Source organism: Hippopotamus amphibius, chromosome 6 (assembly GCF_030028045.1).
Source record: "Hippopotamus amphibius kiboko isolate mHipAmp2 chromosome 6, mHipAmp2.hap2, whole genome shotgun sequence".
NCBI classification, from domain to species: domain Eukaryota; kingdom Metazoa; phylum Chordata; class Mammalia; order Artiodactyla; family Hippopotamidae; genus Hippopotamus; species Hippopotamus amphibius.
The window spans coordinates 2,328,141-2,450,036 of record NC_080191.1 but is presented as its reverse complement, the minus strand read 5'-3'; the positions used below and the strand labels follow the sequence as shown (position 1 = coordinate 2,450,036).

General features: G+C 47.6%; 3 protein-coding genes and 1 long non-coding RNA gene across 6 annotated transcripts; 2 read left to right on the top strand and 2 right to left on the bottom strand.

Annotated features, from left to right (window-relative positions):
• Positions 1-6,224: 6,224 nt before the first annotated feature.
• Positions 6,225-25,021, bottom strand: RNASET2 (ribonuclease T2). Of its 2 annotated transcripts, none has more exons than XM_057738778.1 (9): positions 24,663-25,021; positions 21,806-21,866; positions 18,871-18,926; positions 18,103-18,160; positions 15,108-15,181; positions 11,622-11,735; positions 8,577-8,619; positions 7,375-7,446; positions 6,225-6,649 (listed from the first exon to the last, which is right to left on the bottom strand). In XM_057738778.1, the coding sequence occupies exons 1-9, from the start codon at positions 24,737-24,739 to the stop codon at positions 6,494-6,496; spliced, it is 711 nt and encodes a 236-aa protein (XP_057594761.1). In that variant the 5' UTR covers positions 24,740-25,021; the 3' UTR covers positions 6,225-6,493. The 2 variants fall into 2 exon arrangements, with proteins under 2 accessions (XP_057594761.1, XP_057594762.1); XM_057738779.1 differs by lacking the exon at positions 24,663-25,021 and adding an exon at positions 22,715-24,450.
• On the top strand, positions 24,903-27,770 carry LOC130855591 (basic proline-rich protein-like). Its single transcript, XM_057739414.1, has 3 exons — positions 24,903-24,941; positions 25,027-25,290; positions 26,402-27,770. The coding sequence occupies exons 1-3, from the start codon at positions 24,903-24,905 to the stop codon at positions 26,543-26,545; spliced, it is 447 nt and encodes a 148-aa protein (XP_057595397.1). The 3' UTR covers positions 26,546-27,770.
• Positions 27,771-48,331: 20,561 nt separating this feature from the next.
• Positions 48,332-57,720, bottom strand: LOC130856137 (uncharacterized). The gene is made up of 3 exons (XR_009054446.1): positions 57,495-57,720; positions 56,530-56,683; positions 48,332-53,541 (listed from the first exon to the last, which is right to left on the bottom strand). It is a non-coding gene; the product is annotated as an uncharacterized LOC130856137 (long non-coding RNA).
• A 284-nt stretch (positions 57,721-58,004) lies between these two features.
• On the top strand, positions 58,005-83,284 carry CEP43 (centrosomal protein 43). Of its 2 annotated transcripts, XM_057738872.1 has the most exons (13): positions 58,005-58,155; positions 59,049-59,102; positions 61,163-61,217; positions 61,692-61,780; positions 62,228-62,365; positions 64,066-64,146; positions 66,508-66,567; positions 72,161-72,384; positions 74,361-74,473; positions 75,871-75,939; positions 78,945-78,984; positions 79,827-79,923; positions 81,142-83,284. In XM_057738872.1, exons 1-13 carry the CDS (start codon positions 58,054-58,056, stop codon positions 81,214-81,216), a joined length of 1,197 nt encoding a protein of 398 aa, XP_057594855.1. In that variant the 5' UTR covers positions 58,005-58,053; the 3' UTR covers positions 81,217-83,284. The 2 variants fall into 2 exon arrangements, with proteins under 2 accessions (XP_057594855.1, XP_057594856.1); XM_057738873.1 differs by lacking the exon at positions 66,508-66,567.
• Positions 83,285-121,896: the final 38,612 nt, after the last annotated feature.

The following is a 121,896-nucleotide window of genomic DNA, read 5'->3' as shown; positions in this document are numbered from 1 at the left end:
TAGCAACGTTAATTTACGTTCATCCTTTTAAATGGCGCCTCCCACCCAGGGTTGGGGGGCGGAGACGCCCCGCACCCTGGACGGGGCCACTGTGGCTGTTTCTAGTCTGCGCTAAAACAGAGGAAAACAATTCAGGTGACATTCAAGTCTGAATAATGGGGTACCATGTACCTCAATATGGGGAACATGTTGATTGGCTGAATTTTCCGTTTTCAGCCGCTAAGTGGCCACCGATGAACACGGTCATCTTTGATCCATTACTGACTGTCTTTCTCCACTTCTGGGTAAACATTTACTAAGTACCCACCACGTCCAAGCAGCTGTCAGGGCACCGTGGCATCAGGAGGCGCGTACATCTCGTGGCGGGGCCCAAACGTACCCCAGTAACCCAGAGAGCAGAGCAAGTGGAGACTGGGCCACCGAACCTGTACAAGCTGGGTCAGTGTCTGTGCTGGTACAGACGGGCCTGTTACTCTGCAGACTCTTCAACATCGAAAATGAATAGAAACAGTTATTGTATAATTCTTCACCATAGAAAGGGGATTGTGCATGTATGACGGCTGCACGGGTGTGAAGTGTTTGAGGCAAGTGCATGTAGGGTCAATGCAGAATTTTACAGCTTCTAACCCATCGCCAACTTTCTAACATCCTCCTGTCATCTGAGCCTTGGATGCTAAACCTGTCCTTTCTGTCTATAGTAAACCCAAGGCTCATTATCGTCACTCAGAAAACCAGAATTCCCATCACAAAAATTATATAAGATTGCAGCATTTCTCACTGTCTGTCAAAGGTTTTACTCAGGACAAGGAAATCCTAGTTCCTGCCCCCTGCCGTCTATGGGAAGCTGAGCTCATCCCATAAGCAATGCAAGAGGTTTATCTTCTTACAGAAGCACGAATATTGATTTACAGCCTGGGACTGTGTCCTGCTCATGTCATTTCCTGAGCCAGATCTTGTGAGGAAATGGAGTGTCTTCTCTTCCCCCAAGGGTTTTTCAGCGCTCTGCAGTGATGAACGTAGCCAACAGAGTTGGCTTTTGGAAAAACATGTACAGTACAATTTCAATTGCCTTAGGACCTGGATTAAATTCTTTTTATTCCCGATCGAAAGTTCACGAGACAGCACAGAAAGATGAAGCAACTGGAGGATTTGCGTGTCTTTCTTCTCTGGGCACCGTGTGAGCAAACGCGCTTCACAGACGTCTGCGCCACACCCATCTCTTCCCTCGTTAGCCACTCATTTATTCCCACAGTGACTAGAGAACACTGGTTTAGAGCTGATGTCCCTCCGCATACTTTGCTGATTCCAGAAGCCCGGAAATACCTCCCTGCCTTTAAAGGCTGAGATGACCTTCAAGGCCCTACAAGACCGCAGCTGCTCACTGCCCAGCGGCCAGTCACACCGGCCTCCCTGCTTTTCTCAAACACGCCAGGTGTGCTGCTGCCCCAGGGACTTTGCACATGCCGTTTTCATCACCTGAAAGATTCTTCCTCCATGGTGCGCTGTGTCACTTCCTTCAGGTTCTTGTTCAAAATTATATGAAGTGAAGCCGCCCCTGTTGACCCCTCTTTAAACCATAACCCCTCCCTGGCTTTCTTCCTGAAACGCGTCACCATTAAATAAACCACCCACTTTCCTCGCCCACTCATCGTCTGTCACTCCCCTCTCTAGAACATAAGGTACGAAGCAAGGATGAGTGTCTGTCCACTGCTGTAGCCTGAGAGAGTGCCTGGCTCACAGAGGTGCTGGGATGCTTGTTGAGTAAATGAAAAAAGAAGCCCGGAGTCCAATGGCAGGAGATGCGCGGCGTGTGCCAACACTCAACACAGCAAGAGCCAGAACAGAGGGAAGACCCCGATCCCGGAGCACAGAGGCGGGCTGGCTGAGTGATCTGGAGGAATTCTGAAGGGTCAGCTGACAATGGAGCTGGGTGTGAAAGTATAACTGGGAATTTGCTGAACTAGGGGAGTGCATTCCAGGCATCAAAGAACATGGGAGATTCGGGCAGTGGAGAAGTGTTGGCCAGAGCCCTCCCGAGGCCCTGGCGTGGCCACGTGCAGGGGAGAGGAGGGTCTCTAAGGACCGGAGGCCTGACGCTACAGCTGTGACTAGGAGAGCGACGTCAACATGGCACTGACATGCGGTTATGACAAAAGATTGGTCTGGGGTCCATACATGGTCCACATAAGGAATTGTGAGGCTCTGAACTAAGTCAGTCATGGAAGGAGAAAATGAATACAATTAAGAAATACTTTTCATGATGGAGAAGAAATAGAACAAAGAGAAAATTCCAACTCGGAGGCTTCTGCCTGAAATAAGAGGGGATGGTGTGTCATTGGCCGAGACGGGAGGGAGGAGGTTTTGACGGGAGGATAAAATACCCAGTTCTGAATGTCCCACAACCAGCCCAACTCAGGCTCTGTTCACCTGTGAGGCCTCTCAACCACCACAGTCCGTGTTTACAGCAAGGCTGGCGCGGTCCGAGGTAATGGCGTGGTCCGAGGTACGTGTCAGGACACCGGACCCAGAAACGCCTGTGACCCGCGGGGTTAATGATGCAGAAACTCCTGTGTCCGCCCGCCCCCTTCCCTGGGCTGCGGGCTTTGAACATAGACTTCTGCGTCTTCTCCCGTCCCCCACAGCCCATCACCTGGTTCTCACTGGATTTGATCCAGGTTATCAGACACGTCTGTGCTCTAGGCCACACAGAAAGGTTAATAAAAAGCCACAAGCATTTACCGGGCGATGATTGTGTTACGAACTGCTAAGCTGCTCCTGTATTTTATGTCATTTGGTCCACGTAACAGCTCTGAAATCCCAGGACCGTCAACGTTTTACACTGTGCGGCGTTTCACTCCTCAGACCACCCCTCTGACCATTACATCATCATACTTCAGTCTCAGTCTACCCTCAAGAAATGATCAGGATACCAATAAAAAACACTTTATTTTTAAAAATAATAGCCTATTTTAAAAGCACACTGGCAGACTTTAGAAAGACTGGTGTGCAAGGAACATCACTAGAGCTCTGCTTTCCTTGATTCTCCAAGGCTATAAAATAAATTCAATTCAAATATGAAGTTTGTTTAAATTCACCGGCTCATCTGGAAAGAATGAAGTGGAAACTAGCCTTGAGCCATGGATTTGCAAAATGACTCAAAAGAAACAATAGTAATCTTTGAAATGACTCTCTAGGGGACAAAGGTTCACCAGAGTGAGGACCCTGCCAGAGGCCACCGAGGTAAGCAGAAGCATCGTGCCAGCCTTGACACGGAGAGTCCCTCATTTATGTTTTCTCCTTTCCTCTTTGCTGAACAGGCAAACGCAAATGAGCAGAGAAGAGAGAAGCAAATGCAGTCAGCCGGCTGGGCGACAGGAAAACAAGAGACCGAGATGGGCAGGAGTGAGCCCGGGGCAAGCGGGGAGGCCTGAGGCCACGCAGGCTGAACGCGGCCCCCTGCCCCAGAGGTGGAGAGCAGGGCTGGGCTCCTCCATTAGGGAAAAGAAAAAGGTCAAAATTTGGCTCAAATTCCTGACACCACTTTGCTCCCTCTGGAGGAAGCTGTCGCTCGTCACTGAGCATCTCTCTCCCTCCCTCCCTCCCTCCCTCCCTCCCTCCCTCCCCCTCCCTCCCTCCCTCCCTCCCTCCCTCCCTCCCTCCCTCCCTCCCTCCCTCCCTCCCTCCCTCTCTCTCTCTCTCTCTCTCTCTCTCTCTCTCTCTCTCTCTCTCTCTCTCTCGGGAGCTGACCGTGTGCTTGTTTCTAGGCGTCCTCCAGCCCCTCCTCTTCCTCCCGGGCGCAGCAGGCACCTAAATTGAGGACTGCAGCTCCTGCTCCGCTGGTAGATCCCTGTCCCTCTCTCTCTTGCCTGTTTGAATCACTGAGTTCCAGGTGTGTCTTTTTTACACCATGGAGCTAGGTTTTGCTTTTGAGCCAATTTGAAAATCCCTTTTGAAACCCACAAGTGAAGTCTGTTCGCATGTATTTACATGGCTCTGTTTGGTTGCAATCACTGTGTGCGTTATGTTACATTTACTGTTTCCCTGTGTGGTGTGTCGCTTTTGTTTTGTTCCTTTATCTTGGTACTTAAGGTTTGTGTTTTCACGCTAGTGGTAATCTTTAAATGAAGACTTTTTACAGGGTAAGTGGTGTCCTTGAAGAATAAAATTAAAACATTACAGAACTCACATTTAAAACTACAACGCTTGAAAACATTCCAGAGATAAAAGATGTGAGTCTACACATTTGAAAGGACCCACTAGGTACCAGGAGAGACTGACCCAGAACGATCGCTGAGACACACGCCAGCCCACCCGCCCCACGGAGCCCACCCCCCACCCCGGAGCCCACCCTCACAGCCCTTCTCAACCGTCCCGCCCCCGCTCACCTCCCGGCCCCGGGGTTCAGCTGTTTGCTGCCTCCCCTGCCTCCAGAAGTGCACGCATCTGCAGCGCTCACCTCAGGCCCTGCCCGGCTGTGCCTAAGCTACTCGCACCTCGCATGTGCACATCGTGCGAAAGCACACAGCTCAGGCACTCATGACCCCGTCCTCGCGCATTATGACGAAGGCACGGGTGACAAAGGATAACCTTGAACTTGTCTAAGACACCCCTTCAGCCCTCACCAAGTCAAGCCACTCTGTTGCTTGGGTTTTCCCTGTGTTGAGATCCTTCAAAGATTTCCCTCTTTGTTTTGTTATGAGGCCAACAGGCCAGTGGAGAAACTAGACACAGCACCGAGCAAGGCCTGCTGGAACGGGCACAGGGGTGCACAGCCAGACGGGCCTCGCCTGTTGCAGGTGTCGTGGGTGAGTGCGTCCCCAGAAGATACGCCTGCATTCGAATCCTGTGACTGTGACCTTATTTGGAAATAGGGTCTCTGCAGATATAGTCAAGTTAAAAAGAGGCGGTTAGGGTGGGCCCGAATCTGTATGATTGTGTCCTGAGAGAGAGGAGGGAGATTCAGATGCAGGGAAAACACAAGACAGACTGGAGTGATGTGTCTACAAGCCGAAGGGTGCTGGAAGCCGCAAGAGACGGGGAAGAACCCTCCCCCGGAGCCTTCGGTGTGAGGCCGACCCTTGGGCCCTGACGTCTGGCATCCAGAACCGTGAGAGAAGACACTTCTGTTGTTTCAAGCTGCCCGTTTGTGGCAATTCCTTACAGCAGCCCTAGGAACACACAGAAAGCCTTGGAGATTCACCCAGAAAGGAAATAAAATTAGGATTTCCTCTGATGAGAAATTCCCTATTAAAAAAAAATCTTTACGCTATTAGAATCACTCACACTTGCTTGTTCACTAATAATAACCCCGCAACATGAAAAAGGAGACGTTCTTCCTAACAGCGTCACCTTCCACAGTGACTACATTTAACAGGCTATTTTTTAAAGATAGGATTATTTTGAAAATATGGTTGTTCTTAGGATTAAATAAGTTAATATTTTTAAGTGCTTAACACAATGCCTGGCACATAGTAAGTACTGATTTAAGTGTTTGTTAAATAAAAGAAACTGGGCCATACCGACCTGATTAAGACAGAGGGTTGGGGGTCATATTTTAACCCACACAGCTAAAAACATTTTAAAAAAGGACAAAGACTGGGGAGAAATGATGTCAAAAGGTAGTTTTAACAAAGTACAGGAAGTCCATTTCACAGACCTTTAGGTAGCCTCCTTTTACAGGGGAAATGCCATTCAGCAGGTAAGCACAGTGCCTGCAGCAGCCCACCTGCGCCTGCGACGGGCAGCAGCTCCGAGAGAAGCCCCGTCACAGGCATCACTATCCAAGGATACAGCCCTGCCCCAGGGCCACGTCAGTCCCAGGGGTCTAAGGATGGATACTGCCTTCTGGAGAAAGGAAGGGGAAGCTGATCCAAACCGACCTGCAGGATTTCTGGTCTGCAGGGAGGAGCACCCACTGACTGGAGCTGCTGGCTGGCACGCAGTCACACAGCCGGACTGCCCTCTGGGGAGAGGACAGAAGTCTGCACCGCCCCCTGCCCCCCCAAACCGCCACAGATACAGAGCTCCTTGCCTGCCAGCACAAGGGCCCTAGAGGACACGCCAAGCCCACCCACGCCAGGTCACCGAGGGTGACGCTGGCGGGGGAACATGGAACAGGAGCAGACAGCCCTGAGGTGTGAGGCAGGGAGGGACATGGGAGAGTTCTCCAGAATCTGCACCATCTGCCCAGGCTCCAAGGGTGCCACAGAGATTGACAAAGGAGAAACAAAGAAAACCGTAAGCTTTACTCCAACCAGAAAGCAGCCAAGAGGCGGGGAGCGTTCCTCCCTTTCGGGGTACCCAGTATTCACCCCATCTTTACATGTACCACAAAAATCCACTCCCAGACACGAAGTGCACAGCAAGACAAGCAAAACAGGCTTAGGTAAAGCAGGCTGTAAACAGATTTCACTTCGGGGCTGCTTTTTAAAAAGCAGTGGTTTGCTGATTCCTCTTGCTTTTCAAAATAAAGACCATTTACAAAACGTGGGCATCAGTGACGGGTCTGGTTAAGGGGTGGGTAGAAGACGACGTCCTTGCAGATCTCCAGCCCCAGGCCAGCCGGCTGCCCAGGCTCCACGCAGTTCTGCAGCTGCAGGTCCCTGGAGAAGCACACCTCGATCTGCCCGAGAAGCTGCGGCTCCTCGCCCTGCAGGGAAGCACAGAAGACGCTGTGGAATTCAGGTCGGGTATGACGGTTCTGTGATCAGCGAGCTTTAGAACTTGAGAAAAGACACGCGAGGTGGCTTGGGACCTGGGATCCGTGATCCCCCGCTCGGACACTGCCCTGGCCCAGGGCCCAACGCGGCAGCCGAGCTCCCCACCCAGCCACTCTCTGGTGCCCGCGTGGCCCCACTTTCAGCTTAGAAGTGTACATGTGGACAAAGGTACGTGCAGACACGGCCGCACACGCCCACCTGCATCACAATCCCAGGAGAAGACATGGCTTTTGGTACATAAATAGGGACACAGCACCCTTTCACTAAGTGAATTTAAGACTTTTATCAGCTGACAAAAGACACTGCACTTCACCTCTCAGCTGGACAGGGGACGACAGCTGAAATGACTAAGACTCACAAGGCAAACACTGCGAAAGGCCGCACTGCATGACGTGCCCCCACTGCCCGCCCCGCAGAACAGGGGCCTTTGTGTTAGGGGGACGCTGCCTGAAAACTGCCCCAGCCCAGCACTGTGTCAAAGCGCATGCACACACACCCCCATGCCCACACACACAGCACAAGCCCACCTGCACACCCCGACGCCCACACACACACAACTCTGTCCTGGGGACTCCACGGTGAGCACAATGCTCTCAAAAAATTGACCTTGTCTTCTCGGTAGAGACAAAGGATGACAGAACACCACACGTCTGACCTGTTTTGGAAGACACTGGACTTTGGGCACGACTCCATACACACTGACAAGGGCGTCTTTAATATCTGAAATCTGGAATAGATGAAGTGCATTAGAAACGAAACTTGGACAGAGAAGATGAACAATCCTCTTTTATTCAGAAGCGACACTGGCTTACACACTCACGAACGCGAACCACCGCAACAGCGACGTCTCCCCGGAGCTCCCCTGCTCACAGACAGAAGCGGAAGATGCTGGAGAATGAACCGCCCCCGCCCCGGAGGAGACTAGGCCACGCCCGCAGGCTCCCCACGCCAGGCCAGACTCCACACAAGCTGCTCCACACGGCCCTCTTCTCCTCCCTGTCCTGATCCAGGGCCTGGATGCCAGGTGCAAAGGCACAGACTCTCCTGCTCGCAGATCAGAGGTCAGGACCCTGCCTGTGCCGCACATCACGCCACTTCGGACACCAAACCTCGTGCCCCCAGCCGAGAAGGAGCTCAGAAAACATGTGCCGTCACTGCTGCTTTTGCTGGAATTGAAATCAGTTCTCTGAACGTCAGGTTCAGCAAGAACATGAAAAACTCCCCTTATGTACTTAAACATGAGTCCAGAGGAAACCAAAGAGGCCTCCTGGCAGGACGGCCAAAGGGCAGCTGACACTCTCTCCCAAAGGGCACTGTTCCCTCCCGTCCCTCCTCTCCACAGAGGGAGGAAAACAGCAGATACCCAGAGCAAGACTCGGGTGCTGATTTAGCTCACAAGCTGTCAAGAGACCAGAGTGACGGTTCCGTATCCAGCCGTGATACCAGAATGCAAAACTGCTAAAACCAGTGACCACTTTTTTATATCCACGCCTATGATAATGTAAAAACTTTCTCAAGAACCCGCTGTGCTCGTCTACAGGGAGCACTGGCAAACTCACTCTGTAAAGGCCAGAGCGCAGAGCCTTCCAGCCCGCGGCGCTTCAGACCCGGAGCGCACGTCTCACTGTGCAGCCACGGATCTACCTCAAAATCGGCCTAAGTAGCCTTTACTTTATACTCAAAATAGAGAGGAAAACAAAATGTAAATAAAATCTATTTAGAAACATAACAGTCAAGTGGGAGGGGCTGGTTTGGGTCGCTTTAAAACCCGAGTGTAGCTCACAGGCTGTTGTGGCATGGCCGGGTGTCCGCACTTAGCAGATACACACGTCATAAGAAACTGAAAGCAAGACTTACCTGGTAGTAAGTAGATGGTTTTATCCCCAATTTCTGGAGCGTGCTAAATTAAAAAAAAAAAACAAAAAAAAGGCTGTATAATGAAGGCCCATTTTCCTTTCTTGTTCTTACCATATTTCATAGTAAAAATGAGAACACTCTTAAAGGAAAGTGTGTACTTTCTATTACCTGGGGCAATATATCTGTTGACAAGGGCAGCACATAATTGGTGCTCAGGCCGCCCTGACCACCCCGTGCCCTGGGCGCACGCGTGTCTGACCTGAGCCCCATTCCAGCACCAGAGCCTCTCGGCAGCGGGCCGGATGGCCGCGACCAAGTGGACTTAGCACCACGTGACACCCATCCGCCTGACCTGGCCTAAGAGACAGTTAGCAGTTGATTCTGGATTCTAAGCTTATCCTAACAACCCTGCATTTGGTCAGATCTTTAAAATACGTTCAATACCTACAGCCTTGAATCACCTCCTAGAACACGTGGTTTTAACCAGCTCCAGCAAATCCTATTCACAGCATGATACGGTTAACTTACTAAATGATAGAGGACAATGTAAAAATATTCTCAGATTAATAATTCCAAAAATGCTCTACAGCCCCCATCAAGCCTCTGGACCATCCCAGTTGGGACCACGCGGAGCAGGTGCAGGGGTCCCCAGCGCTGACGACGTCAGACGGGGGTCTGCCTGAGGGAGACAGGACTCCAGCCAGGCCTGGCCTCTGTCAGCCATGGTCTCCAGCAAAAGCATTAACGAGAGTTTCTCTAGAGACTGCACCCTGGTGATCTCTGGATATTTGCTGCCATGGTCCTAGAATAAGCAGGAAGAGGTCCTTGAAGACACACGTCCACTGCCTGTCCATGTGCCGTCAGTGTAGGATAAATGCCAGATTTCAAACACTTTATGCCCCCCAGATGCAAACCTTCTCAATGATTTTTAAGTATTTATTACAAGTTGCAGTGATATTTTGGATATATTGGGTTAAACAAATATATTATAAAATCAGTGTTTCTTTTTTGCTCTTCTTAATGAGGCCACTAGAAAATTTAAAACTATGCACATGGCCTGAGTTCTATTTCTCTGGGGTAACACTGCTCTAGAGCCCTCCTGGGTTAGGGCATCAAGGAAATAGAGCAGAGAGAGAGAGAGAGAGATTAGCGGAAACTTGGCATCTAGCCCAGAATAGAGTATAATTTTTCCTACCGAGTTAAGGTAAGTTTGGCATTAATACCCTGGTCCATATCTGTGGGTAACTAGAGAACTTCAGTTCAAGACATTTTGCATTTTTCCAGGTTTGCTACCTTCACATTATAAATTTAAAACTGCTACTTTATGATAATGTGACAAGCTTACCTCTGAGAAAAAGACAAAATCTGTAGTCATGGTTTATAATACAGAGAAAAATAGAAGGGATGTTTAAGTTTTGACTCAATTTTAATCTTGTGAATGCTAAGATTTTAGATTTTCCTTGGAGAAACTGGGAAAGAATAGGACTTCTCTATGGTTGTTTTATACAGTTTTCAACAGACGTGCTATTCCCAGGAGTGCCTTTCACTCTGCAGGCCCGAGCGAACACACTCCAGCGATTCCAGGATTCAGCAACGTTGCCCCGTGTGTATACACACAAAGCCACCGAGATTCAAAACGTGTAACCAGGGGGGACTAAATAAATACTTGGTGGACGAAAGGGTGAATTAGTCAGATGTTTGACTTTAAAACGTCCAGCATGTCTGTTTATTCTCCTTTTCCTGGTGATTCGATAAAACCTGGGCTGCTGGGTCGGCCAGGGCTCGCGCCGCTTGTGAGTCAGGACCCGAGGTCCGCAGTGGGACACAGGGCCCCTTCCTCCCTCAGGGGTGTGAGTGGGCAGCACCCCTGGGCCGGGGCTCCTGCGCGGGGCGGCGCCCTCGGACGCGTCTCCCAGGAGGGACCGGGCAGCAGGAAGTGTGCACACTGGGCCTTGCTCTCCCTGCTATGGGCCGGGGCTCCTGCATGGGGCGGTGCCCTCGGACGCGTCTCCCAGGAGGGACCCGGCAGCAGGAAGTGTGCACTGGGTCTTGCTCTCCCTGCTCCCAGCACGAAGCCCCCGCAGGACACGTGTCCTCGGTGCGGGCACCCGGCCCTGCAGATCCAAGGCTGGAAGCGACCTCGGGCGCCGCAGACACTGTCACCTCACAGTAGAGAGCAGAGCCGAGGGGGGAGGAAGGGTACAGGCTGCACGACTGGCCCCGTGGGGAGCCGGGAGCTGAGAGCCTGATGTCGGGCATTCCTCGTGGGTCTCCCCGAAGGCTCTCCCCTCCCGCTGCGGCCCGGGATCCCCGTCACCCGATCCCAGCGGTGTGATCACAGCGAGGGGGCCGCGTGTGGGGCGGGGACACGTCCTGTGGAGGCTCCAAGGCCAGGGGCTGGGCAGGTGCAGGGAACCCAGGGGGGCGTCTTGGTCGAAAGCAGACACGAAGGTTCTCGGCATGGGTGTGCTCTGCTCGGCCTACGTGAGCTGTGTCACCTCCCGCCACGGCTTTTACACTAGTTCCTGGTTAATTCTGAGCCCTGAGGGAAGGACAGGAAGAACTGCTCACCTACGAGGCAGGCCGGCCTGGCTCTCAGCAGGGCCCTCGCTGGGTTCCCGAGTCCCTGGAGCTGAGCGAGGGCTGGCGAGGTGGGCTCACCGCGGCCTGGTCAGCGCTAAGGCCTCCAGGACCTTGCCCCGCACCCCCTCCTGCCTGTCCCATTAGAGCAAAGACCTAAGGATTCCGCGGGTCTTGCTAAAGCAACAGGCTTCCACCAGCATCCGCGGCTAAGAGGCGCGCCCGGCCAGTCTCACCCGCCTCAGACGGACGCAGCGTCTGATGCGCCCGCGTCCCTCGTCTGCTCTGCGAGCTCAGGGCCCCCAGGGCTCTGGAAGGGCGCGGGGGAGGTGTGGGTGTTTCTCAGGGACGACTCCGCTGGCCAGTTCCTGGGTCCCCGGGTAGAGGCCGGGATGCAGCTCCGGGCTCGGGGCGACTTGGGAGAGTGGGGTGTGGAAGGCGAGGCTGCGGGACCGAGCCACCCACCTGTTCAAGGCAAGCTCCTTGTACAGATCCAGACTCTTGCCGAAGTACTTCCTCTGGGAACTGAGGGCGTCCAGCTGGGCAGCACAGGTCCCGTGCTTCTCCCATTCGTGCCTCCTGTAAGGATGGTTTTTAAACATCTCTGATTAAAAAGTAAGGAAACCACCTCCCAATAAACCGTCTGCATGGGCTCCTCCTTGTTCAGGGCATGCCCGGGCAGGAGGCACGCCGCTGGGATAAAACTCCTCATCTCAACTAGGGCAGCCACCCCCCCCCCCAACCCAGGACCGAGGCCCCCTGAACCCAGCACGAGCTCCCCGAGCTCCGTCACGGCTCCTCAGGCCTTCGTCCCTCTGCCCGGCAGCTCCAGTCCGCATCTACAAGTAACAACAAACCCACGCCGAGCAAGAAGAGAGCACTGCCGTCCGGGCAGCGGCAGAAGCACACGTTACTGGGTGTCCTCCCGGAGAGCCGGGCTTGACAGCCAGGGGCTCTCAGAGGAGAAAAGCGGGTCCCTAACCGCCGAGACTGCCTGGGGCCGGGGCCCCACGCGCTCACAGCGCGGACGTCTGTCTACACGGACGGCCGTGCTCAAGCGCCAGCCCTGCCACACGCCTGCAAGCGGCAGAGCCTGTATTCAAGGAAAACACTGGTACGGATAACAACTTCTCACATTTTACCAAAGACTAAAGTTTTACAAGTGTCTGCACATCTTTCATTCGATTCTCAAGACTCTGCAGAGTGAAGACACGATTGCTGGTTTAGAAACGGGGACCCCGAGGCTCAGAGGGGCCGGCGAGGGGCCCGGCTTAAGCGCCACCCGGCCAGGCGGCCCTGACCGGCACCTGGCCCCACGCCCAGGGCCTTCTGCTGCCAACCAGTCACCTGCTAAACATAACTTATCCCCACGTCAGAGTGACGGACGACATGTCCGTTCAGATGTCAACCACGGTTGGCATGGAAAAACAAGACGGGCGTCAGCTTTCCTCAGCTCTACCAGTGATTAACTCATGAAGATTTAATAAAGAACATTCATGCAGGCATTTAAACGGCACCTGCACACAGTCTCCCAGAAATACAATCTAAATGCACGCTAATTCTTTGGTAACATCACCCAGAGTGCTAGTGCTAAGTGACTGCAGTGGCTGTAAGTTACAAGTCTCCTGGACCTGAAAAAACCATGAGGAAAGATAAAAACAGAGGAGTCTTCACCTAGAATAGCTTCCAGGGTGAATTATTTGATAACGTTCTAAATTCTATGGAGTAGAAAAAGGAGACTCCTTCCACCTAACTGAACATGTAACTGAATTATGGGCCTCAGTTTCTTAGAACAGGGACAGTAATGCCAGAACCTCCTGGAGAGGGTGCTGGAGAAGTCGGTGCTGAAGCACCCGAAGCAGGTCTCACGCGCCCAAACGGTTCCTAGCTCCCAACAGTCAAGAAATGTCCACTGTTGTTCTCCTTGGAGCAAGCTTAACTCCACAGGTGTTAGAGATAAGGGTGTGCTGGAGTTCTGACACGACTGCAGCTCAAAACTTGGAATCACACGCCTTCTGGAACGGACCCTTCTGTCTAACACTCCACTGTCCGCCACCAACCAGACGTGGCTACGGCGTCGCCCCTCACCCCTGGCGGGCACGGGAGGGTGTCACGTTGCCCTCCTGCACCACGGCCAGCCGGACCGTCTCAGGGAAGAGAGGCAACGATGCCCCACGGGCTGCTGAGGCCCAGGGACACCGTCCACAGAGGGGCTGCCCTGCCGATCCGGGAATAACCAAACGCTTGTTCTTCTTCTTACAAGAATCAAAGAAACACACAACAGAAATCCTACTTTGCAGAGGGCCATGTATACAGTATTTTTCAAGATGGCTGACTCTGTTAACGGAGTCCATCTTAGCGAATTATCTCGAGCACCAAGTGATGCCAAGACCCTCTCCTCTGCATACGTGATTCTTATCTGAGATGAAAGAGAAAACGTCTCTGACGGGAGCCTCCCCATTAAGGACAGGAGGAGTGGGGATGCCTCCGTGGACACTTTGTCACTTGCACACCAAGGTGACCTGGAGATAGCCACCCAAGTGCAATAACCAGGCAGCCGGTAACAGCAGGGCCACGTGAGCCAAGGCCACATCCAAAGGCGTAAATAGTAGCCAGACTGTGATAGTACCTTTCTCATTTAGAACAAGTTTTTAAGTGTGTGACTTAACCACCCAACCTGAAAAGGTAAATCATCTTGCCTTTATTAGAACACAAAGTCGAACATGTATTCTGCCCACACCATTTGATCAAATGTTGAAGGACTCAGCTCACAGAGGGCCGTCTTTGGGTACGTTTAGTGACTCATTTTTAAGCCACTTGGCAAAAATCCAATTAACTCTATCACGGAACGTTGTAACAACCAAAATTAGTCTCTTGATTACTCAGTCGCCAAAGACTCTTTGTTTTGAAGTATACTGTGAAGTGCGGTCTACAAGTTTTTTTCACTGTTTTTCACTATTTCAACTCATTAAGGCCATAATCTATTTTGAAGCCACTTTCTAGAGCACAGGGCACTGGAGACCTGGACCGTTCGTCTCCCAAACTTTCACGGGGGGCAGGGCTTCCCTCTTCTAACGAAGGGGTGACTGCAGCCTCCAGACCCAGGCTCACACATCCTAAACCACCTCCCTGCCACGCACCCTCCAGCGAACTCTCAAACCAAACACCAGTGAACCGGGGGACATGTGTTACTGTCACTTCATTTTGTTTCAAAAAGCTTTTCTCCAAATTTAACTCTTCCTGAAGAGTCTACACAAAAATATCTCCAAGTTAAATTAATCACTTTGGACAAAATCTGACTCACTGTCACATGAATTATAAATTGCCATTCTGCAGTGAGGGAGAAAAAGAAGAATTATCTTTGGTTAATGTGAAGTAAATAAAAGGAATGTCAACTTTACACCACAAGCAACGATTTACAAAGGTCTCTTGAATTAAACACAGCACTTTTCTCCTGGGCTCAGCTCCCGCTGCACTGAAGATGCTTCCCTGGGACAGACAGGGCTGAGCCTCCGTGAAGACCTCACCTCCCGTCCACCCCGAGTCACGGGAGCGAGATCACTGTCTCGTGAGGACGTCTTCTTTTCTCTTGATCTATTTCAAGACAACAGCTCTGAAACAGATTTCTCTAAGAAACATCCTCTCCTGTCCAACTTGGAGTGATGGCTTCTTAGATCGCAAGTATTTGGCTCAGGGAAGCCTCCGTAGAGGAAGCTTTTAAAACGAAGCCATGAACGACATAACGGGTTAAAAAACAAGTTTATAAAGCAACTTCTCCCTGCCCTCATTTTTCATCCATTGGAGGACGGCTCCAAACACAGCACGGCCGCTGAAAGGCCTCCGGAGGCAGGTCCCCCGCCACCTGTGCTCCCGCAGTTCCCCGCGGAGCAGCCCCGAAGCGCTCCCACCCGCACCTCACGGCTGGCGGCGGCCCCCCGCGCTCAGACTCACCACAGGTGCGCGCTGCGGTTAGGAGCCGGGTGCAGCAGATCGGGCCAGTATAACCTCATGTCTGGCAACAGGTCCTGCACACGGCGACAGCAACAGTAATAAATCAATGGAGGGCCTAACAGCTCAGAACCTAGACGGCAACGCTGACAGACGAATGCACTGAAAGAACGGAGCCCCGTGAGTTAATAACACTCGGGTGTGGAACGTGAATCTCGGTCTGTGTTTCTTAAGGCACATCTACACGTGAAACCTGGGTAACCACGAAAGTGTACCTGCGAATACAAGCTCTGACAGGCGAAGGGATAAACAAACTGCATCCATCCAGACAATGGAATACTGCTCGGCACTAAGACAAGGCGCTTTCGGGCCGCGGAAGGGCACGGAGGAACCTTCACACATATGACTGAGGGACAGAAGCCCGTCTGAAAAGGCTACGTACGGTGTGATTCTAACTGCATGACATTCTGGAAAAGGCAAAACAGCGGAGATAGTGAAAGGTCAGAGGTTGCCGGGGGTGGGAGGCGGGGAGGGATGAACGGGGGAGCACAGAGGATTTTCAGGGCAGGGAAAGCGCTGTGGATGATGCCGTGATGGTGGACACGTGTCACTACACCTTCCTCCAAACCCATAAAAGCTACACAACACGAGGAGTGAACCTACGTAAACGATCAGCTTTAGTGGGTGATGAAGTATTAACACTGGCTCACGACTTGTACCACGTGCCCCTCACTAAAGCGAGATGTTTGTAACGGGGACGCTGTACAGGGTGGAGGCTGTGCGGGGTATATGGGAGCTCTACTTTTCACTTAAGTATTTTGTTTCAGGTTTCCAAAACTGCTCTAAAAAATAACATCTGCTAATTAAAGCAAACACAAAATACAAGTTCTCTCTCCCCAGAGGAGCGCTCGCTTGGGCTGGGCAGTCTCTGCCCCGTAGCTTCAGTCACCTAAACTGAGCGGTGTTCAAATTTACGTCCCAATTCCCACACACCCGCTAGGCCAGACGGTCCATCTCAAGGTTTATAAACAGACCAGGATGACCTCATCTTCTCAGTCTTGCCCCCTCGCCCGTCAACCCAGCAGCTATGAGCCAATGCCACCCTCCCCACGGCCAGACATCTCCCAGGATGCTGCCCACGCCCCACTGTCTCTATTCCCACCTGCCTTCCACCTGCCACAAGCCGGCCTCAGCCCCCACAGCCCACAGGGGAGCAGGCTGACAATGTAATTTATTGTCCAAACTAGGCTGCTTTTGTTTGGGACCAATGCTGGATTGGACACTGCTACAAAGCAAGTGAAGCAGCACCGTTCTGAACAAAGGGCAGCTGCCAGTCACCTCCCTGCCTCAGCCCGCAAGCCCTCCATCCAAAGGGCTTCCGACAACGTTCCCCCGGGTCTTCACTCAGACAAACAGTCCTTAACCAGCACACAAGGCTCTGCAGGACCTGGCCCTCAACACTGACCATGCCCACCTGCTCATGCCCCAGCCACACTGGCTTCCTCCCAGTTTCTCAGAAGCTCCATCCTACCCCAGGGCCTTTGCACACATTCCTGTCCCAGCCTTCCTCTCCTGTTTCCTGGATAAGTCAGATTCCAGCCCGCTATCACCTCCTCAGGGGAGCCTGACCCAAGTCCACCATCCTAAGCCCTAAGTACTCTCCTCTTCAGGCACCCCGCGTGTGATGTGTGTGCCGGCTCCCGGCTGCAGGCACGGCGGGCCAGAGACCTCGCCTGGTTCTGCTCCCCGTGTCCCCAGCCCCCAGCACGGCGGCCAACACACTGCTGGCAGGTAAAACATTGTCATGAGTAAATTAACCTCGATTCCACTGCAGGATCACAGGCGTCTAACCAGGAACGTTGGGGGAGTCAAAGTCAGTCCGGGAAGAGAAAAGTATGTCTGAGGAAGGAGACCTTGCCGGGCTCTGGGGCCCCAGCCTCTCAGGCCTCCTGGTCACACCACTGAAAGTTCTCATGAGGAAAAAGGAGGCGATCATTCTATTTGGATGAGAACCTGTGATGGGTCTGGAATTACCCTGTCCTTCTGGGGGCCATATATTCCTGGAAAGGGTCCGTAATTCTAGCAAATCCTAAGTCTACCCCGTGTTTCCAGGGAGGCCTCAGTAACCTCACAGACCCTGCCCTGGAAATCCAGGTACTAGTTACCCTGACAGATGACTAGTCACATACCAGGGGTTGTCAGCACCCTATGGAGAGGTGAACACACACACGTGTGTGTGTGTGTGTGTGTGTGTGTGTGTGTGTGTGTGTGTGTGTGTGTGTGTGTGTGTGTGTGTGTGTGTGTGCAGGTAAGGAAGGAGTGTCTGCTACCACTCTCGTAAACCCCAGTGCCAGAAGTTACTCTGTAATACAAACCCTTGTCCTGGAAAGGTCCAGACCTTCCTCGCTGCTCACGGGCCCCACTGAGAAACCCACCCACCCACAGCCAGAAAGGACAGCCTGGGGGCCACGGCACCTCTGCAAGTCAGGGCCGCGTACACATGCCTGAGCACACGCCGGGCGGCTGGGGGTCCCAGGCCAGGGATGACAGGGGGCCGTGGGTGGGGCCAGGGCCAGCTTGCTCACACCCGCCATCACCTTGCACAGTCGCTGTAGAGCCTCGGGCCCAGGGCAGAGGAGGACTGAATTAAGCACCAACTGCATTTAACTTGTGGGACTGTTTCACATGTCAATAAATGCTGGTGAATACATCTTAAAACACGACTTTGAGGGCACACGTAGAGGAGGAGTGAATCTACTAGGACACTGATTGACATGTACGTGCTGCTATATTTAAAATAGATAACAAACAAGGACCTTCTGTACAGCACAGGGAACTCTGCTCAATATTATGTAACAACTTAAATGGGAAAAGAATTTGAAAAAGAAAAGATACATGTAGATGTATAACTGAAACACTTTGTTGTACACCTGAAACTAATGCAACATAATCAATTATACTCCAGTATACAATAAAAAGTTTAAAAAAAAGTTAATACCTTGATCTCCTCTAGATTAAAAGGCCAGGATCGGTTACATGCTTCACTTCTATCAGGCCTTGAAATTAAAATTGAAAACAAAAAGAGAGATTAGTCTTGGTTGGGCAGGTTCCAGAGAACACACTCGCGTTAAATTTGTAGAGAACTGGAACTTCTCCCGCCAGGTGAGTCAGGCTTGAGCACAAGCCATCACTATTGGAGTTTCAAAGTGGAAAGTTGTTCAAAACTTTCAGGCACAATACAAACAGACTGGACTTCCCTGGCGGTGCAATGGTTAAGAATCTGCCTGCCAATGCAGGAGATATGGGTTTGAGCCCTTGTCCGCGAAGATCCCACATGCCGCGGAGCAACTAAGTCCACGAACCACAACTACTGAGCCCCCATGCTGCAACTATTGAAGGCCGAGTGCCTAGAGCCCGTGCTCCGCAAAAAGAGAAGCCACCGCACTGAGAAGTCAGAGCACCGCAACGAGTAGCCCCCGCTCATCTCAACTAGAGAAAACCCGCACAGGGCCACAAAGAACCAACACAGCCAAAAATAAATAAAATAAAAATTTAAAAAATTAAAAATTAAAAAACATAAACCAGACCATTACTGTTCTATCAAAATGGAACCCAAGAACAGCCAAAGTAGGGTTATGTTTTTCAACAAAGATCTGGCCTCAAGTAAACTGCTAACAGCACAAGGAGCCATCAGGATGAGACTCAGCTGGAGCGCCAGCAGCCAGTGCCCGCGACTGCGGAGGCTGTACACGCACGAAGTACTTGCCACAACCCGTGTATCGTCCAGTACGCTGGGGGGTCTCTGCAGTGGTCCTTAACTTCCTACGGAGAAAAGACAGAGAACACAACCGGTTTGTTGTTATCAAATACACTTAGCAACCTTCCTTTCTTTTGATAAACATCACTGAGATCCAGTACAAGACTAACACAAACTAAATTCTGCACTAACCGGCAATAAGCAGCAGTCAGGAGAGTACCACGTCGGGGGTGGGGTGTGGCTGCACGTTTCCTTTGAAACGAGTGAACCAACGATTTGGAAAAGAGAATTTAATAGCTACTCTTGTTCTTTTTATGTGCTTGAAAATTAAGTCCATCTGCTGGATACACTCATACTTACCCGTGAATAATTCTCTTATACAATCAAAAAAGAGAACACGAGGCTGACAGTATTCTGCTAAACTCAAGTTTGTTCAGGCACCATGGCCAAATATGACAGCGGAGTTACAAGTACTGAAAATCTGGAGCCAAAAGAAACGCCAAAGTGACAACAGGAGCGTATTCTTAACATTAAAGATAAACTCAGAGAGAGAAAAATCTCCGTATAACACTTTTTAGGGAGCTCCAAACCGTTTAGCTAAAATGCAGTTTTTCTGAAACAAAGAGCCATTAGGAAGTACACCTGGGCTACCACGTGGTGGGCTGGAACTCAGGCCCAGCGCCCCGCAGAGACGGGGAACGCACCGTGCGTGCGGGGCGGGTCTGGGGAGGAGCCCTAAGGCGTCCTGCTCCCGTGCAAGCCCCTCCTGTTTCAATCACCTTTTGATGTTGGGAGCCTGCTGCTTTTTACGCTTGGTCTGGAAATGAGGGCACGCCTGGTTTAGGTGCCTGAAACGTCGGATGTGAGGAGGCGACAGAACAGCGGGGCAGGCGGCAGGAGGACAAAGTGTGGGGTCAGAGCGAGAGGTCGTGGACTTCATCTCGTCCCCAAGGAAAACCACAGTCTGAAGTGGGTGGGCCCTCTCCCACCGTGCAAGGCTGGGGAGGGGCAAAGCCAGGCCCCGGCGGGGGGTGTTCCACCCCAGCTCTACACCCAGCGTCTCAGGTGAGCCTGTATGGGGGCCACTGGGGTCGAGGTGCAGCGTTCCTCCCCGCGTCAGCACGTGCCCGAGGGGCTGCGCGGGGCGCGGAGCACAGACCTGCCCCTGCAGCTCTGAAGCCTGCCTCACTCACGGGGGTAGGAGCCCAGGGACGGCTCTGTCCCCAGAGGGACGGCTCTGTCCCCAGGATGACGCCTTGACTGCAACAGCAGGACCCCTGTCACAGCCGCCCTGGATCAAAACGAATCCCCTAACAATGATATTTTGCGAGAAATTGACTTTTTTCATCTCATTTCTAACGCCTCAAGGCAGGAATGCACTTCCATGCCTATTTAGTCAACACACAGGAACACGCCCATATTTCGTCCCAGGCCCTGAAGGCAAACCTCCCAGTGTCACCCAAGGTAGGAGCTCTCCACACACAGGTCCTTCCAGAAGGAACCAACGGCTCCCACAGTGCCTCACTGCACAGGAGAGCTGGATTCCCAGCAAAACTGAAAACTGCTCGCAGGCAACAAACTCCATTCCACCCCATCCAACTGTCCTCCCTACCCTGGAGCAAAGAACCAGCATCAGAGGGAGGAAGAGATAGGAAGGTGTAAAGTTTGGGAAACTGAAACCAGAGACGTCTAACACAGCAAGAGATCCCGTGAGAAAGGCGTCTCCAGGGGCGGCGTGGTGGCTGCCGGGGGCTGGGGAAACGGGCAGAGAGCAGCTGCTCAAAGGGCACCACCTCCAGTTACAAGATCAAGCCTGGGGCTCCAGCAAACAGCACGGTGATGACCGTGCATGATGCCGTACCACATGCTCGGGTGCTGCGGACAGCAGCCCGCAGGCCTTCTCACCGCGAGAAACGTGGCAACGGTGTGATGGGAGGGCTGGTAGCCGACGCTACGGTGGTGACGCTTTGCCGTTTATCAACGTCTCCACCTCCCAGGACGTGAAAGAAAAAGCCTCAGAACTGAGAATTTTCAAGTCAAAATTTCAGAAACACTGTCAATAAAATGCGGGCTAGCTCAGCAATAGGAGGAAACACCTCAGAGCGTGGCACTCACACCAGGACTGATGTCACAACTGCCCCCCAGACGGACGAGGGGGCCGTGGCCCGCAGGGATCAGGAGGGGCGCAGCTGCCTGTGCGCAGGGGAGAGCCTGTGTACCACGCCCTGCAAGGACGAGGGCACCGGGCGAGACGGGGCCAGGTGGAGGCCGAAGGGGGAAGGCATCGCCCATGCCACGCGGAGCAGAAGGGCCAGGAAGGCTCCGGGGCAGACATCTCAGTGGGACGTGTGATAACGGACGGAGGGAGGGGACCCGTCAAGGCCCGTCCCCAGAGGACATGCTGACGTCCTAACCCCAGACCCTTGTTAATGTGACTTCATCTGGAACAGGGTCTTCACAGGAGTCATCAGGTTAAGATGAGGTCAGACTGGATGAGGGTGGGCCCTAAATGCACCCCCTGGGGTTCCTGTAAGAACAGAGCCACGGATGGAGGCCACTACGCGACGACAGGGCAGAGGCTGTGTCTACAAGCCCACAAGCGCCGGCACCCCCAGAAGCCAGGACAAGGCGTGCAGCACATTCTCCCTCGAAACATCCAGGAGGGGCCTGCCACATCTTGCTTTCAGACGTGTGGCCCCCAGAACTGGGAGAATACATCTGTGATGCCGAGTCACCCCGTCTGTGGGCCCGTGTCATGGGCTCCCGGAACCTCGCACACGGCCCTCCCGGAGGCACAGTCTCCAGCCAGGAAGGCATGGCCTGGCGGGGCAGGCACAGGCCGGGAGGCTCCGTCAGCAAGAGGCACGTGGGGGGGAGACCTGCTCAGAAACCTCCTCTCCACGGGGCGTCACGGGTCAAGGGGGCCGGCCGAGGCAGCACTCACCTTGCACACTGTGGCCGGCCAGTGGTGAACCATGATTAGTTTATGCCACGCGTGGCTGTCACTGTGGAAAGACAAGGAACTTATTTTTCAAGAACTTTTCACAAAGGTACAGAAACATTAACCCATCCATCCACACACGCCCTCGTTCATTCAGGGAACACGGAGCGCCCGCTACAGGCCAGGTGCGGCTGCCGGGGGCGGGGAGGGGCTGCGATGGCTGGGGGCCCGAGGGAGTCCCCGCCCTCCTGCGGCGCACCTGCCAGCGAGGGAGACCACAGTGACGGAGCACACACAGTGTCGCGCGCTGATCGGAGCAAAGGCTGTAACTGAGGAGGAGGACGGGCTGCCAGGTGGGAGGGGTTGCCATGTGGGATCAGGCAGCCGGGAAGGCCCCGCTGAAGAGGAGCAGAGACCTGCAGCCAGGAAACAAGCCCAACAGCGCCGTGCTCCTCCGAGGGTCACACGGTGCAGACGTGGACCTGTTACCCCTTGGCAGCCCTTGTGAAACCCATAAGCCTGAAGATGGAATGGTTTCTGTAGCTCTTGTGGCTGCGACACGCCACCTAGAGTAGCATGAGGCGGCCGTCACCCCCCCACGCACCGGGCACCTTCACGTGTTCTCTGCAGGATGGGTGACGCTTGTTCCCAGGGGCTCCTTCCCACGTCCCCGTGAAACCCACCCGTCCCTGGGACTTTCCGTAAGAGGTCGTGCAGCAGCATTCACAGGGGGACCCTCCCTCCCACCAGGCTCGCAAGGCGCAGAGACGGAGGCAGAGGGCCGGCTCACGAAAACCGCTCCCTTTACAGATGAAAACAGCAGCCACAGGGGACAGAACTCAAGCAGACACGTGACTCAGGACACACGAATTTTAGGAGAGATTCAAAAGCAAAACAATATTAAGTTCTTACACATTAGTTTTGAAAACAGTTGAGTATCGCTGAACAGGTAGAGAATTCATCGTACTTGAAAACGTTTTTCAGGCTGAACTAACGAGCGAGGGCTCAGTACCAGAGGAAAGAGATGAACTGCTGCCTAAGCATCAGAGCTGGAGAAGCATTAGAAGCTTTTTTTTTTCCTAAGTACGAAAACCTTATTTCACATAGGTGGAAACTGAGGCTGGAAGGTTAGGTAGAGGCCAGGAAAACTAGACCACCAGTATGCAGCTTACAATAAAACCACAAGACTCATAACGTCTGTAACACAATAACCACCTACCACCCAGGCAAGAGAGCGCTGCGAGTGTGAGGGAGACATCCTCCCTAAGCAGTGGAGATGCGCCTGTGCTGTGAAGAGAAAGGGCCCCAAGCAGAGGAAGATGGCCTGGGAAAACAGCCGCAGACCTGTGAGGCCCCCGCGGTCTGAATCGCCCTCACGTCCTGGACACCATGCCCTGCTCGCCCATTGTGTCAGTTGCATGGAGTGCGAGACCACGTACTACACGCGCTACACGTGCTGCACACGCTACAGCCAGGCGTCTTTGCTGACGGGTGCTGATGACTGTGGGCCGGGCATGGCTCTAAGCACATTCTCTGCTTTAACTGCTGTCTCCCGGCATCAACGCTGGCAGGCTGGCGCTCTTACTCTCCCAACTGGAGGGTGAACGACCTTGGTGGAGCGCTCCGAAGTCATGCATCTGGATCTGCGCTGGCAGTTCACACTCAACCCGCACACCGCACCACCTCTCCGGTGGTACACCCTTAACTTGATGGCAACAAGCAATTAATGTAGCTCTTTTTCAGAAAATACACTTTCTGAGAAAACTGAAATCTAATGTTACTTTTTCAAATAAATGATAAAACAGCAATGGTCGTTCATTAAAAAAGAAAACCAATTTACATCCCCACCAACAGTGCAAGAGAGTTCCCTTTTCTCCACACAGCCACTATGGAGACCAGTATGGAGGTTCCTTAAAAAACTAACAATAGTTACCATATGACCCAGTCATCCCACTGCTGGGCATATACCCAGAGAACACCATCATCCAAAAAGACACATGCACTCCGATGTTCATGGCAGCACTGTTTACAAGAGCCAGGACATGGAAGCAACCTAAATGTCCATCAACAGATGAATGGATAAAGAAGACGTGGTACATATATATAATGGGATACTACTCAGCCATAAAAAGGAACGAAATTGGGTCGTTTGTAGAGATGTAGTATACGATACATGGTAATTGGTATAGACGATCTTATTTACAAAGCAGAAACAGAGACACAGCTGTAGAGAACAAGTGTATGGACACCAAGGGGGGGAGGCGGTCGGGATACATTGGGAGGTCGGGATTGACACATATACAAGACTGCATAAAAGAGATAACTAATGAGAACCTGCTGCACAGCACAGGGAACTGTACTCAGCGCTCTGTGGTGACCTAGATGGGTGGGATGAGGCAGAGTGGAAGGACGTCCAAGAGGGAGGGGATATACCGATACATACAGCTGCTTCACTTCCTTGTACAGAGAAACAAACACAACACAAAGCAGCTATATCCCAACTTAAAAAAAAAAAAGAAAACCGACCTTTTCCCACTCCTATGAAGTATGAAATCCTTCTACTAACATGATCATTACCCAAATAAAACAGAAGAAAACTAACATATGGTACTCCAATCTCGGTTTCCTCTACAGAAGGAAAATGAGAATCCTCTGGCGGACAGCCTGTGCGCCCCTTACGTGGTCAGCCGCAGCCGGGACTGGAAACAGGGAGCGGGGGAGGGGAGCGGGGGGGGGAGGGAGCGGGGGGAGGGGAGCGGGGGGGGAGGGAGCGGGGGGAGGGGAGGCGAGAGGAAGGAAGCCGGGAAGAGGAGCCACGACGGCCTCCCAGGACGGTGCCGCCCTGCCCCCCGCCGCTCACCTGCTCCCGAGCCCGCGCGCGCCGCCCAGGCAGCACAGCGCCAGGCACAGCGCGCCCAGCCGGGCCGCGGGCTCCATCGGCCGCCCCCGGGGGAGGGCCCGCAGGGCCGCCGAGGCTCCGCCGCCGCCGGCGCGGGGCCGGCTCCAGCACCAGCCCGGCGCCGCCCTGGAGACGGGCGGGTTCCGTTCGGCCGAGCGCGCACCGGCCGGCGGTCCCGAGAGGCCCCAGGCCCCCGCCCCGATGCGCCCGGACCCCGCCGCCGCCCCGGGCCCGCCGGGCGCACGCCAGTCCCGGCCCGCGCGCGCCGCGACCCCCGCCGGCACCCCCGCGCCGCGGCCGACGCCTGCCGTTTCCGCCCCGGGAGCCCGACGTCCCGCCCCCGGCCCGGGACACGCCCCCTGAGGCCCGGCGCCACGCCCCTTCCGGAGGACACGCCCCCGCCGCAGGTCCGGCCGGCCTCTGCTTCGACCCGGCTTCCGGTTCCCGGCTCCTACCCCGCCTTCGGCCCAGCCCCGGGACGTGGACTCCAAAGCCGCCTTCTCTGCTGTCCCCGGTGCCCGCGCCCCTCCCCGCCGCGCTGTGCTGCCCGGGCGCCGGGGCGGCGGGGCGGAGGAGCCAGCCCGTCCAGGTGTGTGGCAGGTGTCCAGGTGTGTGGCAGGTGTCCAGGTGTGTGGCAGGTGTCGGGAGACGGCGCCTGGGGGCCGCAGCAAAGTGCGGGGAGAAGGCCGCTCCTGGGGCCCGGCCGTCTTCGAGGAGCTGCGGCCCTGGGGACCGGGCAGGCGGAGAGGAGGGTGTGCCGTGTCCTCCCCGCCACAGGGCCTGTCACGGGCAGGCCGTGGTCCCCAGGGTCGTCGTGTCTGTCCAGCTCCGAGGCCGCTGGGCGCGCCCCTGCCGTAACCCCACGCGAGTCCACTAGTCTCTGCTCCGTCACGGGCGCGGCTGCGACTTAGAGCAGCAGGACCTCGGGGCTGAGCCTGCCCCCAGGACCCCCCGGCGCCCTTGAGGACAGACAGATGGAACGGCAGGCCTGTGGCCGCGCGCCCACCGCCAGCCGCACAGTGAATGTCCTTGGGTCTAGGAACCAGGGAGGTGCGGTTCCAGCAAAGCAAGGCTCTGCTCGCCCGGCGCGGGCGGCAGGAAGGCAGGGGCTGCGGGATGCCGGCCTGCCCCCTCTGCCGCCTACTGCTCAGGCCTGGAGTCCTCACTCCTCTTCCTGTGTCCTCACAAAAGACACCCTCAGAGACGGCCAGTGGCCTCCTACCTGCAAAGACTGCTTGGTCCCCTGGGTCCTCTGTGGCTTTGTCAACCCTCCCTCTCCACTCGGCTGCCGGGGGTGGGCAAACCAACTGGGGCTGTAGGTGCCTTCCCAGGTGCAAAAGCATCTCTGTGTCCCCACTTCTTGCTGGTAGCTAAAGACTTCAGCCTCCTGGACCTTCCCTGAGCTCCAAAGGGCAGATTCAAGCAGTTCCTCATGAGGGAAGTGAAGGAACGCAGAAACAAAGCAACTGCAGTGAGGAAACAGTAGCGCCGTGAGGAAACAGGGTCCTGGTTCCTCCTCAAGGGATGTGTAAAGCAGCACATCTTCCACAGGAACGGTGCCCTGCCTCCCCAGGTGGAGGATGGTAACTCCAGGCTGAGCACAAGACTCCTGGAGCCCCACCCTTTACCCCACCACCAATCAGAAGCTACACACCCTGCAGCCCACACCCCAGCTTTTGCCTATAACATGTCTTCCCCAGAAACCGTTGGAGCGTTCGGGCTGTCTGAGCATGAGCGGCCTGTTCTCCTTGCTTGGTCCTGCAACCAACCTTCCTCTGCCCCAGACTCCCGTGTTTGGGTTTGTTCGGCCTCGCTGCGTCGGACAACAGTGGCTCTATAGTTAGCTGGGGATCTAATCAGGTCGCTGCCCTCGGAAAACTCCCTATGGATCTTTGGGGGTTTGTTTGTTGGCTGCACAGCCTACAGGATGATAGCTCCCTGACCGGGGTGGAAGCTGCGCCCCTACAGTGGAATCACCGAGTCTTAACGGCTGGACTCCAGGGAAGTCCCTGGAAATGGATGGGAAATGACTCACCCTCCTGCTCTCATGCACGTGGCAGCAGCATTTTGCAGGACCGTCTCTCTTCCTGATTTTTCTTTAGGCCGCGGCCCGTGGCAGGCGGAACTTCCCCGACCGTGGATGGAACCTGCGGCCCCTGTGTTGAGAGCGAGGGGTCTTAACCACTGCACCAGCAGGGAAGACCTCCCCACTGATCTTTGGGTGAGCGTCACAGTTCTTTGCCGGCTCGGGCCTCACCAGCTCTGTGGACCAACTCACTGTGCAGGACAGGAAGTGCACAGCCATCGCAGAGGCTCTGGCCCCACCGCTCAGACACTGGCCTCGTCATTCCTCAGCCACGGGCTCTGCTGAGATGCTCCACTCCCACCATCCCCATCCCTGCATCCCACCCGAGTTAATGCCCATTTGTATTTACCTTCTGAGTGAGCCTGTGGCTTCCTCGGGGTCCTCTGCCGTCCAGGACTGTCCCCGTGTTCAGGTCACGTGCCCTCCTGCTTCTTACTCACCCACATAGCGCGCCCCACTGTTCAGAATGAAACGTGTGTGTGATTATTCCTCTCATGTCTGTCTTTCCCTGTAGACTGCACGTAAACACCCCTATCTGGTGTACTCCCCACTGAGCCACCCTGCCTGGCAGAGTGGGTGGCAAACAGTAGGTGCTCAGTAATGTGGCACCTGCGGAAGGGAGGCGTGAGCTCCTCTGCGGTCCTCTGCAGTGTTGTGCCATCCTTGCCTTCCCTGTGGCTCCAACTGCTCGTCCCTTTCTGTCTCCTTTAACCACGTCCTCCAAACAACCTAGGCACACCCTGCAATTCTTACCTTGGCTCCAACTGCTTGTCCCTTTCTGTCTCCTTTAACCACGTCCTCCAAACAACCTAGGCACACCCTGCAATTCTGACCTCTTTCCTCTCTTTTTCTTTAGGATAAAAATATCTATTTCTTAAAAGAAAACCCCCTCCCGTAATCGTACTTCTCCCTCAAACCAGAGTCCATCTGTATAAATCTCTCCTCTTCAGGGAGGCCCTCCCTGACCACAGCCAAATAAAAACAGCACCTGATTTAGAAAAAATTTTATTCTCCAGGATACTGCAGGGGGAGAGGACTCTAGCAATAGGAGAAAGCTCTGACTTGAAGCTCTGCAAGCTTCTCAAGGGTTAGGCAAAAAGAGGCTTCTTTATAGAGAGGAGCAGATGCAGCTAAAAAGAACCGGGTGTGAGAGACCGGCTGAGATGGTGGCTTCCTGGGAGGAGAGGTCAGAGGATGCTCTTCCCTGAGGCCACCGGTGCTCAGGAGGGGCCGCCTGCTGACTCTGGGTGATGCTGGGCCAAAGGTCTAGGCCTGGAGGAAGGAGAGAAGTTGAACGTAAGTTTGGTTAATGAGCGTCGTGTTCCGAATGACCACTGGGGACTGAAGTGAGGTGAGGGATGGGAATTCAGAGGGTCCGTGTCTAGCCTTGTCCCAGGTAGACAGGGGCACCCGCAGTCGTATCTGAGTCCTTGCAGTGAACTGTCTTCTGGAACACAAAGGGCAGGGGTCTTTTAGCCTTTGCTGGGGGCCAGGACCACAGGCTCAGGTAAAATCCAGCATCGTCACCACCTGCTGCTTCCTGCTGCAGCACACTGTTTATTTTTAGCAAGGCTTCCTTCATCACCTTTGAGTTTCCTGTTATCTCTGTGTTCATTGTTCTCCACCTCTTCCCCACCCCACCCCCTGGTGTGCGTTGACCATGAAGCCGATGTGGGTTCAGCTCAGACCCCACACTTGCATGGGCCTCCCAGGCCCTGTCCCTCATTTTGTATTCATGGGTTTTTATTCCGGGTCTTAGTGAGGAACCTCCAAACGGTACAAGTTTTCAACCCTCAAATCTGGATATGGACCTGGGACATCATCTAGTTCAATGCTGTGCATCTAGCTAGATCCTAAACAGAGCAGAGGGAGAGGCCACCAAACATTCAGGAAAGAAGTACAGCACAGGGAGCTGTAGTCAATGTCCTGGGATACCCATAACGGGAAAGAACGTGAAAAAAGAGTGTGTATGTGTGTGTGGCTGAGTCACTGCTGTACAGCGGAAATTGACACAATATCGTAAGTCAACTATACTTCAATTCAAAAAAAAAAGTAAAAAAAAAAAATAAGGTGGGAGGGGCAGCCTGAGGTCAAGGCCAAATTGAGGCTGTGGAAGTTGCAGAGCTGTCACAGGGACGGGTGGAGACAGCTGTAGCCTCAGGAGGTGGGGAGGAGCCCGAGTGTAAGCTTATGGGCTCCCGCAATGCAGTGTGAAAGAGCACCAATGATGCGGTTGAAGAGCTGGAGTTAGCTTGTGAAGAAGCGTGTCTGCAGGAGGCAGGGGACAAGATGCCAGCAGTCTTTTCAATGAGCAGGTCGACCTTAAATCAAGGCTTAAGCCTCAGACACGAAGGACCTTTTATTTCACAACTTATTGGTTTAACACCCTTTGCTTTCCTGTCCCCAGTCAGGAAACACTGCAGGTTATACTGCACAGCAAACAGCTCCAAATCTCAGGGCTTCTCTAACTACACCAGCAAAGGTCCGTCTTTGCCCGTGTTCCATGCTGGCTGTGGCTCGGGTGACTTTCACTCGGGAACCCAGGCTGAAGGAAGAGCCGGAGCTGGAACCCGCCCTTCTAATGGCCCGGCGGCAGCAGAACCACACCTGGGCTCTGATCCCTCAGCGTCTCACGTCTGGTCTGCTATTCAGATTCTTTTGGCCAAGACAAGTCACAAGCCTGGCAACACTGAGGAAGAAAATATCCACCTCCCGCAGAGGAGGGCACTGCGGTCGCAGCGCACATGTTGAGAACATACGGGCAGGTCAGCAAAGAGCTGGGGGGAGGCCCGTGGTCCACCGTCAAGGAGGAGGCAGGAAGAAGGCCTTGAAATGCCAAGGGGGAGGTGGGTGCAGGCTGCACGTCCGTGCGGGGTGGGGGTGCCTTGCGTCTCCCCCCGAGAGACACCCGCGCACGGAGCAGCACAGACGTGAGTGGAAAGCGCCGCGTGGGCGCGAGGCATCTGCTGGCGGGGGGTTTGTCCGATGAAACCGATCAACGCGGACACTCAGCTGCGGAGCAGGCGACGGAGCCGCACGTCGCCGCGCCAAGCCTGCCAGCCGCGCCGCCCGTGTGCGCACCGGCCGTGGGGGAGCAGACCCGGGGCTGGGGCGCGGGGCCGGTGGGCGCCCCGGGACGGCGCGCGCTCGTGGGGTCGGAGCTCACCTTTACTGGGGTGGTCCAGTCACGCCGCCCAGCCCAGGCCAGGGGAGGCCCAGGTGAACACGGCCACTGGGTCAGGTGTCTCCAGCGGTTGGGAGCGGGCCTGTCTGGGGGGGAGTCGAGACTCTCCACTTGGACCCGTGTGACCTTGGTGAGCTAACTGGCTTCCAGAAGCCTGAGCTTCCTCATTTGTAAAATAAGAAGGCAACACGCTCTAACAACCTTCATGATGATTAAAAGAGTGTCCTTAGGGGCTTAGCGCGAGCCCACTGTGCCTGGTGCCTGTCAGGATGCCAGGGCTGCTTTGTTTCTTGTGATGGAGCCTGGGGACCCTCACCTGGGAGGGAAGAAACTCAAAGGGCTCCTGGGGGGCTCAGCGATGCTGCCTTAGCCTGAGCCTGGCGCCGGTGGGCACTGGCCTTACACCTTGTGTGTTAAGAGCCATGACAGGAGAGGTTATGCCCCGTCCCTGGTGCACACTTTTAGGGTTCTCAAGCTCTGAATAGCTTTGTCACGCCTTGGGGACGCTTCCCTTAAAAACTCCTTTGCATTCTAAATTATTTCCCTATTGAGAAAGGTAGGACACCTCCTGGGTGTTTTCTCTCTGATACGTCTCTGATTCTCGTGGGCCCAGTACACAAGGCCTCCCCACACCAGCCTGGCTACCGTGGTTGCTCTTGTGTGGAACTGCTTTATTCTGGGCTGTGGCTGTAACCAAACAGGAAAAGGAAAGGAACTGAAAAAGAGTAGCCAAGCGTTTTTCATGGTGTCATTTTTCTTGAAGATTCACTTGAACAGTCAGAAATACAGGGAAGAAACTTTTTGGAAGTGAGAATAAGACTAAATCAAGTCAAACAGCATAATGTTCTAAATGTGAAGTACAGGAATGGATCACTTCCTGAAAAAAGAAAGAAGAAAATGAACTCACGCACACGCGCACACATGCCTGTGCACAGATCCCACACACATTCCTGCGTGGATATTAGAAGAGACTCTCCACCCAGATGTTTTTTTAAAATTATTTATCTTAAAAAAAAAAAAACTAAGGGGGGGGCGGTGATAGTTGGGAGGAAGGTTGCCTAAAGGTACACACTTCCGGCTGTAAGATACGTAAGTTCCTGGGATATACGGCACATCATGACACATGCAGTGAACACTGTTGTACGCTGCGCCCTCCTGGGTGAAAGTTGCTACCAGAGGAATCCGGAGTTCTCATGACAAGAAAAACTATTTTTTCTCTTTCTTTAATTCTGTATCTATATGAAATTATAGATGTTCACCAAACTTCTCATGTCATCATTTCAGGATGTACGGAGGTCAAATCATTATGCTGTACACCTTCACGTATTCAGTGCTGGATGTCAGTTATATCTCAATAAAACTGGAAGAACACCAAAAATCAAGCAGAGTTAGACTTCTGACATTTTACGACATAACAGCTGTTTTCCTTTAGATAAGCATTTCTGCCTTACAAATGACAGTTGAGTATTCATTAACAGTTCATGCAGTGGATATTCTATTAATATTTAGTCTCGATCAATAGTGTCTAGTAGCTGATATAAATACACAAAACTAGTGCTCAGACATATTGGAAAGAGCTCTAAGGTCAGCCGAGTGGCCCTAAAACTACTGTGTGACCTTGGACAAGGGCAGCTGAGGGTTCGAGCTGTCCCATAAGTGCCCGGGAGAGGGCCTGGCACCCTGCATTCATTCTACCCACCCTACTTCCCTACAAAGACTTCCTCTGAGTGAGATGGGCAGTGGGAGCCCATCGGCATTATACAGGAGGCTGCCGTACAGAAAAAAGCTTGTGCCAGCTTGTACTTGCTCTGACTATAAATCCCAAACAATAACTATCCCTTATGTAGAAGCATCAACAAGTCCCTTTCAAAGAAAAAATTCCCCACTCATTCAAACGGGACCCCTCCTTCCCCAAAGTAAACAAGAAGCACGGGCCTCCTGCTGGCCTGGCGGCCCAGCTCTGGCTCCCCGCCTGCCCCCACTTCCCCTATCTTGGGGCCCCTGTTCTTGTCACTACCAGACTGTCCATCCTTCCACGTGCCCTCCCGGAGCCGCTGCCCTGTGGAATGCCGTTGCAGAACTGTCCCCGTTCTTCTCCTGTCTTCAAGCATTTAAAACAGACGGACAAACCCAACCTCGCTCCAATGCCGTGGCGTTTTGAGTTTTTCCAGCGTGGCCATGACCTTCTTTCCAGCCCAAAGACTCTTCCAGAAACTCGTCCTGCTCCATGGAGGCATGGAGGTCCCTGCTCCCGTGAACCTGGGTGGGACTGCTGACCCCTCGGCTGGGAGGGCGTCGCAGAGGGGGGGCTGTGCGGCTTCTAAGGGCTTCCAGCCTCCTCGGGCTCCCTCTCTGGGATGCCCCCCTGAGGAGCCGGCCAGGCACTGAGAAGTGCATATTCAGCCCTGTGGGGAGGCACATGGGATGGCCCTCCTAGGAGGGACCAGAGCCAGCAGCACCGCCCCAGGGGACCCAGCACCCAACCTGACCCTTCCAACTGAGACCTGACATTATCGAGCGGGGTCGTCACCCTGCGGGGCCTGTCTGAGCCGCAGCCCCGGGTGGCAAGTGTGATGGACGGTCGTGCACGCCACTGGGTTTGGGGCATTTTGTCCTGCAGCTTCAGCCACTGGGACAGTTGGTGACCCATGGAGGAAAGTAACGGGGGGACAGGACAGAAGCCAGAATTCCTTGATTGTAACTGTTTGGTAGATTTAACTTTAGGACAGTGGAGAATAAATGTTTTCCATAAAAATTCTCAAAAGGTCACCCCTCAAAATTAAAAGCAAAGTGAAAGAAATGTCTGTAGGTATTGAATGGATTTCGAGTATTTCGAGTATTTTTTAAACACAGTGATTTTACTTCCTAGTACTTCCTAGTGGGACCTAACCTAAGGCCAAATTATAGCAAAGGAAACACACTGTTTTTGGTTTCCATTTTGTTACTAAGTACACAGTATCATTATCGTGAAGCTAAATAAATAAAATAAACATAGTAAATAAGTCATATTTATTATGCCCCTGGGGGATGTTTTAAGTCTGGGAGATGCTGATGCAAAAATGGAAATTAAAGAAATTAAGAAATGTGTGAAAACTTAAATAAAGGTTGTGTCATGCTAAATTTGAATTGTAAATGTCAGTATGAACTCACGATTTATTTTCTTTTAAAAGAAAAAAGAAAAAACAACTGACAAAGAGCCTTACTACCTAGCTCTATCCACTGAAAAGTCCTGATACCAAGGACCAGCTCAGTACCAAGGAGCACTAGGACTGTGGTCTCTCAACCACATCTTCACTGAAAGGAACCAGGGCTCCCTGAAGCACGGCTGCTCCCGGGTCTGCAGAAGGGAAGGCTGGAGTACACAGTCTGGAGTACACTGTCACATCAGAAAGCAAAGGAGCTGCTGGGGCCCTGTCCAGAGCACTCGGAGGCGGACTTGAGGGAGGTGGACTTGAGGGGCTCCCGCTGGCAACAGGGATGATTTAGGGGCACAGAAAAGAATACTAGCTGCAATGGGTTGAAACATATGAAGTCTGTTAAAATCCATGAATGCATAATGATACCCACTCCCCAAATCTTCCTGGTCACCCGTGGGGACTGAGTTGCAGGGAAGTAACTCATTATTCTGAAACTTTGTAAATAAAAAGTAAGAATCACTCATTCATTCTCTCCTTCCTGTAGGAAGCGCACCTCAGATGAATCAGATAATTGAGGAGGAAGAGTTCTGTATGGAATTCCAGATGAGAGATGAAGAAGGAATAATAATAGTACAATATTACCATTTTGCAACCCCAAATACAATAACAAATCTGGGCAATGATGATCGATGGAAACTAAAGCAATAGAGGGAAAGCTGAGAGGGAAATTGACAATGGACGGATCAGTCCAAGGTCACCAAGAGCCACGATCAATACTAACATCACACAAAGACAAGCACACGTGACGTCCTGGTTTTATGTGACAGGGAACCCACCTCACCGCTTGTGCGACAGCCATGCCACAGTCTCACATTGCTGTGTGTTTTGCTTTTAGGGTGTTTGGTGTGATAGCCTCGGGTTTTCTTTATAAAATTTCCCTTTTATCATTAAAAGTGTCCCTTTTGTATCATATGTTTGCCTTAAATTCCACATCAGCAATATACATACTGCTACTCCTGCCTTATTTTATTAAAAGGAACCCTGCTTCCTTTCCCTGGAAATTTGTATTTAGAGACATTGTCCTGATGCTTATTGCTACTGGGTTAGTCGCTGGTCCTAGTGCTTTTCAGTGGACAGAGCTAGGAAATACCTTTCATTTGTCCTTTGGTTTTTGTTTGTTTTAAAGAAAATAAACCCGGGTTCATTCTGACGTTTATGAATCAAATTTAGGATGAAAGAGATTTATTTTGTTACATTTTCTTATTTTGATATATCTTTGTGTCTCCTTTAATCTCTTTCAAGCATTTATTTGGACACATTAAAAAGGGGACTCAGTCTAAATGCTATCTTGCTTTCTCAAAATAGCTAGTCGTTAACGTAATTGACCTTTCGCTTGGGACTGGTTTTCACCTGGGAAGCTGATTAAACCACAGAGTAGTTTACCTGGACCAAATTAAGATGATGACTCATAACGTGCCTTCACTAGCTTAAAGTAAACAAGATTTCATCCTCAGTTGGCTTTCACCAAGATCTTAAGAAGTGGGGAGTCATCTGACACACCATCACTATTAACTCTTCTTACAGGCCCCTTAACACAACATCAAACACAGCAGGGGAAGAAGAGTTAAAAGTGGGTCCCGGTATTTGTTTTTCTCTTTCTGGCTTACTTTGCTCTGTATGACAGACTCTAGGTCCATCCACCTCATTATAGATAACTCAATTTCATTCCTTTCTATGGCTGAGTAATATCCCATTGTATATATATGCCACATCTTCTTTATGCATTCATCTGTTGATGGACATTTAGGTTGCTTCCATGTCCTGGCTATTGTAAATAGTGCTGCAATGAACATTGTGGTGCATGTTTCTTTTTGGATTATGGTTTTCTCTGGGTATATGCCCAGTAGTGGGATTACTGAGTCATATGGTAGTTCCATTTCTAGTTTTTTAAGGAACCTCCAAACTGTTTTCCATAGTGGCTGCACCAACTTACATTCCCACCAACAGTGCAGGAGAGTTCCCTTTTCTCCACAACCTCTCCAACATTTGTTGTTTCTAGATTTTTTAATGATAGCCATTCTGACCAGTGTGAGGTGATACCTCATTGTGGCTTTGACTTGAATTTCTCTGATGATTAGTGATGTTGAGCATGTTTTTATGTGTTTGTTGGCCATCTGTATGTCTTCTTTGGAGAAATGTCTATTTAGGTCTTCTGCCCATTTGTGGACTGGGTTATTTGCTTTTTTGGTATTAAGCTGCATGAGCTGCTTGTATATTTTGGAGATTAATCCTTTGTCCATTGCTTTGTTGGCAAGTATTTTCTCCCATTCTGAGGGTTGCCTTCTTGTCTTGTTTGTGGTTTCTTTCGCTGTGCAAAGCTTTTAAGTTTCATTAGGTCCCAATTGTTTATTCTTGATTTTATTTCCATTATTCTAGGAGGTGGATCAAAAAGGATCTTGCTTTGATGTATGTCATAGAGTGTTCTGCCTGTTTTCCTCTAGGAGTTTTATAGTGTCTGGCCTTACATTTAGGTCTTTAATCCATTTTGAATTTATTCTTGTGTATGGTGTTAGGAAATGTTCTAATTTCATTCTTTTACATATAGCTGTCCAAGTTTCCCAGCACCACTTATTGAAGAGGCTGTCTTTTTTCCATTGTATATTCTTGCCTTCTCTGTCAAAGATAAGGTGCCCATATGTGTGTGGGCTCTCTATGGTGTTCCATTGATCTATATTTCTGTTTTTGTGCCAGAACCATACTGTCTTGATCACTGTAGCTTTGTAGTATAGTTTGAAGTCAGGAAGCCTGATTCCTCCAGCTCCATTTTTCCTTCTCAAGATTGCTTTGGCTATTTGGGGTCTTTGGGGTTTCCATAAAAATCGTAAAATTTCTTGTTCTAGTTCTGTGAAAAATGCCATTGGTAATTTGATTGGGATTACATTGTATGCTAACTCATATATATGGAATCTAAAAAAATGGTACTGATGAACCCAGTGACAGGGCAAGAATAAAGATGCAGTTGTAGAGAACGGACTTGAGGACATGGGGTGGGGAGGGGAAGATGGGACGAAGTGAGAGAGTAGCACTGACATATATACACTACCAAATGTAAAATAGATAGCTAGTGAGAAACTGCTGCATAAAACGGGGAGGTCAACTAGATGATGGGCGATGACTTAGACAGATGGGATAGGGAGGGTGGGAAGGAGTCACTGGAGGGAGGGGATATGGGGATATATGCATAAATACAGCTGATTCACTATTGTACAGCAAAAACTGGCACAACAATGTAAAGCAATTATCTTCCAATAAAGAGCTTTAAAATGAAAAAAAAATTTCCACATTTTTTATTTATAAGTATAAAAAAAAAGTGGGTCCCACTGCTAGACCAGCAGTAGGATTAGAGCCTGGAAGTGCCCCAAAAGTAAAGGCTGCTGTGGTACGTGGGCTCAGAGCACTAGAAATTGTGTTTTAACCCAGTCATCTTCCTCCTGCAGTGCTAAAATTTCATTTTAGCACCTCTGCAGGGAGCTGCAGCTCCCCCTGCTCTTCAGATCCTCTCCATTCCTCAAAACATGACTCAGGTTTCATCCTTTCCCTGAAAGTTGACCTCCTTCATCTAATTTCTCTAGTTCCTGAATTCTAATTTCTCTTGTAGTCTAAAGCCTTTGAAAATATACTCTGGTATATTGACTTATCTCTCTTTTCCACAAAACTATAAGCTCCCCGGGACAGAGCTGGGTCTTGCAATCCTCGCAGGTCCCCACTGTGCTGGGACAGGGCAGGCATTTCACAGACACTGGCTAATTTATTGATTTAGTCCCATTCAGCCAAAATCACTTTGTCACAGATATGCCCCTACATGTGCTAAGAAATGAAACAAGCAAATAAACAAACAAAAAAGCCCCACTAAACCCAACTTATATAGCCCTTTCTGGATTAGAAATCATTTTACTTCCACTATTTTACTTAGTTTTCTAACAACCCTGATGGTAGACAGAGCCCGTGTTTATGCCCTTTTCCTGAAGGAGGAAAGTGAGGCCTTGAGACGCTCAGCAAGTGATGAAGGAGACACAGCTCCTCGTGGGTGAGCCAAGGGCAGAGTCAGTGTAAGTCCTGAGACTCTTCTTCCTCCCGTACCCCAGTAGTTCTAGAAAATGTGTAAGAGATGTTACCTAAAACTTGGCGATAATGCAAAGAGATGATTCCAAGTCTTTCCAATGTCATCCTGGACCATCACCTTACAGCCACCCCCCTCCCCAGGATGCTTTTTTCTCTGCAAAAGAAGTGCTCAAACCTTTTGGTTTCAGAATCCCTAATACCCTTAAAATTATTGAGGACTCCAAAGAACTTTTGTAAATATGTGTTATATTTAACAATATCTACCTTATTTGAAATTAAAACTGAGGACATTCAAACATTTATTAATTAATTTTAAAATAATGGCAAGACCACTATGCATTAATATAAATATTTTTTAATAAAAATTACCATATTTTCCAAAACAAAACCAATTTAGTGAGAAGAGTGGTGTTGTTTTCACATTTTTGCAAATCTCCTTAATGTCTGGCTTAATGGAAGAAAATGGGATTCTCACACTTGCTTCTGTGTTCAGTCTGTTGCAAGAGGTTGCTTGGATAAAGAAACTCCAGGTGCAACACAGATATGTAGTTGGAAAGGGGAGGGGGCATTTTAATAGCCTTTTAGAAACTGAACAAAAACTCTAAAATTATAAAAGATTAGCTGCAATGTGGCATCTGAAGCTCTATCAGTGAACTCTGCTCTGCTATCTTGGAATCCACAGCTTTCTGGAACATTGAAGGCATCTTTTGTCCACGTGTGGGAGGCAGAATAATGGCCCCCAAAGACATCCCTGTCCCACTTCCCTGAACCTGGGAAACGTGGCAAAAGGGACATTTGCTGATGTGATTGTGAGGGACATTGAGAGAGAGACAGAGGACAGAAGAGAGTGACAGAGGTGCGACAGGAAAAGAACTCAACCCAACTGTGCTGGCTTCAAAGACAAGGGAGCAGATTCTCCCGTGGAGCCTCCAGAAAGGAACGCAGGGAGACCTGTGTCTGACTGAGACCCGCAGAACTGCAAGGTCACAGAGCTGCATTGTGTAAGCTCCTAAGTGTGTAGTGGTCTGTTGCAGCAGCAACAGGAAACCCCGACACCATGTAGACTTTGTCCCGTCGTGCACTGGTCATTTGGAAAATAATGACTCACTGGGCGACATGCAGATCTTCCCAATGTCGACAGGCTTCCTTACACAGTATCAAAGAGCCCTCATCATAAACATCACACTGACGTGGTCAGAAAACTCCTTACATATTAGGAAGCTTTCAAGTGCTCACAGCAGCTATCCAAAATTTTCACTTGAAAACTCTTATTTTATCATTGGCAACAAATAGTGTCAGCTGTCTTCCTTGAAGCGACAGACTAGCTTCAGGCACTTCTGAAAAGTGTCTTGTAGATACTGAAGCCTGAGCAGCCAACCTATCTCTCAGTGGTTCTCGCAGATAAAAATCAGGCTCCAGCAGGATTAACTGGAGTGAAGGAAGGAAATACCAAAGGGCTCCTGAAGCCTCAGGCTCTTCTTCGGCTTCTGCGTCTCGGGCTCCAACTCCAGTGCCATCTTTCCCCTTTCCTCCCAAGCCACCTATGCCCCTCTACACCCTCCACTCCCTCATACGAATTTTCCCACCATACTCCCTCTTTTCTCTCTCCCTTTTCCTCTGAACTTGTCAGAACCCGTCCCTTTAAAATTAAGCCTTCTGAGCATCCAGGGGCCAAACACTTAATTTTTCATAATCCCTGGACTAAAGCTGAATTGCGAGTAGCAGTCAAATATCTTCCCCAAGTAACTGAAGATCCTCACAGATTTGCCGAGAAGTTTAATATAGTCATTCAAACTTATCCACATGGTTCCTCTGTTACATCAGCTAGTTCAGATGTTTACCAGTGAAGGCCAGGCCCAGCATTTGATGAAAGCTGCCCATTGGGAGGATCCTGAAAGGTGTCTAAGATTACAAGTGGAGATACAGTAAGCCCCCCAACTTCTATGATCAGGCTCAGGCAACACTAGGCGTTTTCACTGAGTAATTCCTAGGGCTTTTCCTAGAAGCTTGTTGATTGGAAAAAAAATTCAAATTTGCACACAGAAATTTGATGAACTGTTCACAATTAATGTAATTGACTTCAAAATGTTTTTTAAAGAAAATTCTGGTCTTTCTTCAGATGTTGATTCCACCCGGGGAAGCTTTTAATTCTGTTTATGAATAGGCTGAACCGGACCTTTCCCTTCTAGTAAGAAGGACCAAAGTGGAACAGGAGACTGGGTCACTCCAGATCTAGTTACCCTGGCAAGCCAGCTCTCCCACACTCTAGAGGAGTCACCCGCGAGGAAGAGCGCCAAGATTCTTAATCTTCAACTCCAGCGCATGAAGGCGCCTAAACAAAACCCAGACTCTCCTAGTTTCTGCTATTGTTGCCAAGAGCCAGGACATTGGGAAAGAGAGGCTTACAAACTTGAGCATGTTAGGTGCCTTCAGCTCTCTAACCAGGGCCCAGGTCCTCCCAGTTCCCAGTGAAGCAGGGGCTCTTCCTGACGCTCCCTCTCTACTGGCTTGGAGAAACCTCTCCAGACGGGGATGAGCCTTTTCCAGTCCGGACGGATGCTGCAGCCACATACTCAGTGCTCAGTCCCAGCGCTATTCAACAGTCCCTGCCTCGGAGCACTAACACAGTTCAAACAGTGGGCATCTCTGATGAACCTCAAAAGCTTCCTGTCTCTGCACCTATTCCCTTTTGTTTAGGCCCTTTGAGACATACCGAGCTTTTTCTCCTTAGTTCTCCCGCCCCAGCCATTTATCAGGCTGAGACTCCTTAGAGAAGTGTCATGCCACAGTTTCTTTCTCCCCAAAGGGGGAAACAACTCTAGAATTTGACAGCAGTCATCAAAGTAACCCACCAAATTAAATGACCCTTTGACATCTTTTATTTCCTCTGTCTCTCATGGCACTGGAGCTGATTCTGGAAACACTGCTCATTTGTCCCTATTGAATCAGCAACATTGCCTTATGGGCAAAATCTCCAGCTGGCGAAGTTAACAACACACCTCCCACCGAGGTTCTAACAGACCCCTGGAGAACTCTCCCGAGGATTCATCAATATCCTAAAAGCAAAGAAGCCCTTCAAGGCATACAGCCCACAATAGAAGATTACAAGGCTCTAGGTCTCATTCCCCCCTTGCACTAGCTCCTGGGATACTCCCATTTCACTGTGAGGAAACCTAGAGGCAGGGGTGGAGGTTCATCCAGGACCTCCGAGTGATAAACAACATTATTACCTCTTGACACCCTGCTATTTCTAACGTCCATTCCCAATGGAAGCTACTTCTTTACCGTAATGGATCATGCAGTGTGCTCTTTGGTATCCCAGTCCATGAAGCCAGGCAATACCTTTTTGCCTTCAGTTGGGAAGAAAAACAATTCACCAGGACGATAATGCCTGAGGATTTTGCTGAGCGTCCTTCTTCTTTCTCACAAATTCTGAAGGATGATCTGGATGATGTAAAGTCCCCAGGGGTTATACTGTGTTGCAATATGTGGATGATTTGCTTCTTTGATTTCTTTCTAAAGCCTCCTCACAAAAAGACAGCATCCAACTGCTAAAGCTTTTAGCCTGAATCACATTTGTATTCTAGCTGTGTGTTAGAGTCACTTCCTATCTCTCTGCAAAAGGAAGATGCCTTGAATTTTGAACTAGAAGAAACTAAAATTAATAGAAATACAGCAACGTTGAAAATATTTTATGAATTTCCAACTATATCCAGCAACTTTATCACATTTAAAACAAGAACAGCATGTGAAGCAATATATACTGAATCAGCCTCACATATTGAACATTTACTGTACGGAGCAACGAGCTATGTAAGAGCTAAATGGCCAAGGGTCCTAAAAATGGTAATTGACCAAATTTTTAAATATTAAATTGAGGGTGAAAAGGCTCAATCCTTTCCATAAGAATGTTCTCCCATAACTGACTTATGAATAAGTACAATCTTGCCTTAGACTATTTTAATTTTATTCAGTGAAATTAACTATAGAGGTCAATCACTAAATAGAATGCATCTATCCTTATATGTTTTTATGATATTCTTTTTGGTTAAATTTCAAGAAGCTACAGTCGTGTAATTTAGTTTGGAAGTAATGTCAGTCTTCGTGAGAGGCTTATGCACACACACACACGTACACACACGCAATAATGTCTTTTGACAGCATCTAAATGCTCCTGTCCACATCTGTTTCTAAATCTAAGAAGTAATTCTCTTTGAAAGAGCAGGCTTATATAAGCTTTTAAAACCCTAATTAAGAGCTGAGAAATTCAGCTTTGAATTACTTAAATTACATAAAACTGATACAAATCATAAGATGCAGAGGACTCAACTTTCCTGTCTGCCTGTTGGTCACAGCAACTATCCTAAAAGCCACTCAAATGTCTAAGGAAACTGAAATAGAAATAGAAAAGAAGGCTATAAAAATGACTAAGAATAGAAAATTCACAGATCTTTCTATTTGTTATCTGGTTTTCCTGTGAGATGTACACACGTACATACTCACATGCACGTACATGTATGTTCGTGCACCATGTGTGTGGATTGACAAACATTTTTTCTAAACATTATGACACTGCAGCACTTCACTTACCTACCCACTCAACAAATTTATTTCGTACTCTGCCAGGCATCCATTTTGGGGAAAAAAATACAAAAATAAAATGTTCTCTTTCCTAAAAGGGTACATGACCTACCAAGAGACAAACATTTGTCAATTATTTATGAGTAATACGTAATTGTAGAAATGCAGTAAATGTTATAACAAAAGTATGGATTAAGTGCTATGTGGATGCAGAAAAAGAAATGGCTGAGCTGCCTATGAGACATAGAAGGCTTCTCAGAGTAGACAGCATTTGAGCTGAATCTGAGAGGATGAAGAGTTTTTAGGTAGGCAGCACAAGGAAGCATGTAGAGAGAATGGAGAATACAGAAAGGTCATGCTGTGATCAGGGCATGTGAATACTAGCTCAGCTTGACTGGGAAAAGAATTCATACAGGGAGTGAGGAGAAATTAGGTTGAATGCGGCTGTTGACCTGAAACAAATAGACTGCCAGATATTTCTCCAGCAAAGATGGGTTTATTCAGAACCAGCAGAGATTTGCAGTTCGGGGTCTGCAACCATGGTGTGAGCCACATGCAAATCCTCACACAGCAAAGGAAGACAAATGCTTTTATAGAGAGGAAAAGGAAGTTGGGGGGCGGAGTACTACAGTAACAAAGAGTCCATAGCTTTTCATTGGCTGAGTCCTTGCCAGGAAGAAGTCTTTCTCTTTCTGTTGGGCTCTGCCATCAGTCATCACAGGGGGTGAGAGCGCCTCCTTCTGGTCTCCCAACTCTATTTAACTGAGGTTTCTGTGTATTAATTTTTTACATTTCCCCCTTTTGATCAAGACCTTTCTCTGAAAGCATCACTGATCAAGAGTCAGGTTTTCCAGTTTCAGTGGATTTTTGTCTCTCAATGCCAGGAAGGACCTTTCAGGGTGTAGTGTCCCAGGTCAGAGGGAAAGTGCACAGATTGGAAACCTGTTGAGGTTACATTCGAGTAACAGGGAGGGCTAGGAAGGAGGGAGAACTCTCAGACACTTTTTATCAAAGTCTATATGTTATCAAAAGCATAGACACTGGAGACATCTAAAGCATTATGTCATCATCAAGGGTTTGGAGACAAACTTCCAACAGGCCTAGTCTAGATATATTGGGAAAGCTGTCTCATCAGACGTTGTCTGCATCAATGCTGGGAAACCTTTACTTACAGGTCACCAGATGATGTGCAAGTCCAGTCGGGTTCAGTGCTTTTTTTTTTTTTTTTTAAGGTGTGTCACATGAATCCAAGAGTCAGTGCTTTGGAGTTTGGTATGGCACAAGTGTTGGTTAGCAGTACCTGATAAGGACCTTTCCAGTGAGGTGGAAGAGAGTTCTTCTGGAAGCGTGCTTTCCAATAGACAAAAGCTCCAGTTGGCAAGGTGTGATTCTTAAAGTCTCTGTCTCCTGGGGGCACACTGTAAAGTTTGCTTTACCAAAACATGGTTATTTTTGATGGACGCAATTAAGCCTTTCCGATATTGGAGTATCTCTCCTTTTATCAACTGTGGGTCAAAAGAAGCAGGAGCCAAGTGCGTTGGGTTCCTGTGACTATCTCAAAGGGTGAGAGAGTATGAATCCCAAAAAAGCACGCATCTGAGATTTAGAAGGAGCCGTGTCAAACTTTTGACCAAGGTATTTTGCCAACTGAGTCTTAGTAATGCCATTAGTACATTCTATTAAACCAGAGGATCGAGGGTGGTAAGCACAGTGACAGTGCTGTAAAACAGGCCGAACAGCACAGACTCCTCAAAGCACCTGACTGGTAAGATGGGCTCCTCCCTCACTGTAGAGTTAAAGGAGTTCCCCAGGTAGGGACAGTCTTTTCTGAAAGGACTTTAGCCATAGAAGAGGCAGTAGCCTGTCTGCAAGGGAAGACTTCAGTCCGGTGTGAAAGCATACAGACCATGACTAAAACATATTTATATCCAAGAGAGAAAAGAAGTTGTGTGAAATCCATTTGCCAGACCTCGAATGATCCATTAGGCAGTTTTAAAGGTCCAGGGGCAGTATGTACGGGCTTCCCTGGGTTGTACTTTGGACGAGTGGGACAAGCGAGGTATGCAGTTTTTGCAACCTTTTACAATGTTTCCCCACCAATATTGATTCATAACAGCTATCATTTTGCCAGTAGAACAATAGTTTGATGCATGCACAGCAGTGGGGATGGGGTTTTCAGAGTCTCCCATAGGACTGGGTTATTTGCTCCCAACCAGAGCTTTCTCGTTCTACCAAATCAACAAGCGTTGAATTTCCAATTTTGATTTTCCTTTTCTGAAGCCAGTTGTTGGGCTTCTCTAGCCAGTTTTTCTAAGTTATTATTTGGAGAAATATCCCTCTGGACCATGACAGAGGTTTGGCTTCTGTTTGTCCTTTTAAGGGTGACACTCCTTGCAAAAATATTAACTTGATCCCTAGAGGGTCAAGTTTAGAATGCCCTGGAATCGTAATAATATCTAAAGTGGTAGGTTAGAGTATTGCATTTAATAATTCCTGAACATAGGGGCCATTTTTTAAAAAGAATTATTTGTTTATTTTATTGGCTGTGTTGGGTCTTTTTTGCTGTGTGTGGGCTTTCTTATAGTTGCGGTGAGTGGGGGCTACTTTTTCTTGTGGTGTGCGGGCTCCCCATTGCCATGGCTTCCCCAGTTGTGAAGCACGGGCTCTAGGCTCGTGGGCTTCAGTAGTTGCAGCACATGGGCTCTAAAGTGCAGGCTCAATAGTTGTGGGGCACAGGCTTAGTTGCTCCGTGGCACGTGGGATCCTCCTGGAGAAGGGATCGAACTCGTGTCCCCTGCATTGGCAGGCGGACTCCCAACCACTGCGCCACCTAGGAAGCCAGGGGCCATTTTTAATTTTACTTCCACTGGAAGTAAGGACTCCACATTGCTTCCACAAGATTCCAAAATCATGATCTACTCCAAAAGTATATCTACTATTAGTATAAATATTGGAAGTTTCGTCCTTGGCTAAAGTAAAAGAGCATACGATTCAGCCTGCTGGGCTGAAGCAGCCATAGGTACTTGTTCTTGCCTCATATAACATCAAAAGGGGTTGTAACAGCACACCCGGCACCATACCTGCCATTGTCATCTTTTGACTAGAACCCTCTGTGAACCACGAGACATCAAGCAGCGTTCTAGTGGAAGTTCCTGTAGGTCGTCACAAGGAGCCAGGAGGTGGCCCATCAGCCTTCAACAGTCACGAGGGACTCTGTCAGTGTTGGAAGGAAGAGCAGTAGCCAGGGTAAGGTCATTACTACATAGAGTCATGTGAGCGGCAGTTAACAAAAGGACTTCCTAACAGGTGAGGCGGCTGGTTGAGAAACGTTGGGTGTGGTGAGAATTCAGGGGGGCTTCTGTTGCACAGGGTACAAAAATGGTCAAAGGGAATCCGCCGGGATCTTCTCAGCAGCCAAAACCAAGAGAGCAAAGGCAGTAATGGCTCTAATGGAAGGGGGTATTTCTGTGCCAGGGGGTCTAGGTTTGGGCTATAATAACCTTATGGGTCAGTGGTGGTCCCTGTGTTTTGGGGTGAGTACCCCCAGGGCATTCCCTTCCTTTTCATGTATAAAAAGGAATGTGATAACTGAGATGCCCAAGGGCAGTGGGTTCATCAAACTTTCTTTTAAGGCCTTGAAAGCCATGTCAGCCAGTTATTCCCATAAAACTGGGTGGGGGTTGTTACTGTTGAGTAAAACATACAGTGGTTTGGCTCTAAGAGATAAATTTGGAATCCAATTTTGGCAATAACCAACTAGCCCAAGAAAACCTCATAGTTGGCAATTGTTTTGGGTTTGGGGGAACTTAGGCCCCATGAAGTCCATCTGGATCTAGGTGTAGCCCTTGTTCTGATATCAGAAGCCCTAAAAATCAAACCCAGTTTTGGGCAAACTAATTTTTTCCTTTGCAAACTTATGTCCCTTTATAGTGGGGTTGACCAAATGTAAATGATAGTCTAGAGGTTCTCTCATTAAGAATGTTTTGTCTTAGCACTCCCTCTTGCAAGAGCACCAGAATTACATCTAAATGCTGAACAATCATCGACAGAAAGGCACTGGAACTCACCAAAAAAGACACCCCACATCAGAGACAAAGGAGAAGCCGCAATGAGACGGTAGGAGGGGCACAATCGCGTTAAAATCACATCCCATAAATGCTGGGTGGGTGACCCATAAACTGGAGAACAGTTATACTGCAGAAGTCCACCCACTAAAGTGAGGGTTCTGAGTCCCACATCAGGCTTCCCAATCTGGGAGTCCAACAATGGGAGGAGGAATCCCCAGAGAATCAGACTTTGAAAGCCAGTGGGATTTGATTGCAGGACCTCCACAGGACTGGGGGAAACAGAGACTCCACTCTTGGAGGGCACACAAAAAAGTGTGCTCACCAGGACCCAGGGGGAAGGAGCAGTGACGCCATAGGAGACGGAACCAGACCTACCTGCTGGTGTTGGGGGGTTGCCTGCAGAGTTGGGGGGTGGCTGTGGCTCACGGAGAAGAAGGGGGCACTGGCGGCAGGGGTTCTGGGAAGTGATCATTGGCGTGAGCCCTCCCAGAGTCCACCATTAGCTCTACCAAAGAGCCTGTGGGCTCCAGTGCTGCGTCGCCTCAGGCCAAACATCCAACAAGGTGTGAACACAGCCTCACCCATTGGCAGACAAGCAGATTAAAGTTTTACTGAGCTCTGCCCACCAAATTGGATTAAAGTCTTACTGAGCTCTGCCCACCCAGCCCTACCCACCATCAGTTCCTCCCATCAGGAAGCACCCACGAGCCTCCTAGATAGCTTCCTCCACAAGAGGGCAGACAGCAGGATCAAGCAGTATCAGCAGTATTTCATCTTGTGGAACTGAAAACCACAGCCACAGAAAGAGAGAGAAAATGAAAAAGCAGAGGACTTTGTACCAGATGAAGGGACAGGATAAAGCCCCAGAAAAACAACTCAATGAAGAGGAGATAGGCACCCTTCCAGAAAAAGAATTCAGAATAATGATGGTGAAGATGATCCAGGACTTTGAAAAAAGACTGGATGCAAAGATTGAAAAGTTTACCAAAGATCTAGAGAATTAAAGAGCAAACAAACAGAGATATGCAACACAATAACTGAAATGAACAATACATTAGACAGAACCAATAGCAGATTAACTGAGGCAGAGGGGCGAATAAATGACCCAGAAGACAGAATGGTGAAAATCACTGATGCAGAAAAGAATATAGAAAAAAGAATGAAAAGAACTGAAGACAGCCTAAGAGACCTCTGGGACAATGTTAAATGCACCAACATTCGCATTATAGGGGTCCCAGAAGGAGAAGAGAGAGAGAAAGGACCTGAGAAAATACTGGAAGAGATTATAGTTGAAAACTTCCCTAACATGGGAAAGGAAATAGCTACCCAAGTCCAGGAAGTGCAGAGAGTCCCAGGCAGGATAAACCCAAGGAGAAACATGCCAAGACATATAGTAGTCAAATTGACAAAAATTAAAGACAGAGAAAAGTTATTAAAAGCAACAAGGGAAAAGTGACAAATAACCATAAGGTTAACAGCTGATTTCTCAGCAGAAACTCTGCAAGCCAGAAGGGAGTGGCACGATATATTTAAAGTGATGACCGAGAAGAACCTACAACCAAGAATACTCTACCTAGCAAGGATCTCATTCAGATTCGACAGAGAAATCAAAAGCTTTACAGACAAGCAGCAGCTAAGAGAATTGAGCACCACCAAACCAGCCCTACAACAAATGCTGAAGGAACTTCTCTAAGCGGGAAAAATAAGAGAAGAAAAGGACCTACAAAAACACAAACAAAACAATTAAGGTAATGGTAATAGGAACATACATATCAATAATTACCTTGAATGTAAATAGACTAAATGCACCAACCAAAAGATACAGACTGGCTGAATGGATACAAAAACAAGACCCATATATATGCTGTCTATAAGAGACCCACTTCAGACCTAGGGACACATACAGACTGAAAGTGAGGGGATGGAAAAAGGTATTCCATGCAAATGGAAATCAAAAGAAAGCTGGAGTAGCAATACTCATATCAGATAAAACAGACTTTAAAATAAAAAATGTTACAAGATACAAGAAAGGACATTACATAAAGATCAAGGGATCCATCCAAGAAGAGGAGATAACAATTATAAATATATATGCACCCAATATAGGAGCACCTCAATATATAAGGCAAATGCTAACAACTGTGAAAGAGGAAATGCAAGGCAGAAAGAGAGACACAGATGTAGAGAACAAACACATGGACACCAAGTGGGGAATGCGGGAAGGGTTGGGGGGGCAATGAACTGGGAGATTGGGATACCAAATTGTACACTCTAAAAATATGCTGTTTATTGTCTGTTAACTATATGTCAATAAAAGTTCTTAAAACAAATGTTTTGTCTTAAATAATGATGTTTTAAATATAGATGTAAACATATATGTATATATAAAATGTATATGTATTGAGAAAAAGCCTAGAGAAAAACTCTGAAAAAATTTTATTTATTGTTCAGTGTTTTATAATGACCATATGCTACTTTTATAAACAGAAATACAATTAAAGAAATTAAAATCTAGAAATACAAAACTTCATCTTCTGGTTTCTTGTCAATCTAACTAAATTCACACATCTTAGCTGTTCTAGAATACTGGGCACAATACTGAAAATCAGGCATAGAACTCTTAGCTAAAGTAGAACAGAAGTATATAGAAAAATGTTAAACCCCCAAATTAAAATCTTTCAAGCTGCATCAAATGACTGATTATCAGTCAGAATAATACTTTGTTTCTTTAAATAACATTTGGAGGTGTCTGCCACATGAAATTTACTATAAAATATATACTAAACAAGAAGTTAGCAAATTAAAAAAGTATAGCATTTATTGCATGTGTTACAATAGTTTCACTTAATGAAGAAATATTTTTAAAGTAAAATGAAAACCTTAAAGTAGAGCATATTTTGTGTCTAATAAAAAATTTCACTTCTTTTATTATCCTTTTAAAGTTATTTTAAATTATTTCCCAAGTGATTCACGAATAGTTCCCAGCCATATCTTACTGTTCCCAGAAGCAGCCTCTTTCAACTCTTTTTGCTGTTTCTACAGATACTTATTTCCCTCATTCTAACTGTGTTTATACTTCCATCTCTCTATCACTTTGAGATATTCTCGGTGATCATCAAGTAATGGAGGATAAAGACAATGGCTTATCTAATCATCTTCCCAAATTTTCCTCTCTCCCGCCATGCAATAAGAACTCAAACAATATCAATTTACCATGTATGAAAATATGAGTACTTTCTCCTGCGAGGTGAGTTGTATACCACAATTCTATTTCTTATTTCTTTCTTGTACAGTGTTTGCTTTTCCTAAAGTTAAGAATTTAGGTGTCTTCTATCATTTCTTCTTAGGCTCACCAAAAGAATTATGTTAAAAAAGCAAAACAAAACTAATTGCTATTTCCAAATGGCCAAGCATATCAGCATATCGGGTAGGTATTATTTTAGACTCTCTCTAGCACCATCCTATCACTCTGTTCTAGTAGGAACAGGTTTCCTCCTAGCCCTTCTGTACACCTGTCCTCCCAGGGCTTCTGTTTACTTTTCGCTTCTGCTGTATTTGCATCTCTTTCTCACCACAGCCAGGAAAAATTCTCCACTTCTAAGGACCTGTGTGATTAGATTAAACTCATCCACATGGTCCAGGATGTCTTGAGAGCCTTAATTTAATCACACCTGCAATGTCTGTTTTGCTAGATGAGAAAACACACAGAAGTGCTGGGGATTCGCATGTGGATATCTCCCAGAGCCCATTATTCTGGCCACTCTACATGCCTTTTACTATCTTCCTAATTTTTTTTTTGCTTATTTCTCTTAATGAACTATCAGTTCCGTTGGTTTGCTCTTGGGTTATTTTTAACACTACAAATTTTAATTCTTTCCTGAGTTTGCCACTTCCTTTCTGAGTTTTTCTAAATGTGACATGTCACTTCCCATATCTTATGGCATTATGTCTGCTATAAACCTAAAACCATAAAACAGCCAGTTCTTTTATCAGCAAAATAGGTTTATTCAGGAGCAGCAAAGAATTGCTATTTGGGACAGGCCACTATGGTGAACCACATGCAAGCCCAGTAAAGCAAAGGAGAGAAAACTCTTTTCTAGAGGAGAAGGGGAAGTTGGAGGCTGTAATAAACAAAAAGTCCCTTGGAGGAAATTAAAGTATAGTGGCTGTTCACTGGCTGAGATGTGACAGTCTCTCATTGGCTGAGCTGTTGCCAGGCAAGGATAAAAATCTTTCTCCCTCCTGCTGGTGATAGTAAAGTAGCATCAATTCCTGAGGGAGAGGAAAGATACATCTCTTCTTGTTGGAGTCTGTATTGACCTTGAGTGGTACCCACATGAGAGCTCCCCCTTCTGGCTACCCCACTCTATTTTTGTGAGTTTCCCTTTATTAATTTTCACATTAATTTATTTTGAAATATCAGATTATGGTTCTCACCTATTGGGAAGGCATGACTGCCTGACTTCTCTAGAGCCAGTGATCCCAGAGAGCAAGTCAGGAGATTGCGGTCTCCTTCAGAACCTAACCTTCTGCGTCAAACCTCACCACTTCCCCAGCATCCCACTGGTTGCACACCTATGTCCTCCCCATTCAGTGTAGGAGGACATACGTGCCAGCGGTGGGATCCCTGGGGCCATTTTGGAGGCTGGCTACCAGATGCTAAAATTAGTCAGGAAGGGTTTAATGAAGGAGAAGATATTTGCACCACGTCACCTCATAAAATGCTTATTAGTTACAAGGGAAAAACAATAATTTGATAATGGAGAAACCTCACAGACACCACTTAGCCAAGAGTCTTGGTCAGTTCAGGCTGCTGTAACAAAGCCCCACAGACTGGGTGGCTTATGAATGACAGACTTTTACTTTCTTACTGTTCTGGGGGCTGGACGTCCGTCCAAGAAGAGGGTGACATCGTGGCTGGGATCTGGGGAGGCCCCTCTTCCACGTGTGGCAGACTGCCAACTTCTCCTCATGCCCTCACAGGGCGAGAAGAGAGCTAGAAGCTCTCTTAGCTCTCCTATAAGGCCCACTTCCCAACACCATCACGTTGCAGGTTAGGATTGCAATGTTTGAATCTGGGGGGAAGACACACACATTCAGACCACTGCACCAAGTGACCAAAATCTGCATCACCGGTAGTGGGACAAACTGACACCACGTACTTCTAATCTGACGAACTGAGGACACATCACTCATATGGTATTCCTGCCCAAAATGCATAATCTAAGTCTAATCACGAGAAGACGGCAGATGGACCCTGGTCAAATGACATCCTACAGAAGACCTAACCTGTGCTCTTTAAAGACGGCAATGCCATGACAGACAAGAAAGGCCGGAGCCACTCCAGATTACAGGAGATTAGGAAGACTGGACCAGTGATGACTGTGGACTGACTCCTGAACTCGGAACGATGTCTGCTACTAGGGATATGCTTGGAGAAGCTGAAAGTTTGACTATGAACGGGAGATTAGGTACCAGTGGTGGTGGACCCAGCTGGCTGAGCTCACTGCTAACTACTCAGGAATTTTGCAAACTGGGTGTTAAACTGTCGGTAACTTGAAATCAGCCATGGTGAACCATTTACCATGGAAATAGCAAGTGTTAGGAATTAGGCCCCCCCTTCACCCCCAGTACACCAGTATGCCACGTGACAGTCATATTGTAACAATGTTTAATTTCCTGATTTTGATCACTCTACTGTGTAGGGCAACTGTCTTTTTCTCAGGGAGACCACAGTGAATTATTTGAGGGTAAATGGGCCTAATGTCTGCTACTTACTCTCAAACGGTTCAAGATAGATTAACTGATGGATATACAGATATACACTGATAGGTGATAGGCAATGATACAGCTAATACAATAAAATGGTGACCATTGTAAATTTATGTAAATAGTTCTTTGAACTATTCTTGTCACTTTCTGTACATTAAAAAAAACAACAAAAAACAGAAACAGAGACATCCAACACTTAATATGCTGTAAGCTATTAAGTCCTGGAAATGGACTTGCCAAAGTCACAGAGGATGTAGATCTTTGGGCTAAGGCTTTCATAGCACCTTCACGTGGCCTTTCTTAAAGAACTAAAACTTTCTTTAAAATTTCCTATGATAAAATGAATGCACGAATACTTTTCTATTTTAGAAATAATTTGTTACACATACATTTTTGCTGTTAAAAAAGAACTGTTTTTTTCCTTTTAGCTTCAGGGTTGCAAAGTTTCAGTAGGTTCTGAATGCAAAGCTACTAAGAACAGCTGGCAGTTGCTTCAGCAGGCAAGAACGAGGCCTTGTGTTAGGAGGCAAAGGAATTTAAACTGGACCAAAACACTTACTAAAAGTGGGCCACAAAGTTGGTAACTTGCACCTACATCACATTGATAATAATTAGGGTGTTGTCCTACAGCATGATTTCTCAACATCGGTTTGACCGACATTCGGAGCCTGACAATTCTTTGCTGTGGGGTGTCCTAGGCACTGAAGGATGTTAGCAGCTTCCCTGGCCTCCACCCACTGGGTGCCAGTAGCAGGGAGCCCTCTCCCCCAACAACCCAAATGTCCCCAGATGTCCTGGGGTGAGCAGAATCGCCAGGGGAGAACCACTGTTTCAGAGTCGGTGGTACAGGAAAAGTCAAAAGCAAAAAGAGGTTGGTATATGCATAAAGGCACATATAAGTGAAAGACATTCTAAGAGGTTAGGGTTTCTTTCAAAGGACATATCCTCCTGATCTTTGTGTGTTGTGTGCATTTTATTCTTCTTGTGTATTTTTTTAGATTTACCAATTAAACCAGCCTAATTTTCTATTTCACCCACATTATACAGAATGAATTCACATCCATCTTGGACTTATAATAGTATTAATTTCTATAATAGTATTAAATTCTGTTTAATTAAGTTACATCTAATGGTTTTCATTAGTTTATCCTACCCCTAATATATGGGTCAAATTCTGAACTTCGGCGTCAAAGGTATTAACTAATGGGTTAAAATAATGGATCGCAGTAGTAACAATTCCAAGTGATTTTCAAAAACCCCAGTTCTTCAAGAATAAGGGGTACCCAGCTTCTGAAACAGAGAACGTACCTTCCCAAGGTCTGAATGTACCATATGCTGATACGGCGATGGCTTTTCATACCAACCGCTTACGTGTAGACAGGCACTTAGCAACAAGATCATTACATTCATAAAGGGGGCTAAGCACTGCAAAGCTAAGTAAATAAATAAAACCTCAGAAGTCGTGGGGCAGAAGAAAACCACTTTCATATTGTTCTCAGCGTTGAAGGATCTCTAATTCAAAGGCATCCGCTCCGTGGGGAGTCCATTAACTGACAGTATGAGCTGTCAGACCTTGGAGCAGTTAATGAAAATTAAGGAAAAAGGTGATCCTTGCCGGTTGTCCTGGTGCACGCCGCCCCCTGGTGGCTTTGAACGTGTCTCTGTGAAGGCAGACTCACCTTTCCTGTCTCTGGCATGCCATACGGTCTTCATCCAATCATTTTTTCTATTTCTTTAAGTCCATTTGATTTAATCAAGTTACTTTACATAAACATTGGGAGGAGTGTTTCCATAAAACGTCATGCGAACCAAGCAGGCTTGGACGGCTCATCTCAGCTGCTATGTGACTGCGGGTGAGCTGCCTAACTTTTCTGAGCACTAGTCGTCTCCTCTGTAAAACAGAGTTTAAAGAAAAACCCGCAAAAATTAGCTCAGAGGATCATGGAAAAAATGCAATGAGGCTGTATATGAACACAACTAATAACAGTTAATATTCTTATTGTGCTCTCTGTTTCAGACATTCATGACTACCCAGCAATCTTTCCAACTATACATATTCCCACACACGGAGACTTTTACCCATTTTACAGATTGGAAACCAAGGCACAGAGAGATTAAGGACACTGCTACAGTCAACACAACTAGTAAGAGGGTTTCGACTCATGCCACGTGGCTCCAAAGTCCATACTTTTAACCATGCACAAAACCTGCCATCAGTAAGTCCTCGTTGAAATAATGAACTAAGTAATTTCAGAAATGTGCGATGAATATGCCAAGAGGGGAAGTACAGACTTCTTCTCTTTCCCAGCATGTGAGTGTCTTTCGCACGATCTATGCAACATTTATGAGAACTCATAGGTCACGAGCACGTGAGTCACTTTCCACAGCTGTCCACACCATCCTGACCTTTCAAGCACAGGATGGCTGACCTTGAGAGACAAAGCATTAGTACTCCTGAGTGCAGACAGAAAGACTACCCCCATGAGCCAATATGTATTTTCAATTTTTCAATATTAAGGAAATAGGGACTTTCTATGCCAAGAATATACAGGTAGGAAGTCAGAAGGCATTTCCCCTGTGCCAGCCTCCTGAACTTATTATCAGAGTCAAGTGAAACAGTCTGTTTCTATAACATCATCACATCTCTTGAATCCAACCTCTCTGCACCTCACTTCTGCAGCATGAGTCCAGGCCCTTCTTTGTTTTCTTTAAAGCAAATTGTCTTTATTTTTAGGTGTCAATAAGAAATACATGGAATAATGGAATAGATATATGTTTACACAAAAACCTGTACATGAGTGTTCATAGCAGTGTTTTTCATAATAGCCCAAACTAGGAAGCAATCCAAACGTCTATTGACTCGTGAATAGATAGTAAAATGTGTTATAACCATGCAATGCAATATTACCCCTTCTTAATAGTAAACGAGTCCAGATTCACGCCACAACATGGATCAACCTTGAAAACATAATGCTAAGTGCAATAAGCCAGTCACAAAAGAGATTCCATTTGTAGAAATTGCCCAGAATAGGCTAAATTCAGAGACCTAAAGTAGATGAGCGGTTGCTTGGGGCTGTGGGGTTGGGTGGGGAGTGACTGCTAATGGGTATGGGATTTCTTTTGGGGAGGACAAAAATATTCTAAAATTAGAACGTGGTGACGTTGCACAACTCTGCAAGTGTACTAAAATCATTGACTTGAATACTTTAAGTGGATGAATTATGACATATGAGTTATTTCTCAATAAAGCTGTGAAAAACAGCGATGTACTGAATAACTCCCATCAGGAGGTGAGTTAAATAATGCAAAATCATCAACTGTGCAGTGTTTCTCTTAAATAAAACACGGAGGCTAAATTAGTAAATACAAGAACAAGCTAAATGTGAGCACATAAATTGGTACCACATCTAAGGGCACCTTTTCTATCATTTCATTTTAAGTATTTTTTAACCTTTAACCCATCAATGTTGGTGAGATGTGGAAATTAATAAATGAATAGCTCTCTTACCTCCCAAGTCAAACAATAATGCATTTCCCATTTCTTCTTCCTTAATTTGAGGCTTATTTGGGACATTTAAAAAATTTAATAGCATGTTTCCTTCAATTATTAAAATAAACTTTAAACAGTAGTATTAAAAATCCCACGTTTACAAATGATAAAGAGTGACATCTTCCGCCTTAAAGTGCTCAAGGAAGTGAATGTTTTTGAACAGAGCTTCTACTTTATTGACTTTATGATAGGAAAAAAATGCATGCGTTTGAAGGCAAACTCTCCCACTGCATAAAAGACTCTGTGGGAGTAAGTGAGGAGTTTTATTAACTTTTTGGTAGAGTAGTAATTGAAATAGTACCCTAGTGACTTTGAAACTTATCTTCCAAAGCTGCTAAAAGAAACGGAATGGAGAACCGTAGCTTGACTGAAAGAGGAACTCTAGTTGCAGACCTTGAAAACGCCAAATGAAGATCAAGTGCACCCTGGCCTTGCTGCCTGCGAGTTTCCTCTGCCGGCGTCCACCTCCCCTTACCCCTCATCGCGAGCAAATCAGATCCACGTTTATGGTATTTTTCACTACAAAACTGTGAGGGAGGTTAACACTTCACAGCTGAGCAAACTGAGGCTTCGGTCAAGAGGCCTTGAGGATTAACAAACGTATAAATCCTCAGACTCAGGAAACCCAGTGAAGGCAAACGTGCTAGAGAACGTTTAACAACTGGCTCTCTCTTTTTTTTTTTTTTTTTTTAAAGCCCTCATTTATAGTACTTGCCAATCTCCTTCGTGTTTCCTGCCATAGTGGGTTTCGAGCTACCAATGTGGTATCATGGGAACATGCCCTGGGGTGATAGTTCAGTATTTTTCCATCATTAAAAAAAAAACTTGACTCTACAATCTTTAAAATTACCCTTGCCCCCACTTTCCCAAATGTGGAGAGAGAGCACAAGTCAGAGCCCTCTCCCCCGCCCCCCAAGTGCATCCCTTCCTGCCTGTCACAACTGCAAAGCTGTGGCACGATTCCGGGGTTACAACCACCCCACTTGCCACCAAGGGTGGGTCCTCATTGCCATCTGGCTGATGAGTAATTCCAGAACCCCATTCCCAGGCCTGCTTCACATGACCCAGTCTGGGGCGACGATCTTGGTCTGAGTGCCCCAGAAGCAGAGCCTAGGATAAGGCTTTGGTGCAGTTTATTTGGGAAGGATGCCAGCAAACACCAGTGGAGCAATAGGGAAATGGGACCAGGCAGGGGAGGGAACTAATAAAGGCTATGTTTTCAAGCATGTTTCTATTTAAGTAGAGCTCAAACCCCAAACACTGGAAGCCGGTGGACACACCTGAGATGTACCTCCTGCCCCCAGGGGGGAGGCGGTTGGGGGTCCTTACCTACTCATTGCCTGCAGTTTGCAGGCACTCTTATGAGGTACAAATTTCCTGGCACTTTAGATCTTCCCCAAATGCAGGCAGAGCAGGTTCTGGTGGCCAATAAAAGCGAAAAATGGCAGGCAAATCATCTCAGTGCTGACAGCTGGAGGCTGGCCTAGGTGCAGAAAAGATTCAGCTGAAGGGCATATGGGCTCTGCCTGCAGACCTGTTACACTCAATGCTGTTCACTGTTTTCAATCAATTATGGACAAGGCTTGAAAGAGGTAATCATAGTTACAGAGGGGAATGCAAATTCTTAATAGTATAAAAATAAAACTCAAACTTACAACATGGGGGGGTAAAAGAGCATATAAATATATTAATTTCCTCATGCAGGGAGTCAATAGGTAATATGTAAGTTTATAAATAATGACTTAGGTGAACAGTTTAAAGTCACAAAATCTTCCCCCATTAGATCTAAAAGTAATTTTTAAAACTAGGAGTTGAAGGTAAGTTTTCATGCTTTGAAAAGATGCTGTTTATGGCTGATGTGTCAGGACGTACACTATGTAGAGTTACAATGAGAAGAATTAAAAAGACTTAATTGTAGCTGGGTGTAGGGTATGCACCAGGGGGCACGCAGGGGGACAGGGAGGACTTGGAGACCTTCACTTTTCTTTCAGTATTTTCCCCTTTTGTGTGGATTTTTAGCCACCGGTATGAGTAACTTTCACAACAAACATAACAAATGCAAGTGAACCGTAGTTTAGTTACAAAGAATAACTGTGAAACACCCTTAAATAGGATGCGGGAGTTAAAAAGAATGAGGCAGAATCTACCTACCTACCTACCCACCCACCCATCCATCTCTCCAATCTCTCCATCTATCAAAAGACGACGGGGAAAAGTGAAGGTCGTAAATTAAGAGACAGTAAGCACGGGGTCCCACGGAGGAAATGGAAGAGCTGCTTGTGTCTGCAACACACCTACGCAGGACGCCGTCCGGGAAGACACGCCAGGCTGAGGCGGCGCGGCCTGGAAGCCTCGAGCTCCCCTCCTCGCTCCTGCGCCGCCCGGGCGGTGACCGGCGGGCCAGCCGCACGAGGCCCGCGAGTCCCCCGAGAGAACCAGCCCTCAGAGCCGCCGCGGCCCCGCCGAGGAGGGCCCCGCGGGGCTCCGGAAGCCGCGACTCCGCCCTCACGCTTCCCCGGCGCGCCGCCGCGGCACCGCGCGCGCACGCAGGGCGCGAGGACCAGCGCAGCGGCGCAGACCCTCCCGCGCAGCCCTCGGGAGCGCGCACGCACGCACACCTGCGCGGCCGCACGTCCGGCCCGCGCCTCGGAGAGCGCGCACCCGAAAGCCTCCCGGCGCCTCCGCGCTCCGCCCCGCCCCGCGGCCCCGCCCACCCCGCGCCCAAGGCCCCGCCCCTACGTGACGGTAGGCTGCGCGCCGGCGCCGGGGGCGTGGTCTCGGCCGCGTCGCCGCGCGGGCTGCGGCAACCGTCGGCCGTTGGCGCGGCTTGGGCGGTTGTCTTGGAGAAGCAACATGGCGGCGACGGCGGCCGCGGTGGTGGCCGAGGAGGACACGGAGCTGCGGGACTTGCTGGTGCAGACGCTGGAGAACAGCGGGGTCCTGAACCGCATCAAGGTGGGGCGGGAGGCCGGGGGCTGGCGGAGGGGAGGCCGGCCGCGCCCGCGGGCCTCACAAAGGGGCGCGGGGCGCGTCGGGCGGGCCGCCGGGGCTGGGCTCCGAGCCCCGGGCCACCTCGGGGGTGGTCCGCGCCGGGGTAGACGGTCCCTCCCGGGGAGGCTCTGGGCGGCGCGGCGGCGAGCGGGAGAGGGGGCCCGGCCAGGCTGAGTCGGAGGAGGCCGACCCTGGCGTCCGGCGGTCCGGTGTGCACCCACCCCTGGTCCCCACTCCGCGCCCGGTGGTCGAGCCCCCCACTGCTGCCCCCTCCACGTCCAGTGGCCCAGCCGCCCGCTCCCCCTCCCTGGTCCCCACTCCGCGTCCGGTGGTCCAGCCCCCCGCTGCTGTCCTGGTCCCTACTCCGCATCCAGTGGCCCGGCTGCCCGCTACCCCTCCCTGGTCCCCACTCCACATCCGGTGCTCCAGTCTCCCGCTAACCCCCCCCCCCGCCCCCCCGTAGCCGTTCCAGCTCCGGTGATGGAGTTGCCCCCCGCTTGCTGGGTCTCACCCGCCTCTGGCCTCAGCTGCTGGGTTGCAGGTGCCTGGCAGGTGGTTTCTGGGAGTGTACTTTGCAGACATTGACACGACTGATAGCGTAAGTAAGGACTGGAAATCAGGGCCTAAACCAGAGCTGTGGGTGCCAAGGGGACACAGGGTGGACATGGGACACACAGCTTGTGTCCCTTTCCTCAGAACGTCTCAGGATGCCTTCTGATCTCTCTTTGCACCTGTCTCCTGAGCGTGATCACCTGGCTGGTTTTCCTTTTGACTTTTGAAATTTCAGCATATGTGCTTTTTGTCATAAAAATTGTCTTGAAATAATTTTTGTTCCTTTACGCCCCCCCCCACCAAAGGCTGAACTCCGAGCAGCTGTGTTTTTAGCGCTAGAGGAACAAGAAAAAGTAGAGGTATGAATCTACACGTTTTAATGACCGTGTTCATTTGTTTAATTTCTAATTAGTTAAAAACCATTCCAAAATACTGTTCATAGCAGTGTAGAGCCAGGGGTAATTTTGAACTAAGGATTACGCTTCTTTACTGTTGGGAGAGAGTCAAGATTACTCTCTTTTTTTTTAATATATATATATTTATTTCTTTATTTTATTGGCTGTGTTGGGTCTTTGTTGCTGTGTGTGGGCTTTCTTTTAGTTGTGGTGAGCAGGGGCTACTCTTCGTTGTGGTGTGCGGGCTCCTCACTGCAGTGGCTTCTCTTGTTGTGGAGTATAGGCTCTAGGTGCATGGGCTTCATTAGTTGCAGCACATGGGCCCAATAGTTGTGGCTCACGGGCCCTAAAGCGCAGGCTCAATAGTTGTGGCGCACGGGCTTTGTTGCTCTGCGGCACGTGGGATCTTCCTGGAGCAGGGATCGAACCTGTTTCCCCTGCATTGGCAGGCGGATTCGTAACCACTGTGCCACCTAGGAAGCCCCAGGATTACTCTCTTTTCATGTATAGAGTTTTGAAGTAAGCTAAAGAAAGTTAAGGTACCACAGCAACTCCGAAGCTAGTACTAAATCTCACAGATCCCTTTCCTTAGTGGAAATGGAAAACACTTGAAGAAGTGGTTTCATAGTCAAGGAGTTTATTGCAGGACCCCTCAGACCCTTTCATATGCTCATATGCATTGTGAATCCCCACCAGATGGGGGGATACAGCAGGCAGCTTTTCTCCAAGTTCTTTGCTCACCCAGTTATTTATTTTAAAATCCTGTAGTCTTTCTTATGTCAAAGGTCCTATCACTTGTTTCTATATAAGTTTAGTTTTTTTCTCTCTACGGCGAGTCCTGCCACCATCCTGAGTAAATATCCTGTAACAATGGTTACTCCATAATCTAGGCCTTCAGCTTCCTCTGTGACAAATCGGTCTCTTCTCCTCCTCACTTATACCTAGGTACCTGCTCTTCTTTAACTTCATGAAGGTCTTCAATTCTTGATTCTTCTGTGTCTTTCCAGGCATCAGTCTTCTCTTAGCTGCCTCTTTTTCCTCACTGGTCTGGACCCCACGGTCCATATCTCAGAAACCCTCACTACCCTCCAGCCATACTTGGTTTGGGAAGAGTCTTAACAGTCATTTAGTTGAGCAGATTAACTCCCTTCCCTGTTTGTGTGTGTCTGCGCTAGTACAGTCACCCTGCCCCGGACGGCTGCTGTTCCTGGCTGGCAGCTCCAGCCTCTGTGAGGTCCTGAGCCGGCCCTGATCCTCGTCTCTACTCAGCAGCTCCCACTTAACCTTCACCTTAGCCTGCTACTTCACCTGTTTCCTTCACTCTTGACAGATGGTCTTGTCTCTCCCGTCACGAGATAATAGAAGCACCAGGTCCTTTTTGTGTTCTCCCCTGTAGTGTCACTCATCTCAGAAAAAGCTCCCCTGCATCTGTGTTCATCTGTTTCTCTTTCCTTTCTGCTTTAGTAGAGGTGACTCTATCTTGTCCAAGAATAATTAATCACTTTCTCTGGGTTTTGGCTTCTAGATTCTACTGTCAGTGCCTCTTCTATACGCTGTTATCTTTGGCCTCTCCCTTTTTGCTGGCTCTTCTCTTGATGGTGGAAGCATATTTACATCTCTCTCAAGGAGAAAGCTGATTCCCTGGACTCATGTTCTGCTTTTAATACCTCTGCAGTTTTTTTCATCACTTTGGAAAAACTGTGTCTATCTTATACCTTTCCTTAGACCCCAGGCACCCTCTAATTCATTAACACCTTAAATCCATCACTACTACACCTAAGTAATTTCTTTTGCTGCTGTCAAGAAGAATCTCCTAATTGACTATATCTCAGTCCTTACCTGTCTCCGTCCTTACCTTAGCAAAAATCGTTCCTGTAGTAATCAGTAGTTATAGAAGGGGTTTAACCATAATTTTATGAGTGACAGTATTTTACTTAATATCTTTGCTAAAAAATTAAACATTAGTCTACATTTTGTAGTGGTCTGGGGATAAACATATAACACAATTTTCATTTTTTTAACAGAACAAAACTCCTTTAGTCAATGAGAGCCTGAAAAAGTTTTTAAATACGAAAGATGGTAAGATGTTTGTTGTTTATTTTGTCTGTCTCTGAATTTTCAAATCTTGACTCCATTTGGGACAAATGTGGAGTTTCAGATTATTTTTTGAAGTCTCTGATTCTTATAGGTTCTCATTTTAAATTGTATATTATTGTAGAACTGTTGAGTTGCTGTTAAATATCAGTGGTCATGGGAAAGTGTTGATTAAAGCCAATTTTATTAGAACAAGTGATTTTACTGTGGAAAGCAGAACACTACTGCATTTGTGAAATCACATTGTCTTGCTGATAGTTGCAGGCTGATGACCCTTGTGAGGAAGTGGGGGCACTGAGATGCTCGCGCTTAATTGTTTATTCACGAGCAGACATTTGTCATTTGAAACATTGAGAACCTTCCTTTCTCCCTTTACTGTAGTTATCCTACTTCCAGTGGCAGTGAGGGGGCCTCGGGCTCTTAAAGATCCTCTCCCACCTTCTCTTTTGCTCTTTGCAGGCCGGCTGGTGGCTAGTCTCGTTGCCGAGTTTCTTCAGTTTTTTAATCTTGACTTTACCTTGGCTGTTTTTCAACCTGAAACTAGCACAGTAAGAATGATATTTTTTACATCTATCTCTGAAATTGCCTGTAATACAGATGGGCTCATTACAAGCTGAAAGTTAACAAAATTTGGCCACTTACAGTGTCTCGTATAGATTACATTTTATAGTCGATTATCTGGTTTTCTTAAAAGCCATCTGAGCTGTCAAGTAGCTGGCACCCGTGTCCCTGCTTCACATAACTTGACAGAAGTGTTATTGTAGAGTTAATTCGTTCTGCTCTTAACCTAACCTTTTAAACGGAGACTTTGAATGTAGAGACTTGGTAAAAGAAACATATAATTCTTAAAAATGGACATTTCATTCATGAGAAACATGGCCTCTTTGAGTTTAAAGATGTCTTTAAGTTCTGAAAATATTTTTCTTTAATCTCTGAAAATATCTTTTCTGTATTTTAGTGCATTTATACGTCTTTATATCTAATTTCTTTCCCAGTTGCAAGGTCTCGAAGGTCGAGAGAACTTAGCCCGAGATTTAGGAATTATTGAAGCAGAAGGTACTGTGGGTGGACCCTTATTGTTAGAAGTGATCAGACGCTGCCAACAGAAAGAAAAAGGGCCGACCAGTGGGGAAGTAAGTATAGTCCTGTCCTCTGTTACCTGTTTCCATTTTCCAGTCATTGCCAGTCTGGTGTGGCCATGCAGTTTAGTGCATACGTAGTGAGCTGAGTTAGAGTAAGAAGAGGTTATTCCTTCAAAACGAAACGAAACATACTCAGAGGTTGTACTAATGCACATTTTGGTGAAAATTGGAGACGTGGTAGCTCTGAGGCTGCTGCTGCACTTGCTCTGGGGAGCGACCCTGGTGGGGGGCTCTGTGGAGCCAGTCCCATGAAGTCCCCGACGAAGCCCCCTCAGCCTTGCGCGCGCGGCTCCCCTCCTGGCTCCTCCTGTAGGTGGGGACGGTGGGCCTCCGGCGTTGGTGGGGCTCACTGCATGAGTTAATGCCTGTGAGAACACTCAGCTGCTGGTTGTTACTTTTATTACTGTTTTTAAACAGAAGGGCTGAATTGTAGGTTAGTTAACAATTTTTTGAACTTCAAGGCTTTTTTAAACTAGGTTTAAAACTTTAAGCTGTTGACTTTGCAGCTTCTAAACGTTTTCATACTTCGTTTTTTGTGATTAGCCGTTGTCTTTCTTGTTCTTATCCTTTCTTAGAAATTGTGCTAATGAGATTAATGGTCCGACTTCCTTTACAAATCTTAGTTTTACATAAAGATGCTGTCTCATGGATGTGACAGCATCGTAACCATTGCAGATGCCTGGTTACATGTGTGCTTTTCATCAGCAGTTGGTTGGTAGGAATGTGGATGGTGTTGGACTTTGGACTTTTGATGCTGGAGAAGAAAACCAGCTGTGCATTAGCCCTTTGAACTCAGTGAAGCTTTCCCAAAAGTGCATTTTAAACCCCCTTAAAAACCAGGTTGCTGTGCCCACATCTTTTCAGTCCTTTTGTCTATTTTCTCCCTCTTTAAACACTGCAGTGACTGTGTGACGGCAGCTGGAGCATCTCCAGGTTTCTCAGTTTGAGATCCTGCGTGGTGTGGCACCAGCCTGCTTTCTGGCCTCTTGCCTGTCCATGAAACGTGGAACCTATACGTACGCCAGATGGTGCTTACCTTGAAAGTGGCTTTTGCTCTCCTGCCTCCTCCTTTTTCTCACCTGTTGTCCACCTGATGGCACATCCTCTCCCCTCCCCAGTCAGGCAGTGTTGCCATCCACGTTCTCTGACTCTGACTTTGGACGTTTTCTCTAGTTCTTCCTCACACCCTCCCGGCAGCCCCTGTAATTTAGTGCCACATCCTGCGTAGTTGCAGTAGTTACCTGTTTTTATGAGAGTTGCTAGTTCTTTTTTTTTCTTTTTTTTGAGACAAAATGAAGTAAGAAGCAAGTCAAGGGAACAAAGGAAGATAGAAAGAGTAGATCTTTGAGACTCACAGGACAGTATTAGTGTGGAGAGTTGGGAAAGCAAAGTGAGAAGGTTAACATTGGAAAGGAAGCTTGGGGGCATATTTAAATACGGCCTGTGTGTAGCCTGTTCAAGGTGTTTGAGTGAAATACTCAGCAGGTAATTAGAATCGTAAGTCTGTTTGCGTTGTGTTTTTGGTAAAATTCAGAGAAAATCTAATTAAGGATATTTATATTACTAGGAAGAAATAAAAATGCCGACATTGTGTAGTGGTTTTTAAACGCTGAAATTCTCTTGAGGTATAAATAGTATGTTCATGCTTTATTTTTAAGTGTGTTTTAATTTTAAACCGTGAAACATTTTAGGGTGCACTAGATCTCTCTGATGTACATTCTCCACCAAAGTCACCAGAAGGAAAAACAAGTGCACACACTCCTCCCAGTAAGGTGAGTGGACTAAGGCTTTCTGTCTCTAGTTTTGTCACAAGTTTTGTTTTTGTTGAAAGTGCTTTTTTTTGTCTTTGATGAAGTATATATTTTTAATATTTATTTATTTAGAGAATCTTCTAAAACTTAAGCTCCTTTGGGACCATTATGCAAGACAATAGGTTTTTTAAAATGCTATGTAAATATGTTCTTAAGTTTTTTTTTTTATCAGCAGTTTATATGTTGAGCCACGTGAGATTTGGATCTAAGTACAGTACTATACTTTCCATTTTTAAAATACTGAATTTACTTTTAAAATTTAAAAAAAAATTTTTTAAAAATTAATTCATTTGCTTCGTTGATAGTGTTTTGAATACTGTATCGTAGATAGAAATATGCTGTTAAATAACAGAATTGTAGGATATTTGGAGTCATTTGGTACTTTGAACATTTTGTCCTTCAATTAACAAGGAAGTTTACTTTACTTTTCACTTATAAATTCCTATAATTTGAGACTATCAGGTTCCAGAATATAGAATTGTTGTGTTGAATATTGTAGATGGTGCCCAGATTTGGAATCGTAAATCATGATGATTTTTTATATTAACGAGATATTTTTAGGATTTCTAAGAAAATCTGGGTACTCTTTGTGGTTATATTTGTGTGTGTGTGTACGAGTTGTTAAAGTTAAGGCCTTCTGATTTCAGGGATTTGGATTAATGGGGAGAACTGTTGAGTGGAACACTTGAATTTAAACTCAAGGCTTTCTGTAATCATAGGAGTGGATAGAAAGGCGGTGGTTAGGAAGGGCGTCCTCCTGGGCCGGGCTGAGCACAGTGTGGTGGATGGAACCAGCCCATCTTCCCCAAGGGTGGGCTTGGGTCTGATTGTGTTGTGTGACTTCCTCTGACTTCCGTTTGGAGAGAGACGTGGAGTACATCCCAAAAGTGGCTCCTGGTGCTGCGTTCTTCATAAACACAAGCTGTGTCTTTAAATTAGGTGCAGTTCTGGGGGGTAGCAGTTATACTGCTAGATTTCTTTCTTTTCCAGATGCCTGGGTGTAGACACCAGTGAATGGTTCCTGTTGTTGTTTGTTGCTGGTTCTTTGATTTTGTTGCTTCTTTTTATTTTTTAAATTTGGAAATCAGAGGAACTTTGTGCCTTATTTCTAACTAGGGAGTGAGCCGTCACGCAGCTGGTAGCTCTTCTTTTCCCCGAGATCTAGTCAGCCTTTCCTAATAGGGTGGGTCGATCTTTGAAGGGTTTTCCCATGATGCTCATCAGAGGCCGGAACTGCTGTACAGAGAAGATGAGGTTGTGAGTGAATCTAAAATTCACTTCAAATTAAGTGCCAGATGTAAGAGCCTTCGTAGAAAGAATGCTTTGTTTTCTGTGAAAATATCTGGCTTTAGAGAGATTAAAATTAATGCATATTCCAAAATACTTATTAGTACCTATAGCATTGAGTTATTTGGAAGTTCTCTTTTTAGCATACTGTTTTCCACATATTGTGTGTCTTCAAGATAAAATGTGAATGTCTGTTTTACATATCCCTGTTCTCTCTGCATAAAAATGTTTTAAGTTCCATATGAGAATTATCAAGAGAATCTTAAGTTTTAAGTCAGGAAATGTTGCTCTAAATACAGAGAAGTGATGGTACTTTTTAAGGTGTCTCCAGGTGGTCCCTACTCCCACCAGCTTCTGATGGTTTTCAGCTTTGCCTGGGCTCTCAGTCAGCAGCCCAGGCCTGTGGGAGCAGTGGGCACTTCTGGACACCATAGCCCATCTTCGTGGGCTGGGTGGGGTGTTTAAGACGAGGCATTCTTTTGGCAGTTAAAACGCAGTTCCTGTGTAGTCCTGCAGGGTCTGGATTTGGGATTCCAGAACTTTCCCCACCCTTTTCTTGCCCACTTTCTTCTCCCTCTGAGGTCTGGCTGCTTTGGGGCTCTAAGAAGGGCCTACACGTTGGGGCGCCTCACGGGTCTGCAGAGCACTAGGGATTCCGGGAAGTTGTGGTCAAGCACAGAGCCCAGCCCGACCCTAGAAGCTCGCGTTGTGTCCTCCTGGGGGAAGGGAAGGCAAGGCCAGGGCAGTTCCTAAAGGAAGCTGCTGAGGAGCGCAAGGCTGGAAAGGAGAGTCTCCACACGGGGAGCTGAGCAGGGCAGGCTGCGGCCTCTGCGTCTCACCCTGGACGGCTGGACGTGAATTTGGGAAGAGGGTTAAGAGAGGGCTAAACAAGTGGATTTCGAAGAGGAACGTATTAATTAGATTTTCCATTTTTAAGAAACTTTCTAATAGGAATCTTTATTAGTTTGGTATGAATGAGTTTATTTGTAAAGGTTTATATTTTGTGGTAAAATGTCATTTTATTCTCATGCTCAGATACCAAGGTATAAAGGACAAGGTAAGAAGAAGACAAGCGGGCGGAAGTCTGGTGCCAAGGTAACACGCGGGAGGGCCGAGGAGGACGGCCCGGGCCGGGCCTCCTGGGCGCCGGGCTCCCGTGGGCCTAGGGTTAAGTTTTCTTTTGAAATGTCACTTTCTTTTATCTGTGAACAGAATGTGCCAAAGTCATGGTGACGTAAAAGAAAAAGTAGTTGGCCTTTCCGTTTTATCCAGGTGAAAATCACACTGCTGTGTTTCAAAGCTGCTCTCAGTTTTGCTTTGAGAATCCTTGTTGTGTTGGCAACAAAAATAGCTGAAAATACGTAGTTTCCTCTTCAGTGGATGGTCACCCGTGTATTCTTCACGTGATGATGTTTATCTGAGGTAAACAGGGGAGCAGCCTGATTTCTGGTTACGTTCCCGTCAACACGTGAAGGGCCAACCCTGGTTTCCTTCGAGACGCGCGCTGCCGTTTGTGCCGAGCCGCGCCCTGGCTCGCGGGCCCGCGGGGGCTGCGCTCCGTGTCGCTGCCTGGGCTGCTGTCTTTCCTCCCCAAGAGGTCTCAGGATTCCACTAAGCCAGTAGATGAGCTGCTTCTAAAATTTAAGTATTATCAGTATAGTTCTTATACTTATTTAGAATAAGATCACGTTATTTAACGTTCAGTTCTGTGGCAATCACGAGTCCTTGTGGAGCCTTGGTTTATGTATAGATTTTGTTTCACTAAGTTGAGGACTTCCAAAATGAAAGGGTTTTGAAAAATTGTATTCGCCACATTAGGTGGCTTTAATGCGAGTGGTTTCAGTGGTAAGTTCCTTTTATTATATTTGTTCACACTATTCTTTATGTGCTACTACATGAGAAGGTGTTTGAAAATGTATTCGAGTATGTTTGAACATTTACATAGTGAAAGTCTTTGTGGTAAGTGCTGGGGGCAAGACGGGTCTAACCTGAGTCCTCACTTAGGCTCCACTAAGGTTTTTGCCATTCAGTTGAAAAACTGAATAAGGTATTAGATGGTTTTTGTTTTTAACATTAAGCTGTTTTAATCATCACATTAAATGTAGCATGAAAGGTTATCCTCTCGTTTCATAATTGATTTTCAGGTGTTTTAAAACTAATTTGTATTGAGGTATTTTTTTGCTTCAAGTTCTTAATAAATGACGTTTCTTAATTTGTTCCTTGTTTTCAAAATTCTGGGATAGCCCAGCTTTCTGCTGATTTAGGGCGGTGATGGGGGTCACATGGTGTGCATGTTTGGGTGGGTGTGTTTCTGCATCTTTTGCGATCACCTTAGGGTTTTTGAACTAGAGAAATGATCCCTGAGGTATAGTCTCACGTTAGGGTTTTTTAGATGAACAAAGCATTCGTATTCTGCACACCCCCCCCCCCCCACCCTCCCAAGTGAATGAGTGCATGTGGGTGGACAAGACGTGCAGCACTTGGCCCGTAGCCCATGCGTGTGCCTGGCCGGCTGCCTCCGCTCCCAGGTTGCTTGTCTGCTGAACCCTGTGAGCTCCCGGGCGGCACAGGGTGTAAGAGCAGAGCAGCTGGACAGGGGGCCATCCTTAGGCCGATTTCACAGCCAGAGATTGGTTCTCATGTGCATCTATAGGTAGTACAGATTGTTTACACAGCGTAGAGATAGTGTTTCTTTAGAAAACCTGAGTTTTTAGAAAGAGGGGCTTATGTGTTTGTTTTGTGATTTTCAAATTCCAGTGTTTACTTTCTAGGTAAGTACATTAAATCTTTAAATATATGTGTGTGTCACAAATTCCAGTGTTTACTTTTCTAGGTAAGTACATTAAATCTTTAAATATATGTGTGTGTTACAAAGGTAGTAAAATTACTTTTCTGAATAATTCATTAGCGAGTCATGGGTCACAAACTGCCTTTGGCGGCATGGGGGAGGGGCGCTGTGGGCTGAGGCATGGATGGGGAAGAGAATTAAAGTTGCACAAATATTTGTGAATACTTTTGCAAAGCTGGGGTGCTTCTTTGGCTTTGATGTTTCTCTTTTATGCACAGTGCACATTAAGCTCTTAGTTTAGAAAAACAAAGTTATTTTTTCGAGGTTTTTAAGACATTCTGCTAATAATTCAGTTTTTTGCTACTGGAAAATTAGTTATTTCTCTGTGAAACTTCTCTGTGTTGCTAATTTTCTGTTAATCTAGAAATGATTGAACTCTTGAATGTGTAAGTATACTAGTAGAAACACACAACCTTTCTTGCAGCTTTGCTGCAATTCACCATAAAGCTTGTTAGTCCTGAGACCCATCCAGTGGGATGAAGTGCCTGCTGTAGCGCCGCGCAGTAGGCCTCTCGCTGATATGAAAAGACTAAAGTTTATGTTTTAGGTATTTGTTGTAACTGCCTCTTAGCTCCTAGGGCTGCTGTAACAAAGCCCCACAGACTGGGTGGCTCAGAACAGCAGAAGCTTATTTTCTCGGGGTCTGGAGGCTGGACGTCTGAGATCAAGGCGTCTGCAGCACAGGCTCTTCTGAGGCTGGGAGGGAGGACCTGTTCTGGCCTCTCTCCCAGCTCCTGTGGCCCCGGCAGTCCTTGGTGCTCCATCCCTCCAGTCTCCGTGCTCTCCCTGTGTGTGTCTGGCCTCTCTTGTCAGGACACCAGGCTGTTGAGTAGGGGCTTAGCCGCCTCCACTGTGACCAGACCTCCTCTTAACTAGTTACATCTATAGTGACACACTTTGTAAATGAGGGCACATTCTGAAGTAGTGGGTGTCAGGACTTCAACTTACCTTTTCGGGGGACACAATTTAAGCCATAATAACCTCCAAGGCCTCTGAGGTTGTCCAGGGAATGAGCCCTAAGGCATTAAAGTCATAGGATTTGTTGTTAATTTTTTTGGGTTGCATTTCTTTATTTATTTATTCTTTATTTATTTATTCTAGCCGTTTAGGTTCATCCTGAGTCTTCATTTATCCACATCTTGGTGGTAGAGACTCAAGTAACTGAAGCTTATGCATACAAGATTTGTCTTAAGCTGCGGTGCAGGTTTTTTGAACAGATCCCAGGGTATGGACATCGTAAGCTGGTTTGCTGTTGTCCAAAAAATTTGGACCTCCTGCATGAAAATTGCTTTTAAAGTTTTGCAGTACTTTTGTTTTAATCTACAGGATGTTTTGATAAATGTTTCTCCTCTTAGTGTGAATTTTTTTTTTAATAATAAAAAATATTTGGAATTGAGTTCACTGAATTCATTGGTAACCCAGTTAGGTGATGGGTGTTTTGGTAAAAAATGAGCCATAGTTATAAAGTAATGACACGCTCCTTTGTGATTTAGAAATTGATTTTGAGGAGACTTCCAAAGCAGATTGAATGTTTTGAAAGCTTAGTTTTGCTCCGTAGGTAAATAGAATTGTAATTTTAGAACCAATGATTATCTTTGGAAATAGGTCTGGTGTTGAGCATCTTGACGTGCTACTCCTGAAACTAGTTTCTCTGAGACTAGGCTTTCGTCTCACGGGAAGAATGTTGCTAAAACCTGTCAGAAGTGACCACGGGTGTGCGTCAGTCATGAAGTTCCGGTAGTTCATCAGCGGACTGAAATTGTGTTGGTCCTGGGAATTCTCGGGGAAGAGGGACTGTATTGGAACAGCTAGCGTGGCTCGTCCCGTGCTTTGCATTTGCAGTTGCCCGTCCCGCGTCAGGCACCTTCTGAATTTTCTCAAGGGTGTTTTGAAGGAGAGTGTCTTTCACTATCTCAGTAACTGTAATCATAAATACGTTTAAGTAGCACGAGAATTCAGGGTATTTATTTCCAAATGCGTGTTCCTTTGAAAGACGTAAATCATTTCTAAAAACATCTATAAATTAGAAATCATAACGGGCACGAATATAATTGAGAAGCCCGTGAGCAGGTGGCTTCTCTGTGGTAGATAATGGCAGGGAGACTTCAGGAACGTTGGGAGGAAACGTGAAAGGGTCTCTGCTTCTTTGGAAATATCCTGTGTTGTCTGAAAGGGTGCTAACTTGGTATCATTTCTTCAGACATCTCTTTTTGCAGCCATCATTTATCTGTGTTAACGACATACAGACTGTATAGCTCTGTACAAGGCCCTGACAATTGTATTGCATATATCTTACCTGCTGTCAGCGAGTCCTGGCCTCTGACTAGTGTGAAGCCATAACGCTGTGTCTCGCTGCACAGTACCCTCTGTCTATACGCAGGTTCAAGGTGCAGGCATCCTAGTGTCTCACTGAGGAGTTCCTAACCCACGTTATTGCCACCCTGCTTCGTAGTCACTAGCGTTTCCCCAGCCACCCCTCCCCGTTTCCTTAACTCCCAGTAATAATGTCACTTGGAAAAGACCACTCTGGTTCAAGTCTTGAGGAAATTCATGCCTGAGAACATTAAATTCCTTAAAATTATGTAGTTAGTAGTAGAGGATGAGCTGCGTCCCACATTCCATGTTTCAGGAGAGCCCTCGTCTCGCACACCGTGGCGTCTTACTCGGCCTTGCTCTCTGTAGTGTGAAGGCTGAATCTTGGGAAACTGTCCTTTTTAACCCATAGAAATTACAATTTCATATGATTCAACCTAATAGCAGAGCCTAAGCCTTTAGAGCTAACCTCTGATATCAGACCCCTTTACTCCCCCTGGGGCCCTTGGCAAGTGACTGTAATGTCTCTACATCTCCTTTTCCACTTATGCAGAAAAAACAGAACCTACCCACATACCATAGGGTTATTTTGAGAATTAAAATGAGGTAACACGGGAAGCATTTGAAGGCTTTCCATAAATGTTAGCTACTTTTATTATTGCTCTCATGATTTTTTGGTTTTGTTCTTTTTATTGTTGATAACATAGACATGTCTAAAGGCAAAAAAAAACCTGACCAAGGCCAGAGTAAAGTTAGGTTGTGAATGTTAGGACTAACTGAAAAGAAGAAAATACAATGTGTAATATAATTTGTGCTAACATGATCAGATCAGTAGGACAGGAGTAAAAATGCTTGGGAATTTTGTGCATTGGTTTAAGATATATGTCTATATCAATACATGCATCCATGGACGTTTAAGGGAGGTGTGGATTAGGAAGTTACCCTGGAAATCTCAATTAAGACCAGTGGTTTAACCAGCAAAACTTTACTTTAGAAACATGCATGGTAAAGGTGGCATCTTTCGCCTTGATGTACATTGTGTTTGGTACTGCATGGAAAACTGCTGGTTTTACCGATGACCACTTTGTTTTAATACTTGATTCATTTATGTGAGGAACCAATGATGATGAACTAGTTTTCCTTAGCTCCTTTATTAGTAATGCTCTTTATTTGCGAGTTGAAAACATTAAGATAATAAATGAAGCAGTGATATATATGTAAGAGGAAATGGGGAAGTTTGTTTATAAATGGGCTAAGTAAGATATTTCCATGTAGGGAGGGAGGAAAGGAATGGTATGAACATGTTTGATGTTTATCCCCTTCAAAAGTTAGTTATGCTCTGAAGCCTGGGGGTGAGCTGGTAGGTCCGGGGGTCCCTGTGCACCTCATGCAGTTGCAAGACCCCACACGTGTATTGTGTATGCACACAGATTTGTGTATGTTCATGTGACTTTTTTGTTATTTAAAATATCTTATTAAAGATTTCTCCAAGGAGACCTTTTCTCTTTCCCTCTCTCTTTCTGGAAGGCCAGCAGTGATGCTAGTGAGAGTGATACCAGGATCTCGTCGTCAGAACCAAGGAGCAAAAGTAGTCTTCCCTTACTGGCCCAGGAGACAAAACTTGGATCCTTGTTAAGCAGCAGAAGTCTAGACGTCAAAGACAAAGCTGGCCCTTGTCCAGATGAAGACGACATGGAAGGAGATTCTTTCTTTGATGATCCCATTCCTAAACCAGAAAGAACTTATGGTTGGTAAGTAACCTGTGCTTTTGTGTTATCAGACAAGAGGCTTAAAAATAGAATTTCTAAATGTTTTATGTTTAAGAAATAATGAGCTATCAATGGTTCTGTAATTACCGAATTCAGGAGTTTGATTTTGTGTCATTAAAACCGTGGCAGGTTTTGAAAGATCTAGATGTTACTGATTTCAGCGGGTAGGTGTGTGGTGAGTGCCTGCCGTGTGCCAGGTACTGCTTCAGGTGCAGGTGCAGCAGTGATGAGACGAGCAAAACCTCTGCCTCCGGGAGCTCACACTCTGGCCGCAGCAGCAGTCAGTGCAGGTCACCAGGTGCTGTGGCGGGTGGACGTGGTGTGTGAGGGAGCGCTGAGTGGTGGAGGGCGGGAGTGTGCGTGTGGAGGTCGGGCAGTTCTCAGCAGGTGCTGGAAAAGGCCTCACCTCAAGGGTGAGCTTACGGAGGGGAGAGAGTAGGCCAGGCCTCCAGCTGGGCCTCTGGAGCTCTGCGGAGAGGAAGCCGCACAGGCAGAGGTGGGCGGCAGGTCAGAGGACCTGTGCAAAGGAGCTGCAGGAGGTGGGTTCGGGCCAGGGGTGGGAGCAGCCCCACAGGGCTTGGCTTCCCTCTGAGGGGCGCAGGAGCCCCGGGGGTCTGAGCCGCAGAGTGATGGAATCCAACTTGCACTACGACAGGATCACCTGGTTGCTGGGTCTCCCGGCGGGAAGCTGTCAGGATTGTCTGGGTGAGAGATGGTGGTGGGAGTGGTGAGAAATAGGTGATTTGGGATGTATTTTGAGTTTGAATCCAAAGGGATTTGCTGGTAAGTGTGAGAGAGAAAAACTAATATCGAGGGTAGATCCAGGGTTTCCGGCTGAATAACTAGAAGGTTGGAAATGGCATTTATTGAGATGAAGAGTGGAAAGAGCAAGGCTGGGTTGCACAGGTGGGCCGTGTACAGTCTAGAACTCACTGTGGACCTGTTAGTTTGAGAAGATTGTCAATGGAAAGGTGAAGTGTTTTCAGATGTGGGTGCGGGGATTAAGGGAGAGGTCTGGGCTAGAGGTGACAATTAGGGAGTCATCAGTCTTAGCTAAAGTCACAGCTGGGAGACTGGAAGAGGCCACCGAGGAAGGGGCACTGCTGTGGGAAGGGGACCAGAGAACTGGAGAGAGCGGCATCCTTGGAGAAGGAGGCCAGAGCCAGCAGCCGAGTAAAGCTGTGCTGAAATCCACCCTCCTTTAGCAGCGCGGAGGCCAGCGGTGCCCTTCCCGGATCCAGCCTGGTGCGCCGGGGCAGTGCAGAAGGGTCAGCGTGGGTTCAGGAGAGCACGGGGGAGAGGGTCGCAGACCACGGGCACTTCCTGATGTTCTGCTGTCAGGGTGGAGTGGTGACTCAGGGTGGATATGGGGCTGAGAAAACGTTACAGTGCGGAAAACAGCGGCACTCTGTGTGTTGGTGAGAATTACCTGGTTTTAAAGAGGAAAGATGAGTGAAGTAAGAGAGGGAGAGGGAGGTCTGGCGTGCCGGGCGCGGGTCCCAGTGCTGGAGGGAGCGAGAGGGCGCCCTGCACGTCCACGGCAGCCTGGTGGTTGGGCTGGCGAGCGGAGGGCAGCTGGCGGGGTGGCGTGTGGCCCGGCCGCAGCGCCTCGTCTCGGGGGCGTGCTGTGCACGCCAGCTCCCGCGCCGTCCCTGCCTGCGCCTCTGGGCCACGGAGGGCGCTTCCGATAAAAGCACAGGCAGTGAAGCTGATGAAGAGGAGCCGTTTACTTTGAGAGACGTCGTGCAAAATCTAGAGACAGGTGATGACTTCCTGCGTGGATTTGCAGGGACCCTTGGTCTGCTTTGCCTTACCAGGTATACTTTATGGTTTTAACCTGTGAAATGTGTGTTCTTTATTTCCCAGTTACTGTGTTGCCTGTGAGATGTGTTCAAGTTGTTTATGTCTAGTGGCGGGCTGTGAGCACCCTGTTTCACCGCACGCTTGTTTCTTGTTAGGAGAAGTGAGCCTGGCAAGCAGGCAGGAAGCCTCGCCGCGCTCTCGGATGCACCCCCCTTCAAAAGTGGACTCAGCTCCCTCACTGGAGCCCCCTCACTGAAGGATTCTGAAAGTGAGTGTCTGAACGCCGCTCGCTTTGCTGACTGAAAGTGTGGACTTTGAGTGCTGATGATATTTTTCCTCTAAGTAGTGTATGATCATTGTTTATTTTTTCAGAAAAATGTAAAATCATAAAGATAGCCCATAATGTTACTACTCAGTGATATTTTCTGTTAATATTTTGTTATTTTTAAAATTTCTTTTGAATATGGTCATATTCTCAATCTTGTTTTCTATTCTGCTTTTCCTATGCCCTGAAAATATTTTTTGGAAATTGACTTTTTAGCTGTCTTATGTAATGAATAGACATATTATAATTTTTAAGCCATCTCTATTGTTGGACATTTAAGTCAACTTAATGTAGGATTTAAGTACAGTTTTTAAAATTTTTGCCTCATAGATTCTGTAGACACCACAGTAATCATCGTAAGAATGTTAAAGTACTGTTCTGCCTCCAGAGATTTGGGTCAGATATATCTTTTTATATGTAGCAGAGAGAGGGCTTGTTAGCTAGACGTGAAATGGCCCTGCCACTGCACACACGTGGTGACAAGGCCAAGGATTTAAGAAGCATAGCCTTAACCATGTAACCATGCAGATGAACTTTGTGTACTATATCATAGTAAGTATAGGATTTAATTGGCAGAGTGTTTAGAGCATAAATGTGCCTCTTTGAGTAGATCTTCGCCAGGAAATTGCCATGGGATTTTGCATAATCTTGTAGTACTTACTAAGCTTTTTGTGTTATGTGACACCACTGTAGTGGGATTTCCCAGGGCTGCTCTTAGCCTCTAGGAAACTAGCCATGGGTCTGTTAATTTCGCCCTCGTCAGTTTCTCTCTTTTTCTCCTTTCCCGTGGTGTTGTCACCTTCAGTGAAGGAACTCGAAATGTCATGATCGTGTCACTCTTAACACTGACTAGGGAATAATGATTTAGAGAGGGCACTGAGAACTGGGGACTAAAGAAGCAAAAACCAATGAGGAGGTCAGTTTGGTAAATGAAATAGCAATTCAACTGAAGCAAAATTTAGAAGTTCAAAGGAAAAATAGAACCGATGAGAATAATTAACTGTAGTCCATGAATTCGTACACAGTAGGGCTTTTTATAAAGGGTTGATATCTGATATGTGGGTGAAAAATGGTTTTGATGGTCAAGTTCCAGTGAGAGGCAGTGCGGCTACAAGGGGACGTGCAGCGGTGTGGTTGGTAGGGGTGACAGGCCGTGGAAGCACGTTCTGTGCTGCAGGGCTTGCTGCAGACTGCAGTGTGCCTACTGCAGCTAATCCCAGCTTGTCATCTCTTCTTAGTTTTCAGTTATTATATATCCACTGGAAAAAAACGTTGATGTGGTTTAGAGACTGTTATATTCTAGAAGTCAATTTAATGCGAATAATTTTTTCTTTTCACAGGTAAAAGGGGAAACACAATTTTGAAAGATCTTAAATTGGTCAGTGATAAAATTGGATCACTTGGATTAGGTAACTAGATTTCCAATTTCACTATTGATTGCTTTAAGGTGATTATTTTTTTAGAATAAAATCTTAAATGAGTTGTCAGTCAATCTACTGTGAGCACCTCACGAACAGGTGGCTGGACGGTTTTTACATACCCAGGGTTCCCTGTCTGCCAGGGGTGGAGGCAGCAGTTACCATACCAGATTCTGTCCTCGTGCAGTTTAAACCTAGGAGGAAGATGGGTGTTAAATAGGTGCCTAACAGGTCCTTCGCGTGTTAAGAGAGCCAGGCCCCAGTGTTATGGAAATGGGTAGGAAGTGACCGCTCTGCCCAGACCTGCCAGGGAAGGCAGAGGGAGGAGCCTGTGACGGGGACCCGGAGCCCCGCTGTGCAGAGGCAGGGGCACTGCTCCGGGTGCTGGCAGCACGGGGTCCGGGCCCCAGGGAGGCCCTCTGACGGGGGACACGGACTGGCAGCAGGGACTCGGGTGTGCTGTCCTGTTCCGTGATCCGGGCAGCAGCGCGAGCAGCGCTGCTGCCGCAGCCGGGGAGCCTCCGTGCGCTCGCTTCCGGGCCCTGGGCCGTGTGCGGGCACCCGCCGCCCTCGGAACTTTTACAAGGAAAAGTAAGTCCTGCCGTCCAGAGACACACTTCTCCACTAAGGCTTTAGAGCACAGTTTAGCTCAGGAGACAAAATACCAGTCAAAGGCACTTGTTTCAGACAGGTACTTCGCATGTTTAAAGCACGAGTCAGCAAACACTTTCTGTAAAGGGACAAAGTGGGTATTCTCGGCTTAGTGGGCCATGTGTAGTCTCCGTCGAGGATTCTTTGTGTTTTTACAATCATTGAAAAATGTAAAAGTCATTCTTAATGCACAGGCTGAACAAAAAAGTTGTGGGCGGATGTGGCCTGCAGGGCAGGCGCGTGTGTAACCAGGAAGTCGGAGGCTGGTGTTAGGTTCCAGTGCCTTACTCAGTGGCTGTCTTGTCCTTGAACTGGCCGCAGAAGCTGGATGAAGGTGGGGGAGTGGTTCGTTTCCCCCATCCAAACTGCAGTCCAGCGGTCCCCACTGTCTTAGCTAAATTGTCACCCTGTCTGCCGTGGAGTTCACCTGGGGCTGCTGTGGCTGGTCGCGGCGGAGGCCTCTCCATTAGCCATCACCGCTGCTGTGGTCTCTTGGCCCGTGCAGACCAGCCTTTGATCGAGGTGGCTGTCCCCTCTCTCCCGGGTGCCGTCCGGCAGCTCTGCGTCCTCCCGAGCACTGTCACCCCTCAGCCTCCGAGGCCGTCGTCGTCCCAACTGTGAGCCCCCGGGCTGTTCCCTTGAGAGCAGAGCCGTCTGGATACTCGGGGCCCCGCTCTGCTCCTTGTCAGGGGCTCCTTCCTGGGTCGCAGAGGTGGGGTGTGGCAGGAGTGTGGCTCTTGTTTTCTTCGTTCTCTAATTTTCTCTCCTCCCCGCCTGTACAGTCCCCCTGTCTGTCTGAGCTGTAGGACCCTTGCCTCCCCCAGCCCTTGTCCTGTCCTCTCTGGCCAGGGCCTCACCCATGTTGCCTTTCCCCCTGCCTTCCTGAGCACGTCTGCCTGCAGTGCTTGCAGCAGCTGCTGGACACGGGAGATCAGGTAGCACTTCCCTGGCCCCTGTCACTCCCGCCCCCCTTCTCTTTGCATTTGGGCTCGAGTCCTGGTCGTGAGCTGCCAGGCCCTCAGTGGCCTCTGCAGCCCCTCTGCGCTCCACTCCGTGTCCACCTTCACCCTGCCCCCTGGGTCGTCATCCCATGGGGACACTTGCTTCCCCACTGGTTTTCAAACCACCGCACCCTCCCCCATCTCTGGGCACCTGTTTCCTCTCGGAACACACTTTCCCCAATCATTTGTGCATCTGGTACCTCCTTTAGCTTTCAGCTCAGCTGTCACCTCAGAGGGGTCCTCCTAGCCCCTCCAGCAGCATCTGCTTTGCTCAGCGGCGGCTCTTCCCGCTGGAAGGTTAGCCCCTTGAGGTCAGCGGTGCCATTTAATTCGCTGCTGTGCCTCAGGGCCTCGTGGTCATTCAGTGGCTGACAACACATTCGCGGTGGGGTTCTGTCAGAAGAGGGTCGCCCTGTCTGACTGCCCCCGATCCACGCCCCTGACGTCTGCTGCCGGAGAGCACCGGGGCGCCCCTGCACCCCTTGCTCCTGGTCTGCATCTTCCCCTGGGGGCGCAGGGCACTCCCGTGCGTCTTCCTCGTCTGTCGTTCCCTGTTGACAGTTGAAGACAGGCTTCTGAGTCTTTGCCTTGAGGCTCACAGCCCCGTTTTCTCAGCGGCTGCTCAGAGGATGAGGCGCCTTAGACGCTCGTGATGCTGCTTCAGCGACAGCGCCCCACCCCCCTCGCGGCGCCGGCTTCTGGGAAGAGCGTGGCGTGTGCCGAGTGAGGTCTCTGCTGAGCACCCGCACGTCTGGGCTCTGTGTTAACATCACAGGGGGTGGCTGGGCCGTGCCGCAGAGCTGAGGAAGCAGCCAAGGGAGGATCCCTGACTCCCCGGTCAGAGAGCTCTGGAGTGACTTGAGCCCAGGTCTGTCTGAGCGGAGACGCTCACGTCTGCTGTGCTCTGTTGCCTCTTCACACCTCATGGTCACTTATAAATTTTGTACTGTCCTGAGTTGGAAAGTATCAGTCAAAAAAGGTGACAGTAGGGGGTTGATGATAACTTGCTTTTGCTGTGTCCCAGCACCTCAAGTGTTCTTACCATCAAATGACATCATGAATGGCGAGCGCGCGCTGTGAGCGCGCCTTTGAGCACTTAGAATAAGCCTGGGTGTTAACCCTGTGATGTGATAGAGCGTTTTATTATTTCTTAGGTAGTTTATTTTTTCACTTGCTTTCATATTATATGTGGTAAAAATGTAATTTCTGATCTTTGAGACGTCTTTTTTGATGATGCCTTATTATTCAGTAGTGTAGTTTTTGAGGGAAATGTGTGTGTATAATTGTAGCTAAATTGTGAGGTGTGTTTATATAAATATATATATCTTTTCTTAAACTTACCAGGGACTGGAGAAGAAGATGACTATATTGATGATTTTAATAGGTAAGAAAAATGGTTGGATGAGAAATACGTACGTTGTAAACAATTTCTGAACAGGAGAGTATGGCAGAATTACATTGGTGCTTATTTTAGTGTCTTTAATTCTCTTGTTCATATTGATTGAAGGCGAATGAAAGATAGTTAATCCAGAATTATATGTGGGACTTCGAAGCATGTTTTTGATTTTGCGTTAGAATAAGAACATCTGTATTATGTTCAGGGAACTTGGTAAGAGTGAGAAAAGGAGATAACAAACGTTGAAGGACTGATCAGGAGCCAGTAGAAGCCGTTAGGCCACCAGTTGTCAGTGCTCTTGTTCTCCCCTTCCTGAGCCCTGTGGTGGGAATTGTCTATGTTCGGCTTAAAAATCGCCTTCTCAAATAGTTTTCCTGATTCAGATGACACTTCGTAATATGTTGTTTCAGATAACTTTTTTATATATGGAAAGAAAATATAATCTATGGCTTGGCTAATAATTAATTTGAAAGTAATATTCGTTATAGATAGGATTAGAGATTTTAAATCTGTCTGAGAATTTTATGTAACTGATAGTTTTTTCCCCCCAATTTAGAATTCATGCTTACTTTCTAACATATTGCACTTTTTTTTGAGAGATGAAATTTTGAAAACTTGGGTTTGCTTCTCATGCCATTGTGATGTAATCACCATTATGAAGCTTATTTTAAGGCTCAAGTGAGATGAGACATGAAATTAATGATATGTAATATTTTATTCTATTTTATTTTAAATAATTAGAATAATTACCTGAAAGATTGAAGAATGGTAGTTATTCTTTAAATGTTTATATTCAGAGTTCTTATTTTTCTTTTTTTTCCTGAAATTAGTACCAGCCATCGCTCAGAAAAAAGTGAGCTGAGTATTGGTGAAGAGATCGAGGAAGACCTCTCTGTGGAAATAGATGACGTCAATACCAGTGATAAAGTATGATGTTGTGCTTTTCCCATGGAGTGCTGTCTGGGCCTGTTGCCTTGAGTTACTGTAAAGCTTCAAAAATGTATACTGACTAGGAGAAAAGCACTGGAAAATTACGAAAAGTTTATGACAGAGTTTCCTGGTCCAAATTGAGCAAGGAGTGTCTGTATTGAATGTGTCAGCTGTTGCCTGCTGTGTCAGCAGTGCTGGTGAAGTGCCGGCCTGTTATTACTGGGGCTTCGGTTGCTGCGGGTGTAGCTGGGCCGCGGTGGGTCAGAACTGGAGTCAGAATCGAGCACCTCAGGGTGTAGACAGTATAGGCAAGAGGTCCTCTTCAGAGAAGTCAGTATGGAAGGTGGGTGTGTATATAGGAGCCCAGTGAACGCAGGAGCTGAAGCAGAGACTGGGGTGCGGAGTGTTCAGAGGTCTAAGCAGGCAGGGAGACAAGACCACAAAAACGGGGAGGCAGGGTGTAAAATTCAGAGTCCAGTTTGGAGATCCACATGTGACCTTTTTATTGGGTAGAGAGCAGGATACTTAGGTGTATACTGAATGTGAGACATAGGGTAGCATCTTGGGATAGGATATCACTGCCCACAGGAAACTGTGGGAGAGTCTGCCTTTCAGGTTGGGGGTGCTGCTGCCTGGAGGTGGGCCCTGCTTTCCGGAACTAGGAAGGACTCCTCACGTGCTTGTGACTGTCAGGGTCGTCATGTAGGGAGAAGGCCTTGGAGAGAGGCCACACTGCATGAGGCATCTGGACCCCCATTTGTATTCTTCTATGTGTGTGTTTCTCAGGCCAGCTGTACCCTTTGAGCCCCAGCTGCTTTATTTGTGACCTGGAGGGGTCAGTGCCTTCCTCACAGGGTTGCTCTGAAGGTTGAGTGATGGTATGTAAAGCGCCTTCTCTAACCCCGACACGTAGGTGCCCGTGACAATTTGTCTTTCTCTTCCTTCTCACTGTGTCACCCCAAAGAGGCCTGAAGATGTTGCTTTACAGTTACCAGAAGAGCTACGGAAGGGTTATTTTAGCAGACAGTTAATGTAGATTTCAGCTGTTAGCTCAGCTTTTGTTATTATCACCAGTTTCAAAATAGGAAGAAGAAAGTGAGGACAAGGACTTTTGGTTATGAAGCAGTTTGTAGAGTATCAGATAATTAAGTTATAGATTATTTAAGACTGCTTGCATTCTGACACTAGTGTTTCTCTTTCTTTGGAACAACAAAGCTTGATGACCTCACACAGGACCTGACTGTGTCCCAGCTCAGCGACGTTGCGGATTACCTGGAAGATGTCGCGTGAGCATGAGAGAAGGAAGTGTTCTAACCTGCGAAGGACAAAGGACTCTGATCAGATCCTTTTTTTTTTTCCCCAGACAATCACTCTTTGCTGGAATGTCTGCTCCCTATCGGTGCCTTGTGTTTCAAGAAGATGACAGATATTTTTAAAAATTAACTTTTCATTACACTAAACAAAGTACTTCCTATTTGAGCCCTTGTGTGGCAGATTTAATATTCTTAACTTGGTTTAGCTCCATGTTTCTCTCTGGAAGTTGGTCACGCTCAGATTGGCTACAAGGAGCAAGCCTATGAAATGCCAGTATTCAGCACGTAGCGAGGGCATCAGGAAAGCCGTAGGTTCACACGGCCATGCGTGCGTGCCTGTGGGCCAGCTGCCGGGGTCAGGCGTGTCGGCACAGGTGGTTCTCCTGCAGTCAGTGTTCGATAGTAGGTGGTTCTGCAGGTCGTTGGCAAATGGCCTGAGAAGTCTGCATCCTGAAGCCCATCACTGTAAGTTCCATTTGGTGGTTGACTTTATGTTGCAGTTCCTTCCATTTGGGAGGGTTGTTAGACCATTAAGGTTATAGTAAAATACTTGTGTGTGTGCTGCTTAGCTTTGCTTGTTTTAAAGATGGAAATTCAGGGGTGGCTGTGACTTGGCATTCACGGCATCGTCTCTGACGGCGTTTGCAGCCGCTGCCCTGAGTCCATGTAAGAAGCTTTATTCACAGGTTCTCCTTGTTAGAGTCTTAATTTATTATGTGTAAAGATGCCTTGAGACATTAAATACCAAAATGCATCTGAAACCATTAAGCAGTGTTTAATTTCAGGTCTGTGAGTTGGTTATAGTAAAACCCAGATTGGACTGTAACAGTGGTCATGGCCTAGGACCACATCTCGCCTGACGGGCGTTAGACCCTGTGCGTCGTTTCCCTGTAACCCTTTGAGGTCGAGCCAGTGAGAGTTTCAGGCGGTCTCGTCACTCTCTGTCCGTCGTGTTGCTGTCTGTGGGGGCGTGATGTTGATGATGAGGAAGTGATGCCTGTATGCTCACACTCACGTAAGTAAAGCTGGGAGTGTGTTAACTTTTGTACGTTTTAATTTTGGTCAAATTAAAGCTTTTTATTAAAAGTCACCTTTATTAATAAAAGGAGTAAATTAGACCTAATTCATGGATTTCAAGAAGTGAACAGATTTTGTGGTTTGTATAGTGCCAGTTTTTCATTTCATGCTGGTCTAAATATTATAAACACATGTTCTGGACTCTGAAATGTGAAGGGAAATGATAATGTGTGGATTAAGATTCTGTGACATTAGAACCTGAGCCGTGAACACCAAGGGGAAGCAGGACAGCGTGTGGCCAGGGCACCTGGGAGCCACTCTGCCGGCCCTGCCCTACCCTGCCCTCAGTCTGTGGGCCGTGACCTTGGTCTCCGTCAGGCTGTTCATGTCTCGTGGGAGGAAATAGCGCTGCATGAACATGGTGTCTGCTGCTAATAGTCCCCCAATGTGCTCATTATAAGGTGTATTTCCTTGGGTGTCATCTCTGTAAAAAGTCATTTTCTATAAAGATTATGGTTCTGTTCTGGCCCTCTGGAGTCTGTGTCAGGTGTGTGATTTATTTTTTATGTTGTTTGATAGGAGCTAGATTTCTGTGAAAAAGATTTGAAATCATTTCAGTGGAATGATTGTCAGGGTGCTGCTCTTTAATTTTGTGGAAAACTTTTGAATAGTATCAGTAGCATCTAAAATTCGTCATGTGCGTACCCGTAGATCTGATCTTTTGATGGTATCTGGGAGGATGGGGAGAAAAATGCCAAAATGAGGCTCCCTTTGTCATCAGCACTACATACATCTGATCAAATAGGTTTAATAGCATAAAATTCAGCTCTGAAAAAGCTGTGTCCACATGTGTTCCTTGATTAGGTAGAAGGTTTTGATTTTGATTAGTGTTTTCTTTTTGTTGAGGAACACATACTGAAATATCAACCCAGGAAATAACATTTTTACTGTAAACCCTGTATTTTACAGTGGACTTTTTCAAATGTTTTTTTGTTTGTCACACGTCAATAAAAGTCTCATTTTACTGATGACAACGGAAGTGAGTGGAATTCCTCACCTTTATGTTTTGTAGTAACGGTAACCAGGCGCAGCTGTGCTGCCGTGGTTGTGTCCCAATCTCACCGCCTGCCCCGACCCCCTTCGCCCCTTCCTGCTCCCTGCCCCCGCGCCGCACAGCACCTCCCGCACGAGCCCGTCTGCACTGCCGCTGCCAGGTGGGTCCTGTGTGTGTCCTGCCTCTTCCTGTCTGCGTCGTCCTTCCCGCAGAGTCCTGTCGCACTGGCCCCTGTCCACCTCGTTCTCAGGGAAGCTCCAGCCTGGAGGGGATGCCCGTTCTCCCTGCCCCTCATCCCCGTCACGTTTGCCCTGTGTGTCTTACTCGTCTCTCATTGCCATCTGAAGTGCACTGGGCTCTCATCCTTGAGCGCCATCAGAGCAGGGACTTTTAGCCAGGGAGGGTCCTCGGTGCCTGGGGCAGTGGCAGCCCATAGCATGTGCTCAGTGGGCATCCAAGGTGACCACAATGGGCTCTTTGGGCGCTGGTGAGGGGGCTGGGAATTGCAGGTTTTGGGTGGGCAGCTTCTGCCCAAGGACAATGCTACACGGTTTTGGGGGGACAGCTATCCTTATCCTAAATGTGGAGAAGTCCCCAGCTTCAAGTCTGAGGAGTGGGCTCATGGTTGAGTGAAGGCTGTCTCCTGGACAGCGGGCTGGGTGCCCTGCACCCAGGCTGGTTGGAACATTGCTCCTGAAGGGAGTGGACAGGCGCTCTGTCCATGGCTCAGTGTGGACGTCGGCACGAGAGGGCAGCAGGGCTCGAGGTAGCTGGACTGACGGCCCCGCTGGCTGTGCAGGAGGGCAGGCAAGGAGGGCGGCGCTGGCCTGGAGGAGAGCGTGCCCTGTGAGGCAGGGCACCGCCTCCTGCCCTCGGCCTGGATCTGGTCTTTGCGCTCGCACGCTAACCCACCCCGTGTTCCTGACATGCTCTACGCTGCCGGCCCCCATTGCAGGAAGGGGCATAGGTGGGGAAACAGGTGCAGAGGAGAGGAGGGCAGCTGCTCTCCTTGGGTCATCCACACTGGACGGGCGAGGTGAACCAGCGGAATGGCTTATCTTGGGGGAAGCAGTTCAGAGAGCACAATAACTTGAGTGAAAACGTTATTGGACTACTCAAGATTTGAGCACATTTGCAACTAAAAAAGGCTGCTGTGAAACAGGTGCAATCAAGATGGTTTCTGATTTAAAAATTGTTGGAAACAAATTGTTGGGGTGAGTCGTTTGGTGGAAGGACTGAGTGATGGGGTAACTCAAAAAAAAGTGACCTCAAAGATAAAGAACTCTCTGCATGTGTAGCAAAAAAACCAGAGTGGAAACAGTGGTCAGGAGATGTGGACAGAGGATTGATGTCAAGGACCGCAGCACCTACGTGGCCATCCACAGGGCTGAAACTGAGGCAGAAAACATGGGCAGAAGCGTGCTCGGGTTCAGAGACACCTGAGTGTCTGGCTGAGTGAAAGGCAGGCCCCCAGCTGGGTGGATCCTGATTAGTGTGGAAAACGCTTCCAAGGGCATTTTAAGTTGCCTGGCTGGATGTAGAAGTAACAGAGCAATAACTGCAAAGTTAGAGGGGAAAATGAATTTTGAATATGAAATTTCTACCCTGATTGAAAAAAAAAGGAACATTCCTGCCTGTAGTAAATGGATCCCAAGCAAGGTAAGGAGGGCCTGGAACCTCGCCTGCGGTCAGGCTTACATCACGTTTCCCGGGGAGGTCTGTGCTGCTGCTGGCCGTGGGAGAGGGCCTGTGGACCCCTCCCCGCCTTCTGGAACACGCTGTGCCCTTGCCATGGCATTGCCTCTGCAGGATGGTGACAGTGTGGGTAAAGTGGGACCTGCTTCCGCAGAAACAGGAAGGAGACGAGAGGGCAGGGGGTCCTCACGCCTGCATCTCAGGGCGGATGGAGAGGAGGAGGGACGGGGAGCCACAGGACAAGGTGTCTGGACCATGCCTTCCTTATGGGGACATTTCTGATATGTTCACCTGAGTTTGTTGTTTTGGCAGTTTACGAAATCTTCGGATTTGATAATGAAATTAGTTTTCAAACACTTCCAGTTGCTAAAGAAGCCCGTGTGGGCATGTGTTATAAATCACTAGACTGCTGGGTGTGGATCTTAATCTTCCTTCCTTTTAAGTCATTTATAGTTTGTAACATTGCATGGTACCTCTTCTGAAATGGAACTTTCTGATGAATGACTTCCCTTTTCACTTCAAGCATTTAGCATTCCTCTCCCCTTCTCTCTCAATCCATGTGGTGTGTGTGTGATTTTTTGTCTGACCTTAAGTTTAAATTTCGGTGGAGAGAATGCTGTGCTGCACCCACTGTACTGAGTCTGGTGTTGGGCCTTGATAGCTGGCGCCCCTGCAGCCCCAGGCATGTTGGTGCTCTGGCCGGGGGCAGCACCTTCCCCACCTCCTCTTCCCCATCACACACACCTGGGCTGCTCCTGCCCTTTCTCCTCTGCCAAGGCCCAGGTTAGGGGAAGCAGGTGCCTTGCTGTGTGCCAGGCGCTTGTCACCTGTGCCTTCTACTCCCTGCACAGCCTGTGGTGAGGGAATCTACCAGGGTTCCAGCAACTTTACAGTTGTGTGAGGTGCTGGCTGCCGGGCACCGTCTCAGGTGCACATGCCTCTCTGTGTACAGTCGGTGACGGGGCCTGGGAAACACCACGTCTGTGCTGCCGCGTGCTGCTCGTGGGCCCTGTGAGGATGTCATGCGGGGCCACCAGAAAAATGACGGTTGCAGTGGTCTTTGGACTTTGGTTCCCTGGAAACTGGTGGGCTGAGGGGGTCTGCCAAGGATTGCTGGGACCGCAGGAAAAGAGCAGAGGGCACCCCTGAGAAGGAAGGGTGTTGCCGGCGAGGACGAGGACGTGTGGGGCAGCAGGGATGCAGGGGTGGAATCGCAGGGGGTTGAGGGTGCGTGTTGAAGCCATGGCGTAGGTCAGGATTCGGGCCGAGCGCTGTCGGGCAAGCTGTGTATCATCAGTGTTCTCAGTTCGCTCATCTGCATAGGGGGAGTGAATACTTCCTGACTGCATGGGGCGGTGATTGTGTAACGTAGGTAACGCTCGTAGAGTGTTTAGTGGTGTTCGTGGCAAATAGTAAGTACTCAGTGAATATGAACAGTTTTTACTAAGAAGGTAGGAGTCACAGGACATAGTTTGGCTTGGATGTTGAGGGAAAGGGGAAGAGAGAGTGCCTTGGGTGATGGCTTGGTGTCTGACAAATTTCTGTTCCTCTTCCAAGGCCTGATGCAGATGTCACTTCCCACCAAGCCTTCTTCACCCACTGAGCTACCTCCAGTGTAACGCAGTTCACGGTCTGGCTTTTTCTCGTGTCCCTGTCCATGGTGTCCCAGTGTGGGTTTCTAGGTGTGACTCCTCCACCACTTGAAGGAGGCCTCATGTGGTGATGGAGTGAAACCCCCTGGACTGTTTGAGAAGTCACGGTATGCCATAACAGTTGACACCAAATCTGACTTAACACCCCCCATGCATTATACTTCCTTTCACAGGGGAATCACAGGATTGAAAAATAACAGCTCTTAGTGCACTGCAGACTGAGTTGTCCAGAGGTGAGCTTCAAGCTTGAATTTACAGGACGAGCATCTTTATTAAGTCCAGCTGCTGGGGGTCTTTGTGATGAAGATGAGTGATGAAACTCCAGAAATTATCCTGACATTAAAAGCTAATTGTATGGAAATGCAAAAGACCCCGAATAGCCAAAGCAATCTTGAGAAGGAAGGATGGAGCTGGAGGAATCAGGCTCCCTGCCTGACTTCAAACTATACTGCAAAGCTGCAGTGATCAAGACAGTATGGTACTGGCACAAAGACAGAACTATAGATCAATGGAACACAATAGAGAGCCCAGAGATAAACCCATGCACATATGGGTACCTTATCTTTGACAAAGGAGGCAAGAATATACAATGGAGAAAAGACAGTCTCTTAAATAAGTGGAGCAGGGAAAATTGGAGAGCTAGGTGTAAAAGAATGAAATTAGAACACTTCCTAACACCATACACAAAAATAAATTCAAAATGGATTAAAGACCTAAATGTAAGGCCAGACACTATAAAACTCCTCGACGAAAACAGGCAGAACACTCTATAACATACATCAAAGCAAGATCATTTTGGACCCACCTCCTAGAATAATGGAAATAAAATCAAGAATAAACACGTGGTACCTAGTGAAACTTAAAAGCTTTTGCACAGTGAGTGAAACCATAAATAAGACAAGAAGACAACCCTCAGAATGGGAGAAAATACTTGCCAACGAAGCAACGGACAAAGGATTAATCTCCAGAATATACAAACAGCTCATGCAGCTTAATACCAAAAGCAAATAACCCAATCCACAAATGGGCGGAAGACCTAAATGGACATTTCTCCAAAGAAGACATACAGATGGCCAACAAACACATGAAAAGATGCTCAGCATCACTAATCATCAGAGAAATGCAAGTCAAAGCCACAGTGAGGCATCACCTCACACTGGTCAGAATGGCCATCATCAAAACATCTAGGAACAATAAATGTTGGAGAGGGTGTGGAGAAAAGGGAACCCTCCTGTACTGTTGGTGGGAATGTAAGTTGGTACAGCTGCTATGGAAAACAGTTTGGAGGTTCCTTAAAAAACTAAAAATAGAACTACCATATGACCCAGCAATCCCACTCCTGGGCATGTACTCTGAGAAAACCATAATCCAAAAAGAAAACATGTACTGTAATGTTTATTGCAGCACTATTTACAATAGCCAGGACATGGAAGCAACCTAAATGCCCATCAACAAATGAATGGATAAAGAAGATGTGGCATATATACACAATGGAATATTACTCAGCTATAAAAAGGGATGAGATGGAGCTATATGTAATGAGGTGGATAGAACTACAATCTGTCATACAGAGTGAAGTAAGTGAGAAAGAGAAGGACAAATATTGTATGCTAACTCACATATACGGAATCTAAAAATGGTACTGATGAACTCAGTGACAAGAACAAGGACGCAGATACAGAGAATGGACTGGAGAACTCGAGGTATGGGAGGGGGCGGGGGGTGAAGGGGAAACTGAGACAAAGCGAGAGAGTAGCACAGACATATATATACTACCAACTGTAAAATAGTCAGTGGGAAGTTGTTGTATAACAAAGGGAGTCCAACTCAAGGATGGAAGATGCCTTAGAGGACTGGGGTGGGGAGGGTGGGGGGGACTCGAGGCGAGGGGAGTCAAGGAAGGGAGGGAATACGGGGATATGTGTATAAAAACATGGTTGAACTTGGTGTACCCCCCCCCCCAAAAAAAAAAGCTAGTGGTGACAAAATACTTTTTCAGATTATACCCAAAATAGTAATTCATGAGTTAAATTTTTAGTAGAAATAATCACTAGGCTCTTGTATCGATATTATTTGATACTCCAATTAATGATGAGGAGTGCATCCTATAAACACGTGAAAACATTAGGATTCACTACTGACACAAAATAGTAATGAAGGCCACGTAACACTATGAGAGGCCATTACAAGAACATTAGTGAAAAACTGGTGAATGAATATAATTGAGAACATTTATGTTACTAAAATGTTACTAGTCACTGAGAAAACAAAGTTGTAATGCTGTAAACCCCAAACTCATATGTGGAAAAAGAACTTGAAAAAGGTTTCCAAAATTTGACAGTTCTGAAACTGACATGCATGACATTTCCAAAATGAATTGTAATTGAATCCATCAATAGATAAAATTCTTAAAATATATCAGTAATTGAAAAACCATTTTGGTCAATTATTCTAGAGTAAAATTATTTTTTATCTCCATATAAAGATATTTTTAAGTCATTTTGATATGAAGAGGTGATATCAGAAAGTATGCCGTTAAAGCAATGTAGGGAAATGTGTTAATGAAAATATTTTCCTATATTTTGCGATGTTTGTGGTATTTGTCAGGTTTTTAAAATTTATAATTTGTTGGGACTTTGTTTCTTTTCAGAGTATGTGTGTTTGTAGGTAACTTTGTATAAGTCATTTCATACCCCTTCTCTAGCAGAAGGAAACCCCAGATGCTACCGGCTGCTAACCAGGGCCCTGCCCTAGTCAGGAGGCCAGGAGGCCATCGGAAAGAGAACAGTGGAGACGGAAAAACAGTTGAAATCAGTTATCACGTAGCACCGGTCATTGAAAATATGTAGGCGTCTGAAATTTGAGCAGATTCTGTACATCAAATAACTGAGAGATACTGAACTTTCCTTCATGAAACTTGGCTCCTGAGAGCCTTGGGCAGAAGGTCTGCAGCATCGTCACCACCTTCTCCCTTGTCTCACCAGCCTTCACGCCTCAGGTGTGCCGCCTGCCACCCTCCGTCCAGGGGCCACACGCCTGCCCCAGGGGTTTCAGTGTCAGCTGCTTGCTCTGTAGCCCTCTGTCGTTTAATGGCAGGCATCCTGGTTGCAGACAACAGTCTCTGTTTATCCCTAGCTTAGGCAGAAATGCAACTTCTTGGAAAGATAATGGGATGGAGAACCAGGTGCAAGAACCAGGCAGGAAGCTAGGAAGATGGGTGCAGAAACACACGGTGGGGCTGCCGCAGGCGCTGGACGCCCACGGCCTCGGCCCGAGTTCTGAGCAGGTCAGGTGGCAGGAACGTCCTCCCCTCGCTCTGGCAGTGCCTGCTGGCCCTAGCAAGACCTCGCAGTGGGAACCACGTCCAGCCAGGTGGATAAGGATGAAAGACCGGGTGCCTGGCCACCACAGCCTCTCCTTCGAAACTGCACTTGGATTCCTTGTGACGGGAAGAGGGACTGAGTTACCCTTTGTAGCTGGTTCTTGTGTGCCTGGGTAGTGCCTAGAACTTGTGTGTTTTCTGAGCCAGCCCCCGTGGAAACAGGCGATGCTGTAACATCTCGGTGGTTTGACCCATCCTAGGGTGGAGGTTTGCTCATGTTAAGCCCACTGCAGACCCAGCCGCTGCAGGCCGCTGGCCCCTCAGCCTCAGCACAGCGCCGCAGGGTGTGGTGGCAGGTGTGGGGCCCAGCTGTCCTGCACACCTGCACCTGTGGTGTCACCCATTGACCAAGCCCCTCAGTGGACCCCGCTGCACTGCAGGGAGGGCTGGAAACACTTTTCTGTAAGTGCGGGGAGGGGGAGAGAACCAGAAATACTGGTGAGAACTTATCCACTTCCTGCAGATGGGTGCTTCCAGTACAAGGCACCACCTTGAATCCTTAGAAAATGGCCCTTGGGTGACCAAATTTGACATTTTTGGATTCAAGTGCTTTATCAGATATTGTTTTGCAAATATTTTCTCCCCATCTGTGGCTTGTGATTTTATTCTGTCAGTCTTCCTCAGAAAAGATGTTTTAAATTTGAATAAAGTTCAGTTTATGAATTTTTTTCTTTTATGGATTGTGCTTTTGGTGTTATATCCAAGAACACATCACCAAACCCAAGGTTCACCTAGATTTTCTCCTTTTTTTTTTTTCAGAAGTTTTAAGACACTGTGTTTTACATGTAGCTCTATGATATAATTTTGTTTACTTTTATGAAAGGTATAAGATCTGTGTCTAGATTTATGTTTTTATGTTTATTTTTTAATTTTTAATTTTATTTTTTCCATAACATCTTACGGAAAAACCCGAACGAGCTTCTTGGCCAACACTGTACATGTGGGTGTCCAGTTGTTCCAGCAGCATTGGAGGAAAGACCATCCCTTCTCCACTGAATTGCCTTTACTCCTTCGGCAGAAATCAGACTGTATTAAATTTGACATTTATAAAGACCCCTCCCCCAAAGTCTCTCAGCCAGCCAGACTGTTTAGTACATATTAGAGAAATTTAAGGAATGATAATGTATCCTCATTTGTTTTTACCTTGTTGCTTAAAAAAATGACTTGCATTGGGAACTGTTACCAAAATAACTGCCATTCATAGTAATAGACAAAAACAGCCGTGACCACAACCTTTTCAGTTAGTGGAGTGCTCTCCCAGGAGGATGGAAATTCATAAGGCAGGTACTTTATTTTAGTCACTGCTGTCCCCTTAGGTCAGTGACAAATGCTCCTTTATGTGATGCTCCCAACAGCTCAGTGGAAATTGCTTGTTCCTCTTTTACAGGTAAGATTGTGTAAGTTGTAGAGGTGGGACCTCAACCTTTTCTAACAAGATGAGCAGGATGTAGGGCTTCCATCCACCAGCAGAACCGGGATGTAGTTCAGACAGCAGGTTGTGGAGACTGAGAAGTGGGACTGCTCACTGCAGACAGATCAGGGAGTAATTTACACTAAAGTTTTGGTTGAAATCTGTATCGTGGCCTAGACTTGATTCTGATGGTGGAGGGGCTGGAGTGGACGTGCCTTGGTAATTTTTCCACACCCATGTTTACTTGTGTTGTCCTGAAAGTAGAGGTGGGGTTTCCTGGGTGGGGACTGATTATTCCTAAGAGTGATAACCAGATTTGTTTCCTTTACTCTAGTTTTTCCCGCTTCTGTGGTCATGTGATGAAGGCCAAATTGCTGTCACCTTACCCATTTCGGGGGTCTGTACTGTAGGTGAGAAACCCCCAAAATAAATCTGCAGGCCTATATGTACATTGTCCCTCTCTCCTCCTGAGAGAGGGAAAGAAACTTGATTCTCCCAATATAAATAAATCCTTCTCGCCCATGTCAAGTGTACAGCTCAGTAGCTTTTAGTCTGTTCGCATAGCTGTGCCACATGACCACAATCAGTTTTAAAACATTTTCATCACCACCAAAAAGAACCTCATACCCATTGGCAGTCATTCTCCATTTTCCCCACCCCCAACCGTCCCCCAAGACAACCACTTCCTGCCTCTCTAGAGTTGCCTATTCTGGGCCATTTTTATAAATGGAATTATATGTTTTCTTTCATGACTGGCCTCTTTCACTCAGCATAATGTTTTAAGGTTCATCCACGTTGTAGCATCTATCACTGCTTTATTTCTTTTTATTGCCAAATAATCTTCTACTGTACGGATATACCATCTTTGATATGTCAGTTCGGAAGTTGGTGGACATTTGGGTTGTTTCTACTGTTTGCTGTTAAGAATAATACTGCTAAGAATATTCACAGAATATTCACACAAGTTTTTGTGAGAAGGTATGTTTTCTCTTGAGTACATACATAGAAGTGGAATTTCTGAGTCACACGATAACCCGGTGTTTAGTATTTTGGGGACCTGCTAAACCTCATCCCAGAGTAGCTGCTCCACGTTACGTCCAGCAGTGCAGGACGTCCAGTGTCTCCACAGCCTCAGCAGCACTCACTGTCTCTCTTTGTAAGTGTAGCCACTCTGGGGGGTGTGAGGTCGTGTCACACTGTGGTTTGGGTTTGCACTGGGGGTATGTTTCGTGTGCTCTTAAGAAGGTGTATTCTGCTGCTGTTAGGTAGGGTCTTTTAGGGCTAGTTAGTTAATAGTGCTGTTGAAGTTTTCTGTTTCCCTGATCTTATTCCTAATTTTTCTATCCACTGTTGAAAATGGCGTATTGAAATCTTCAACTATTACTGTTTAACTGTCTATTTCTTCAATTCTCTCACTCTGCCCCAAATTCCTGTATTTTGGAATTCTTTTGTTGGGTGACCTTTTTCTCATTATAAAATGTCCCTCTCCATCTCCAGCAATTTTTTGTTTGTTTTAAAATGATTTTGCCTGATATTCGTATAACTGTTCTTGCTCTCGCAGGGACTATTTGCATGATACACCTTTTCCCTTCAGCCTGTTTGTGTCTCTGAATCTAAAGTTCGGCTTGTGTATGCAGCATGTGGTTGGATCTTTTCTTTTTTTTTTCTTTCAGTGCAATCTGATAACCTGCCTTTTGATTGGATTTTTTTTATTCCATTCACATTTAGTGTTATTATCGATATAGTTTGATTTATGGCTACAATTAAATTTTTTCTTCTATATGTGTCATTTTTTTGTTTTTCTGTTCTTTCTTTACTGCTTTCTTTTGCATTAAATGAATCTTTTCTAGTGTTACAGTTTAATTCCTTACTGGTTCACTGTATATATGTGTGTATTTTCCACAGGTATCAGTGTGTGAGTTTAGGGAGATAAGTCCAGCATGGTGGTCTGATTTACGTGTGTTATAAAATGACTACCGCAGTGGGCTTGCTTAACATCCATCAATGCACATACATCAAATTAAAAGGAGAAAGAGTCTTCTTGTGATGAAGAACCACTCTTAGAACCTACTCCCCTAACAACCTTCCTGTGTATCATCAGTATCTTTTTAAGGTCTTCTTAGTGGTGGCTCTGGGGCTTACAGTAGATGTCTCACTCACGAGAATCCTTTTAGGTTTATCCTCAATTATTTCCACTGAGAGGTAGAAACATGCCTCCCGTCTAGCTCCATTCCTGCTTCCCTTGTCTTGTGCTATTACTGTCATTTCCTCTACATGTGCTACACATCCAAGAATTACCTGTTGTAATTCTTACTTTATATAATTTTATGTTTTAGAGAACGCATGGCCATAAAGGGAGGTGAGGAGGCAGGAAAATCATGTGGAAGGGGAACTGTGCCTCCCTTAGTGGGTAGGATACCCTGAGCTATTTGGGGGGGGGGGGGGTGAACGTGCACCTGACAACTCTGCAGCGAGTGAAACCCCCCACCTTGCATCTGTTAGTCAACAGTGTATCTTGATTCATTCCTTACCTGCTACCAGGCCGCCTGCTCTAGGGGTGGTATCTCAAAATGACTCAGAGTACTCCCATTTTTACCTCAGACTTGATTGGGTTGTTGTATAGTGTGCCATTCACTGTGATTTCTCACAGTTTGGATGACTCCACTTGAATTTAAAGTTTAGGCAACAACCTTTCATAGCTGTCTGTGATCTTTCAAGAAATTGTGAACATGTACAGAGTGATGAGTCCGAAGTGTGATCTGTGTACGTGCTGCAAAGCCTCAGAGCAGGAAGCAGAGGTGAAACAGTACATTAGCAGATGAGCTGACTTGTGCAGTTTGGCCCCTTGCTTTCTACACTTCTGTACACACATTTCTACAGAAAAATGTTAATCCACTGACTTCCTAGTGAAGTTTTTGAAATGTCTTTCAAAAATGGAAGCTTTAGTAGTTTTCTTGTGCTCTGTATCAATGGAGAAGGAGTTTGTATACCATCAAGGTAAATCATAGTAAATGAACATTTAAATGGCTTCACTGACCTATCCATCACCCTGAAACCAAATGATTATTTAATGAAATCTAGACATTTTCTATAAAGTTGATGACCAAAATATTCTGAGCTTTAAGTGCTACGTCAAAATATTTAGGTGTCAACACAGGTGTTCAAATGACCCTCAGGAAGAAGAATTGGTCAGTTTTCGCCCATTAGAATATGTTTTGGGTGAAATAGCAAATAAACATAATGAGGAATGGCTGCTCACTGGAAATTGTAAGTGGTGTGTTTGCAAGAGGGAATCCTGGGCTACAGTCAAAGTAACAGGGTTCTGACCTCTCAGCTTGGCCCCTGCCGTGCACTTTGTCTCTCACGCGTCAGCTGAGGGTGCGGGACCCTTGGCTCTGTGTTTTCACACTGGGCTGTAGGAGCCCAGGGCTCTCAGGGTGCCTCGGGCTGAGGAGTAGTGACTGAAAGCCATGTATCCCCCTATAACGTATAATCAAGTTCTAACATTTAAAAAGGACAGTTTTCCTTTAATGACAGCCCTGGGGAAGCTGCTGGACGGGGTGCCTCTGCTGTGGTGGTCAGCATGTCACCCCGAATGTGGGACCACCTAGCAAAGGAAAGCACCATGTTGTAAAGAAAACAGATGAGACTTCTCAGCGATCGGCCAGCACGTTTTGAGAAAACATCGTGTGCACACTATTGTCTGGTGGGTCTTGCTCAAAGCTACCGAGAGTAATTACTAAATGTGTTAAAAGCAGCCCTCCCCCAAAAACCTGCCCGCCTAAAACTGTCATGTTTTTCTCTTCATATTTAAGTATTAAATAACATCATCTACATGACATGCCTAGTAGTAGCACCAAGTCAAACTAGGTCACTTACGCAGTGTGCATTTTGAAGTCTTACCACTAGAGCAGGAGGTGCAGTTTACCTGCAGCTATTTCCATTTCTTTGAAAAAGAAAAAAACAATCACCACGGGCCTATAAAAATACTTGGCAACGGCTCTCCTAAGAAACAGCAGAGAACCTTTAAAATTTTCTACTGAGAAAATAGAGGACTCAGAAAACTTGGCAATAGGGTGTTTAAACACTCTAAGTTCATAACACTTTATAAGTCTCTAAAGTGGCCAACTTTATAAGAACAAAGAAATATCCAGTTGATTCATTTTGGTCAAGTAAGGATGGAGGGGAGAGCAGAGGAGACAAAGGAGAAAGGGAAAAAGAGAAATGGGTCAGGAGGAGGTGTGAAGAGGGGAGGAAGGAGGCGGGGCCTGGGGAGCACAAGGGCTGGACACCAGGAGGGAGAGTGACCCCTGATTCCCACGGGGAAGGAATGTGAAGCTGCTTTTGTACTCACTGTGCCACCGGTCTTTGGCCTCTTCAGTCATGACCCACCAGGCACAGCTGTCTTACTTCTACCAGTGATTGACTTTTCTGGCTCAATTGGCCACAGCAGCTTCCTGGGAAGAAATATTCTCAACTGCTGTGGTGTGGACAAAATAATCTGCTAAATTACTTGCTTCAGGATATAAAATCCAGCAGATTTTCCCGACTCCAATTCTGAGGTTACTGGAATACAAAAGGCAGGGAGGGAGGTATAATATATCAGGTTATTTCTATAGGTGATGTCCACTCCTTAACCTAAATAATTCTCAAAAAATGAATTGATAAAAATCTTCAGAATTCTCTGAGGTCTATATTTGCATATTGAAAAAGGAGTGAAATTTATAGTTCCATGAAATATTTTCATTATCTCATAGTATTTAAAGCCTATCTGTGAGATTGAACACAGAGCCAAAGAGGCAAACTCTCCAAAAATACACATTTTTTCATAGAGACTAACTCATTGTGTGGGCTTTAAGAAACATTAGAAATATAGGCCACCTTAGAATATATACCTGAATAGGAAACTTTGCAGAAGATAATCTTGCTATTTCTCTCCAGAGTAGCTAAATTTTCCACTGTGGTTTGGTCTCTGTGGTTTTAGAAATAATTTATACGCTAAGTGCATGTTCTGTTATGTAATAGCAGCCGTACTGTAGGTGTCCTTGTCCATTAGCCTTTACTCAGCCTTACTTGTATGAGGTAAAACCCTGCTTAGTAAGATGACTCAGAGGTGGAGTGCTCTCATTGATTAAATTTTACCTTTAAGTAAAAGATTTAGAAACTTTAACACTGAAAACGTTTAAAATGCAAATCCATTAATTAATCTTAACGTTCAGACTAAGATGTCAAAGTAGCTACTATAATAATGCTTCTTGAATGGAAAGATAGAAATTATTAGCACAGGAAGAACTAAATTGGAATTAGAACTGAAAATTTCAAAAAGGGAACAAAATACTGGATGGATTCCATAGCAGAACAAGGAAGCAGAGGAGGGAGTCAGTGAACGTGAAGACAGTTCTGCAAAGTTACCTGATTTGAACAACAGAGAAAGGACACTGAAAAAACAAAAAGAGAACAGAGTCAGGGAACTTTGGGATATTACCACAAAGGCTAGCATCTGTATCACTGGATTACCAGAAGGAGATGAGACAGCACGAACAGAAAAAAAATATTTGAAGAAATAATGGCTAAAAACTTTCCAAATCTGGCAAAACACATAAACCTACAGATTCAAGAACCTCAGCAACTTCCAAACAGGATAATCACCCCTCCACCCCAAATCCGTATTCTAGACACATCATAATCAAACTACTGAAAACTCGATTAAAAAAGTCTTGAAAGCAGTCAAACAATGCATCACTTATAGAGGAACATGGGTTCAAACGAATGCGGGTTTCTCATTAGAAACCATGCTGTATTCAGTGACAGTGTCTCTGAGGAAAAAAGGTGAAATAAAGATATTCACAAAAGAAGGGAAAATAGAAGAGCCATTGGCAGGAGACCTGCTCTAAAAGAACTGCTAAAGGGAGTTTTTCAGATAAAAGAAACATAACAGAAGGAAACATGAAAAGCCAGGAGTAAAAGAAACTTCAGAAATGGTAATTATGTAAGTAAATGTAATAGACTAACCTTTTTAGAGTTTTAAAAGAGGTTTATGATTTTTGTCTGTTGGGGTTTTCAATGTATGAAATGTGTATATAGATGTAATACCTAATGATATAAAGGCAGGAGGTAAAGGGACCTATGTAGGCATTAGATTTCTCCATACTTGAAGTGCTAAAAAAAAAAAATCAACAGAATTGACAAATTTAGCTAGGTCAACCAAGAAAAAGAGAATATTCAAATTATTAGCTCAGAAATGTAAGAAGGGACATTACTTCTGAATTTATAGAAATGAAAAGGATTGTTAATGAATATTATGAACAACTGCATGCCAACAAATCAGACAACTTTGATAAAATGGGAAATTTCCTAGAAAGACATCAACTAACAGAACTGACTCAAGAATAGAAAATCTGAATAGACCCATAACAAATGAAAAGATTGAATTATTTAAAAAACTACCCAAAAGAAAAGGCCAGTCCCCAGTGGTTTCATCACTGAATTCTGCCAAGTACTTTTTTTTGTTTTAATTAATACCAGTTCTTCACAAACTCTTCCAAAAAAAGAAAAGAGGCAGGATTTTCCAGCTTATGAGGCCAATATCCTGATACCAAAGCCAGGGAAAGATTTCACACTGTATGAAAACTACAGACCAACATCTCTTTTGAACAAAGATGCAAAAAACCTCAACAAAATATTAGCAAATCAAATAAACCAACAGCATATGAAGTGAATTATCTACCATGACCAAGTGGGATGTATCACAGGAATGCAGAGTTGGTTCAACATTTAAAAATCAATTAATGTAAAAAATCATATCAATAGAATAAATGCAAAAATTACATTAATATCTTAGAAATAAAAAGCATTTAGCAAAATCCAACACCCTTTCATGATAAAAACAGTCAACAAACTAGGATCAGAAGGGAACGTCTTCAGCCTGATGAAAGGTACCTATGAGAAATCTGCTGATACCGTCACGATGGTGTAAGAATGAATGCTTTCTTGCTAAAAATCAGAGATAAGGATGACTGCTCTGCGTTTGTGTTCAACATTATACTAGAGGTCTGAGCCAGGGCAGTTAGGCAAGAAAAAGAAATAAAAGCATCCTGATGGGAAAGGAAGAAGAAAAACTGTATTTGCAGTTGACATGACCTTGTATATAGAAGATTCTAAGGAATCCACTAAAAATGTGTTGTAACTAATAAACAAGGTCAGCAAGGTCGCAAGATACAAAACTAATATACAAAACCATTTGTATCTTTATACACTTGTAATGAACAATCAGAAAATGAAATTAAGAAAACAGTGCCATTTACAATAGCATCACAAAGAGCGAAATACTTAAATTTAACAAGAGAAATGCAAAACATACTCTGAGACAATAAACATGTTGAAAGAAATGAAAGAAGATCCAAATGAAATACATCCCGTATTCATGGATCAGAAGACGTAACATTGTTCAGATGGCAAATAGTCTCCAAAGTGTTCTACAGATTCAGCACAAATGCCGTTCATAATCCCAGATGATTTTTTGGTATAAACTGACAAGCTAATTCTAAATTAGCTTTTAAAAAGTTTTATTTTAGAAAAAAATGGAATTTTAATTTCTATTTTAGAAAAAAATAATTTTAATTTTAGAAAAAAATGGAATTAACAAACTGTTGTTTATTTCTGTGTGCCTCTTCCCTGAAGACAAATAGTATATTATGTGTGCTGTGTATGTGAGATGAGGGTGTTTACAAAATGCATATGTTTATAGAACTCCTGTGAAAATTTCCTTCAGTTCTAGCAATATGCTAGCTTGTTATTTTTCTATTAGAAAAAAAAGAGGGATCTACTTTTTTTTTCTTTTGCCCTAAATGCAGTGAGAAGGATATTTAATGTTCCTATGGAACATTTGCCCAAAGAAAGAAAGACCTATGTTTGGATCGCAGCATCGGCCCGCCATTTCTGCACAGCGGGCCTTGTTTAAAGGGGATCGAGAGGCCTCCCCGTGTGGAAGGAGCGACCTGGGCAGTTCCCGCAGAGTCCAGTCGTGGCAGAGCACCTCCCAGTATCCACCCCTGAGGCCACGTGGGGCAGGAGTGGGACGGGGGAAGCAGTTTGGGTTGAGCTACCGTGATATTGAGAAGGTCCCATTTTCAAAGCAGGGATGGAGACAAAGTGAACGACACTGGGACACTGGTGACCGTTGAGTCTTACAAGGACAGAGAGGCAGCAGGACCATTTGGCTGGACTGGGTTTCTTTGTGTCCTGAAACATGACTCGCTGCCGCTAAGCTGGTCTCAGTTAGACTTTGTCCGGGGCAACTGCGCAGCCTGTAATGTCCTGAAGGGAAGGTGAAACGGATGAGCCTTTTCCTCATCTTCCCTCTTGGTTTGTTTGTTTGTTTTTTAATCTGACAATTTATCTATAATGCTTTTTTGCTGCTAAACTTTTTTGGAATGGAATGTTTAGACATGTATTGTATAAATCCCAGTTAATATCGAAAAATCCCAGTTTGTGTTTTTGTAACATAAAATTTTGGATAGTTTTTGTCTAAACTAAATGATTTCTTGATTCTTAGTTAAAAGTAACAGTGACAAAAATCAAGTTGATTCTCCAGTTTTTGAAAGTTTGTTCTCCAGCCGAGTGATCACGTGTCCAGAGAGAAGGGGAGAACAAAATCAGTGGGAAAACTGGCCACCAGTTAAATTGCTTTTTCTTTCCAAAATAAAATGTCACCAGTTTATCAGAAAAGCAGTTATATTTCTGATTTCTCCTGATAAGTGCCGAACACTCTGATTTGCATGAGATCTGAGAGGGAGGCAGAGCAGCGTTGCTCCGGCCGGGGCCTGGCCGAGGGACAGACGCGGAAGAGGGTGGGCTTCCTTCAGCACCCTCTCCAGCCTTTCTCCTCCCTTGGGTCCCGTGGCCTTATTCCTCTCAGTGTAGCTGGCCAGGCACTGGATCTTTCTAGCAACCTCCAGAAAGACTTGCCTTTCCTGTAATTCAGTTATGAGGCAGCTTGTACTGTCATGTGTGGGAAGAGCATAGGCCACAAAAAGGGCAGATTTTGAACTGAAATCTAATTCTGATATGCAGTACATGTATTAGGGCCACGTTATTTAATCTCCCTCCAAGCCTCAGTTTGTGCATCTGTAAAATGGGGATAGCACCTCGTTGGCATAAAGGTTGTGAATATTAAGCAAGAAAGCAGCACCCAGCACACAGTGGGACCTCAATGTTAATCGATCATCTTCCTCCTCACCTGTTTTCTGACTTGTTATTCCTGAGCAGTATGTGTGGATAGTAACAAAGATCTATGGGGCCACCCGTATAAAGTCAGAATCTCTGGATGGTACGTCTTCCGGACATGGATGTGTGTCTAGAGACAGGTCCGTATGTCATAAGTACTCCATTTACTGAGAGCATAAGGGAGCCCTGGGGTGCGATCCCAGTTTCATTGCTTCCTGGCCACGTAACTGTGTGCACGTTTCCCCTCTGCTCTCATGTGTGATATTTCCTCCTCGTGGGTGTGTGGGAGAGACACAGATGATCCACACAAGGTGCTGGGTGCAGACGCAGGCCCCCAGGCGTGGTGCCCAGAGTGAAGAGCGCAGCTGCTCTGATACCCTCTGGAAGTGGAACCTGCTCTCTCTGAAGGGAGTGAAGACCCTGCTTTTAGAGCCTTTGAATCATGCCTCTTGAGGAAGTACTCTAAGAAGTTAAGAAAATTCCAGACCATTTCTCTTTGGGAAATCTTTGTTTATCTTTTGAGTTTTCCAAACCTGTCACTTATGATAAACCAGCCAGGTCACTCAGGGGAGGCTGGATGCTGCTACGGTGGCAGCCTCGTCCAGATCCGTGTCCATCTCAGGCCGCCCCACGCCACCCTCGCTCAGGGAGCCAAGCTGACAGGGCTCCCCCATTTGGAGTGCCGCGAGAGGAGAGAGGGTGACAGTACTTGGACACCAGAACTTAAGGGGCTCTCCTGGAAGTGCAATCGATCTCCTCCGGTCTCCATGTGTTAAATAAAGCAAGCCAACTCGGGGAGGAATTGGAATCTCTCTGTGCCTGTGTACAGACAAGAACACAGAAGCAGGGCGTCTGAGCACGCCAATTCCACCACACCCCTGAAAGGGCTCTGCCGTTCTAGCAGCGCTGCGTGGAGATGTCGGGGAATATGGTGCTTTCTGACTCCTAGGGGAAACTTCCAGACAAGACCCACCATTTCATAGTCCAATTTACAGTGATTTTTAGGAATAGCTTTTTTGAGGAACGAATGATTAGACAAAGATGGATTTGGGAGCTGTAGACTTGGAGCCTGGAACTGTGATTTTATCTAAAGTGAGAGCCTGAATATCATTTCTCCTAATAGAGATTAAGTGTTTAATAGAAAATGTTTGCCACTGAGATGCTGACAGACCCTCTCAGGAGAAGACAGCAGGCTCACGTGCACCGTGTTCCTATTTATTTATTTTTAATTAATTAATTTTATTGGCTGTGTTGGGTCTTCGTTGCTGCACACGGGCTTTCTCTAGTTGTGGCGAGCGGGGGCTACTCTTCCTTGTGGTGCGCAGGCTGCTCATTGCAGCGGCCTTGTTGCAGAGCACGGGCTCCAGGCGCGTGGGCTTCAGTAGTTGTGGCACATGGACTCACTAGTTGTGCCTCACGGGCTCTAGAGCGCAGGCTCAATAGTTGTGGTGCACGGGCTTAGTAACTCCGCGGCATGTGGTATCTTGCTGGGGCAGGGATTGAACCCATGTCCCCTGCATTGGCAGGCGGATTCTTACCCACTGCGCCACCTAGGAAGTCCCACCATATTCCCATTTAAAGTGTCAGCAGGAACTTTTTTTTTTCTTCTGATGACAGCTTTCATGCTGACAGATCTGTTATTAAATAAGACCCACAATCTCTGTATTATGTTGGGGAACTTGTCTTTCTTAAGATATGTCCCTAGGGTGCACATCTTCAAGTAAGTGGTGACTTTAGAAGATCTCACCGGCATCAGCAGATGCTCCTTGGCTTTAGTATACACTGTGTCCACTGATTGAGATGTCACTTAGTGTGGAAGAACACACTGCAGAAACACTGAGGGACTGTGAGTAATGGAGTGACAAGGACATGTCCTTCTGCTGGGAGGGTAGGTTCCAGGGGTGAGGGAAGGATTAGAAACGTGTACACAAAACAAACTGAAATTTACGAATTACAGATTTGTAGCATGTCCCAGGCTTATTGTAACGTATTCACTTGCAGAGGGTGCCTCAGTGCAGAAAAGTAAGGAGACAGTGAACACTGGGGTAGCAATGCACCTAAAAGTGCTCCGTGTCTGGCCCAGAGTGGGTGCTTGAGGGGTGCTTTAATGGAACTGGCGTCGGTGCTTTTGCTGAGGGTAAGCTCTGTCCTGGAAACCTGGGGAAGTCCCAGTTGTTACAGGAGGCCCTTCGCAAAAGCCTCAGTTTCAGGTCCTCAAGTTGAGACATCCTTTTAGTCAACTTGTGGAGTTTCTTATTACGCACTCCTGCCCCTCCCAGGCCACATGTAGTGGTGGGAGAGCCGTGAGGGCTGCAGACCCTCGAGGAGTGCTCGGTGGGCCTCGGGTCAGCTCCCTGTCTGTGTTCCAGCACCTCGCTGCCCAGCGAGTGATCCCCGGGCTGCATCAGCACCGCGTCACCCAGCGCTTGTTAGAAATGCAGGCTCTCAGCACCCCCACCAGGGCTATGGTCCCACCGTCTGTGCGTTTACAAGGTTTCAGGGAATGTGTGTGCTCATTAAAGTTTGAGAAGCACTAGACTTTCAGAATTAGAGATGGTGTTTTTCTGGGTTCTCATTTAAGAATGGGCAGTTGCACAGCTAATCGAAGAAGGCTGCTTCTCAAGCCCTGAAATTTAAACTTCTGGTAGGAGGAGAAATGTCTCCTGTCTTCTTTCACATGTTGTCTCTAATGACCACAGTTGGGCTCCTCGTGGGACAGAGAGATGACACACAGCTCAGCCCGGAACCGATGCCCCGAGGACAACCGTGTGCGCATGTTCTCGCCTCCGCAGCTTAGACGTGTCTGTAGGCCTCCTCCTTTCTGGCCGTCCTGACTCCATCTTGACCTAACATCCACACTTGCAGCCTTCTCAGCAAGGCAGCCGAGGACGTGGCTGCACCGTCCTGAAGCAACACCTGTAAGAGGGAGCTTCAGCCTTAGGACGCGGCCCTTCCTGTAACTATCTACTCGGGGGCTGTGTTTCTTTGTTTTTTCATCTTATGCATGAATCTAATTTTTCAGTTGAAGTGTAGTTGCTGTACAGTATTATATAGGTTACAGGTGCACAATATAGCGATTCAGGGCTTTTAAAGCTTATATTCCATTTATAGCTATAAAATATTGGCTGCATTCCCCTTGTACAATACATGCTTGCAGCTTATTTTATGTGATACAATATATCCTTGTAGCGTGTTTACCTCTTACTCCCCCACCCCTGTCTTCCCCTCCCCCTGCCCTCTCCCCACTGGCAACCACGAGTCTGTTCTCTGTATCTGTGAGTCTGCTTCTTTTTTGTTATGTTCACTAGTTTGTTGTATTTTTTAGATTCTGCAGGGAAGTGATATCGTACGGTGGTTGTCTTTCTCTGTCTGACTTATTTCACTCAGCATCGCGCCCTCCAAGCCCATCCCTGTTGCTGCACATGGCAGAACTCCACCCTTTTTGTGTGGCTGAGTTGCATCCCATTGTGTACCTGCACCACACCTTCTGTCTTTGACTCGCAGCTCTGGCTGCTGTCTCTCACGGTTCTGGCCCTGCACCGGAGAGTCAGTCCCGGTGTCCCCTTCTGTCCGCCCTGGGCCACAGCCTCTGCTCTCTCTCGTCAGGCGACTCAGGTGCCTCCCAGCTCCGCTAAGCTGTGACCGTGCCGCGTCACCTCCTCAGCCTGCTTAGGGCCCCTCTGGGTTAGACCCAGACCCCAGAGTGAGGGAAACGGACACATGCTTAGAATGTGAGCTTCTTATGTGAAGGGGCTGAGTGTGTGGTCACAGCCCCTGAATCACATCAGTGTTGAGTATTAAATGCCAGCTGTTAGGTGCCCACTTCCTCTGACTCACAGGAAACCTCAGGAGGGACTCCTTCCCGTCCTAACAGCAAGGAAACGCCAGGTCATCTGCAAAATCACAGCATTTCTTAAGCCTTTCCAAGAGCTTCGGGTGCAAGACAGCTGTGTTGGCTGAATTCCAAAGAGAGGAAGGCCTCTCAGAGGAGAGATGAGAGGCGTGAGCTATGCCAGGCTTGGCAGAGGAAGGGGAGAGAGGCGGCTGTCACACCTGGCGGGGAGGGGGGCTAGCTGTAAAGAGTCCTTGAAGGCCAGGTATGGGCTGGAAGGTCAGGTTCAAACAGCCGGGCCCGCGACACAGGGAAGGTCATACTTCCTGCAGGCTCTGGCTCTGCAGCCTCCCCAGGTGTTCACAGGCGTGCTGGGGACAGGACCCTGGAGAGAGCCCCCTCCGTGGCACAGCTTTCCACGGGGACTTCAGGCTCCTGGGAAACAGACACAGAACTCTGTCCTTTCCCTGTTACCCTTTCCTGCCAGTAAACAAAAGCCTTGATTTGCTGAGAGAAGAGCAGCTAACTCTCTCATCCAAGGACACACAACAATCTGCTGCTGCTGGTGGCGGGACAGGAAGCTTCCTCCCACCCAAGACCAACCGCAGATGCAAGGCAGGGTGGCGCTGCCATGGGAAGGAGGGGCAGGAATGCTTTGAAAACCTTACGTCAAGGCCCAGATTCACAGGGCTTACCTAAGACTCAGGACAACAGAAGACCCCTCCTGCTACCCCCGGGAGCTGAGCATGGGTCAGAGCACCAGCCGCCCGTCTCTGCAGGCGCGGCCAGAGCAGGAGAGGAGCGTGGTCCGCACAGGCGTCCGGGAGCGGCTGGGAGGAGGAGCAGCAGGGGCGCTGAGAAGAGCCCACCAGCGCGCCGCCCACCGCGGGGCAGGCAGCCTGCCGCGCACGGAGAGGAGGGACTAGAGACCAAGCATCTCACACCCAGCTCCACTCCTGACTCCACAGCCGGCCTCCTCACCCCGGGAACCACACATAAAATGGTGTTTGTATGAGCATAAGAACTACTTTTGTCCCTACTGTTTCTTTATGTGTGATTTTCAGCAGTCAGTCCAAAGTTGATACTTTAAAAAGCAAAGCAAAACAAAAAACCCCAAAATCATTGACAGAAGGTAAAGCAGTCAACAGAACCAGAACGAGCAGTGACCCAGGTGTTGGACGTCTAAGATAGGGACTTTAAAATAACCACAGTGGGGACTTCCTTGGCGGTCCAGTGCTTAGGGCTCAGCGCTTTCACTGCTGTGGGCCGGGGTTCGATTCCTGGTCCAGGAACTAAGATCCGCCAGCTGCGCTATATGGCCCAAAAAATAAATAAATAAAAATAAAATAACCATGATAAATATGTTACTTTATCTAGAGAAAAAGATATATAGCACACATGATCAGATGGGAAATTTCAACAGAGAGACAAACTGTAAGAAAGAGACAGATAAGAAAACCACAAATTAAAAGGAAATGACATAGAACAAAGAATTCTTTTGGCAGGCTTATCAGTAGACCAGTCTCAGCTGAGGAAAGATTAATGCGCTTGCGGATAGGTCAACAGAAACTGTAAAAAGTGATACACACAGGGAATAAAAGACTGGAAAAAAAAAAAAACTGTAACAGGGCCAACAAGAGCTCTGGGACAACATCAAATAATCTAACACATTCAGTTGGAATCCCAGAATAACAAATAAGAGGGGAAGAAGAGAGCATGAGAAGTAAAGAGATAATGGCTAAGTATTTTTGAAAAATAGTGCAGGATAACAAACTCCAGATTCATGACGTTCAGAGAAGCCCAGCAGTAGAAATACAAAAAGAAACAAACAGACCCCCCCAAACCAACAAAGCACAAAAGCCCACCTAGACATATCATAACTAAACTGTTAAAAACCGGAAGATGTGGAGAAGATATGGAATACATACAGGGTGGGAACATTACGAAAAGAAGAAGAAAAACAATTACAATAGATTTCTTGTCAGACGTTCAGCAAACCAGAAGGTAATAGTGTGACACCTCAAAGCACCAAAAGGAAAAAAATCTACTAACCCAGACTTCTATACCCAGTCAAAATGTTTTTCAAAATAGAAGGCAAAAATCAAACTTTTTCAGACAAACAAGCTGAGGTAACTACTGTGAACAGACCTGTGCTGTGAGAAATGTTGCAGGATGTTCTTCAGGCTGTAGAAAATTGTACCAGATGGAAATTTGGATCTACACAGAGAAATGGAGAGCATCAGAAACAGTAAAAATAAATATTTAAAATGTTTTCTTAATATTGTTGACTAAAGCAAAAATAGTAAATGGAGTTTATAACATAGGTAGAAGTAAAATATATGAAAATAGTTGCACGGATGATGGGAGGAGGAGTAGAGTTGCAAGTATAGGGTTATAAATAAATAAATAAATAAATAAGTAAATAAATAAATAAATAAATAAATTTTTCTTTTTTTTTAAAAAAGGCACCTTTGGGCTTGGCACTGCACATGTCCCAGAGGCAAGGCCCCTGTTTCACACGGACCCTCCTAACGTGTAGCCTCCAGCCGTGCACGGTGCTGACCCTCAGGGGAGAAGGTGCCCTGTCCTTGGTTACGTAGCTGCATCCAGGGAGGCCAGACTCAGGAGCAAACTGATGCTCTAGCTGCTGAGAGACTGCAGGCTGGGCTAAGGCCGAGAAAACGCCCTCCTTCCAACAAGGAGTTGTATCTTGCAGCAGTCAGCGTGGAGAAATCGAATCCCTGAGAACAGTTGGGTGTCCTTGATAAATCTAGGAACTTGGGGAGCATGGAAATTGCGGGTCAAGTGTGGCCGCCTACACCAGCCTCTGGGGGTGGGGGCCTCTGTGTGGTTCAGACGAGGGTCATGGCGGTGGTGACGCCACTGCCCTCTTTCCTCCGGACAGAGGCCGCAGATCAGTATCTTTTCAGGGACCCACGCTGCCTTGGGGTCATGTGTGCGGCATGTTCCTTGGGGCCAGGGCTGGGCAGACAAGGTTGCCAAGAGTTCCTGAGTTGACCGTGGCTAGGTCTGGAGGTGAGATGAGAGCAGAAGTAGCCGTCAGTGTTAGGCCAGATCACCAAGAACAGGGGTCAGCCGGTGCGTGGAGAGACGGGGAGGTGGGGGCAGTCAGGGCTGGCTCCCTGGAAGGCGCTGCCTGTGCTGCGTGGACCTCACATGGAAACAGGAGCCGGGTGTCTCCTTCCTTCCGGGAATAGCAGGGGAGGGATTTTCTCTTTTCCTCTTCAGAAGGGAAGTGTTTAGACTCTCTGCCAAATAATAAAATTAATAGACGCTCTGGTGTCTCCTAATCAGCCTGATTTCCTCCAGGTGGCAGGAAGGGGCGCAGCCGCCCCACCCCTTCTGGCTGTTTTGTTTTTCCCTTCTTTTCTTGTCCCTCCATACCCACTTCCTCCACGTTGAGGGTTCCTCTTTGTAAAGCACTGGCTGACACAGTGGTTGTATGTGCAGACCTCCTACCTGAGTGAGTAATCGTCCTATGAACCTTCTAAAGAGATGGTTCCCAAAAGGCATCCCAGCCTGCGGTCTGGAGCTGTCGTTTAGCTGTTCGGTGGAAGTCTTCCACAATCTTCTGACAGGTTGGATCAACATAAAATTAGATCCCTGTCATTCATCTCTCACAGTGACAGAGCCATCACCTAGCTGTTCCTCCTCCGCTTAGCTCTTTACTTCATAACACTACCTGTCAGACGCTTCCTACCAGGTGGCTACATCCCCACATGTTACACACGAGGAAGCAGGGGCTCAGAGAGATGAAGTAACTTACACAGACCTCCCAGCTGATAAGCAGTAGAGCCGAGCTCAGATGCTGATCTAATTGCAGGGTCTGTTAAACTGTATTACATCCTAGTCCAGTCAGGACCCATGTCTTGGTGGCTCTACCCCCAATGACCCCGCCCACTCCAGTCACATCCTCCAGTGTCCCATTGGTCGTTTACTTCCATGTCCTAGTCTTGTACTCTAATAGTTTAACCAAGGGGGAATTTCAAGTTTAAGAGGAAATCCAAAAGCAATACAGCCGGGGGAGGGATTTCCATCCGTTTCCCTGAGACGTGTTTGTCCAATGGCCAATCTTCGCATATTCCATCAAACTAAGAAGCTTCATCTGACAAGATGTTTACAGCATCTCTGTGGCCTCTGGCAAGGTGGTGAGTGAGGGTCCAGAGCAAGGAGAAGTTGGAGAGGAAGTTGCCTGGCCCGTCTAGCTTCACCTAAGCGTCCCACATAAAGGCCGCCTACTTTTATTTCTCTTTCAAGTTAAAACCTCTTCCCCTTTTGAGATGACAAATCACAAGATCAGCTTGCCCCAGATTGCGGTGAGCTGCCCCATCTACCCATCAGCGAGAAGTGAATACCTGATCAGTTCTAAAGATTGCTGCAAAAATAAGATAAGCTTTTGAAAAGCCCACACTCTGTAATTTTTCCATGCCAGCCAGTACTTCACGCATTCATTCACACAGCAAATCTTTCTGGAGCACCTGCTGGTGGTGAGGCCCTGTTCCAGATGACTGGGCTCCTTCTCTCCGGGAAGTGCACACTAGTGGCTGCAGACAAAGGACGGTGACCGGCCAGCGGGAAAATGAAGCAGGGCAGGAGATGGGGCCGGAGCCGGGAAGTGACTGCCCATTGGTGGTCAGGGAGGCAGGAGCCTTGGAGCGGACACCTGAGGAAGGGAGGGGCCCACCCGAGGTTGTCTTGGGGACTCGTTCTTGGCAGAGAAATCCGAGGACGAAGGCCCTGAATCAGGAATGTGCAGAGCAAACTCAAGGAAAAGCCTGGATACCAGGGTCCCGGGTGTTAACAGCAGAGGGGGTGGGAGATAGGCAGGGAGGGCGAGAGTGTGTGTCAGGGCCCCTGCAGGTCATGGTGAGCGTGCAGACGTGTGTTGGGGCCACTCTGGGGGATTTTGAACAGAATACAGACATGACTTGAATAATTGTAAAAGTCCCACTGGGTCTGTCACGTGGGGAACAGAGCATGGAGGGCGGGAGTGGGCTGGGGACCACTTGGAAGATGAAAGCTCTGGTCCAGGCATTCTGGCAGGGAAGGAGTGAGAAGCCGTGGATTTGGGGTACAGGATCTATGTTAAATCCCGAGGAGAGCACCAAGGGGATTGGCTGATGTGTTTGAAGGGGAGTGAGAGAGAGTTCGGGTGTCTCCAAGGTCTGTGGCCTGAGCCACAGGGGTTGAAGGGGTTTGGTTGCCTGTTGCTGAAATGAGCTTGTGGACAAGCAAGTTTAGAGAAGGAAAACTGAGTTTGGTTTTAGACAGGAGATACTTGAGATTCTTCTGAACGTTCTGAGTAGGGATCCCCTGTCTGGAGTTCTGGAGAGGGGTCGGGACTGGAGGTACAATTTGGAGGGTGTAGTCAGTGAACAGCGTCTCCCCCAAATTCACGTCCACCTGGAACCTCAGAACGTGACTTATCTGGAAATAGAGTCTCTGCAGGTGTAATTAAGGGCCTCAAACCATCTTGGCTTGAGGATGAGGTAGGTGCCAACCCCACCCTAAATCAGTATCCTTGTAGGAAGAGAGGACCAGAGACACAGAGAAGGTGATGTGAAGGTCGGGCAGAGACTGGAGCGATGTGTCTGCAGGACAAGGAGCCCCCAGGGCTGCAGGCACCGCCCACAGCTGGGAGGGGCCCTGGGGTGGTTTCTGTGTCAGACCTTCAGGAGGAACCCACCCTGACGCTGGACTTCTGGCCTCCCAGCGGTGAGAGTGTAGATTCCTGTTGTTTTAAGCCATCAGGTTCGTGCAACTTTGTCGCAACATCCCCAGGAAACTGATACAGGGCCTGAGGAAGGGACGGTGTTGAAGTGAGTCCAGGTGAGTCCCAGAGGCCCCGCCCAGGGCAGCCTGACGTCCAGGGAGAGAAGGTGAGGCGGGCCCAGCCCAGGAGCCTGACCAATCTCTTTTCTTTCCCCATTCCAACGGAATTTGGAAACAGTAAGAGTGGAAACCGCAGGGAGAGACTGGGGGCAAGTTGGCCAAGTCTCGCCGACCGTTCCTGCTGCAGGCGTGAGGCTGTGTGAGCTGCGGGCCTCGGGTCTCACGCCTACCCCTGGGCCCCGTCCTGGAAATCAGCCCACACACACCTTCACCCGCTCAGGAGGGGTGTCACATGTTTTAAAAAGTCCACTTTATTGAGATACAATTTACATAAGAAGCATTTATTTTCAGGATTATTTCAATGATTTTTGGCAAATTTATACCAGCGCAACCACCACCACAATCAAATTAGAACACATTTCCACAACCCTCGAGGGTTCCCTGAGCTCCTTTCCTGCCAATGTCTGCCGCTCCCTGCTCCACGCGGTGCCAACCTATCTTCTGTCCCTGTATGTTAGCTGTCTCCCCCCAAGTGCCATGTCCGTGACGTCACGCAGCGTGTGCTCTCCCGGGCCTGCTCCTCTGGGAGCCTCCCGTGGGCCAGAGAGGGGCGTTCACTCCGGCCAGCCTGCCGGTCGGGGCTGGCTTCCCCTGGGGAGCAGTGGATAAACGTTTACGAGTCCACCCCCTCTTGTCTGTGAACAGCGTGACTTCCTGATCACTCCTCTGGCCGCGTTGGCGGGAAACCCAGCATCCAGTGCGGCTCCCGTCTCCCGGCCCCGCTCACACCTCACTCCCCCCAGGGTCCTGGGAGCTGGTCCTCGACGGCCCGTCCTGCTCCCAAAGGCACCGCTGAGGGAGGAACGGGGCTCTGATCCGTCCCCTCGCTGGAACGGGTGGGGGGCACTTTGTGTTGTCACTGCTTCTGTGACCCGGAGAACAGGCATCGTGGTGGGGGACGCGTGGTCCCCGGCTGTGGTGGGTCTAGAGCCTCGCACGGGCCACGGGGGTTCTCAGAGGAAGCTGATGGCACGGCTGACGTGGGGTGTGTGCCGAGCTCGCGCAGGCCTGACTCCCCTCCCGGTGGGCTCAGCTCCCCGCTGCGGACCCGTCCTGTGGGGCAGCGCTGAGTCCCAGGCACTGGGCGACCCCTCCTTTCTTCACGGCCGATCTGCCCGGAGCTCTGGGTGCTCTCCTGGCCGGTGGACGTCGACTGAGACCACCCCGCTCATCAGACGTCTCGGTGCTGCTGAGCCTGAACGGGGAAGGTTCTTCTCTTCTGCGGGGGGCGCCCGGGCCCTGGGGCAGATTGACGCACCTTCTCCCCAGAGCCTCCCAGTTTTGCGGACTCAGAGTCAAAGGACAGCCTTGCCGAGCCCGCCACAGAAGGTCTCACTGCAGCTCGTCACCGTGGCCTGCGTGGTCTACCTTCACGCAACTTCCGAGATCTGTTCCAGGGCTTCCTCCTGTTTCTGCTGAGGCCGAACGGAGATGGTCCCCTGGAAGCGACAGCCTCTCCAGCTCTGTCCTTCCCCCAGCACCCACTGCTGTCCCCTGCGTCTCCACAGCAGCTCCCCCCGCAAACCCCTCCAAGGGGCGTGAGGGTCTGGTATTTGTGAGGAAGCAGGAACAGGTCAGTGTGATGCTTCTCATACAAACCCCTACACCAGCCACAGGAGGACGACGCGTCCACCAAGACCCCGGGCGCAGGGTCTCTCCGGGGCTGCGGTCAGACGGCCCGGGGACGGTGTGCACGGCGCAGATCAGCGCCTCACCGCCTGTCTCATTTCCAGTTTATCCAGTTGTCTCACGTGACCTTACGTCACTTAACCGTCTGTGCTTTTCACCCTTCCATATAACAAAACAATGTCCTGAACACCTAGCAACTCAGGTCTGCTTTGAACACCAGTTGGTCTCTGGTTGGAGCACGTGGTGAGCCTGGATGTGTCTGTGGGCAGGAAGCACACGCTGGCGGGTCCCCACGACCGAACCACCGGCTCCTGCAGCCGAGAGCTGCACACCCCTTAGACGGCAGCTCCAGGGCCCACGCCGGGGAGGGGATTCCCTTGACACGGCCCCAGCTTCAGGACTCAGCTGCAGCAGGTGGATTATCTGACAGCAATGGCTCTTTTCATTTGTTAGAAATGTTTCCTTTGGGACAGCCGGTATCTACTGAAACGTCCCTTATTCTACTTTTGTCTTTGCATCTAGTGCAGTTCCTGGCGTAGAATTAACCCCAGAAACTATCAGGGGAGCTGAGGACAAGACTGCTCCTTCCACAGGCTCGCTCTTCACAGTTTGAAGATAGCTCTCAGGTTGTCCCTAATCTTCTCATTTTGGAAGCAAACATATCCCGTAATTCTTCATAAAGGGGCACAGCCCCAAGTGCTGAACCGTTCAGGCTGCGTTCCTCATCGCAGCTCCATCACGTCTAAGACGTGGGGCCCAGGCCTCAGCAGAGACGCCTGAAGTGCACCCCTGGAGCTGGGCGGATGGCACCAGAGGCCACAGATAACGGGCTCCGCACCACCTCCCTCCTCTGAGATGTAGTCCCGTAGATCTCCCATCAGGAGGCAGACTCAGCTTCCTGGCCAGAGAAACTGCCTTGGCCTGAGACTTGCTTTGGTCCGTGGGATGTGGCAAAGGGATGGAGTCCAGTTCTGAGTCTAGCCCACATGTTTATAATGTTATCTCCTATCACAGGAGAGGTTTGGGCTACCCCGAGAGGATGAGAGAACGCATGGGGCAGAGACCGGCTGTCCCAGCCGAGGCCATTCTGCACTGGCCGGCAGGAGCTGACCTCTGGGCTGCACACAGGTGCATGCGTGGGCCCAGTCACATGGGCTGCCTGGCCCCATCGGTAGGATCACCAGCTCACCTGTAGGCTTGTGAGCGCTAGTAAAGGAGACGTTAATAATTATTAACCTTAGCTAATAATTCAGGTGTCAGGGTTGTTTGGTTGGTTTGCTTCTTTTTTGTTTTCGTTTTTTTTTTTTTTAGAGAGAAAATAATTTATTATAAGGAATTGGCTCACACAATTACGCAGGCTGACTAGACACGAGATCTGCAGGGTGAGTCATCAAGCTGCAGAGCTGATGGTGTAGTTCCAGTCCGAGTCCAAAGGCCTGAGAACCAGGAGAGCCAAGGGTACAGCTCCAGTCCGGAGACCAGTCGGCTCAAGATGCTGGAAGAGCCAGAGTTTCCACCCTCAGTTTCAGTCCGAGTCCGAAGTCAGGAAAAAAAAAAAAAACCCTATGTTCCACTCCAAGGGCAGTTAAGCAGGGTGAATTCTCTCTTACACACACCCAGGGGAGGATCAGCCTTTGTCCTATTTGGGCCCTCAGTTAACTTGATAGGGCCCACCCATAGCCGGGAGGCCATCTGCTTTACTCAGCCTACAGATTCACGGTGTTCATCTCAGGCAAAACAGCGGCACAGAGCGGTCCAGACTAATGCTTGACCGGGTATCTGGGCACTGACACAAACTGACAGGTAAAATTAATTCAGGGTTGTTTTCTATGCAGTGTTACTTTGGCAATAGATAATTGATACACTGTATTACTAGCACTACCCAAAACTGGATTATCTGTTACGGTGGCTTACATCAAGCTTGTGATAAATTACTTTTATCTGATCACGTTTACATATATCAGTTTCTTGACCTGTGCCGTTCAATATGGCAGTGACCAGCCACGAGTGACAACGGAACATCTGAAGTGTGGTTAGTCTGCATTGACGTGCTATAAATATCAAACATACGTCTGATTTTGAAGAGTTAGTACGGAAATGGTAAAATTTTCCACTGATAACTTTTGTATTGATTACATATTGAGGTGATTATATTTTGGACATACTGAGTTAAAAATTTTGAAGATTGCTTTCCCCAGTATCTTATTTTTTTTAAAGATTTATTTTATTATTTATTTTTATTATTTATTTATTTTTGGCTGCGTTGGGTCTTTGTTGCTGTGCACGGGCTTTCTCTAGCTGTGGTGAGCTGGGGCTTCTCTTCATTTCGGTGTGTGGGTTTCTCATTGTGGTGGCTTCTCTTGCTGTGGAGCAGAGGCTCTAGGCTTGTGGACTCAGTAGTTGTGGCACAGGGGCTCAATTGCTCTGCAGCACGTGGGATCTTCCCGGAGCAGGGATCGAACCCGTGTCCCCTGCATTGGTAGGCGGATTCTTAACCACTGCATCGACAGGGAGGCCCTCCCCATTTTCTTTTGACTTTTTTAAGTGTTGCTACTAGAAAAATTTTAATTACCATGTGACTCCCATCCCGTCTCTGCTGGCCACCATTCACAACAGAGTTCTTCTAGCCGTGTTTATAGTTTTGTCATCTGTGTGTCTTATTGCTTCAGCTCAGAATTCCAACCACATGAAATAATATAGAATCTTGAGCAATATCTATACTATTAGTTATCCATCTCATATCTTATAATTCAGCAAATTTGATAAGCGTTTCTTTCCTACTTGTATCCAAATCACTGATTTAAAATAATTCTGCTGAGCACAAGATCAGTATAACCCCATAGCATTTCACTAATCAATTATATCCATCCTGAAAAAATGATTTATCATTTCTGGTTGTACACCGTGATTCAATCAGCTGAGAATCTGCCTAAGAGTAGTGTCACTCAGCCTACATTTTACCTGTTTATTCAGAAGGATTTTTAAATGTTTCTCCAAAAATTAAGATATATTTGAGAAAATCAAGATGTGCAGGAGGTAAAGTCAAGCCTGCAGCATGGGAGGTGTTTCCTGAAGCAGCAACGCACTAACACATCGAGAAGGACAGCAAGGCAGGAGCCAGCAGAGGTGATGACGGTGGTCCTGAGCTCCCGTGCTCTCACAACATGCAAGATACACAGCTACACAGGGAGCAGCTCCCTCTGAAAGGGGTAGCAGGACTAGCTGTGTGACTCCTACTCTTCAGGTGAATGAGAAAATACCCACTTCTAATTCTGCAGGAAAGGTGAAGACACACTCTCGCCATCCCCATCACAGTGCCACACAATCTGGAGGGGACCCCCCAACTCCCAGCTTTCCCCTGAGGACCATCAAGGGGCTGGCTGCCAGTTTTCCTGGAGGACACTTCTCATGTCTTCTCTCTTCATCTTGCCCCAGTAATAAAACCAAATCACCAGCGTCTCCCTGGAGGAAGTGTGTACACATATGTATACAGACAGAGTGACTGAATGGATATGAAAATAAGACCCAGCTATATGTTGCCTACAAGAGACTCATCTCAGTTTTAAGGACAGGAGTAGACTGAAAGTGAAGGGATGGAAGAAGATATTGCATGCAAATGGAAATTTAAAAAGCAAAGGATTTTATACACACTTAAATCCTATACTCATATCAGACAAAATAGATATTAAGCCAAAGATGGTAAAGGGACAAAGGAGGTCATTATATAACGATAAAGGGGTCAATTCATCAAGAGGATATAACAATTGTAAATATTTATGTATCTAACATTGGAGCACATAAGTATATGAAGCAAATATTAACAGATCTGAAAGGAGAACTAGCAATACAATAGTAGCACACAATACAATAATACCTCACCTCTAACAACAAAGGGGTCATCCAGGCAGAAAATCAATAAAGAAACATTGCACTTAAACTACACATTCGACCTGGTGGAACCAAACGACATACACAGAACATTCCACCCAACAGCAGCAGAACACACATTCTCCTCCAGTGCATGTGGAATGTTCTCCAGGACAGGCCACAAGGTAAGTCAATAAATGAAGAAGATTGAAATTGTATCAGGCATCTTTTCCAACCATAGTGAAATGAAACTATAAATCAGTTACAAAAGAAAACTGGAAAATTCACAAATATGTGGAGGTTAAATAACAAGCTACTGAATAGCAAATGGGTCAAAGGAAGAATAAAAGAGAAATTTAAAAGTATCCTGAGACAAATGAAAGTGGAAGTGCAACATTCTAAAACTTCTGTGATGTGGCAAAGGTAGTTCTAAGAGGGAAGTTTATAGCAATAAACACGTACACTAAGAAAAAACAAAGGTCTCAAATAAACAACTAATTTTACACCTCAAAGAACTTTACACCTCAAGGAACCTGAAAAAAGCAGAATAAACTAAGCCCAAATTTAGTAGAAGGAAGGAAATAACAAAGATCAGAGCAGACCCAAATTACATAGAGACAATAGGGAAGATCAATGAACTAAGAGCTGGTTTTTTGAAAAGATAAACAAAGTGGACATACTTTTAGCTAGACTTATCAAGAAAAAGAGAGAGCTCTCAAATAAAATCACACAGAGAAGACATCACAACGGATACCACTGGAATACAAAAGATCACAAGATACTACTATGAGTTATTGTACACCAGAAACCTGGAAGAAATTGATAAAATCCTAGAAACATGCAACCTGAATCCTGAAGAAATGGAAAATCTCAACAAATCAATTACTAGTAAGGAGATGGAATCAATAATCAAAAATTTCCCAATGAACAAAAGCCCAGGACCAGACGGCTTCACTGATGAATTGTACCAAATGTTCAAAGAATAATTAATACCAGTGCCCCTCAACCTCTTCCAAAAAAATAGAACAGGAGGGAATCCTTCCAAGCTGATTTTATGAGGCCAGCATTGTCCCGATACCAAAGCCAGGAAAAGGCACTGCAGGAAAGAAATTACAGTCCAATACCCCCAGATGGACATAGATGCAGAAATCCTCAATAAAATACAAGCAGACTAATTTAGACAAGACATCGCATGGATTTCTCACCGTGATCAAGTGGGAATTTTCCAGGAATGCAGCAATGGCTCAGCATCGACAGGTTAATTAACGTGATTCACTGCATTAGCAGAAATGAATGATGAAAATCACACCGTCATCTCAATAGGTGTAGAAGAAACATTTGACAAAATTCAACCTCCTTTCATGACAAAAATCCTCAACAAACTGGGTACAGAGGGAACGTATCCCAACATAATAAAGGCCGGGTGTACGTACGTGTAACTGAATCACTTTGCTGGACACCTGACACATTGTAAATCAACTATGCTTCAATCTTAAAGAAAGAAGAAAGAAAAAAAGAAAAAAAATTAAAGTTATGTTCATGGAGGCAAGCTCAGTTTTTCACTTAAAAAGTGGAAAAAACTTTCACTTGAAAGTTTGATACAGTTCAATACCTTCCGTGGGACTTTTCCTGTATGTGAGGTGTTCTTATACGTAAAGGACACGTGACAGATTTTTACTAGGGCCCCCACAGCTCCTCCCATTAGACCCAGAGCGCCTCCTACCAGATAGGGTTCTGCAGGCCCTGGACAGAGATAACTGGGGTGCCCTGCTCTGGTATGTCCGCCCCCCGAAGCCTGGAATAGTGGGTCTCTCTTCACGCACCTTGGGGGGAAATTCTGCCTCATCCTCCAGTTCCCAGCTCAGGGAAGCCGTGGCTGAGCCTCACCTGAGGCCAAGCTTTAGATGCTCTTGAAGAATCCCCGCTTCCCCAGCCCTTGCCCTGTGTGCTGAGTGACCTGCACGTGGGCTTCGTGTCACCGTCTTCCCCCTGGTCTGCGGTCCGCTAGGGCCGGGCCGCCTCCCTGGTCATCGCTGTCACCAGGGGGCTCAGCCTTCGTGCTCCCCCAGCACTGGTGGCGTCTACCCACGCGACACCTGCGTGTCCTCCTCGCCCCTCAGGTTCTAAGTCCAGTGGTCACTTCTGCTAATTCTTCCATCAAAGTGCTTCTCCCAATCTCTGTTTTCCTCTCTCCTTCCCCCCCACGGCTTGTGTAGGGCAGGAGGACACGGTTTCCCCGCCACCTTCTGCTTCTCCCTGCAAACGGGACGGACCGCGCACAGGCCACCTAGAGACAGACAGACAGAGGTGTCATGACGTGGCCTCACACTTGCACACGGCGCACCCAGAGGTGAGCGACTAGTGGCGTGGTTAGAACTGGGACCTGGGCAGTAGCTCAGGCTCAGCTGAGAAAGGGGGCCGGGGCTTGGGCGGAGGGGGAGGCAGGGGCTGCGCAGAGGCTGCGCAGTGGGGTTTAACGCGGGTCCGAGCCCCAGCTTCTCCCTCCGTGGGCATCGTTAAGAGGGCGCTTCTCCCTGCCACGGCAGAGGCAGACCTGCTGCAAGTGGAAATTTCCTTTACAAAAGGAAAACTTGTGCCGTACTTTCAGAGGTTTTCCTGTGTCCACTGGTTCTCAATAGGCTTTAGCTCAAAATAATGCATAGGCCAGAGGCACATGTGGGGGTGCAGCCCTGACCAGCCCGCGAGCCTGTTTAACCCAACTCTTCTCCCTGCGTCCGTGTCCCCACCCAGCAGAGCACCCGCCTCCTTCAGGAGGACGTGCCGCCCACGGCAGCGCGCGGCCCGCTGGCCCCGAGTGACCGCCAGCTTCCCACCGCTGCCCGGCTCCCTGTCCACGGCCGGGCCGCCCGCCGCCTTCTGTCCCCACGTCCGCGGAGCGCTGACCGAATGCCAGCGTGACTGCCTGTGTGTTGTAACGTGTGTGTGAGAGTGTGTGTGTTTTTTGATACAAAACTTTTATTGTTTCACTATTTTTTAATCTTCTTTTTAAACATTGTTATTTTATGTTGGAGTAGACTTCATTGACAATGCTGTGTTAGTCTCAGGAGCACGGCAATGTGACCCAGTTATCCACATACACGTATCTGTTCTCTTCCAAGTTCTCTTCCCATTTGGGTTATTACAGAATGTGGAGCAGAGTTCCCTGGGCTGTGCAGTAGGTCCTTGCTGGCTTATCTGTTTTAAATATAGCAGTGTGTGCATGCCATTCCTTAAAAAACTAAAAATAGAGCTACCGTATGACCCAGCAATCCCACTCCTGGGCATCTATTGGGAGAAAACCACGGTTTGCCAGGACACATGCCCCGCTGTGTTCACTGCAGCGCTATTCACAGTAGCCAGGACACGGAAACAACCTAAATGTCCAGTGACAGGTGTGGGGGTTTTAAAGATGTTCTGCCGAGTTATTCTCGAGTAACCAAGGTATTTTGACAGGGCACGAAAGCCCCAGTGATTGAATTCCCACCTTTTAACAGTGGCCTTGGTCAATGCCTATGAAACTACATGCAATGTTTCTTATCAGGGGAACCAAAGGTGATATTAAAAGTCATATTCATTAAAAAAAAAAAAAACAACAACAACAAGAACAATGGCCCAGTAACATACAGGACGGAATTCTCTCCGTCATCCTCTTCCCATCGTAAACCCCAGCTCTCCCGCTGCTGCTCAGGGCAGCTGAGGCTCGGGGGGAGCTAAGATGCTGGTGGTTTATTATTTTCATGCCTTGAAGTGAGTTTCCTAATATGGATGCACACAATGTCCCCCCACGCCAAACCTCTTTATCCTGTCCCCTCTCCAGGGCCAGCCAGTCCCCTCACTGTCCCCAAGCCGCCCCGAGCGTCCTCCCTGCGTCCTGTGGCTCCCACCATTCGTCCCCAGGGACGTCCTGCTTCCCTCCCCTTTCCTGCCCAGGGATCCGATGGCTGACACCGTCTCCTTGCGTGCCTGGCTTCAGGGGTCCTTCTCCAAACTCTAGCCCAGTTATCTGCACTGTTTCACATCCCCAGGAAACCCCCTGGGGGTTAGTTTAAGCCATCTTGTATCTTTCGTGTGTCGGGTAGCACAGAGTGATCCCACACAGAACAGAAAACATAAGGCAGTCGAGCCTTCAGCAGGCTGGGATGGGGTTTTTCTCTCACACGGAGTGATGGAGGTAAGCTCTCCAGGACGGCAGGGCCAGCATCGCTGCACCAGCCCTCAGGCAGCCCGGCTCTTCCTGCTCAGTGTCCCCTGTCACTAAAGTGTGTCTCCAAACTCTCGAAGAAGGTGGCATCCTTGTTCCGGCCGGGAGGATGGACGGACAGACCACAAAGAGGAGCAAAGGGCACCCACATCGCACAGCCAGCTGCACCACGTGGCCACTCCAAGATGCCAGGGAGGCTCGTGTGCAGACCTGGGGCCTCTTCTCAAGTTGCCTATGTGTCCAGGCAAAATTCTATTACTGCGTAAGAAGGGGAGAGAACAGAAATTGAGGGAAATTAGTCTCTACTATAGCATCCACCTTTACAGTCTTCACGTATTCATGTCTGAAAAGGGCAAAGATGTGTCTTTTAACTTTTAACTTTTACTTTTGAACTCACCCATGGGACCACCCATGGGCCTGAAGACAAAACAATCAGGAAGTTTCGAGTTCCGTGGGCTTTTGCCGGCTCAGATGCGATGCCGTGACAGCACCATCTTCCTTGAGCCAGTGTAAGCATCTTGTCTCTATTCTTCCTACAAAAGATGCAGGTTCAGCCGGTTCAAAATCAGAAAATAAACACGTGAATGACTGGAGTCTCATGACACCCAGGGAGGAAAAGCTGTTATCATCCTAGATTTGTCCTGCAAACAGGGTGGCCACAGCTGAGACCCCAGGAGCTGGGACAGCTCTCAGCGCCTGCACCGAGAGCAGCGGGGGGAGAGGAAGCCGGGCCCAAGGAGCACGACACAGAAGGTGCATGTGGTGCAGCCCTCCCATCAATGGCACGGCCCCCCAGGAAGTGAATGGGGTGACATGGGGAGAAAAATAAGAGATGAAAGCTGTTGTGAACAGGAAAAACAGGTTTTGTTTATAGGCTGCTTAGAGAAAGTACGTAACTAATGACTTTTACTGGTAACAACTGAAACGACTAGTCATGGACAGAAGTCATTTCTCTCACTTTTGTATGTCCAGGGAAATGTTCCAAAAACTGAAGGTCATGGTCCTTGAAGACATCTTGATTCCAGGGAGTGAATGAAGAATGGGAGCCTGTACTTGGAAAAATCCTAATAAATCTTAACCAAAAGGTCTGTATTTTAGCACAGAGCAGACACTTGGTAAGGATTGGCCAAGTAAGTGAAAGAAAAATATTTGAGGACAGTTTTATTAATTTACAAGTTTTATCAGATGGTTGGAAAGAAACACAGCTCCTGAGTTCACTATTTTAGATATCTTTTCATAAGTGCTGTTACGTTAGTGAATATCTAAGGAAAGTTAAGGAGCCTAGAAAGGAAACTATGATCTGAGGTGGCAAGTCAAAAAACCCCACAGAGTTGTGCAGTGCACATCCTGTGCAACTGTGAACAGCAGTCCTGCTCACAGTCACTTATGTTTAAGTTAACATCCAAGAGCCCTGGGGAGCTGTGACTGTGAACACTTGGTACAGAACCCAAGTGGGTTAAGGAGGGTGTCTATGTGGGGTGTAGATGGCAACCCCGAGTGGGGATCAGAACCAAAGCAAGGGGAGAAGGTGGCTGCTCAAGAGGCAGCGGTGGTGTTGGGAGAGTTGTCACACAGAGGGAGATGGACTGAATTGGTAAATATCCTGAGGATTAATGGAAGCCTTGTGTCCCATGGTCAAAGAAGAAAAGTATAATGAATGCATCTGATTACCTTCGTGAATTCACCCTAAGAATGAACCCTGCAGTGCTGACTTAGGCCTGGAGATGCTGGGGAGAGCCATGGTTTCCATATGTGCACATAAATGTAGACGTAGGTGTA

Bases quoted from the DNA above. Each gene is read 5' to 3' on its own strand.
- RNASET2 (XM_057738778.1), bottom strand. From the start codon at position 24,739: ATGGAGCCCGCGGCCCGGCTGGGCGCGCTGTGCCTGGCGCTGTGCTGC. The intron at 18,161-18,870 runs GCAAGTACTTCG...TTTAATTTCAAG, and splicing joins TGGACGATACACGGGTTGTG to GCCTGATAGAAGTGAAGCAT. The intron at 8,620-11,621 runs GTGGGTGGCTCG...TTTTTAATTTAG, and splicing joins AAGGAGCTTGCCTTGAACAG to CACGCTCCAGAAATTGGGGA.
- LOC130855591 (XM_057739414.1), top strand. From the start codon at position 24,903: ATGCGCCCGGACCCCGCCGCCGCCCCGGGCCCGCCGGGC. The intron at 24,942-25,026 runs GCACGCCAGTCC...CCGCCCCGGGAG, and splicing joins CCGCCCCGGGCCCGCCGGGC to CCCGACGTCCCGCCCCCGGC. The intron at 25,291-26,401 runs GTGTGTGGCAGG...TGTCTTCCCCAG, and splicing joins GGAGGAGCCAGCCCGTCCAG to AAACCGTTGGAGCGTTCGGG.
- CEP43 (XM_057738872.1), top strand. From the start codon at position 58,054: ATGGCGGCGACGGCGGCCGCGGTGGTGGCCGAGGAGGACACGGAGCTG. The intron at 59,103-61,162 runs GTATGAATCTAC...TTTTTTTAACAG, and splicing joins AGGAACAAGAAAAAGTAGAG to AACAAAACTCCTTTAGTCAA. The intron at 62,366-64,065 runs GTAAGTATAGTC...GAAACATTTTAG, and splicing joins AAGGGCCGACCAGTGGGGAA to GGTGCACTAGATCTCTCTGA.